Source organism: Tamandua tetradactyla, chromosome X (assembly GCF_023851605.1).
Source record: "Tamandua tetradactyla isolate mTamTet1 chromosome X, mTamTet1.pri, whole genome shotgun sequence".
In the NCBI taxonomy this organism is placed as follows: domain Eukaryota; kingdom Metazoa; phylum Chordata; class Mammalia; order Pilosa; family Myrmecophagidae; genus Tamandua; species Tamandua tetradactyla.
In genome coordinates, this window is record NC_135353.1 from 106,572,034 (window position 1) to 106,716,212 (window position 144,179).

The window sequence follows — 144,179 nt, forward strand, 5'->3', positions numbered from 1 at the left end:
GTGTGATTGAAATTAACATACAAAGCAACTGGCAGAGCCGGCAGAATCCCCACATTGGTTCTCTCGAGTGAGGGTTATTATGGTAGGAAAAGCCAAGTAGAAGCCACTAGAATTGCTCCTACCTAGCAAGATAGTGAATCAGAAACAATCCAAATTCCTTGAGGGATTGGAGAGATTAGTGTCACTCTTAAAGACTTGAACTACTCAGGGATGGTGGCTTCCACCATGTCCCCATTCAATTCTCCTATTTGGCCTGTGCAGAAACAGATGGGTCTTGGAGGATGACATGAATTTATCATAAATTGAACGAGGTGGTGACTCCAATTGCAGTTATTGTTCCAGATGTGGTATCATTGTTTTAGAAAATCAACACATCACCTTGTACCTGGAAGCAGCTATTGATCTGGCAAATCCTTTTTTTTCTCAATAGCTGTCAGAAACAGAACCTGAAACAGTTTGTATTCAGCTAGCAAGGGCAGCAGTATACCTTCACTGTCCTGCCTCATGGTTATATCAACTCTCCAGCCCTATGTCACAATCTTGTCCACAGGGACCTTGATTGTTTCTCTCTCTTCCACAAGTCATCACACTGGTCCATTATATTGATGATATCATATTGATCTGACCTAGTTAGCAAGAAGTAGAACTTACTGTAAACTTTTTCATAAGATATTTGCGTGTCAGGGGATGGGCAATAAATCCAACAAAAATACAAGCCCTTCCTCCTCAGTGCAATTCTAGATGTCCAGTGGTGTGGGGCATGCCAAGATATCCCTTCTAAGGTAAAGAATGAATTGTGGTATCTGGTCCTTCTTATGACCAAAAAACAGGTCCAATACCTAGTTGGCCTCTTTTGATTTTGGAGAGAACATAGTCCTCATTTGGTTGTGCTACACCAGCACCAAGTGACCAGAAAAGATATTAGTTTTGAGTGGGGATCAGAACAAGAGGAGGCTCTGCAACAAGTTTGACAGGATGGTCAGAGACTTGGAAGGAGCATGATTGGATAATTGGTGACAAAGATGTTTGGGAAGAGATATGTGAGTAGATCTTTCTGAGTGGGTAAAGAACATGAAGATATTTATGTCTCATGTGAATGTTCACCAGTGGGTGACTTTAGCAGAAGAAGGTTTTAATAACTAAGTGGATAAGATGACCTGTCTTGTGGATACAAGTCATCCTCTTTCCTCAGCCACTCCTGCCATTATTCAATGAGCTCATGAGCAAAATGGGCATGATGGTAGGGATGGAGGTTATGCATGGGCTCAGAAACATGGACTTCCACTCACCTAGGCTGATCTGGCTATGGCCACTGCTGAATGCCCTTGCACATATACAGAATGGAATTACTGAATAATGATGTATATTGGCCCTGATATTTTCTATTGAATTTCCCTCTGCCCTTACTAAGTTAATGTCATTACCCAGTAATGGACCACTACCCACAGTTTGAAAACATTTTTCCAGCTGTGCATAGTGACACCTTGAACCCACGGATGGTATCATGGTATCATGCATCAATGGGGGACAAACTTCACAGGGTAAGATAGGTGTCAGTATTCCTATGATATTTCCATCAGGTAATGTTCATGTGTTAAAAAAGAAATATTGACTCCAAACTTCCAATATTGAATTGATGCTGCTGTCATTTAGCTATGTAGCCCACCTGTAATCCACAGAGCACCTTCCCAAGTCTTCTGCATTTCTATCAGACATTTTTCCTCAAAACGACATTCATCATTCATCTACTAGGAGAACAGGATTTGTGCTATTGGGCCCAATCGTAGAAGGAAATGCTAAGAATTGGCAATTGGCTAGTGACCACCAAATCTATGGTAGCTCATCACCATAAACACAAGTCATGACTTCTTACCATCTACAGTTCACCTTCATCATTGGAATTGAGCTTAACTACAAATTTTGTCCTGCACTTAGGGAATAATCAAGAACTATTCACAAACAAGGTTATCTCCCAAATGGGGTTCTGTTCTAAAGAGATACTTAGTATAATAAAATAAGTGGTATAATAGAAAGAGTACCAAATTTGGAATCTGAGAACTAGTCTAGGTTACTGCCTAGTAACCGTTTGGCCTCCAGAAAAGCACTTTTTATCTCTGTGAGCCTCAGTTTCTTCATCAGTGAAATTGGGTAATATCATCTGTCTTCAATTGTTAGGAGGATAAGATGAGATAATGGATTTAAAATCGGTTTACAAACTATGAAGTACTAAGCAATTGACAATACAGGCAACCTTGGAGATATTTCCAGGCTGGTCAGCAAGAATGTAGTTATAACCACTGAAGAAGAACAAACATAAAATTTTGATGACCTGAGTTGTGAATCTTTATGATGGACATACCTTCACTGGGAAAGTTTATATTATAAAACCTCCATGGCTTGTTTTTTCTAACTGATCAAACCAGTTAATTAATTTGGTCAAATCCCACATTGCCCTATGTCTTAAAGTTGAATGAGATGGGGATGTTCAATGGAGAAACCACCTGAAATGTTCAAATGATTTATATGTCATCTACTGATTCAAATTGATTATTCCATTATCTTTGCCCAAACCATATGAAGCATAGTGGGGAATTATTTGCATTAAAGTGTTGAGTAATGTCAAAAAGACACAGCCCTAAAGTTGCAAACCGGGGAATTTTTCACACTTCTGAATTGTTCTCAAGTCTGATCAGTTCTATCATTCCCATTGTGGGGACCTCATTATCTCTTGCTTGGGTTACTGCACCAGCCCTCTGTCTTGTTTCCCTACCTCTGTTCTCAATTCCCTCTAACCCAGTCTGTACACAGAGGACAAAGATAACTTTTTAAGAGCGTTAATCTATTAATGTCACTCAAAACTCTTCAGTAGCTCCCCATTACTTTAAGGATGCAATCCATACCCCTTGATGAAAGAAAGCTTTGATGCTCTTTTGGTTTTTCTTCTTCCTACCTCTTCAACTTCATATCTTACCACCATCCTTCTGGAATCTTAAACTCCCTAGCTCCATCTGGGCTCCCCAATTTGCCTTTGTATATGCTGTTCTCTTAGCCAGGAGTGTCCATCCTCCAAGTTCATCTCTTTATTTCACCCTTTAAGATTAGTTCTTAGAAGATGAAGGAAACTTAGTAGATGAAGGAAACCAGATGATCCCACAGTATATGTTAGTGTTCATGTTCTCTGTGGACACCAGCTAGTTTTGGGTTCTGTTTTGAATTTCTGTACTGTATGTGAAAGTTATTTAAGGTGGAGTTAGACCAGAGGATATTAAAGGACTGTTAAATTAGAATGAAATAAGCAGCAGGTAAAGGGCTGTAGATTTTCATCAAAATTGAGAACTTGTAGAGCACTTCAACTAGGTGTTCTGTTTGCAGACGTCTTTTTTCTGACAAAGATGAATTTTGGGGCTTGGAGAAAGCACTCCCCAAAATGCACTAGTAAAGTTTCCTGAAGTGTTAAAAAATATTCCTCCTTCACACACACCCATATCACATACTTCATACAAACACTTTGACTTAATGCAGGTGTGATTAGAATGTAGATTAAATATGACAATGAGAATGATGCGGTGCTTTGTGTTGTTGATGTTCCTTACCCATATGTGCCCTTATTTCCTCTGCCTTAGTTTACTCATGTGATAATAAGGGTTGGGAGATATCTTCATAGGGGTGAGAGTGGAAGTTAAAAAAATAAAATCGCTACCAATTATTAAGTATGTAAACTTACTGGTTTACTCGGCTTTTTAACTGCCAAAGTTAAATCATTACCTATAATCCACAGAAGGGGACAGTATATCATCGTAAATCAAAGTGTGAGCTCTTGTTTGGAGTCTTGGTACTGGGGGAGGATTTCCAGTCCCTGGAATGGACCTTGTAGAACAGGATCAAGTAATAACAAGGGCAGCCTGAAGGACTGCTGAAATCCACAAACCCCATTTTTTCCCTAGACTGCTTAATCCCTGCAATCCTATGAGGTATCAGAAACTTGCAGGGAAAAAAGAAAACAAACTGAGTTCGGATTTTCCACGAACGCTGACTGGGGATCTGAGCAGGATTAATTTTATTTAGAAAATAACAATAGGTAGCATTTACGTACATGTTTGCTGGGTGTCAGACACCGTTCTAAGTGCTTCACATAAAGGAGTTCATTTAATGTTTGTATCAGCCTTACTGTTATTCTCCAATTTTACAGATGAAGATGCAGATCTAGAGATAGGCTCAAGGTCCATGCCACTAGGAAGAGTTTGAGATTTAAACGCTGAAGCCTAGCTCTAGAGTCTGGCTCTTAATCACAAAACATAACAACACAAATGCACAAACAAAAAAGGGAATGGCTTCTGGAATTAGATTGTCTGGGTTCCAGATCAAGCTCTGCCATTTGTGTGTGGGGTGCCATTGATCATTACCTTACCTCTCTGAACACTGATTTCCTCATCTGTGAAACAGAGATAATAATAGCAAATACCTCAGAGGGCTGCTGAAAGGTACCAATGAGATAAAGTATGTAAGTGTTGTATCTGACAAATAGTAATTCTCAATAATTGCATACTTTATATACTATTAAAGCAAATAGAGACAAAAAGACAAGACAGAACTTTATGGTATTTCTATATTTGAAAACGGCAGGAACCAATAAAGAAAAAATAGGAAGAAAATAAGAAATAGGAAGCACCATGGCCCCCAAGAGAGTGATCTGGTGATGTAGTGTAGTAGTTCAGAAGACAGGTCCCAGGGTCAGTCTATGTGGGTTTGAGTACCAGCTCTGCTATTTTCACTGGCTATTTGAGTTTGAGCAAGTTATTTAATCAGAAATAGGCTCAATTTTTTCATACGTAAAGATAGTACATCAATAGTATCAACCCCAAGGGCAATTGTGAGTATTAAATGCATTAATGCATACAAAGCAGTTAGAAAAAGGTTTGGTATACAAGAAACACCCAATAAGTGTTGGATACTATTATTTCCAGAATGAGAGAAAGTGTTCTTAAAGGAAGTTTGCCATATGACCCAGCAACACCATTGCTAGGTATCTACTCAGAGGACTTAAGGGCAAAGACACAAACGGACATTTGCACACCAATGTTTATAGCAGCATTATTTACAATACAGCCAAAATGTTCATCAACAGACAAGTGGCTAAACAAACTGTGGTATATACATACGATGGAATATTATGCAGCTCTAAGACAGAATAAACTTATGAAGTATGTAACAACATGGATGGACCTAGAGAACATTATGCTGAGTAAGACTAGTCAAAAAGTAAAGGACAAATACTGTATGGTCTCACTGATATGAACCGACATTAGTGAATAAACTTGGAAAATGTCGTTAGTATCAGAGACCATCAGGAGATAGAAATAGGGTAAGATCCTGGGTAATTGGAACTGAAGGAATACAGACTGTGCAACAGGTCTGGATACAAAAAACTCAGAAATGGGCAGCACAATACTACCTAACTGTAATGTAATTATGTTAAAACATTGAATGAAGCTGCATGTGAGAATGATAGAGGGAGGAGGGCTGGGGACATAAATGAAATCAGAAAGAAAGATAGATGTTAAAGATCAAGATGATATAATCTAGGAATGTCTAGAGTGTATAATAATAGTGAAATGTACAACGTACAAATTTTAAAGATGTTTTGGCATGAAGAAGAACAAAGGAATGTCATTACTGCAGGGTGCAGAAAATAGATGATAATTAATACTTTAAAATGTCACCTTATGTGTGAGGCTAAAGCAAAAAATGTTTATTTGTTACAAAATTTAGATTTTGACTAGAGCATTTCCTAATATAACTCATGTAGATAGTTTGATTGAATGTCATAAGTACTTGGAATCTCAGGTAGCACATGAGATTTTGTTGGTTTGTCCAGAGTGATCCCCCGATGAATCCCAGAATGATTTGATCAGTGACTGGAAAAGTATTTGCAAGCCCCCTTTGGAGAATGGTGAGAGTGGGGAGAAATTCAACTTCCCCAAGTTGAATTCTTGATATTCTCACAAGCAGTGTGGACAACCAAAGCTATAGGCTGAGTCCCTAGTCTTGGGGTTTGTTCACATGAAACTTAACCCCACAAAGGATAGGTCAAACCTACTTAAAATTTAGGCCTAAGAGCCACCCCCAAGAGAGCCTCTTTTGTTGCTCAGATGTGGCCTCTCTCTCCAGCCAATATCATGTGCAGTCTCACCACCCTCCCCCTCTCTGTGTGGGACATGACTCCCAGGGGTGTGGACCTTCCTGGCAATGTGGGACAAAGATCCTGGAATGAGCTGAGACTCAGCATCAAAGGACTGAGAAAAACCCTAGAATGAGCTGAGAATTAACATCAAGGGATTGAGAGAACCTTCTCGACCAAAAGGGGGAAGAGTAAAATGAGACAAAGTGTCAATGGCTGAGAGATTCCAAACAGAGTCGAGAGGTTATCCTGGAGGTTATTCTTATGCATTAAGTAGATATCACCTTGTTGTTCAAGATGTAGTGGGGAGGCTGGAGGGAATTGCCTGAAAATGTAGTGCTGTGTTCCAGTAGCCATGTTTCTTGAGGATGATTGAACAATGATACAGCTTTCACAATGAGACTCTGAAAACCTTATGTCTGATGCTCCTTTTAGCTACTATATCAACAGGAGAGTAGAACATATGGAATAAAAATAAATAAAAGGGGGAACAAATGTTAAAATAAATTCAGTTTGCAATAGTGGTAAATGAAAGCGAGGGGTAAGGGGTATGGTACGTATAGTTTGTTTTTCTCTATTATCATTTTATTTCTTTTTCTGTTGTCTTTTTATTTCTTTTTCTAAATCGATGCAAATGTACTAAGAAATGATGACTATGCAACTATGTGATGATATTAAGAATTACTGATTGTATATGCAGAATGGAATGATATTTAAATGTTTTGTTTGTTAAATTTTCTTTTAATTAATAAAAAAAGTAAAAAAAAAAAAAAAAGAAGTTTGGCAGTGGTCTGTGAAATGAAGGAGAAAGACTAGGATAAGATAAACTGCCTTTTCAGTGTGCAGCCCTTCAAATCTATCCCCTCTTTTCTGTCCCCACTGTCCTGGGCCTGATGTGGATCATCATTATTTCTTAATTTGACTACTGCACATGGAGGGGTCAAGTACGACTTAAGTTGAGGAACAGGAAATTAAGCTTGTGCACCCAAAGCATCAGGTTAATGAAGGGTCATGTTGATTGTCTAGTGTTCCTTCAGAGTTCAGACTTGAGCTTGTAAGCTATAGGGAGTTCTGGAAAACAAGGGAACAGAGAATAGTATTGCAGAACTGTATATTAAACAGAATTACCTTAAGGCAAGAAACACTGGGGATGGGAAACTAGTTAAGTGGCTTCCCAATAATCCAGGCAGAGATGCTGAATGTTTAAACTAGGGCAGTAGTAATGGTACTGAAGAAGAAAGAAAAGGATGTAAGAGATGTTTGGGAAGTTGAGATTTTGCAAATTCATTTGCTAATTCATTCAATATTCATCCGGTATCTACTATGTGTCAGGCATGGTAAGAGGCACTGGGGATGTAACATATAATAATTAAATCATTCTTAAAACAAATATTTGCTGAATACCTACAAAATGCCAGGCATTGTTCTAGGACCTGGAGATTCAGCAGTGGCCAATGCCCTCAAGAAGCTGACAGCCTAGAGCAGAGAAAGCTAAACAAATTATTACAGCACATTTTGGTAATATTAGTGTAGAGAGTAAATCAACATCTAATCCAGCCTGGGTTGGTAGTGACAGCCATTTTACCTAAGCTGTGTAGTTTTTGGCAATAAAACGGCAAAGATGGAAGAGAATGGAAGGGGCCCATAGAGATCCTCTCATGTTAACTAACCCCTTGCAATTTTATAGACTGAGTCCCAGAGAGGTCAAGTGCCTGGTCACACAGCTAATAAATTTAAATGTCCAAAGCTTAAATCCAAAGCTGGTCTTCCCCCGATTTCCAGTCCAGTGCTCATTTTTACTCCCCTGTTTTGAACTGGAGGATAATCAGCAAGGGCTGCAGGTACAGCAAGTGTGAACAGCAAAATATGAGGGATAGAGAAAGGGCTCTTAAACTGAGGTTTGGGGGGCCCTTTGATTTTGTATACATCGGCAGCTTTAGAGTTTTGCAAACCTAACTGCTAAAAATAATAAAATCCGAAGACCTAGGAATGGTGAACGGTTTGGGGAAAGTTGGAGGGGGTGTTTGCCACGGAAATGTCTCCAGCCTGTGAAGGAGACTCAAGGTCCAGCCCGGAAAAAAAAGGTTAGAAATTGAGACTTGCCCTGAACACAGCCTCTGAAAGGGAAAGACGTACTCCAGCGCCCTCTGCTGTATGCCAAAGAGTTATCTCCCCTGTTCCTGGTGACGCAGTTTTTCCGAGAAGGAAATAAAATGGCGGTGACCTCCTTTCACGCTGTACGGCTGAATATGACTGGATGGGCTCAGCGGCGTGGAAAGGAAGCTGGACAGTTTTGCGGTCTCCGGGGTGAGATTTCCAGTGGCAGATCTGTGCGCTCACCCCCCTGTGAAAGCGGTTTTCGGAGGTATAGAGAAGAGTCTTTGTGTGGCAGGTATGGCGATATTGTTGTCTTTATTGCGGGCCGTCCGGCAGGCGGCGATCGAAGGCAGCAAACGAGCCGTAACCACTCTATTTTTTCCAAGATTGGACTCTGTTGTAGCAGGGTTTGAGGCAGAGTTAAAGAATTTAGGATTAGTGGTGTTTAAGCTTTAAAACAAGGCCTCTTAATATGCGATCCCTGGATGTACCACATGGCAGGGGTTTAGGACAGTGATGAAGATCAGTGACTCCTTGAAATAGGATATTCAAATAAGTTTTTCTGCATTTCGGGTGGAGGGAATGTTTGTAGCTTTCTTCAGGTCTTTCATCAGGGGTTGGGGAATCCTTGCTTTAGGATGGGGTTTCAGGCCAAGGGTAACAAAACAGGGTGATGACTCCTTTTACATATTTATCCAACTAATTCCTAACCATGAGACATTAGGCAAGCCTCTTAACCTATTTCTGCCTTAGCTTCCTTATCTGTAAAATGGGCAATGATATCAGCACTTACCTCACAGAGTTGTTATACAACACTAACAATTTTTTATTAACTAAAAATTGTTAAAATAAATGTTTATCCACTAAAAATAATTTAATGGCTTCCTTAATTCTGTAATCCTTGGTAGAATTATAAAATTTCATATTGTTACAGACTCAACATCCATTCTGTTCTTTGAGCCTCCATATAATTTTTGTGGGATTGGTTTGCACGTAAGAAAGACTGAGGCAGAGACGGGCTAAATAACTTGTGTGAGGTGGGCCGGTAGTCAGCGGCAGAGTTGGTATTGTAGGTCCAAGCCTGCCAGATTCTTTCCTTATGCCGTGATAGATTGGTGCAAAAGGCCGTATAGGAACTCGAGTTCAAACTTCTTACTCGAACTCATTTTATAGATGAGAAAAGACATGGTTAAGTGGTTCTACACCCAGTCTGGACTTGAATACCTGTGACAGGGAGCAAATTGCATGTTTAGGCAACTTGCTCTAATACATAGACGGGTAATTTCATTGTCTTGTACCCTATAAACATTCAGATATGTTCAGGTTTCTCTCATGTTAAATTTATTTTAAAAAGCTTCCTTTGACTTGGTCCTTCTCTACGTCCTTCCCTGGTCCTTCTCACTCTCATTCCCTTTTTAGCCAGCTTGGGGGAAGAATGCTGATTATTCAGGGTGTCAAAGCCTTCACTTTTGCTTCACCCATAGACCCACTTTTTTAACCACTCTATGTCATCTCATTGTCAAAAACTAGTCTTTGACCTGACTATGTGCTACATTTAAACCTTTTGATCCATGGTCTCTGAGGTACCATATATGTTCTGGTTTTTCTTTGGTTTCTCTGTTCATTTCTTAGGCTTTCATTATTTATTTTCCTCTGCCTATCCCCTAAATGTTGATGTTCTACAAAGTTCTTTGCTTGTCTCCCCTTTTTGTGTTACACTCGTTCCCTGGATGATTTCATCCCCTCATTCAATTTCAATCAACACTTGGAAGTTATTGGCTCTTAAATTTATGTCCATAGCTCAAGCTACTTTACCCAACTCCAAACCCATCTATCAAACTGCCTACCACATGTCTTACAGGCAACTCCAATTTTTTCCTTACTGAATTCATTTTCTTCTTGCCTCAGATCTGAAGTGCTACCATCCACTTAGTCAATCAAAACAGAAACTGGGCTGTACTTTTTAATTCTTCCAACTGCTTCACCTCCTACCTTCATTCGTTTATACAGTACTAAACACATACTTTTTCCATGAATTGAGGATACAGCACCTAGACCAGTCCCTGACTTCATGAATCTTTCATTCTAGTACCAAGCCCAATATTAAGCTGTGATTTACAATGTGAAATTATTAAGTACAACTTAAATTCTGAAAATGAGAAGTGCAGTATGCTATAAGAATACATAGAGACCCTGACCTAAACCAGTATCAAGAAAGACTTCCCCAAGGAGGTGATGCTTGAGTTGAACACTGAATAATTAACAGGTATTAAAATAAAGAGAAGAAAGAGAGCCCAGGCAGAGGAGAAAGCATGGCTACAAGTCCAGAAGCATGAGACACATTTGGACGACCAAAAAGAAGGCCAATGTATGCCTAGAACTTAGAGAACACAGAATAGAGTGCCTGAGACAAGGCTGCAGAGGTGAGCAGGGGCTTTGTAGGCCACAGGAAGAAACTGGCCATTTTCTAAGAGCAATAGGGAGCGATAGAAAGCTACTGAAGGGTTTTTTTTTTTAGTGCTTTTTTTTATTGTGAAATATAGCATATATACAAAAAAAGCAATAAACTATTTATAGAACAGATTTTAAAGTTTGGTATGGGTTACAGTTCCATGGTTTCCAGAAGAAATATCAACATAATGATTCAGCAGTCATACTCATTTGTTGAATCCTATATTCTCTGTTATACTCCTTCTTCTCCCTTTTTTTTTCTTTTTTTTGTGAAAAATAACATATATACAAAAAGCTATAAATACCAAAGGGTTTTCATCAGGAAAGTAACATGGCCATATTTGGTTTTGGAAAGATCACTCTAGCTGTTGATAAGCAAATTAGAGGGATAAGGAAGCAGGTTAGGATGCTTTTGAAGTAAATGAGGCTAAAGAGATGATGGCACCTTTTAAGTTAGTGAGAATTGGAGAGATGGATATATTCATGGATTATTTGGGAGTTAAAAGCAATAGGACATAAAGATTGATTAGATATGAGGCAGAGGAAGTAGTAAGTTAGAGAGGATAGAGGAAATCCCAGGTTTCTGGTTTCTAGTTGGACAACTAAGGAAAGGTGGTGTCATTTTACAAGTTTGGAACACTGCAAGGAGGAAAAGTATGGAGTGCATAGGGTGTAGTGAGATGATCAGTACGCTTTTAAACACCACATTTTAACATCTGAGAAAATGAGATACCTTTTACGATGATGATGTTTTGTTGAGAGCAGTTCTTGCTTTCTTAGTGGTACCTAAAATAACAGAAATTTAAAATTGATGGCATATTAACTTTTATTAAATATGGTTGTTGTAAACAGGAAATCACCTAGGAATAGAATTAGATATACTCAGATATACTCAGAAGAGAAGGAATCTACGACTTAAGCCTTGAGGATTCTAACGTTTAAACATTGAGTAAATTGGATATGAAATGGCGAAGGAGCTTGAGAAAAAGTAGGCAGAGAGATGAGAGAAATCTACAAGTGTCTAGTGTCCTGGCGCTTGGAGAAGAGCGTACTTACCATAAAAGTAAAAAGGACCAAGTAAAATGAGGACTAAAACACATACATTGATTTTATTGACATGGAAAATGTTGGGCACCTTGAAGGAACTGAAGTTGGGTTGTGCTATGGAGACAGAAGCCAAATTAGAGTAGGCTGAGAAGTACGTGAAAGGTGGGGAAGTGCTACCAACTTATGAAGACAGCTTGTTGAGAAGCTTAGGTGTGAAAGAAAAGAGAAAAATGGGGAATTATCTGGAGGGGATTGTGGGTCCTCTTTTTACTTCCTGAGCTGGCTCTTAAATTCATCTTTTCTTGTGAGTGTCCATTGCTGCTTGGTTCAAGCCTTTATTATCCATTGCCTGAACTATTGCACAGGCATTCTCAGTGGACTCCTTGTCCACACAGATCCATTTTCCACACTGTTGCCAGAGTGATTTATTCAAAACCCAGGTCTGACCATGTATCTTCCTTGCTTGAAACCCTTCAATGGCCCTGAATCAGGTAAAGATCATTTTAACATCCTGCCCATCTCTTGGTTTCTTCTCGTACCCTTGCCTCTTCAATTTTCTGAAGGCATCATGCTAGTCCATGTTTCTATGCCTTTGGCCTCACTGTTTCTTCCTATAATGCCTTGTTCTCACTGGGTTTGCCTAGTAAATTCCTGATTTTCCCTGCTCAGGCGGCACTTCCTCTTTGGAACCTTTCCTGATTCCCTTAGTTTCTCATACCTTCCTTTACGATTTCTGTATTTTATATGTGTTTTTATAATTTATATGAAACATCCTATGTGTAATTGTTGACTTGTCTGTCACCCCCAGCAGACTATGAGTACTCTGAAGGTGCTGGCCTTGCCTTTTCCCCTTTTATCTATCCCCAGTTTCACACACTGTGCCTAGCCCATAGTAAGTGTACCAACAAGAAAATAAAATTCCTGGTTTAAGACACACGTACACACACACACAAATAGAAGAAAATATTGATAAATTTGACTATACTAAGATTAAAAGGAGATGATGTGACCTGTTCAGGTAGCAGACACCATCAAAGAGGATTTCCAAACTGTCTTCTTTATCACTAAGGAGAAGGAACCTCCTTACTGTCATGTTTTCTCTGACTGCCACCTCAGAGATAAGTGCTACCCTCAATGTTTTGCGGTTCCCAATGCACTTCCCTAAGGACCTATAAAACCATCATCACCTTGGAGTTTATCCCAACCCTTCTTGAGCCAGTTGATAGTCACTGTGTCCAATTTGCTGGATAAAAGGACCTTAATTTACTTCCTGCTGGGTCAATTGCCACTTTCTCCTTTTGTTCATATCTACCCTCATGCAAGCATCCCCAGCCTCCAAATATTCCAAGTCTCAGTTGAAGAAGCAGAGGTCTCCAAGTACCACAGTCTCCTTTTCAGTGTTTATTTATATTTTACTGTCAGTTCTTTTGCACTCCTAATATATTTGTGTTTATGAGGAATGTTAATGTTCTAATTAAATACTCTGTGTTCTTTCCTCAATTTACATTCCATGAGATATTGCATACAAAATGACTATAAAAAATGGTTTTACAAAGTGTGAGAGAGACGGAGACAGGGGAGAAACACAGAGATAGAGAGAAAATTCCCAAAGTTTTTTGCTATTAAAGTGCTGGAATTTGGAAACCTGAGTTCTATTCCTGAATCTGTTATCATCAATTAATTCATTCATTCATGTAGTCAACAAATGTATTAAGGTCAAGCACATTGCCAGGTTTTACAGTGGACGTAAAAAACCAATTATTTCCTTCCTCAGCACACTGTGATTTGCCAATCTTGACATATATCTCACATACTTATAGAACCTCATTCATTCGCTTATTCAATCATTCATTCAGTAGTCATGAAGAACCTATTGTGTGACAAGCAAGGTACTGGATTTAGGTGATATTCAAGACAAACATATATTATCGTTTCCTTCAGGGAACTTATAGCCTGACTTCTACTTGAGAATAGAAGGAATAAACTCACTTAACAGATGGAGAAGTAGTCCATAGAGAGGACATAATATCTTTACTTTATATCTTTTGCCTCCTTTATGACCTGCAGTTCCCTGAATTTTTCCTTTTCTCTTAACTACATAATCTTCTACTATACTACCTACCATGATGGCAGATTTCTGGGCCTCAAACTCCACCAACTTAAATCCTGGCTGCAGTAGGGAAATAGATCTAACCAACCATGATTCTTTGCCAAATAATCTTTGTCCTTGATTCTCTTGGACCACTCTCTGCTTATTCATGAGCTGGAAAATGTCTGACTCCCCAAAAGCTGAGAATATGACTCAACCACTAAAATTCTGTGAGTGTTGTTAAAATGTTATAGCCGTTATTTGAATCCTAGTGCCTTTGGATAGGAATTCTGTTGGAACCAGAGTTTGGAGCAGGGGCCCTTCATGTAAGAAACAGGGAATGCTGAAAATGAAGGAAGTAGAAGAAAGTAGAAGGAAATAATTAAAACATTTGGCAGAAATCAATGAAGTATAATATATATAAAAAGTTATGGAGTTGATCAATAAACAGAAAAAGCTGTTTTTCAGCAGACCAGTGAAATAGGCAAACCTTTCACAAGTATGTTGAAGAACTAAAAAGAGAATACGCAGATAATCAAAATTAGAATCAAAGTGGTAGAAGTATGCACAAATAAAGAGGAAGTTTTAAAAAATATTATTGTAGAACAAAATAGAGATTCCATAAATAGATCCATGTGTATATGGAAATTTAGGATAAATTGGCAAGTCTAATCAATAAAGAAAGGTTGGCCTATTTAAAGAAGTGATGTTGAGCAATTGACTAACTATATTGGAGGAAGAAAGGGTTCAATCTTTATGTCATTGCCAAAAGTAAATCATGCATGGATTATAGGTCTAAACATAAGAATCAATTATAAAACCATTAAAAGAATATTCATTGGAATATGTTTATGAACGTGGGGTAGGGAAGACTCTTAAAGCAAAAATACAATAAATAAATAATTTAAAAACTTCTGTGTGTCTGGTGTCTAAAAGACATCATCAACAAAAATAAATAACAATTAACAGACAAGGAAAATATTTGCAATATACATAAATTAAAATAATTTGTGTATTAAAGGAAATTATCAAGAAAGTGAAAAGATATATAATGGGAGAAAAATTTGGAAATCATATATTTGGCAGTGTTTTAATGTAGAATGTATAATGAATGTCTCCAATGCAAGGAGAAATAAACAGGTATAAATAAGAAATAAACAGTTATAACTTTGCTATTTATAAAACAGGCAAAGTACTTGAATAAAAGTACCTCTCCGTAGAAGATAAAAAATCGGCCAATAAGTACATGAAAAGTTTCTCAACCTCATTTGCCATTAAGGAAATGAAAATCAATACTGGAGCAAGATACCACCTCACACCCACATGGATGACTATTAAAAAAAGAAGAAGAAAATAACGAGGATGTGGAATGTTGATGAGGATGTGGAAATATAAAATGATGCAACCTCTGTGGAAAACAGTTTGGTAGTTCCTTAAAATGTTAAACATAGAATTACCACATGACCTGGCAATTCTACTTCTAAGTATATATCCAGAATAATTGAAAACAGGGACTCAAATGTTTGTACGTGATTGTTCATAGAAGTATTATTTACATTGTCCAAAGGTGGAAACAACCCAAATGCCTATCACCACATGAATGGATAAACAAAATGTGGTATATTCAATCAATGGAATATCATTCAGCCACAAAAGGGGATGAAGTTCTGATATAATCTACAACATGGATGAACCTTGAAAACATTATGCTAGGGAAAATAATACAGGCACAAAAGGGCAAATATACTAATTCTAATTATATGAATTATCCTGCATAAGCAAATTCATAGAGACAGAAAATAGGTTAGAGGCTACTGGGGGCTAGAAGGAGGTGGGAATGAGGAATTACTGCTTAATGGCTACAGTGTCTGTTTGGGGTGATGAAATGTTTTGGTAATGGATGGTGGTGATGGTAGAATTACATTGTAAATATAATTAATGCTCCTAAATTGTGTACCTAAAATGGTTTAAATTGTAGAATTTATGTTATAAATGTTACCACAATATTTTTGTAAAAGGAAACTTTAATGTTTAGATAGATATTCATACTGAAATATTCTGTTGATTTCTAAGATTTTCTCAATTAATTTGGGAAAGGGGAAATGGCTTTGGAGCATGGATGAAACACAAGCTAGGTGATGAGTTCACAGGGGTTCACTATGCTATTCTTTTTACATTTTTTAACTTTTTATTTTGAATTAATTTCACACTTACAGGAACATTGCAAATTAATACAAACTTCATACAGTGAACTTCAACATATCCACACCCTACCCCCAGATACCTAGAGCCAGCAGTTTTAACATTGCTGTAATCTTCTATCTATCTGTCATTCATCTGTCTGTCTATCTATCTTCTAAACATTTGAGAGTAGCTTGCATATATCATACTCCTTAAACACATAATACTTCCATGTACATTGCCTACAAACAAGGATATTCACTTATGTAATCATTTCAATATAATTATTAAATTCAAGAAATCTAACGTTGATATAAAGATTAAATTATATATTCCAATTTTTCCTGTGTCCCACTAATGTCTTTTTGAGCCTTTTATCTTCCATTCTTATATCCCATCCAGTATCATGTAATGCATTTAATTTTCATGATCTCTTTAATTTCTCTTTTTTTTAATTCTGAAATAATATATACAACATAAATCTTCCCATCCTGACCCCTCCCAAGCATTCTGTTCAGTGTGATTAATCACATTCACAATAATGCAGTATCCTCACCACTCCCATTATTATAACTTTTCCTTCACCTCAAACAGAAACCCTTCAGTTATTTTGTATTAACTCCCCATTGGCTCTATCCCTCAACCCTACAACCTGTACTATAGCTTCTGTCTCTATGAGTTTGGATATTCTCTGATATTTTCTTTGTGGATACCATGAGAATTAAATTTAATGTCCTAAAACTGTAACAGTCTCATTTTCTTTGATAGTAAGTTTCATATATGAACGGATGTTAGTGAGCTGATATCTCTGACTCAGTTATATGTCCTAAGGAGTAGGATCATCTTTGCTATCTCTCACTTTAATAAAGGTGCGGAGGTCCAGAGAACTATAAAATTGGTTAGGGTGTACATGGGAACTCTAGTGAAGTTTCAGTCAGTGGAACTGCCAGCATAGAAAGCATGTAGACTTTCCCCCTTGTATTGTATGCACTGGAAGGTCATGGGTTCATGTTCCACTGCCTGGTTAACTCAGTACTTTGGAGTCTCAGTGATAGGGGACAGAATATGCAACTTTATTCATGTATTTATTTTGCTGATAACAGTGTCTTTATATATGCAATGACTGTTACTTTTCAGGTACTTTAGTAGATATTTATATATATGATGTCATCTATTCTTTTTTCCCTGCCACTTTTCAGAAAATTTGAATTAACAGTCCAATGAATACCTATATATCTTACCTAGATTCACTGTTTGTTAGCATTTTGCCTCATGTTTTCTCTGAATCTCTTTCTCTCTGTGTGTGCGTTTGTGTGTAAGTTATTCTTTTTTGTTGTTGAAACATTTGAGAGTTAATTGCAGACATTATAATCTATCGCCCTTAAATGCTTCAGCCTGTATCTCCTAAAAATATGGTCATTCTCCTAGTTATCCATAATACAATTATCATACTTGGGAAATGTAACATTTGTTATAATACTATTATCTGTATTTGTATTTCCTCAATTGTCCTTAAAATGTTTGTTATAGCTACTTTAGCCTCCCTTCAAGGATCAGGTCAAGGATCATATATTGCATTTGGTGTCATGTCTCTTTAGTTATCTTTAATTGAAACAGTTTTCCAGCCTTTTCTTTTATAACACTGACATTTTTGAAAAGATATAGACCAGTTGTTTGACAGAATGCACCTCAACTGGTATGTGTCTGTTTTCTGGTGAGTAATTTCTGGTTATACATTTTTGGAAGAAATACTGCATAGGTGATATGTTTTCCTCAGTGTATCACATCAGGAGGCATATTATTAGTGATACTAAGTTTGATCATTAGATTATCATCATATTTATCTTTTGCTGAATAATGCATTGCCATAAATTTAGCAGTTTACAGTAACACAAATGTATTATCTCACAATTTCCATGGGTCAGGTGTCCAGGCACAGCTTAACTGGATCCTCTGCTCAGGTCTTACAAGGGTACAATCAAGGTGCTCCCTGGGGTGCAGACCTCATCTGGGTCTCAAGGTCTTCCAAGCTCATTCAGGTTGTTTGCAGAATTCAGTTCCTTTCTGTTGTAGGACTGAGCTTCTTCTTTTCTTGCTAACTGTGAGCTGAGAATGAACTTCGGCTCTTAAAAGTTTCCTCTCTTCAAAGGCAGTTAGCAACATAGCTGCTTATTTTCTTTCTTCCAGACCGATGGAGAAGATACAATGTTTTTAAAGAGCTTACCTAATTAGATCAGGCCCACCCAACATAATTTCCTTTTTCGTTAACTCAAAATATACTCATTTGGGACCTAATTACATCTGCAAAATCCCTATTGCCATATAAAATAATAATCACAAGATTATGTTAGTAACATAATTGTATGTCATCATGTTCATAGATTCTGCCCAAAATTAAGGGGAGTGGATTATATGAGGACAAGGATCATTGGAGATCATCTTAGAATTTTGCCTACCACAATACTTGTATCTGCCAGATATCTCCACTGTAAAAGTACTTTTTCCTTCATTTGTAATTGATAAGTAATCTGTGAATGATACTTTAAGATTGTGTGAATTTCTTTTTCTCAAATGTCTCTTACACAATGGTTTTAGCATCCATTGATGACTCTTGTCTTAATCAGTTAGTACTATGGTGGTTGTAAAGTGGTGATTTTCTATCGTTCCTTCTATATTGTTATTGGTATACTGTTTTTGTTTTGTTAAAAAAAAGAGCTTTACTGTCTCTTCCCATTCTAAATGTATGATTTAAAATTAAATATATCCACGTGTTTGCCCACACAGATCTTCACATGTTAGGGTCTCTTATTAATAGACCCAGCTATCAAGGGATGGTCATCTGACCATTATCTATTTTTGTTGTTACTGGATCCAGTGTAGGACAGACAGCATGGTACTCCCAGATGATCACGGTCTGGTCAATGAAGTTCTGTTAGGGACAAAAATACAAAAGCTTACATGGGCAGTAGTGATCTTCCACCTTAATTTTGAGTGATGATCATGGGGCTCAGTACCAGAAGACCATGAACCACATAGGTTAGTCAGTGGATTGGGCTGGCTAAGATTCCCTACCCCCAAGTTGGTAAGATTGTTTCAGCCTTGGGCAGGTTGGCAGGAAGGGCCTAGGGAAAGGACCTAGGGAAAATTAGCCCTTTCACAAACAGTCATACTTGGCATAGATAAGGCAGTTTTCCAATTTCATTGGCTGGATCACTGAGAGTAAACCATAGAAATGGTTCTCATTAGCGTAAATATATTAGGCTCTGGTTTTGGATGTGTGAGAAAACGCAATCTCTCTTGTTGCCTCAAGTCCCTCAGGTCAGTTAATCCCAGGCCAGACTTCAGTCTAGTTTGGATGACAGAGGAGTCCCTAATACATATTCATGATTAGCTAGATGAGATGACCAATGAGTGCATGGTGTCTTCCTCAGACTTCCCAAGGAACCTGGAAGGAGCTGAAGTGGTAGGTATTTAAACTGTGCCAGTGTTTTCAGGTCACTGTACCTGCCTCTAGAGGGCTCAGTCCTCTATTCATAGAGATTGCAAGAGCTAAATAATGTTTATTGAACCCTTAATCAATTCCACTTGTTATTCCCTTTCCCAGGAATACCGCTTTTCCATCCCAAAACATTCCTATTTGAATAAACACACACAAAACTTTCAAGGCACAATTATTTCACTAAAACTCACACAGATATAATTTTTATCCTGATCATAACATCAGTACATGCTCATTGTAGAAAACTTGAAAAATTCAAAATATGAAGAAGAAAATATTCATAATTCTACTAAATAATGGTAATCACTATTGACGTTTCAGTGTACTTCCTTCTAATTTATTATATACTTTCATGCATTTACATAGTTGAGTTTATATTCAACGTGTAATTTATAATTTTATATAATGTTACATCAGAAATGTACTCTAATTTCATTTTTTAAACTCCGTGTAGGCATTTTTAATAGCTGCCTGATAGCCATGATAGAAATGAACCATGATTTATTTAAACCTTTTCCTTTTGCTGGACATTGAGATTGTTTCTAATGTGTTACCATTATAAACCTCACCGCTTTTATGAACATCTTTATGCACAAAGATATGTCCATAGTTCTCACTCTTTAGGTTGAATTCTAAGAATGGAGATTACTAGATCAAAGCCCATAAATGTTTTTATTATGTATTGCAAAACCGCTTTCCAGAAAATGAGTGCCAGCAGCATTGCCTTGAAACAACAGTGATATGCCTGAAACACAGTCTCATCTCAGACCTGAGAAAATAGCTATCTTCTCCTCAAATGACCATCAGTCCCTTCAAGAAGGAACAGTGCAAGGGCAAAGGAATAGTTTTTTACATTACCCAAAGTGTCAGCTGAGGGGATTATACCAGTAGAGAGCTTAGGTTATACCTAAGCTTTATAATCCTACCGGTTCTTTTCCGATATATCTTGAGCTTCAACTAATTCTAGCTTCTTAATTAGAATTTAAAATTTTATCATTTGCACTCCTATTTTACTTCTTTTCTAAGGATCCAGTTCATTCCATTATTTCCTGAATTTCTAGTCCTGCCTTTCTTCATATCATGACATATAGAAGACTTCATATATAATAGACCCTTTGCCATCATATTGATGTGAGTTCCTGTCAAAAGGGACATTGCTTATAAACACTAAACAATTTAGCAAGGCACAGTTACACAAAACAACCCTATATATAAACAAAGAGCCTAAGTCTGGTACAGGAAAGTAAAACAAAAATGTTTATAGAAAATCTTTTCCTTGTTCAGACCTAAAATGCCATACAGTTTCTTCAGTGTTGTTTGATGAACCAAAGATCTGTTTGTCAGTGACCAGAGACCACTGGCTACTGTCTTCATAGAGTTGTCAAACCACCCTAAATGATGTGGCTGAGGTATTCTTCCTAAATATTTTGGTTTGTGTCAGAATACAGGCACCAGTGACCTAGCTAGTTAATTTCTATTTCCAGGAGTTTCAATCCAAAGTTAGATTGACTCTGATCTGGAAGGCAGAGAGGAAGTTCATCCTCAAACTGATTTCTCTAATTCAAAATATTTTCTAATTATTATTCTGCCTCACTTAGCTCTATAAAGTATTTAAATGACATTTCCTTTTGGATAATTTCTCCTGACTCTTCTCTCTTGACTTTTTGGTGATACTTGGGCCTACTAAGCTTTCTACATTTTGGCTCAGCTTTGCCTGATAGGGCAGATGAAACCTGGCTTGAGGCAAGAAGTATCAGAGAAGTCTTTTATCTTACCCCTTTCTACACTAAGTAAAAATAAATAAATAAATAAAAATCTCTATATGGAAGTGTGGATGCTTAGTATTTTGGTCATCTTCCCTGTTAGGTTGATTCAAGGGAAATGAGCTGTTATTTAGTTATAATAAGGTGGTCCTGTTCTACTCCCTCCCTACCTTGCCCCAGTGTAGGAGGAACAGTGAGGATGGATTTTTCAGTACCACAAGTCCTCATCTTCTCCCTCAACAATAAGGAGACATAAAGAACAGAGAGGCATGCAAAACCAGAATGCAGGTAAGTAAGGGACGTATACACTGGAATGAGAAAGAAGAACTCTGAATTCTGGTGGGGTCAGAGCCAATGGGCTGGAGTTAGAGTAGAGCGCAATGAATTTAACAAAGGAGAATGAGAACCGAGTAGGTCTGATGGAAGTGCCCTGTTAGCTACCATTTGTGTCTTGCATCTGTGGGCCAGATATGAGATGACAGCAGAGTTCTCTAGCCCAGGATGCTCAACAATAGACAACTGGGCTTTGTTTGCCATCCTAAGAATGGGAGGAAGCAGAAAGAGAATACAAATGTGTTCTGCCCCTCTTACATGTCAGCTAGGTGCTTTCATTAATCTAATCAGCACTATAAGGTAGGTGTTATTGCTTTTTACATTTGAGGAGACAGGGTCTCCTGACTTCCAGACCAGTGCCTTTTCCACTTGTGAACTGTTGTGGTGTGGTGATCCCCAGCCCTGTTGCCAATGTGCTCTAGTCTTTCTACTTCTTACTAAAAGTAGGTCACTCTCCATGATCACATTCTTATCTGATTTTGCCACTGAAGCATAAATATCTTGCTTTCTATTTCTGGTTCTCTCATCTCTGTCAATGCTGTGGTCCCTGCATACTCCATGGGACTCTCCTCCTCTGAGTCATGCTTCTAATTCAAATCCTACCACTTGAATGGCAAAACTAGGCATGGGCTGCCTGATAACAACAGCAACAACATATATCAATTTTTCAGTGCTTACCATATGCCAGACTTGTGCCAAGCTCTTACCATGCATTATTTCATAATTTACTTACTATTCCCATACAAATACTATTATTTCCCCGCTTTTACTGAAGAGAAATTAAAGTTCTGGTTAAATTACAAACTTCATCCAATATGACTCTTCCCTTATTTCACCCTACCTCAGCTGCAATGGCTTCTTGCTCTTCTTCAGGCAGGTCAAATATACTCTCATCTCATCGTCTTTACACTTGCTGTTTCTTGTTTCCTGAGATTTATTCCCATTGATGACACCTTCACATCATTGACATCTGTGTTTAAATGTCACTGTGAAGCTTTCTCTGACCACCTTATCTAAAGTAGCATGCATATAGACACAGTTCATCACTCTTTCCTTGATCCTGATTTATTTTTCTTCATAGCAGATATCATTTCCTTGAAGTATCTTAATTTGTTTATTATTACCTTTTGCTCCTACCAGACTATAAGCTCCATAATGGCAAGGAATTAATATCTTTGTTCATATCTATGTATTGTCCTTAATACATACTAGGTACTTAACAGATATATGTTGGTTAGATTAATGGATAGATGGAGGGACATATGAATCCACTGTTGTCTAATCCATACTCGGTGTCTTTAAGCACAAGATTTGATTCTCAGAGTTTGGTAAGTGTGTGTGTCACACCTTTGGTGGCAGAGCCAGTTTATCCCTTAAGATTTTGCAAGAAATAATTAGGAAATAATTATTTTTCTAACTCGCTTATAAGCTGCTCAAGTGCAGGGACTTTATCTTCTTGCCTTGCTGTGTAGGAAAGGTGAACTTTGGAGCCAGAAAGAACTAGTTTTGAGTTCCTGTGCTGCCTTTGGTCTCTCTGTGACTTTGTGTAATTTGTTTAACCCCTGGGAGCCTTCTTTTCTTCATCTATAAAATATGCAATGTCGTATGTAGTTATTGTGACAATCCCATGTGTCATACTCAACCTGCCTAGTATAATGTCTAGCACACAATAGTCACATGATAGATTTTAATCTTTGCATCTCTTTGCATTTCCCCCCAGAGAGTAGCATACCATGAAGGTTTTTTTCTTTTTCTTTTTTGTGAAGTGCAGAGTCCAGGAATCAAACCCAGGTCTCCTGCATGGCAGGCAAGAATTCTACCAGTGAGCTCCCCTTGCACTGCCCACCATGAAGTTTTATATTTAGTGGATTGAACATTTATTTAATCAGTAGCATCTTTTAAAATTCAATTTTATTGAGATATATTTACATACCATATAATCATCAAAAGTGTTTAACTAGTGGCTCACAGTGTCATCATATAGTTGTGTATTCATCACCACAGTCAATTTTAGAATATTTTCATTACTCCAAAGAAAAATTAAAATGAACACCTAAAACATCCCATATCCCTTATCCCTCTCTATTATATATTTATATTTGTCTTTATTTTCTTACTCATCTGTCCATACACTGGATAAAGGGAGTGTCAATTACAAGGTTTTTACAATCACACAGTCACGCCATAAAAGATATATAGTTATATGATCATCTTCAAGAATCAAGGCTATTATACAATATCAACAGTTTCAGGTATTTCCTTCTAGCTCTTCTAATACACCAGAAACTAAAATGTAAAACTATATAATGCATAAGAATAGCCTCCAGAATGACCTCCCAACTCTATCTCTTAGCTACTTCAAACTTTATTTTGTTTTATCTATTTTTCCCCTTTTGGTCAAGAAGCCTTTCCTTAATTCCATGATGCCAGGGCCAGGTTCATCCATAGGAGTCATGTCCCATGTAGTGGGGGAGGGTACTGAGTATATTTTCAGAGTTGACTTAGAGAGAGAGGCCAAATCTGAGCAAAAAAAGGGGGTTCTCTAGGGAAGATGATTCTTAGGCATATTTATAAGTCAGCTCAGCTTCTCCTTTGCAAGAATAAGTTTCATAAGGGCAATTCCCAAGATTAAGGGCTTGTCTTATTAATTTTGTAGTCCTAATGTGAGTAACGTCTTGTAGAGGGTTTTGCTCATGGAGAGTACTGTGAACTCTTCTTTAAATTTACACACTCAATTAATATTTATTTAATTCCTACTTGGAGGCAGTTCTGGAAGGTATGTATGTCCAATATGGGCATGTTGTGAAATTGGAAGGTAGAGCAAATAAGCTTGATGGCAAATGGAGGATCTAAAAAGTCTTCACAGACTGATCCAATAAGACAGATGTAATAATGATTATAAATGTAAAGCCATCTACTGGAGTTTAAAAAATGCGTATCTGCATTTAGGCTGAAGGAGGCATGGCATGGTCCAGTATGTGTGTGAAAACATTAACTTAGAAATTGTGTTTGTCACAAAGCCTAGTATGAATAACCATGGTGAGAAGGGTACTAAAACAATAGGGTATCATCTTGATTCAAGAGCACCCCTTGGATATTCTCATCCCCCAGAACTGATCCACTTACAAAATTTTTAATAATATTATCACACTTGGATCACAATGTCACATCCTTCTATCTTTCACCTCTATTCCTCCTCCACCTATTTTCTTCCTCTTTGGCATCTCCAGTCTGTTGAACTTGGGCTTTCTTCCTAGTACATTAGCTCTGTATGGCTTTACTTCCTCCACTATGCAACCTAGACACTACATTGTTATACAAGATTAAAGGACCTCGTTCTTATTCTGGGCTCCCTGTGTTTCAATTGTTCAAATAAACTATACAAATAGGTTGAGGAGATAATGTGCTACAGAAAATTTCCATTTCCAGACCAAATAAACCTTTCTTCCTTTGATCTCAAAGAGTATGTGTGGTTCTAAAATATAGAAAGTGTCTTCCTTACCCCTGTGTTCTCAGTTACCTTAACCTCAACCTGATCAGCTTTGTTCTTATTTCTAAATGTCAGATTACATAGATATATATAAAACAGCCTTTCAAAATCCAGAAATAATAATTACCACTCTGGACTAAATGTGCCTGCTACAAAAGCTTACATTTAGACTCCTGTTTTCTTATAAGTATTTTCTAAAGAAGACCATAACATAATTGTTCTTTCATTCTGACTCATTTTGCCTCACCATATGTCCTGCACATTCATTCACATCGTTACACACCTCAATGACTTTGTTCGCTTTTGTAGCAGAACAACATTTATTCTCAAGTATCTATCATTATTCACCAATCTACATATCAGTCAGTGCATCCTACAGCCACCTGCATTCATCAAGCATCATACGTAGTGCCCAAAGTCCACAGTCCATCAACACTCTCAATTTTAGATAATTTCATTGTTCCCAAGAGAGTGAAAACCAATAAACACACCCTCGCCAAATAGGAAATCTAAACCTCCCCTTAACTGTCGTTGCTCCCTCCATTATTTGCCTCTGCTGTTGCTGTGGTAGTGCTGATGTTTTCCTTTTTAAACATAGCCCATAGCATGCAACAGCAGTTTTCCAGTTCTAAGCTTGTGTCAGAGGCCCTCCCCTTTCCCTGCCTGTGTCACCACACTTTTGATGCAAGCTTAGAACTGGTGCCAAACCCTTTATGTCCAGGGTCATTAAAAATGTAAATCATATTGGGACATTTTCTCAGCCTTAGAACTGTAAACTAGCAACTTATTAAATTCCCCTTTTAAAAAGTCAAAAAAAAATGTAAATCATGAAGTGTGGCCAAGATGATGGCTTAGTGAGGTATGGAATTTAGTTCATCCTCCATAGCAGCTAGTAAATAACCAGGAACAGTACAGAACAACGGCTGGGGCTACATCAGTGACCGGGCCAGCTGTGATCCCACCCAGAACTGTGAGTCCCCCAAGCTGCAGAGGCCAGCACCCTTCCTCCACAGGCTGGTTCCCAGAGGGGAAAGGAAAGAGACTTTATTAACAGCAAGGGACTAAGCTCAGCCAAGCTCCAACTGTGGAATTAATTAACAAATTCTGTCTACTAAAAATTGGCCCCCAGCTCAGCTAAACCTCGAACAAAAGTAAAGTTACTAGTTTTTGCCCTGGTGCAGAGGGGGCAGGGCTGATGGGGAACAAAAAGACAAAAGAAAACAAAACAGGGAATATAAGTAATATTACCATATTGAAGATAAACAAGATTGAAAGGGGTTGTATAGACCTATGTGTCCCACTGATTAACACTAGAAATATAAATCAGTTCTTGTGTCTGGATCAGACAGCACAAAATACTTGAGAAGATCTTTACCCTAAAAAAAAGGGGGGCATATAGGACCTGGAGATATGTAGAGCAATGTACCAACTTAAGCTCTTGATTAACAAACCGGAGGAACAGGGGTCCAGCTCTGAAAAAGATTTTTTTTTTCTTTGTTTCTACTGCTTAACTACTCTCAGGCTCCAGCTGCCCCAGGCAAGGGCAGAATTAAGCTTGTCTGAGAGAAAAAGAGGCTGGTCAGGTGAAAGGACGTAATTCTCTGGAAACTGTGCCTTCCCCAGGAGAGGATTGGGGCCCAGCTCAGGTGGAATCCCACCTTTCAGGAATTCAGACCCCAGGAACTGGAAAACTGAAGCAATTAAAGCCAGCCTACAACCTCTCCTCAGTCTCAGTCATGCCCCTAGCAGGGACAGTTAGCTGAAGTTAAAGGTGTCACATCACTTTATGCTCGTGGCACCCATAGGCAGACAAGTGCCACATACTGGGCAGTATAGGAAAAACAGAGTCTAGAGGCTTCATAGAAATGTCTGTCAACCTGCTGGGTCTCAACCTAAGGAAAACTGATGCAGGTGACTCTTTCCTCCTGAGAAGAGGCTAGTCTGGTCTGAGAAAATCTGACTGGGGTCTATAATACATAAATAGACCCTCCAAAGGGAAAAAAAAGGCATCATACAGGCAGGGCAAGAAACAAAATCAATAACTGAAAAATTCTGATCCATTAAATAAAACCTATGCTATAGGTCCAGAATAAGGCGAACTTAATGTCAAAGAACAGATAAAGAACAAAGCCATCCAGCAAGAAAATCCTAGGTAAAAGAGTGAAAACAATCTCCAGAACAAACTAATTAAGAAAATTAAATGCCTAGATGTCAGCAAAAAATAATGAATGATACTAGGAAAACTGAAGATATGGTCCAATCAAAGGAACAAATCAGCAGTTCAAATGAGATACAGGAGTTGAAACAATTAATTCAGGATGTTCAAAACAGACATGGAAAATCTCATCAAAAATCAAATGAACAAATTGAGGGAGGATATAATGAACGCAAGGGATGAACAAAAAGAACTCGAAAGTCTGAAAAAACCAATCACAGAATTTATGGGAATAAAAGTTAAAGAAGAGATGAAAAAAAAACAATGGAAACCTACAATGTTGGATTTCAAGAGGGAGAAGATAGGATTAATGAATGGGAGGATGGAACATCTGAATTCTGACAAGCAAAATAAAATATATGGAAAAGAATGGAAAAATATGAGCAGGGACTCAGGGAATTGAATTACAACTGGAAGCACATGAATATATGTGTTGTGGGTTTCCCAGAAGGAGAAGAGAAGGGAAAAGGAGGAGAAAGACTAAAAGAGGAAATTATCACTAAAAATGTCCAGACTCTTATGAAAGCCTTAAAATTACAGATCTAAGAAGTACAGTGTACCACAAACAGAATAGATCCATATAGACATACTCCAAGACACTTACTAATCAGAATATCAAATGTCAAAGAGAAGGAGAGAATTTTGACAGCAGTAAGAGAAAAGCAGTCCATCACATACAAGGGAAGCCCAATAAGACTATGTGTAGATTTCTCAGCAAAAACCATTGAGGTGAAAAGATGGTGGTATGATGTATTTAAGATTCATTAACAGAAGAACTGCCAACCAAGAATTCTATATCCAGCAAAATTGCCCTTCAAAAATGAGGGGGAAATTAAAATATTTTCAGGCAAAAAATCACTGAGAGAATTTGTGACCAAGAGACTGGCTCTGCAAGAACTACTAAGGGGGCACTAGAGACAGATAGGAAAAGACAGGAGAGAGAGGTGTGAAGAAGAGTGTAGAAATAAAAACTGTTAGTAAAAGTGAAAAGAGGAAAAATTAGATGCAGCATATAAAATCCAAAACTCAAAATGGTAGAAGAAAGTACTGCCCTTACAGTAATAACACTGAATGTTAATGGATTAAACTCCCCAATCAAAAGACATAGACTGACAGAATGGATTAATAAATAGGACCCATCTCTATGCTATCTATAGGAGACTCATTTTAGCCCCAAGGACAAACATAGGTTGAATGTGAAAAGTTGGGAAAAGATATTTCATGCAAGCAACAATCAGTAAAAAGCAGGAGTAGCTATGCTAATATCCAGGAAATTAGACTTCAAATGTACAACAATTAAAAGAGGCAAAGAATGACATTATGTATTAATAAAAGGGACAATTCAAAAAGAAGACATAACAATCATAAATGTTTATGCACTGAGCCAAAGTGCTCCAAAATACATGACACAGACACTGAAAAGAGAAATAGACACATCTACCATAATAGTTGAAGACTTCAATTCCCCACTAGACAGAGGATCATTAAAGAAACAGAGAATTTGAATAATACAATAAAAGAACTAGGCTTAACAATTATAGACCATTACACCCTACAACAGCAGGATACACCTTTTTCTCAAGTGCTCATGGATCATTCTCAAGGATAGACCATATGCTGGGTCACAAGGCAAATCTCAATAGATTTAAAAGATTGAAATCATACAAAACACTTTCTCGGATCATAAAGAAATGAAGTTGGAAATCAATAACAAGCAGAGGGCCAGAAATTTCACAAATATGTGAAGGCTCAAGAACATACTGTTCAACAACCAGCGGGTCAAGGAAGAAATTACAAGAAAAATCAGGAAATATCTCAAGGCAAATTAAAATGAAAATACAACATATCAAAATTTATGGGATGCAGCAAAGGCAGTGCTAAGAGGGAAATTTATTGTCCTAAATGCCCATATCAAAAAAGAAGAAAGCTAAAATCAAGGAATTAATTGTTCACTTGGAAGAACTTGAGAAAGAATAGCAAACTAACCCCAAAGCAAGCAAAAGGAAAGAAATAACAAAGATCAGAGCAGAAAAAAAATGAAATTGAGAATATGAAAACAATCGAGAAAATCAACATATCAACAAAACCAGAAGTTGGTTCTATGAAAAAATCAATAAAATTGATGGACCCTTAGCACACTTGACAAAAAGAAGAAGAGATAGAATGCAAATAAATAAAATCAGAAATGGAAGAAGAGATATAACTACTGACCCCACAGAAATAAAGGAAGTAATGAGGATACTTTGAACAACTTTATGCTAGTAAACTAGACAACATAGATGAAATGGACAACTTCTAGAAAGCATGAACAGCCAACATTGACTTAAGAAGAAATAGGCGACCTCAACAAACCAATCACAAGTAAACAAATTGAATCAGTCATTAAGAAGCTCCGAAAACAGAAAAATCCAGGACCAGATGGCTTCACATGTGAATGCTACTAAATATTCAAGAAAGAATTAGTACCAATTCTGCTCAAACGCTTAAAAAAAAATTGAAGAAGAAGGAAGGCTACGTAACTCATTCTGTGACGCCAACATCACCCTCATACCAAAGCCAGACATAGATACTACAAGAAAAGAAAATTACCAATGTCTCTGATGAATATAGATGCATAAATCCTCAACAAAATTCTTGCAGATTGAATCCAGCAGCACATTAAAAGAATTATACAACATGATACATCCCAGGTATGCAAGGATGGTTCAACATAAGAAAAGCAATTAATGTAATACACCACATCAACAGATCAATGCAGAAAAACCACATAATCATCTCTATTGATGCAGAAAAGGCATTGACAAAATTCAGTATCCATTTTTGTTGAAAACACTTCAGAGGATAAGAATAGAAGGGAACTTCTTCAACATGATAAAGGGAATATATGAAAAACTGACAGCTAATATCCTCAATGAGGAAAAACTGAAAGCTTTACCCCTAAGATCAGGAACAAGAAAAGGATGTTCACTGTCACTGTTGTTATTCCGCATTGTGTTGGAAGTTCTAGCCAGAGCAATTAGATGAGACAGAGATATACAAGGCATCACAATTGGAAAGGAATATGTAAAACTCTCACTGTTTGCAGATGGTAGGATACTATAGGTCAAAAACCCCCCAAAATCAGCAAAACTACTGGAGCTAATAAATGAGTACAGCAAAGTGGCAGGTTACAAGATCAATACTCAAAAATCTATGGTGTTTCTTACACATTAGTAATGAGAAATCTGAGGGGGAAATCAAGAAAAAAATTCCATGTACAATTGCTACCAAAAAAATAAAATATTTAGGGATAAAGTTAAGGATACAAAGAATACAAAAGACCTATACAAAGGAAACTACAAGAAATTTGATTCTAATTTGTCAGGCTCTTTGTCTAACAGTTTTTGGTATAACCCTTTAGTTTGAGAGGCATAAGAACCTATCCACAACCCACAATACCCCACTAATACTAAGAACTTCCTTAGTTCACTCTTTGTCCAGGGAAGAGGCAGTCCAACTATGGCCTGAATTCTCTCTGGATTTATTTTCCTTTTTCCTTCACTTACGAGATGGCCTATGTATTTAACTTCCCTTTCCACAAACTGTAGTTTATTTTTTGATACCCTTAGTCCTTGGTCCCCTAGGAAGTTCAACAGGTCCTTTGTAACCTGGGCAACCCCCTGTTTTTCTTTACCCAATATTAGCAGATCATCTACATACTGTAAAAGGGTAATTTCAGATGGAATCAAAAACCTTTCCAACACTTTTTCTAGTTCCTGCCCAAAGAGATTGGGGGACTCTGTGAAGCCCTAGGGAGGACCGTCCACCTATATCGCTGCCTCCTTGATGTGAAGCCATTTTCCCATTCAAAGGCGAATAAGTACCTACTCTCTGGGACAAGAGAGCAGGCCCAAAAAGCATCCTTCATATTACTATACTGAACCACTTATGATTGTAGGGAATCCTACTAAGGAGCATATAAGGGTTAGGGACCACAGGGTATCTAACTTGCACAATTTAATTGATGGCTGTCAGGTCCTGGACCATCCTCCAACTGCTATCTGCTTTCTGAATGGGAAGAATGGGAGTATTGAAAGGGGACATACAGGTTTCCAAGAGCCCATCTAGAAGGAGACCTTCAATGATGGGCTGAAGTCCTTGTCTCCCCTTCAATGGGATGGGATACTATTTTTGACAAACCACTTCCCTTCCTTTTTCATTTTAAGTTTTATAGGGGGAACTTGCAACCTGTCCCACCCCGTTTGTTCCCCAACTCATGCTTTTTCTTGCATGTCTTTCCTGTCTTCCTCGGTAAGTAAGGCAACTTCTATTTGGGCATCCCTTACCTCCAGGTAGAATCCCATGGGTACTATCAGGTCTCTTCCCAAGAAGTTACTCCCAGCTTCTGGAATGTATAACAGGGAACTTAAAATTTGGTTTCCTTCCTAATATATATTAGTAGGTTTGAAAATGGGGGACTTTAAATCTTTTCCCTTTTACTCCCAAAGCTGTGAGAGAGCTACCAGAAAATTCAGTACCCTTTGGGATGCAATTCACAGAAGATCGAGCTGTCCCAGTGTCTACCAAAAATATAATTTCTTCCTGATATGAGCCCACCTTCAGATTTACCAAAGGCTCCCGGTGGGCTCTTGAGACAAGGAGGCTCTGACCTCCTTAATCTTCAAAATTCATCAGGGGTATCATCTGACCTTCTTTCTTTAAATTCAGGCACTGCCTTTTAAAATGACCAGGTTTCCCACAATAATAACACCCTGCTGAGTCCTGTGCCCTCCTCTCTCCTTTATTCCCTCTGGCCAGGACTCTTTCTCTGTCTTGCCTCTGCCTGTCTCCTCCCTGCTTTATCTCTAATCTCTTTTTGACCACATAGTAGACTGTACTTATCATGACTTTAGCTTTCTGCTTCTGTCTTTCCTCTTCCCTTCTCACAAATACTTTCTGAGACACTCTCAATAACTCTTCCAGTGGTTTAGCCATCCACCCATCTATTTTCTGGATCTTTTTCTGAATGTCAGGCCAAGACCCATTCATGTAGCTGACCTTTAATATTCCTTGGGCCACAGGACTATCAGGGTCCATTCCTGAGTATTTCCTTGCCTGGTCCCTCAACCTTTGTAGGTAAGCAGTAGGAGTCTCATCTTTTTCTTGGGTCACCACAAAGGACATATTTAAGTTCTGAGATTTGGGTACCGCCAACTTTATCCCTAGTATAATGAGGTCTCTAAGATCTCTCATTTGTGCTCTGTCTTCCTGATCATTATTATCCCAACTGGGATCTACATTAGGGAATTTCTGCTCTGCTGCCATCACCCCTTGTCCAGGTGGGTACTGTCTCTCCCATTCTCCCATAGTTGCCTTCCTCACCATTCCCCTTTCTTCCCCCGTGAAGAAGATATTCAGGATAGATACAAGTTCAGATCAGGTATATAAGGTAGGCCCTAAAAATTGATCCAGTTGTTTGGCTAGCTCTGCTGGATCATCTGTTAATGATTTCATTTCTTTCTTAAAGTTCCTTTCTTCTGTACTCATCAAGGAGGCGTTTATATAACCAAATTCACCTGGTCCAGTAGGTACTTCTCTCAAAGGATATAGGGACTCAACAGGTCTATGTTCTCTTACCCTTGTTCCTTAGGAGCCCCTGGAAATGGAAATTCCTGTAAAATTTTCTTAAACTGTTCCAACTCCTTCCTCAGTAGTTGGTGTGTGGGTGGAGCAGTTGGTCCTGATTGCCCCCCTCCCACTCCCTGGAGGGAGTGTGGGTTAGTTTCGTTGAGCCTTCAGGGTCCAACAGTCCCCGGCCAGGGGGAGGAGCATAGGGTGGGGGAAGGCTCAATAAAGGATCCCAGGCTTTAGCTTCTAAAGATTTAGCCTCTGGCTCTAGGATTTTGACCTTTACAGAATAAAGAAGAGTTCCCCTTCCCTTTAGCCAACACATGGCATAATACAACTTATCTTTAGAGAAGGGCTTCTTAACAGTAACATAAGGCCCGAAGTTTGCACAAAGCTGATCCTCATCTGCCCCGTATTTTGGCCAGAATACATTGGACAGCACAATGCCTTCTTTGATCCAAATATAACAATATTTAACCATTTCCATTTTGTCCTTCCCCTTTGTTTGATTATTATTGGCCCAATACTTTAACATTCTTCCTAATGGACTGTCCAGGAGAATGTCCTTAGGGGACTCTACCAGCACCCACTTCCTTGTTTCCCTGGCCTGCCTGCTGCCTCTGTTTCCCATCCTGAGTCTTGCCTAGGTTCCTTTCCCTCAGCACTGTTTCACTTTGTCTATATTCAGCCCCCCTTATCCTCGTAGAGGTGGTTTGAGACTCGGCACTTGCTTTGCACATCTCAAACACACACACTCCACCTGACTCATCAGGATCCTTCCTGACCACCAAGGCAATACTTAACAGCCATTTTCTTACCTTGGTCCCTACACAGAGTTGCCAGGTCACTGTGAGGCAGTCCTTCCTTTTTCTCGTTCACAATCAGTGGATTCAAGCATCCGGTCTTGGGTCTTTCTGGCTGTCAGAAGCAGGTCCCCAGTGGTGGAGTTTGAGACCACTCAATTGGCAGGGTGTGCCTTCCCTTTTTCCTCCCTGGGGGTCCTCCTACAAAGCCTTGGATCCCAGATGAGCCCTGAAAATTGTTAGAAACAATTCTGTACCTGAAGGAGAGTAAATGCTCATCCGATTGTGGAAGAGAAAATAGTTTATTCACGATCTTGCAAGACTGGGCGCCTCGCCAAACACAAAATGGTGGCTGTTGCACCAAATAATAGAATGTGGAAACAATTATACCTGTGACTGTCTCACAGATCCTCCCCTGTTTCTCCACTGATTAGATACTCCAGAGGTTACAGCCTATCCTGATAATCTAACTAATTTGAACTTCACGCCAAAGGTTCCCCCTTGGTTATGTTTTACATTTTTAAAATTTTTATTGACACAAAAATAACATACAAACATGAACATTCTTAACGTAAAAACATTCCATACATGGTGTACAATCAATGGCTTACAATATCATCACATAGTAGTTTATTCATCACTATGATCATTTTTCAGAACATTTGCATCACTCCAGAAAAAGAAATAAAAGAAAAAAGAAAAAAAAACTCATACATACTATGCCCCTTACCCATCACTCTCATTGACCACTAGTATTTCTATCTACTGAATATATTTTAACTTTTGTTCCCCCAATTTTTTCTATACCCCTTACCACTTCCTTTCATTGATCACTAGTATTTCAATCTATTCAATTTATTTTGATATTTGTTTCCCCCATTATTTATTTATTTTTAATCCATATTTTTTACTCATATTTCCATATCACAGATAAAAGGAGCATCAGACACAAGGTTTTCACAATCACACAGTCACACTGCAAAAGCTAAATCATTATACATTCATCTTCAAGAAACATGACTGTTGAAACACAGCTCTACGGTTTCAAGCACTTCCCTCTAACCTCTCTAAAACACCTTAAAGTAAAAAGAAGATATCTATATAAGGTGTAAGAATAGCCTCCAGGATACCCTCTTGACTTGGTTTGAAATCTCTCAGCCACTGACACTTTATTTTGTCTCATTTCACTCTTCCCCCTTTCAGTGGAGAAGGTTTTCTCAATCCCCTGAGGCTGAGTCCCAGTTCAACTAGGATTTATGTCCCACATTCCCAGGGAGGTTTACACCCCTGGGAGTCATGTCCATGTGGAGAGGGGGAGGACAGTGAGTTTGGTTGCCTTATTGGTTGAGAGGCCACATCTGAGCAACAAAAGAGGTTCTCTGGGGGTGACTCTTAAGCCCAGTTTTAGGAGGGCTTAACCTACCCTTTTCAGGGATAAGTTTCATATGAACAAACCCCAACAGAAAGGGCGTGGCTTATTGACTCAGTTGTCCCCACTGCTTGCAAGAATATTAGGAATTCTTCAAATGGGGAAGTTAAATTTTTCCACTTTCTTGCCATTCCCCCAAGGGGACTTTGCAAATACTTCTTTATTCACTGTTCAAATCAGTCTGGGATTTATTGGGGCATCACACTGGAGAAACCTACAAAATATCATGCCCTATTCAAGGTTCCATGTACTTATGGTGCTCAGTTAACCTATCCATATAAGTTATATTAGGAAATGTACTAGTCAAAATATAAATTTTCTACCAAATAAACATTTTTTGCTTTAGTCTCACTCAGAAGTTGAAGTTTTAAAAAATGAATGACCGTCTATTTTCAACACCCTGTAATACTGACATTACTTTGTTCTTCCTCATGCAAAAATATTTTTTAATTTGTACATTTAGTTACTATCATTGTACACTCTAGGCACTGCTAGATTATACCATCTCAGTCTTTATCATCTATCTTTCCTTCTGGTTTTATATGTGTCCCCCAGCCCTCCTCCCTCTATCATTCTCACATCAGCTTCATCCAGTGTACTTACATTTTTGTGCTACAATTGGGTAGTATTGTGCTATACCTTTCTGAATTTTTACATTCAGCCCTGTTGCACAATCTGTATCCCTTCGGCTCCAATTACCCAATATCTACCTTATTTATATCTCCTGATGACCTCTGTTCTTAACTGAAATTCACCATGTTCATTCATTAATGTTAGTTCACATCAGTGAGACCATATAGTATTTGTCCTTTTGTTTTTCTGGCTAATCTCACTCAACATAATGTCCTCAAGGTCCATCCACATTGTTACATGCTTCATGAATTTATTCTGTCTTATAGCTGCATAATATTCCATCATATGTATATACCACAGCTTGTTCAGTCACTCATCTGTTGATGGACATCTGGACATTTCCATCTCTTGGCAATTGTAAATAATGCTGCTGTAACCATTGGTGTGCAACTGTCCATTTGTGTCCTTGCCCTGAAATAGATACCTAGCAATGGTATTGCCGGATCACATGGCAATTCTATACTTAGCTTCCTGAGGAACCGCCAAACTGCCTTCCACAGCAGTTGTAACATTTTGCACTCCCACCAACAATGGGTAAGTGTGCCTCTTTCTCCACATCCTCTCCAGCACCTGCCATTTTCTAATTTATTAATAATGGCCATTCTGGTAGGTGTGAGATGATATCTCACTGTAGTTTTGATTTGCATTTCCCTAATAGCCAGGGAAGTTGAGCGTCTTTTCATGTGCCTGTTAGCCATTTGTATGTCCTCTTCTGAGAAGTGTCCATTCAAGTCTTTTGCCCATTTTGTAATTGGGTTGTTTGTCTTTTTGCTGTTGAGTTGAACATTTCTTTATATATTCTGGATACTAGACCCTTATCTGATATGTCATTTCCAAATATGGTCTCCCATTGTGTAGGCTGTCTTTTTACTTTCTTGGTGAAGTTCTTTGGTGCACAAAAGTGTTTAATTTTGAGGAGTTCCCATTTATCTATTTCTTTCTTCAATGCTCGTGCTTTGGGTGTAAGATCTAGGAAACTGCCTCCTGTTACAAGGTTTAGAAGATATTTCCCCACATTTTATTCTAAAAGTTTTATGGTCTTAGCTCTAATGTTTAGGTCTTTGATCCATTTTGAATTAATTTTTGCATAGGGTGTGAAATATGGATCCTCTTTCATTCTTTTGCATGTGGATATCCAGTTCTCCAAGCACCATTTATTGAAGAGATTGTTCTATTCCAGGTGAGTTGGTTTGACTGCCTTATCAAAGACCAATTGTCCACAATGAGAGGGTCTATATCTGAACACTCTATTTGATTTCATTTGTCAGTATATCTATCTATATGCCAGTACCATGGTGTTTTGACCACTGTAGCTTCATAATACGCCTTAAAGTCAGGAAGTGTGAGACCTCCAACTTCATTTTTCTTACTCAGGATATTTTTAGCTCTTTGGGGCACCCTGCCCTTCCAGACAAAATTGGTTACTGTTTTTTCTATTTCTGCAAAGTAAGTTTCTGGAATTTTAACTGGTATTGCATTGAATCTATTAATCAGTTTAGGTAGAACTGGCAACATAACTATATTTAGCCTTCCAATTCATGAACACGGGTGCACTTCCATTTATTTATGCCTTCTGTGATTTTTTTTAGCTTAGAATGGATGGAGGGGGAAGTAGGAGCCTTAGAAGGGGTCAGATGGTACTGGTACAGGCTCATGTTCTAGCTCTTCCCTCCCTCCCTCGAGAAACCTTTCCATTTATTTGTTACAGTAGATAAAGGAACAGCCTTATGGGTACTAACCCAAATCTGGGGAGGCCAAAGGAGACCCGTAGCCTTCCTTTCTAAAATTTTGGACCCTGTCTCCAGACAATGGCCTGGGTGTGTTAAGGCAGTTGCCGCAACTAGTAGAAGAAAGTAGGAAACTAACCTTTGGAGGGACATTAATGGTCAGCAGAACTCATCAGGTCAGAACTGTTTTAGTCTGACTATTTAGACTGACTGATTCCCTAATCCTGAAGTATGAGACATTCTTAATGGAGAAGGATGACTTGGTTTTGACCATAGACAATAGCTTGAACATGGCCTCCTTTCTTTGGAAAGGGACTGACCAGATGGCAGCCCTTGAACATGACTGTTTGGACTTAATTGAGTATCAAATCCCAGTTTGGCCTGGACTAGGGGATCTCCCCTTACATTCAGGGAAGAAATTGTTCATAGATAGTCTTCTAGGGTCCTAGAGGGAAAGAGGCACAATGGTTATGCAATTGTGGATGGATTAACTTATGAAGTAAGAGCAGCTAGTTAACTGCCCAATAACTGATCGGCTCAAACTTGCGAATTGTGTACATTAAACCAAGCCCTCAAATGATTAGAAGGAAAAGATGGTACAGTCTACACTGACTCTAAGTACACCTTCAGGGTAGTCCACACCTTTGGAAAAATCTGGGAAGAAAGGTGACTAATTAATAACAAGGGGAAGGAATTGGTCCATGGAAAACTAATAATCAAGTATTAATTAATCTACTCTTACCAAGGAGAATATCAGTGGTGCACATAAATGGACATCAGAAATGCCATACCTTTGAGGCAAAGCGCAACAACAGGTTGGCAGGTGAAAAGACTAAGGAAGCTTCCCTTTGCCCCCCCCCCCCCATCTAAGTTAGTGGTCTTAATATCCTCCATTCCCAGAGAATTTGAGGTCCCTGTATTCTCCTAGAATGAAGTAAAGGAACTCGAACAACTGGAAGCAAGCCCAGAAAATCAGGGGAGTTGGGTCCTCCTAGATGACAGGCAGATGTTGAATAAACAGGTAATGAGGGAAATATTCGCAGTCTTATGTCAGGGAAGTCACTGGGGGAGTACAGACCATGTGTGATCCAGTTCTTAAAACATTTTGGGTGTGTGGGTCTCTGCACACAAATATCTGCTAAACAAATATATGAATGGTGCATAGTTTGCCAAAAGATCAATAAAAAGGTTCTAAGTAAACAGGTACAAGGGGAAAGTGAATCAAGCCTCAGGCCATTTCAGAGCATTCAAGTTGATTACACTGAGATGCCTCCAATAGGACGGCTAAAATATGTTCTGGTTCTTGTAGACCATCTAACAAGATGGGTGGAGCCATATCCTCTAGTCTGAGCTATAGCATCAGGAACTTACAAAATTATCCTTGAACAAATCGTTCCTCACTATGGGTTGTAAAGAATATCGATTCGGACAATGGTAGCCACTTTACCTCCCATGTACTGCAAGGTGTTAAGAGAAGCTCAAGAATTGCATGGGATTTTCACACACCCCGGCATCTGTCATCCTTGGTAAGTGTGGAAAGAATTAATCAAACCTTAACAAAGCATCTTTCTAAACTATTCTTAGAAACCAAGTTACCTTGGACTAAGTGTCTACCCACAGTTCTGATAAGAATTAGAACTTCCTCTAGGAAAGAATTAGGGATCTCCCCTTATGAAATGCTCTTTGGCTTGCTTTTTCCAGGAAGAACTAGAGATCTCCCTTTCTTAGAATCAAAGGAGCTCTTCCTTAAGAATTATGTACTGGCTTTGTCCTCTACTCTATCATCCCTCAGGCACCAAGGCTTGCTGGCCCAGACTGTGCCCCTTGAATTTGCTGTCCATCAACACCAGCTTGACAGTTGGGTCCTCATCAAATTGTGGGAAGAGTCCAAGCTCCAACCATTCTGGGAAGGACCCTATCAAGTTCTGTTGACAACTGAGACAGCTGTCTGGATGGCAGGGAAAGGCTCGACACACTATACCCTAGTGAAAGGACCAGTACCTGAGCCAGATGATAAGTTTGATTCCTGGGAAATAAACTCCAACTTTGGACCCTTTAAAAGTTACATTGAAGAGACAATAGTTGAGGGAGAAAGGGGGGTTTTGGTTTTGGAATCTGTTTTTTAACCTAATATAATTAATAGTGACCCTGGTCAGAGGACAAGTGAGGATTTCTCCCACCAGACTGCCAAGATTTCTAGTACAACCCTGTACTGAAGATGATAAAAAAGGCCAACAAAAATCACTATCACTACTGAGGGTAAGAAATTCAGTTTGGGCTCAAACAGGTGCACCTCCCCTGATTGAGTATATGGAATGTGGATAGAAATTACTGGAGGGGAGGCTCTGGAAAATTTCTGCATGCAAGTCCTCTGCCTGACACCAATAACACTCTTTTCAGTTGGCCCTTTGATAGCACCTAAGGACACTCAGCTATGGGTTCGTTCCCTAATACAAAATGATCCCACAGTTGTCAGGGTGGACAGGACAGAAGAATTGGAGCAAACAATAAAGGTAGGGACAGGGTGCAGAGATACAAATGCCTGGGTGGAATGGATCAAATATACAGTCCAGAGTCTAGACAAAAGCAACTGTTATGCTACGCAACAGGCTGACCCACTCTTCTTGTCATGCCCTTTCCAGTGGGTATGGAGGAACATGAAAAGGAGTTCAAGTGCATTGTACTCCTTTTTCAGAATACTAAGCATTCTGAAAAATGCCTGAGGATAGTATTGGCAATTTCTCCAGTTTAACCACTCCACCCGCAGGCCTTTGGTGATATTGTGGAAGGGGCATCCTCTGACCAGTTTTGCCCAAGAAGTGGAAAGGGACCTGTGCTCTGGTGCAGTTGGCCATCCCATTTACCCTGGCATTTGACAAGGAGGATCAAGTTGATTTAGATAGTATAGGGGTGCCAAGGGAAATCCCAGATAAGTTAAAGTCTAAAAATTAAGTACCTGCCAAATTTGAGTCATTATTATTCTGGTAGATCACTATCAACAAAAATGTAGATTGGATTAATCAGCTAAGATTTATCAGTTACACCAAGGATGCAATTGAGGGAATATCAGAACAGTTGGATGCTACTAGCCGTATGACCTGGGAGAATAGGATGGCCCTAGACATGATGTTAGCAGAAAAGGGAGACATTTGCGTTATGGTTTGGGGGTGGTAGTTGTCTTTACAAGGTCTGAGGGTCTTATCTGAAGAACTGGTGAAAAATTCAGGCATTCACGACTCCCTCATGAGATGGTTAGAAAACTAGTTTGGGAAATGGAAAGGGGTGGCAATGTTTATTCTAACTTCTCTAGCCATCATAGCTGGGGTACTCATGATTCTTAGGTGCTGCATTATCCCACGTGCCCAGGGGTTAGTTCAGGTGCCCATAGGGGAAGATCCCTATGATAAAGAGTGTAAAAAGTCTCTTATCAGTTTTGAAGAGAGACTAAAATGTGAAAGCTAAAGGTTTGAAAAGAAAGAGAGGGGATTTGTAAGAATCAAACTAAGTTTAGCTTTCACAAAGTTGACAAAGACAGGGAAAGGGGAGGGCCTCTGTTGCAAGCTTAGAACTGGAACCAAATCCTTGATGGCCAGGTTCATTAAAAGTGTAAAACATAAGCAAAGGGGGAACCTTCAGCAGGAAGTTCATATTAGTTAGATTATTGGGATAAACTGTGAACTCTGGAGTATCCAATAAGCTGAGAAACAGGGGAGGGTCTTTGAGGAGGCACAGGTATAACCATCTCAGTGTTCTGTTGTTTGACATGCCAACCACCATTTTGTGTTTTACTAGGCACCCATTTTTACAAGACTGTGAATAAATTCTTTTCTCCTTCACAATCGGATGAGCACTTGTTCTCCTTCAGGTATGGCATTCTTTCTAACATGGGTCATAGGGCAACTCCATATTTAGTTTCCTAAGGAACCACCAAAAAGTCTTCCATAGTGGCTATACCATTATGTATTTCCACCAGCAGTGCATAAGTGTCCCAATTACTCCACATCCTCTCCAACATTTATAGTTTGCTGTTTGTTTAACAGCAGCTGTTCTTCTAGGTGTAAGGTGGTATCTCATTGTAGTCTTGATTTGCATTTCCCTTATAGCCAATGAAAATGAACATCTGTTCATGTGCTTTGAGCCATCTGTATTTGCTCTTCAAAAAATGCCTATTCATATCTTTAGCCCATTTTATAATTGATTTGTTTGTTCTTTTTTTGTTGGGTTGTATGCTATCTTTGTGTATACAGGATATCAAACCTTTGTCTGATATGTGATTTCCAAGTATTTTCTTCCATTAAGTTGGCTCCCTCTTCACCTTTTGGACAAAGTATTTTGTGGTATAGAAGCATTTGATTTTGAGGAGTTCCCATTTATCAATTTTTTCTTTTGCTGCTTGTGCTTTCAGTGTAACATTTAGGAAGCTACCTCCTATTACTAGGTCTTGAATATGTTTCCCTACATTTTCTTCTAGAAGCTTTACGGTGCTAGTTCTTATATTTAGGTGTTTGATCCACTTTGAGTTAATTTTTGCATAGGGTGTAAGGTAAGGATCCTCTTTCATTATTTTGGCTATTGATATACAGTTCTTCCATGCCCATTTATTGAAAAGACTATTTTGTCCCAGTTCAGAGTATTTGGGGGCTTTGTCAAAATCAGTTGACCATAGATTTTGTAGTCTATTTCTGTACTCTCAATTCGATTCCATAGGTCAATGCTTCTATCTTTGTGCCAGTACCATGCTATTTTGACCACTGTGGCTTTATAATAGGTTTTTAAGTCAGGAGTGTTAATCCTCCCACTTTGTTCATCTTTTTTAGGATTCTTTTAGCTCTTCAGGGTCTCGTTTCCTTCCAGATGAATTTGGTAACTAGCTTTTCCAAGTCTTCAAACTAGGTTGTTGGAATTTTGCTTGGTACTACATTGAATCTGTAGATCAATTTTGGTAGAATTGATGTCTTAGCTATATTTACCCTTCCTATCCAGGAGCAGGAAATGTCTTTCCACCTATTTAGATCTTCTTTGATTTCTTTTAGCCATGTTATGTAATTTTTTGTGTACAAGTCCTTTATGTCCCTAGTTAAGTTCATTCCTAAGTACTTGAGTCTTTTAGTTGCTATTTTGAATGGAATTTTTTCCTTAACTGATTCCTCAGTTAGGCCATTGCTTATGTGTAGAAACGTTACTGATTTTTGTACATTAATTTTATATCCCACCACCTTGTTGAATTTGTTCATTAGTTCAAGTAACTTTGCTGTAGATTTCTCAGGATTTTCCAAGTATAGTATCATGTCATCTGAAAATGTTGAAAGTTTTAGTTCTTCCTTTCCAATCTGGATACCTTTTAATTCTTTGTCCTGCCTAACTGCTCTAGCTATAACTTCTAATACAATGCTGAATAATAGTGGTGACAGTGGGCATCCTTGTTGCATTCCTGATCTTAGGAGAAAAGTTTTCAGTCTTTCTCCATTGAATACAATGCTGGCTATCAATTTTTCATATATGCCCTTTATCATACTGAGGTAGTTATCTTTGATTCTTATCTTTTGAAGTGTTTTTAATGGAAAAGGATATCGAATTTTGTCAAATGCTTTTGCAGCATCAATTGAGATGATTGTGTGTTTTTTCCCTTACAATTTGTTAATACGCTGTACTACATTAATTGATTTTCTTCTGTTGAACCATCCTTGCATTCCTGGTGTAAATCCCTATTGGCCCTAGGGTATAATTCTTTTAATGTGTTGTTGGATTTGATTTGGTAATATTTTGTTGAGAATTTTTGCATCCATGTTCATTAGGAAGATTGGCCTGTAGTTTTCCTTTCTTATAGCATGTTTACCCAGTTTTGTATTAAAATGATGTTAGGTAGAGTTACTTTTTCCTCAATTTTTTTGGAAATTTTGAGCAGGATTTGTGTTAGTTCTTTTTGGAATGTTTGATAAAACTCCCCAGTGAAGCCATCTGGTCCTGGGCTTTTCTTTGTAGAAAGATTTTTGGTGACTGATTGAATCTCTTTACTTGTGATTGATTTTTTGAGATCTTCTTTTTCTTCCTGAGTCAGTGTAGCTTGTTTATGTGTTTCCAGGAATTTGTCCATTTCATTTAAGTTGTGTAGTTTGTTGAAATATATTTGTTCATAGTACCCTCTTATGATTTCTTTTATTTCTTCTGGGTCTGTTTTTTTTTTTTTTAATTAAAAAAAGAATTAACAAAACAATTATAAATCATTCCAATCTACATGTACAATCAGTAATTCTTAATAACATCACATAGTTGCATATTCATCATTTCTTAGTACATTTGCATCGATTTAGAAAAAGAAATAAAAAGACAACAGAATAAGAATTAAAGCAATAATAGAAAGAAAAAAAAACAAAAAAAACAAAAACAAAAAACCTATACCTCACATGCAGCTTCATTCAGTGTTTTAACATAATTGCATTACAATTGGGTAGTATTGTGCTGTCCATTTCTGAGTTTTTATATCCAGTCCTGTTGTACAGTCTGTATCCCTTCAGCTCCAATTATCCCTTCTCTTTTTTTTTTTTTTTAATTAACGGAAAAAAAGAAATTAACCCAACATTTAGAGATCATACCATTCTACACATGCAATCATTAATTCTTAACATCATCACATAGATGCATGATCATCATTTCTTACTACCTTTGCATTTGTTTAGAAGAACTAGCAACATAACCGAAAAAGATATAGAATGTTAATATAGAGAAAAAAATAAAAGTAATAATAGTAAAATCAAAACAAAACAAAACAAAACAAAACAAAAACCTATAGCTCAGATGCAGCTTCATTCAGTGTTTTAACATGATTACTTTACAATTAGGTATTATTGTGCTGTCCATTTTTGAGTTTTTGTATCTAGTCCTGTTGCACAGTCTGTATCCCTTCAGCTTCAATTACCCATTGTTTTACCCTGTTTCTAACTCCTGCTGAACTCTGTTACCAATGACATATTTCAAGTTTATTCTCGAATGTCCGTTCACATCAGTGGGACCATACAGTATTTGTCCTTTAGTTTTTGGCTAGATTCACTCAGCATAATGTTCTCTAGGTCCATCCATGTTATTACATGCTTCATAAGTTTATCTTGTCTTAAAGCTGCATAATATTCCATCGTATGTATATACCACAGTTTGTTTAGCCACTCTTCTGTTGATGGAGATTTTGGCTGTTTCCATCTCTTTGCAATTGTAAATAATGCTGCTATAAACATTGGTGTGCAAATGTCCATTTGTGTCTTTGCCCTTAAGTCCTTTGAGTAGATACCTAGCAATGGTATTGCTGGGTCGTATGGCAATTCTATATTCAGCTTTTTGAGGAACCGCCAAACTGCCTTCCACAGTGGTTGCACCCTTTGACATTCCCACCAACAGTGGATAAGTGTGCCTCTTTCTCCGCATCCTCTCCAGCACTTGTCATTTTCTGTTTTGTTGATAATGGCCATTCTGGTGGGTGTGAGATGATATCTCATTGTGGTTTTGATTTGCATTTCTCTAATGGCCAGGGACATTGAGCATCTCTTCATGTGCCTCTTGGCCATGCGTATTTCCTCTTCTGAGAGGTGTCTGTTCAAGTCTTTTTCCCATTTTGTAATTGGGTTGGCTGTCTTTTTGTTGTTGAGATGAACAATCTCTTTATAAATTCTGGATACTAGACCTTTATCTGATATATCATTTCCAAATATTGTCTCCCATTGTGAAGGCTGTCTTTCTACTTTCTTGATGAAGTTCTTTGATGCACAAAAGTGTTTAATTTTGAGGAGTTCCCATTTATTTATTTCCTTCTTCAGTGCTCTTGCTTTAGGTTTAAGGTCCATAAAACCGCCTCCAGTTGTAAGATCCATAAGATATCTCCCAACATTTTCCTCTAACTGTTTTATGGTCTTAGACCTAATGTTTAGATCTTTGATCCATTTTGAGTTAACTTTTGTATAGGGTGTGAGAGATGGGTCTTCTTTCATTCTTTTGCATATGGATATCCAGTTCTCTAGGCACCATTTATTGAAGAGACTGCTCTGTCCCAGGTGAGTTGGCTTGACTGCCTTATCAAAGATCAAATGTCCATAGATGAGAGGGTCTATATCTGAGCACTCTATTCGATTCCATTGGTCGATATATCTATCTTTATGCCAATACCATGCTGTTTTGACCACTGTGGCTTCATAATATGCCTTAAAGTCAGGCAGCGCGAGACCTCCAGCTTCGTTTTTTTTCCTCAAGATGTTTTTAGCGATTCGGGGCACCCTGCCCTTCCAGATAAATTTGCTTATTGGTTTTTCTATTTCTGAAAAATAAGTTGTTGGGATTTTGATTGCTATTGCATTGAATCTGTAAATCAATTTAGGTAGGATTGACATCTTAACTATATTTAGTCTTCCAATCCATGAACACGGTATGCCCTTCCATCTATTTAGGTCTTCTGTGATTTCTTTTAGCAGTTTTTTGTAGTTTTCTTTATATAGGTTTTTTGTCTCTTTAGTTAAATTTATTCCTAGGTATTTTATTCTTTTAGTTGCAATTGTAAATGGGATTCGTTTCTTGATTTCCCCCTCAGCTTGTTCATTACTAGTGTATAGAAATGCTACAGATTTTTGAATGTTGATCTTGTAACCTGCTACTTTGCTGTACTCATTTATTAGCTCTAGTAGTTTTGTTGTGGATTTTTCCGGGTTTTCGATGTATAGTATCATATCGTCTGCAAACAGTGATAGTTTTACTTCTTCCTTTCCAATTTTGATGCCTTGTATTTCTTTTTCTTGTCTAATTGCTCTGGCTAGAACCTCCAACACAATGTTGAATAATAGTGGTGATAGTGGACATCCTTGTCTTGTTCCTGATCTTAGGGGGAAAGTTTTCAATTTTTCCCCATTGAGGATGATATTAGCTGTGGGTTTTTCATATATTCCCTCTATCATTTTAAGGAAGTTCCCTTGTATTCCTATCTTTTGAAGTGTTTTCAACAGGAAAGGATGTTGAATCTTGTCGAATGCCTTCTCTGCATCAATTGAGATGATCATGTGATTTTTCTGCTTTGATTTGTTGATATGGTGTATTACATTAATTGATTTTCTTATGTTGAACCATCCTTGCATACCTGGGATGAATCCTACTTGGTCATGATGTATAATTCTTTTAATGTGTTGTTGGATACGATTTGCTAGAATTTTATTGAGGATTTTTGCATCTGTATTCATTAGAGATATTGGTCTGTAGTTTTCTTTTTTTGTAATATCTTTGCCTGGTTTTGGTATGAGGGTGATGTTGGCTTCATAGAATGAATTAGGTAGTTTTCCCTCCACTTCGATTTTTTTGAAGAGTTTGAAGAGAATTGGTACTAATTCTTTCTGGAACGTTTGGTAGAATTCACATGTGAAGCCATCTGGTCCTGGACTTTTCTTTTTAGGAAGCTTTTGAATGACTAATTCAATTTCTTTACTTGTGATTGGTTTGTTGAGGTCATCTATGTCTTCTTGAGTCAAAGTTGGTTGTTCATGTCTTTCCAGGAACCCGTCCATTTCCTCTAAATTGTTGTATTTATTAGCGTAAAGTTGTTCATAGTATCCTGTTATTACCTCCTTTATTTCTGTGAGGTCAGTAGTTTTGTCTCCTCTTCCATTTCTGATCTTATTTATTTGCATCCTCTCTCTTCTTCTTTTTGTCAATCTTGCTAAGGGCCCATCAATCTTATTGATTTTCTCATAGAACCAACTTCTGGCCTTATTGATTTTCTCTATTGTTTTCTTGTTTTCAATTTCATTTATTTGTGCTCTAATCTTTGTTATTTCTTTCCTTTTGCTTGCTTTGGGGTTAGCTTGCTGTTCTTTCTCCAGTTCTTCCAAATGGATAGTTAATTCCTGAATTTTTGCCTTTTCTTCTTTTCTGATATAGGCATTTAGAGCAATAAATTTCCCTCTTAGCACTGCCTTTGCTGCATCCCATAAGTTTTGATATGTTGTGTTTTCATTTTCATTTGCCTCGAGGTATTTGCTAATTTCTCTTGCAATTTCTTCTTTGACCCAGTCTTTGTTTAGGAGTGTGTTGTTGAGCCTCCACGTATTTGTGAATTTTCTGGCACTCTGCCTATTATTGATTTCCAACATCATTCCTTTATGGTACGAGAAAGTGTTGTGTAAGATTTCAATCTTTTTAAATTTGTTAAGACTTGCTTTGTGACCCAGCATATGGTCTATCTTTGAGAATGATCCATGAGCACTTGAGAAAAAGGTGTATCCTGCTGTTGTGGGATGTAATGTCCTATAAATGTCTATTAAGTCTAGTTCATTTATAGTAATATTCAGATTCTCTATTTCTTTGTTGATCCTCTGTCTAGATGTTCTGTCCCTTGATGAGAGTGGTGAGTTGAAGTCTCCAACTATTATGGTATATGAGTCTATTTCCCTTTTCAGTGTTTGCAGTATATTCCTCACGTATTTTGGGGCATTCTGATTCGGTGCGTAAATATTTATGATTGTTATGTCTTCTTGTTTAATTGTTCCTTTTATTAGTATATAGTGTCCTTCTTTGTCTCTTTTAACTGTTTTACATTTGAAGTCTAATTTGTTGGATATTAGTATAGCCACTCCTGCTCTTTTCTGGTTGTTATTTGCATGAAATATCTTTTCCCAACCTTTCACTTTCAACCTATGTTTATCTTTGGGTCTAAGATGTGTTTCCTGTAGACAGCATATAGAAGGATCCTGTTTTTTAATCCATTCTGCCAATCTATATCTTTTGATTGGGGAATTCAGTCCATTGACATTTAGTGTTATTACTGTTTGGATAATATTTTTCTCTAACATTTTGCCTTTTGTATTATATATATCATATCTGATTTTCCTTCTTTCTACACTCTTTTCCATATCTCTCTCTTCTGTCTTTTTGTATCTGACTCTAGTGCTCCCTTTAGTATTTCTTGCAGAGCTGGTCTCTTGGTCACAAATTCTTTCAGTGACTTTTTGTCTGAGAATGTTTTAATTTCCCCCTCATTTTTGAAGGATAATTTTGCTGGATATAGGAGTCTTGGTTGGCAGTTTTTCTCTTTTAGTATTTTAAATATATCATCCCACTGTCTTCTAGCTTCCATGGTTTCTGCTGAGAAATCTACACATAGTCTTATTGGGTTTCCCTTGTATGTAATGGATTGTTTTTTTCTTGCTGCTTTCAAGATCTTCTCTTTCTCTTTGACCTCTGACATTCTAACTAGTAAGTGTCTTGGAGAACGCCTATTTGGGTCTAATCTCTTTGGGGTGCGCTGCACTTCTTGGATCTGTAATTTTAGGTCTTTCATAAGAGTTGGGAAATTTTCAGTGATAATTTCTTCCATTAGTTTTTCTCCTCCTTTTCCCTTCTCTTCTCCTTCTGGGACACCCACAACATGTATATTTGTGCGGTTCATATTGTCCTTGAGTTCCCTGATACCCTGTTCAAATTTTTCCATTCTTTTCCCTATAGTTTCTGTTTCTTTTTGGAATTCAGATGTTCCATCCTCCAAATCACTAATTCTATCTTCTGTCTCTTTAAATCTATCATTGTAGCTATCCATTATTTTTTCTATGTTTGCTACTTTATCCTTCACTTCCATAAGTTCTGCGATTTGTTTTTTCAGTTTTTCTATTTCTTCTTTATGTTCAGCCCATGTCCTCTTCATGTCCTCCCTCAATTTATCGATTTCATTTTTGAAGAGGTTTTCCATTTCTGTTCGTATATTCAGCATTAGTTGTCTCAGCTCTTGTGTCTCATTTGAGCTATTGGTTTGTTCCTTTGACTGAGCCATATTCTCAATCTTTTGAGCGTGGACAGTTATCTTCTGCTGCTGGCGTCTGGGCATTTATTCAGATTTCTCTTGGTGTTGGACCCAGCAATGTTGTAATATTTTTCTGTGAAATCTCTGGGTTCTGTTTTTCTTATCCTGCCCAGTAGGTGGCGCTTGTGGCACACGTTTGTCTGCGGGTCCCACCAGTAAAAGGTGCTGTGGGACCTTAAACTTTGGAAAACTCTCGCCGTCCTGGGGGTTCGCTAGCCGAAGCGGCTTGAGCCGGCCCGGGGTCCGAACGCAGGGAGGGTGTCCGAACGCAGGGAGGGTTGCTGGTCGCCGCAGCCAGGGAAAGAGCCCGTCCGAATTTCCTAGTCGGCCCTGGGCAACAAGCGTGGCGGGAGGGCGCCAGCGGCAGCGGCCCGCCCGAGAGAGTGCACGTTCCCCGGGAGTCACGGGGTCACCGTTCTCTGCGGCCTGGGGGTTTCCGATCCAATTCTCTCAGTTGGTCCGGGGGCTGCGCGTGGTGTGGGCGCCAGTCGCCTTGGTTTCAGGGGACCACCTCTCCAATTCTCCCAGCCGGCCCGGGAAGGGGGAAGGGAGTAACTCCGGCCGCTTGCCACCCCGCCCGGTAAGGCCCGCGCGCCTCGGCGATCTCACCCGAGCTGCTTCTCTCAGCCAGCCAGCCGTTCCAGGATGGGGTACGCTGTCTTTTTTTATCTCTGTTGTGGCTTTGGGCGCTTTCTGTATCGTTTCTACTCCCCTAGTAGGTGTCCTGGAGAAGAAACTAAGATCCGCGCGTCTTACTAAGCCGCCATCTTCCAGGAAGTCCTCTTCTGGGTCTGTTTTAACCTACCCCTTCTCATTTCTGATTTTGTTTATTTGCATCCTCTCTCTTTTTTTTCTTTGTCAGTCTTGCTAGTGGTCCATTGATTTTATTGATTTTCTCAAATAACAAATTTTGGTTTTATTGATTCTTTCAGTTGTTCTTTTGTTCTTCCATTCATTTAACTCTGCTTTAGTCTTGGCCATTTCTCTTCTTCTATTTGCTTTGGGGTTAGTTTGCTGTTCTATCTCAAGTTCTTCCAAGTGAGCAGTTAAGTCCTCAATGTTCGCTCTTTCTTGTTTTTTATATAGGCTTAAGGCAATAAATTTCCCTCTCAGCACTGCCTTTGCTCCATCCCATAAGTTCTGATGAGTTGTGTTCTCATTTTCAGCTATTTTGTAGAAATATTTCATAGAACTATTTCTCCCTTAAGTTTTTTCATGAATGCTTCACATATTTTCAGGTGATGAGGTACATGCAAATTTATAATTGCTAGATATTTTTGATGGATTGACCAATTTATTAATATATAGTGTCTGTTTATCTCTTGTAACAAATTATTTTTAAATAGACATGTGTGGGGTGCATGGGTGGTTCAGTGGTAGAATGCTTGCCTTTAATGTATGAGAGCTGAGTTTGATTCCCAGACCATGCACCTCCCCGCCACCAAAAAAAAAAAAAAGGAAAAGAAATAGACATGTTGTGAGTTTACAGAACAGTTGTGAGTAAAACACAGTATTCCCATATACCAACCCACCACCAATAGCTTGCTTTAGTATGGAATATTTGTTATAATTTATGATAGCACATTTATATAATTCTACTGTTAATTGAAATCCATGGTTTAACATAAGGTTCACTGTATGTGTAGTATATCTACATAGATTTTTTATCCTTAAAAGAATAAGAAACCATATGTACAATCTAACATTTCCTTTTAATTGTATTCAGATATATGATTCAGTGCTAATTGTGTTTACAGTGTTTTGCTGCCATCACTACCATGTATTACCAAAATATTTTCATCATTCCAAACAGGTATCCCTTACATTTTAGTCATTAACTTCCCATTCCCTCTCCCCACTCTGTTCCCTGGCAACCACTACTCTAGATTCTGACTTTTTGAGTTTGCTTGTTCTAATTGTTTCAAAACAGTGAGGTCATATAATATTTGTCCTTTTTAATCTACTTATTTTACTCACCATGATGACTTCAAGCTTCATCCATGTTGATGCATGTATTTGGACTTTATTTCTTTTTATGACTGCATGATTTTCCATTGTATGTATGTAACATATTTTGTTCATCCTTTCATTTGGCTGAATGGATAAAGGAACTTTGGTTGCTTCTTTCTTTTGGCAATTTTGAGTAATGCCACTATTAACATCAGTGTGAAAATATCTGAGTCCCTGCTTTCAGTTCTTTGAGGTATATACTTAGTAGTGGGATTGCTGGCTTATATGATAATTCTATACTCAGCTTTCTGAGGAACCACCAAATTATCTTCTGCAGTGGCAGTACCATTTTACAGTGCCAATAACAGTAAATGTGTGTTCCTGTTTCTTCGCATCCTCTCCAACATGTATTTATTTTCCATTTTTTAATAGCAGCCAATCCAATGGGTGTGGAATGGTATCTCATTGTGGTTTTGCTTGGCATTTCCCTGATGGCTAATGATATTAAGCATATATTCATGTGCTTTCCCATCTTTTACATATCTTCTTTGGAGTGTTTTTTGCCCATTTTAAAATTGGATTATCTTTTGTTATCAAGTTGAAAGATTGTGTTATATATTCTGGATATAAATCCTTTGTCAGATATGTGGTTATCAAACGTTTTCTCCACTTGTTTAGGTTGTCATTTTACTTTGTGATAATTGAGTCCAAAATTTTCTAATTTTCATGAGGGTCCACTTATCTGTTTTTTTGCTGTTGTTGTTTGTGATTTTATTGAAAAATCTAAGAAACCATTGCCTAATACATGTTTCTGAAGATGCTTCTGTATGATTTTTTCCAGGAGTTTGATAGTTCTAGCTCTTATATTAAGGTATTTGATCGATTTTGAGGTGATTTTTGTATTTGGTGTAAGGGAGGGTCCTGCTTTTTTTTTTTTTTTTTTGCAAATGGATATCCAGTTTTCACAGCACCATTTATTGAAGAGAATATTCTTTCTCAACTGAGTAGTTTCTACCACTTTGTCAAAAATCAAATTTTTGATTTTTAATGTGAGGGCTATTAATGTGAGGGTTGATTTCTGAGCACTCAGTTCTATTCCGTTGGTCTGTATGTACTGTTTTTGTGCCAGAACCAGGCTGTTTTGTTTACTGTGGCTTTGTATTAAGTTTGAAGATCAGGAAGTGGATTCCTCCAACTTCATTCTTTTTCAAGGTACCTTTCCTTTATTATTCCATATTAATTTGATGATTGACTTTTTCATTTATTCAAAGAAGGGTGGTGGAATTTTCATTGGAATTGCATTCAGCCTATGAATTGCTTTGAGTAGGGTTGACATCTTAATGATACTTAATCTTCCAGTGCATGAATGCAGAATATCCTTCCATTTTTTTAGGTCTTCTTTGATTACTTTTAGTAATGTTTTGTAGTTTTCTTATACAAGTGCCTTACCCCCTTGGTAACATTTATTTCTAGATATATGATTATTTTAGTTGACATTGTGAATGGAATTTTTTTCTTGATTTCTTTTTCTGATTGTTTACTATTTGTGTATGGAAACACTACTGATGTTTGAGTGTTCATCTTGTATTCACCCACATTGCTGAATTCATTTATTAGCTCTTGGAGCTTTATTGTGATTTTTTAAGGGCTTTCTATATATAGGATCATATCATCTTCAAATAGGGAAAGTTTTATTTTTGCTTTCCAATTTGGATGCCTTTTATTTCTTTTTCTTCCTTAATTGCTCTGACTTGGACTTCCAATGCAATGTTGAATAATAGTGGTGACAGTGGGCATCCTTGTCTTGTTCCTGATCTCAGAGGGAATGCTTTCGGTCATTCACCATTAAACAGGATGTTAGCTGTGGGCTTTTGATATATATCCTTAATTATATTGAGGATGTTTCCTTCTATTTCTAGCATTCTACATGTTTTTGTCAAGAAAAATACTGAATTTTGTCAAATGCCTTTCTGCATCAATTGATATGATTATGTTGTTTTTTCCTTTTGTTCTGTAAACATTAATTGATTTACTTATATTGAACCAACTTGCATACCAGTGATAAATCCCACTTGATCATGGTGTGTAATTCTTTTGATATGCTGTTGAATTTAGTTTGCTAGTATTTTTGTTTGGGATTTTTGTGTCTATATTCATAAGAGATACTGTTTTGTAGTTTTCTTGTAGTATCTTATCTGGCTCTGATATGAGGGTGATAGTGACCTCATAGAATGATTGGGGGGGCAGTCCTTGGGTTTCAATATTTTGGTAGCATTTGAGCATAATTGGAGTTACCTCCTCTTAGACTGTTTCTTAGATTTCCCCTATGAAACCATTTGTTTCTGGGTGTTTCTTTGTTGGGAGATTTTGATGACTGATTCAACTTCTTGCTAGTAATCAGTTTGCTGAGAACTTCTGTTTATTCTTTAGCCTATGTAGGTAGTTTGTGTTTCTAAGAATTTGTCCATTTTATTTAGGTTATCTGATTTATTGGCATAAACTTATTCAGCATATCCACTCATCGTCCTAATTATTTCAGCGGGGTCAGTAGTAATGCCTTCCTTTGGTTTCTGATTTTCTATATTTGTATCCTCCCTCTTTTTGTCTTTGTTGGTCTAGGTAAAGGTTTGTCAATTTTGTTGACCTTGTCAAAGAACTAACTTTGGGGTTTTTTTATTCATTTTTTTGTTTCCTATTTCATTTATCTCCTCTATAATCTTTATTTCCTTCCTTCTATTCACTTTATATTTAGTTTGTTCTTTTCCTGGGTTTTCCAGTTTTGAGGCTAGTCTCTGATTTGTAGTCTTTCTTCTTTTTCCTTGTGAGCATTTAGAGCTATAAATTTCCCTCAGCATTGACTTCCTTGCATCCCATAAGTTTTATGTTGTATTTTTATTTTCATTGGTCTCAAGATATTTCCAAATTTTGCTTTTGATTTCCTCTTGAACTCATTTGTTGTTTAAGAGTATGTTATTTAATTTCTACTTATCTTTGAATTTTCCCTTTGTCCCTCTGTTATTAATTTCTAGATTTATTCCATTGTGACTAGAGAATATACATTGTATGATTTTAATATTTTTAAACTTATTGAGAATTGTTTTGTGACCCAACTTATTGTCTATCCTGGATAATGATCCATATGCACTCTAGAAGAATGGTTATTCTGATTTCATTGAGTGCAGTGTTTTTTATATATGTGTTAATTCTCCTTGGTTTTGTGTATCATTCAAGTCCTGTACTTCCTGATATTCTTACTGGTTGTTCTACTTATTTTTGCGAGTGGTATGCTAATGTTTTCTACTATTAATGTAGAACTACCAGTTTCTCCTTTCAAATCTCTCAGTATTTGCTTCACCATATTTTTGGGGCTCACCTTTTAGGTGCTAGGTGCATATATATTTATAATTCTTACATCTTCCTGTTGAATTTTCACCTTTATCAGTATATAATGACCATCTTTTTCCCTCATTACTGTTTTTTTTTTCCTTAAAGTCTGTTTATCTGGTATTACTGTAGCCACCCCAGCTCTCTTTTGGTTGCTAATTGCATAGTATATTTTTTTCCATCCTTTCATTCTTAACCTACTTGCTGTATCTTTGACTTTAAGGTGAGGTTCTTGCTAATAGCAGATAGTTAAGTCATGCTTTTTACCCATTATACCAATCTCTGCCTTTTGACTGGAGAGCTTAACCCATTTATATTTAAAGTTACTACTGATAATACAGAACATTCTTCTGTCATTTTTCTTTGTAGTTTTATACATTTTTTGTCCTTCCTTTCCCTTAAAGCCTACTTTTATATTTATTTGGTTTTGATGTTGTACAGTATTGAATGTCTTAACACTTCTATATGGATATAGTTTTCATCTATTTCCCTTGTGGTTACCATGGGGTTAAAAGTTAACATCCTAGGGCAATGTGACAGTGGCTCAGTGGCAAAATTCTCACCTGCCATGATGGAGACCCAGTTCAATTCCTGGTGCCTGCCTATGCAAAAGAAAAAAAAGCATTTTAAATATATAACAATCATATCTGGTTTCATACCAACTTAATTTCAGTAGTATGCTTATGTATTTTCCTATATCCCTCTGTCCCCTGACCATTTTTTATAGCTGCTACCATCGATATTTTTGTACATTGTATGTCCAAAAAGGTAAATTTATAATTACTTTTATGAATTTGCATTTAACATCTGTAGGAAGTAAGTTGTTCTAGTTTGCTAGCTGCCAGAATGCGATATACCAGAAACAGAATGGCTTTTAAAAAGGGGGAGTTAATAAGTTGCTAGTTTACAGTTCTAAGGCCAAGAAAATGTCCGAATTAAAACAAATCTATAGAAATGTCCAATCAAAGGCATCCATCCAGGGAAAGATACCTTGGTTCAAGAAGGCTGATGAAGTTCAGAATTTCTCTCTCAAGTGAGAAGGCACATGGCGAACACAGTCAGGGCTTCTCTCTCAGCTGGAAGGGCACATGCCAAACATGGTGTCATCTGCTAGCTTTCTCTCCTGGCTTCCAGTTTTATGAGCTCCCTGGGAGGCATTTTCCTTCTTCACCTCCAAAGGTCGCTGGTTGTGGACTCTGTGCTTCGTGGTGCTGCAGCATTCTCTGCTCTCTCTGAATCTCCTTCATTCTCCAAAATGTTTCCTCTTTTATAGGACTCCAGAAACTTATCAAGACCCACCCAAATGGGTGGAGACATGTCATCACCTAATCCAGCTTAACAGCCACTATTGACTAAATCACATCTCCAGGGAAATTGAATACTATATTCATTCATTGAATACAATATACTATATATATTGAATACTGATTACAGTTTCAAACATACTGTATTGAATAGGGATTATTCTGCCTTTATGAAATGGGATTTAGATTAAAACATGGCTTTTCTAGGGCCCATACATCCTTTCAAACCAGCACAAAAGTGCAAATACAATAATACTGATATTTATCATTATACAAATGGTTACATTTCAGCAAGTCTTTATTTCTTTATACTCCTTTGAACTGCTGCCTAGTGTCCTTTCCTTTCAGTCTGAAGAACTCCCTTTATTGTTGCTTGTAGAGCCAGTCTAGTAGTGATGAACTCCCTCAGCTTTTGTTTATCTGTGAATGTCTTAATCTCCCCCACATTTTTTTTTTGCATGGACCAGCACCGGGAACTGAACCCAGGTCTCCAGCATGGCAGGTGAGAACTCTGCCTGCTGAGCCACCATGGCCTGCCCTCTCCCACATTTTTGGAAGAGAGTCTCACTGGACTTAAATTCTTGGCCTGCAGTCCTTTTCCTTCAGTACATTAAGTATTTCAACCAACTGGCTTCTTGCCTTTGTGGTTTCACATGAGAAATTGGCACCACCCTCTCCCCAGTTTTTAAATTGTTTCTTTTTTGTATGCTTTATGATGGGGGTCACATTTCATTCTTTTTTCAATGAGACTATCCCATTATTGCAGCACCATTTGTTGAATTGTTTTTTGTTGTTGTTTTTGTTGCTTTGTTGTTGTTGTTTTGGGGAAGTGCTTGGACCAGGAATTGAATCTCCCTAACTTTTAACAGTTAAAGACTTCTTGGTCAGCAGTTTTGTTTTGTTTTTTTCATTCAGTACCTTAAATATGTTGTCTCACCTACATAGTTTCTGATGAGAAATCAGCACTTACTTTTATTGATGAACCTTTATATGTAACAAGATATTTCCCTTTTCCGTATTTTAGGATCCTTTCCTTGTCTTTGCCCTTCAAGAGTTTAATTACAGTGTGTCTGAGTGTTGTTCTCTTTCAGTTTATCCTATTTGGAGTTTGTTGGGCTTCTCAGATGTGGTACATTTATGTTTGTCTTCAATTTGGTGAATCTTTTGTCTATCATTTCTCCAAATAGTCTTTCTGCTCCTTTTTCTTTCTGGGAGTAACATAACGTGTATGTTGGCATCCTTCTTGTGTTCCCACAGGTCCCTTAGGTACTGCTCACTTTTTTCATTCTGCTCCTCAGAATGAACAGTTTCCATTATCCTATCTTCTAGAGCACTGATTATTCTGTCTTTTCAAATCTGCTATTGGACCCCTCAAGTATATATATTTTTTCCATTCTTATGTTTTCCATCCCTAAGATTTCTGTTTGGTTCTTTTTAAAATTTCAAATTCCTCCCTTTGTCCTTGCACTATCTTCCTGATTCCCTTTACTTTTATGTCCATGTTTTCCTTTAGTTCATTGCACTTATTTAAGAGACATGACTTAATGTCTTTGATTAGTTTTTCAAATGTCTGTGCCTTCTATGTTTTTATATCTGTTCTTTTGAATGGCCATGTCTTTGTTTCTTTGTATGTCTCATAATATTTTGTTGAAGTCTGGGTATTTGAATATTTTGATGTCTTAACTCTAGAGGAACTATTCTCTCTCTTATCCAAGGTTTTATTTTAAATTCTCTCTGTTTTGAGTCTCTTCTTCAGTGCTTTTCCCACTTTATGCTGAACCTATGGATCCATCCACTGCAAAATGTTAGGATCTTATCAGGTCTTTCTGAGATTATATCTTGCCCTGGTTATGTGCAGTAAATTTCAAGAATTACTCAGTATGTGCAACTGTTTCCCCTCCAAAAATTGAGTTTCTCCTCCTGGGGCTTCAGGGTATGCTTTTTATCTCAGTCACAGTCTTTCACCTCAGGTGGCTATGGCCAGCTTGGCTCAACTGTACCCTTCCACTCCACCTTTTGTTTTTTGCACTGGCTTTGTTCCACCCTTCCAGTACACCTTCCACTATGTCTTTCCTCCTTGGCTCTGCTCCACAATTTTACTCCAACTGTCTGTAAAACTTCACTGCCCTGGGGAAATTCCAGGTCAGGCAACCTAGACACAATCTCTGATTAAGTCTTCTACATAGCCAGGTGGGGCCAGTATAAAAAGGCACCTGTGTTAATCAGGGGTCTCTAGAGAAACAGAACCAACAGCAAAGATCTTTAAATATGAGATTTATAAAGGTTTCTCACATAACCACAGGAATGGAAGAGTCCAAAATCCATAGAGCAGTCTGTGAAGCTGGTGGCTCCAATGAAGGGTCTGGACAAATTTCACAGGAGAGGCTTGCTGGCTGAAGAAGCACTGAGTCTGTCTTCTTCCTTAGAAAAGCCTTCTACTGATTGACTTATCTCATTGTGGGTGGCATGGCTTAGTTGACTGCAGATGTAATCAGCCACTGATGCAGTCAACTGTCTGATCAACCAGCCACAAAATGTCTTTGCAACAACCGTCAGGCCAGTGCTTGCATGACCAGAAAACTAGGTATAATCATTTGGCCAAGTTAACACCAGAACCTACCATCATAACACTCAATATTTTTTTTTTAGCTGTAACAATAATCAGGCCCCAATGATCTGCCCTTGAATGTGCACAGGCTGCCAAACTGTCACTGTGGGTTTCCCAAGCTGCTGCATAGAACAAAGGGAGGGTAAGGGGCCTAGTCAAGTAAATTTGTCCCTTTCCTGCTGTTTTTAAGTTTTATTTACTCTGATTCAGCATTTATTGAGTTGTTTCTTACTCTACCTCTTGCTAACATCACATTTGACTCTGTTTTGATTCATTGCTTATCATAGCACCTGATACCTTAACACTGCCAGTGAAGTGAATGAATGAATAAATGAATGTACAATTCATGACTTATACTAATAAAAAGTACGTGTCTCTTAGAGGCATGGAGACGATCACACTGTTCTTTTAACTTTTTAATTTTGCCATAGTCAGTAGAAAGAGAATTTTCATAGTTTGATGAATATTTTGTGTGTATACACTGATTCAACTACCACCCGGTTCATACTCTTTATACCTGCCCCCAAAGGTAGTCCCTATTCTTACTTCATTTACCAGAGATTAGTTTTGCTTGTTCTTAAACTTCATAAAAATGGAATCATACAGTACAGTCTTTATTTTTACATATATATGTTATATATAATATAAATATTATAAGATTTATCATAGGAATTTATTATAAAAATTGGCTCACACTGCTATGGGGATGGGCAAGTCCAAATTCTGTAGGGCAGACCACATATTGGGAACTCTGATGAAAGTTTCAGTGAATTCCCCAGGAGTAGCCAGCTGGCTGAAGTAGAGATGGAAATTCTCCCTTTTGACTACTGAAAGCATTACTTCTCCTTTTAAAACCTTCAGCTGATTGGATGAGATTTCTCTCCTTGTTGAAAGCAGTCTCCTCAGTTGAATGTAGATGTAATCAGCGATAGATGCAATTTACTTACTGATTATTTAAATTCATGAAGTCCCCTCACAATAACCCTCAGGCCAGTGCTTGCTTGACAAACAACTGTATACCATAACCTGGCCAAGATGCCTCATGAACTTAATTAACCATCACATTTCTAAAGAGAAATCCCTAACTGGTTCTTGCTTTCCTTTTCATGATGACCTATGCTTTCCTTGTAAGAGATAGAACTATATATAGTCTTTTTTGTCTGTCTTCTTTTGATCTACATTGTATCTATGAGAATTATCCATGGTATGTAGTGGTAATTCACTGGAGTTTTCATTTGCATTTTCCTAATGAGTAATGATGTTTAGTATCTGTTCAAACGCTTATTAACCATTTGGAAATCATCTTTTGTGAAATATCCAAGTTTTCTGTCTTTATTTTTCACTGAGTTTTCTTTTCACATTGATTTATTGGGGCTTTAATATATTCTGAATACAAGTCCTCTGTCAGATATAGGTATTGTGAATATATTCTTAAACTTTGTAGTATCTTTTGATAAGCAAGCAATCTTAATTTTAATTTTGATAAGCAAGCAATCTTAATTTTAATGAAATCCATTGTAACTTTTCTTTTTATGTTTTTTTTTCTGGACAATGCTTTTGGTTTTCTGCTTAAGAAAATATTTTCTACCCCCAAATCGTGAAAATAATCTCATATGTTATATTCTAGAAGCTTTTATGTTTTACCAATCATTTCAATTGACAGTTCCTATGGAGTTGATTTACATGTTTGGTGAAGGTAGAGAAGAGCTCAATTTTTAACTCTCAGAGCTATTCTGGATATAATGGGCTACCTCCAGAAGTAATGAACTTCTCATCCCTATAGGTGAATAAGCAGTGGCTGGACTACTACTTAGATTGGAGACAATCATCATGTGAGGCATTTGATTAAAAGATCTTTCAGATCCTTTCTACTTCTGAAGAGTTTCTACCTTGACCTGGGTACTATGGACAATACCGAAATATGAGATATGGTCTGCTCTCCAAAACACATATAACGTATATGAGGATATGAGTTTAACAAGAGGGATGATAGGCATCAAATTAATCATACAGCTTAGATAAGAATTTTGAGGAAGGAATAATTACTAATGGCTGGAGTGGTTAGATGAAGTGTCCTGGAAGGACTTGAGCTGCATCTTAACAGATGGGAAGGAATGAACACTGTATTAAAATTAACAAAGAAGCAGTATAGCAAGTTGGTTAGAAGTATGGACCCTGGACCCCAACTTTCTTGACTTTAAATCCCAGCTCTCTCACTTACTAGCTATATGACTTAACCTCTCTGATCCTCAACTACTTCTATACATTAGTAAGATAATCGTGTTTACCTCATGATATAAGGATTAAATAAATTATTATGTATAAAGAGCTTAGCAGAGTTCTTAGTTTATAGTAAGCACTTAAATGTTGGTTGTTGTTATTTTCTGTTATATATGTTGCAGGCTTTTATTTTGCAGAACTATGCTGTAGCTGTCTTCAGTGACTATGTGAGCAGGGAAGGGATTATTTTTCCCATTTGACAGATGGTAAAACTGAGGCTCAGAGAAAGGCACTGCTAGTTTCCTAGCTACTAAAACAAACACCATACAGTGGGTTGTTTTAACAACAGGAATTTATTGGGTTACAGTTTTGAGGCTAGGAAAAGTCCAAAAGCCAGGCATCAGAAGGGCAATATTTTCTCCCTGAAGACTATAGCATTCTGGAGCCAAGCTGATCCTTGGACTTTCTGTCACATGGCAATGCACATGGTGGCATCATCTCCCTTCTCTTACAGGTTCTGTTGACTTCCAACTTCTTTCCTTGTGGTTTTTTCCCTGTGGCCTTCTCTATAAAGCTTCCAGTAATAGGATTAAGACCCATACTGATTTATTTGGCCACACCTTAACTAAAAATAATATCTTCAGAAGGTCCTGTTTACAATATGCCAAGGACTACCTTTCACACAGTTCAGGCACTCCAATGTTAGTTCCCTTTTGTCTTGCTTTTGCATTACCCCACCTCAATGGATGAATTTAGTTACAGGTTTTGAACTATCCCAGTGTGCAATTGACTGAATCCTATTCAAAACGGCCTGGGTCTAGGATCCTTATTGCAGCCACTAAACCAAGGGCCAGCAAACTATGGCCAATTGGACCATATCCAACCTGGAGCCTGTTTTGGTATGGCCCATGAATTAGAAACTGTTTTCATATATCTAAAGGATTGTAAGAAGAAAAAGTAGATAAAGAAAAAGAAACAGATAGTTTGTGACCCAAAAAGGCTAAAATCAGTTACTACCTGGCCCTCGACAGAAAAGGTTTGCTGAACCCTGTACTTCATCCTAGTGTAGAGAGAAAAGCATGGGCAGTGATTAATCTGTGGGAGTTTGTACTTTTATATCTACCCTGTCTTTCTTATCCCCCTTCTAGTAACATATCTCCCCACCCTGGCATATGGGTCAATATGTGACTCAAGTCTAGCTAAACATTAATATCTCCCTCCCTTCTGGCAATAGTTATTGGTGTACCCTAAGCAGGACTAATCTGAGTCCTTCTCTGAGATAGATATGTTGACTCTTCGAAGAAAGACACTTTTTCCTGTTGAAGTTGCTAAACCAAGGCTACTGAAGCCATGATTCCTACAAAGTGGACAAAGCCTGTTTGAAGTAAGAAAGCATGAAAGCAACTTGCATAGAGAAGCAAAAGTAGAAATAGGTAGAGAAAAAGAGAATGATAGTATCTTTAAGTCCGTGGTTCTAGTCCCCAAATCTTGGTTCCTGCAGTTCTTCCTTTGATTTGATGAATTATTTTTCCTAGTATCTCCCACTAGATCATCCCAGGAATTTCTTCCTAGAAGAAAGCCAGTAAATACCTTTTCTGTTTAGCTGTTTTTTGCCCAAGCTAGACTGAATTGTACATCCATCCTGCTCTAATGCAGAACAGGTTTGAAATCTAATGCACAGGAATTAAATCAGTATCTCATTTTCTAATTATATGAGTGTTGGCAATTTATATCATGCCCTCAGGGCCTCATTTTCCTCTACTGTAAAACTGGATAATAATATCTACATAGTAAAGTTGTTTTGAGAAGTGTGTAAAATAGACATGTGAAAAAATATGAGGCACAGTGCAGGGTATAGTAGGTATTTAGTAAATATGAGTTCCCTTCCCCAATGGCAAAGTCCAACAGACTAGCTGAACTTCAGACAGGGAGAAACTTCCATGATTCCTGGCTTCTCATACCTATTTTGGGGGCTTCTGAGCTTAATAAGCCTGCCAGACCTCCACTATATAAATATGACTCTGACTCACGAGTCAGGTATAATTTAGCAGCTGGGATGCAACAAGCCACTGACATCCTTCAGTCTCTAATGAACAAAGTCATTCTCCTCTTCACATCTATCCAGGCTTCTAAACTATGATCTGTCAAGTTTTCCAGTCATAGAGCTCTGTGTAGCTCTTGTAATGTAAAACTAGGTTCAAAAAGAACAATGATTACTGGATCATTAGTTCACAAAAATTGCAGAGGCAAAGTCATATTAACAAAGAATGTGTCCTTTCCTCATGTGGGAATAGATTCTGTATTGGGAAAATTAATGCTTTCTTTGGTGAATTATGCTTACTTTTAGGTAAGTGGTGACACAATTATCCACAACTGTCACTGGTGGCATAAGAGCCCACCCCTTTTCCCAAAGAGTGGGCAGTAGGCAGAGAACAGCTTCAACCAGTCAAAGTCTGAGGTACTGGAATTTGCTAAACAAATCAAGGGAAGGAGAAATGGTGGGGATGAGACACCAGAACTAAGAGTCTTGAAAAAGAAGACGCTAAGAGCAGCAGGAAGAAGGAGATTGGAGAGAAAGTAAGCTCAGAAAGAGGGAACTTCTGCTTGGGGCATACTCCTGAAGGCCTAAATGGTAAAGCTTTCTCCCTTTAAATGGTTCAAGGAAACTAGAAAGTTCAATAAGAGTACACTCTAGGCTTTCTATACCCCCATGAAATTCAGTGCTATTATCTCTTTCATTATCAAGTGTGTGTTTGATCCAGGGAATATCGGCAAGGAAAAAAATTATTGGAGTTGAATGTTGCTCTGGAAAAGATGGCTTTTAGGTAATACTCAGGAATACTAGGTGAGATCACCACTGAGTAACTATAGTTTTGGAGGGGCCTGTGGGTAGGGAAAGAACTGCCCACCCACCACTCTTACCGACAAATTAAATCAAGGAGCATCCCTAAGAGATGTAAAAGATGGGATGCCCACTTCACCTAATAAAAAGATGAGGTCGAAACGTGATAGATATTTAGAATTGTTGTGCACTTAGAATCATATTTGTTTATCACAAAAACTTTAGAAGCTTAGTGTATTCCCATATACCAGATGGAGATACTTGCCCAAAGCATGCAGTAGGTAGGGAATTCATGGTTCAAGCTTAGGACTCTCCTCACTAAAGCTCATGTCCTTCCTACTATACTCCTGTCCCATTTCACTATTGATGAGAGCCTGAATACTGTTCTTGAAAGGGCATAGAGCATAGAGTCAGAAGCAGCTGGTTCCAAAACCAGTTTTATCCACTTTGTAGCTTCATGACATTAGACATGTCACTTCTCAAGTCTTAGTTGAATCATCCAAAAAGTGGGCATATTGTATCTATCCCATGGTATTGTGAGTATTAAATGAGATAATACGTGGAAAGGACATACATAGTACAGGGGACACATTAAGTCTTCAATAAATGTCGACAATTATTACTAGTATTTTCAGAATGCGTACTGTCATAATGCATAGCATATATTCGATAATGATTTGATGGTAATGTTATTAAGGGGGTTGTTGTCAGAACAGAGGCTGTGTTGAAATCTTGGTGTTGCCATTACCTGATTGCATGGCCTGGGGTAAGTCATTTAACCTCTCTGAGCCTCAGTTTGATTATATTTAAATAGACCTATGGCTACACGTTCCTTGAGATTCTCATGAGTCTCAGATAATTCAGATAGAGCTTCATAATCCTAGGCAATTGGTTGAAAATAGCTATTGTTGTTATTGCCAGGGATACTGTAATGAAAGACTTCAGGGTAGATGTCATATGCAATGCGAAGCTCTCATGCAGGTTCCTGGGGGCTGAGATAAAGGAAGAGGATGGATGCTTATTCTTGATTCTTAAGTGCAGGGGTTCCCCAGCTGGGATAACATGCCAACAAGTAATATTTTGGTGTTTAAGTGTAGTTTCTAAGTGGGTCTCTGGGGACCTCAAAGCTTGTTGAGGCTGGTTTTCCAAAGACAAAGGGCTCGAGTGAAGGGGATGAGGTTGCCAGGGGACAGTGCAAGGAAGTACTTGGCTGGAGGTATGGATGCAGTCATTCCTAAAGAATTCAGTCTCTTTTTTTTTTTTTTTTTTTTTTTTTGCATAGGCAGGCACTGGGAATCGAACCCGGGTCTTTGGCATGGCAGGCGAGAACTCTGCCTGCTAAGACACCGTGGCCCACCCTCAAAAGTCTCTTAAAAGGAAACCCAGATGATAGTAATTTGAGAAGAAGTCAGAGTAGAGGGAAAGGTCTCTCTCCACACACCCACAGAATAAGGGGGAATTCCAAATAGGTTTGTGGGTAGAGGGAGTGGATACAGAGTAGGAAGATGAATAATAAAGGTAATAGAATTGGGAAAATTGAGGTGTGTGCTCCATAGGGGGCAGGGGTGCGGGAAGAGGCTTGTGCTCGCCTCACGGTAGGAAGTCAAGGATGGGGGGAGAGAGTGAGACTCTTATAGGCTTAAGCATCTATTTTCTTGATGCAGAGTTCAAGGGTCATTTTCTGGACTGAGAAGTAGGTGCCAGATAAGGATTTCAGGAAAAAATAAAGATTTAGAATAACGGTCCAGGGAGGATGGGAAGGGGGCACTAATTGGGAAGGATTGAAAAGGATTTCACTTGGGGAATTTTGTAGAGTAGTGGTACTCAAATGTAAGCAGACATCAGAATCACCTGGAGGGCCTATTAAAACACAAATTTTTAGACCCCACCTCTGAAATTTCTGATCACTGCAGTAGGTCTGGAGTACAACCTGAATATTTGCATTCCAAACAAGATCCCAGATAATGCTGATATTGCTGGTCCAGGACCACACATTATGAGAACCACAGGCAGACCTGGGTGAGTGTTCTTAATCAATTGCAATTTTCTGTCCATATGATCATGAGCAAGCTCCTTGGCCTCTCTATATCTCAGTTTACTCATCTGAAAGATAAGAACAATAATCCTAATACCTACTTCATATTTTGTTATGAAAATAAAGACACATAAAACACTTACAGTAGGGCCTGATGTGTTAGTGACTTGGGCCCAATGTTGAGGACACAGAAAAGTGGAAAATTCAAGACTGGGCAGTCACTTTTTTTGGAAATCCCTCCTCTCTCCCCTGCCCCTCTCACCAAGTCCAGACCCTAAGATTGTCTTTCCTTTGTCCCTAGTTTTTGGCTGATGTGTTAGTCAGGGTTCTCTAGAGGAACAGAACCAACAGGAGAGCTCTGTATATATGAGAATTATAAAGCTATCTCATACATCCGTAAGAATGGAAGAGTCCAAAATCCATAGGGCAGGCTGTGAAGCTGGCAGCTCCTGATGAGTCTGGAGGAGCTCCACAGGAGAAACTCACTGGCTGAAGAAGCCATGAAAGAGTCTCTCTTCTTCCTTAAAAACCTTCAACTGAATTGTATTATCTCATTGTGGGAAACATGCCTTATTTGATCACAGGTATAATCAGCCACAGATGCAGCCAACTGACTGCTCAGCCAGCCATGAAATACCCATGCAGCAACAATCAGGCCAGTGCTTGCCTGACCAGACAACTGGGAATAATTGTTTGGCCAAGTTGACACCAGAACCTAACCATCACAGCTGGTTTCTAGGGATATCCCTATAGAGGCATGCTCACCAAGCTCAGTAGCCTGTAGCATCCACTTCTGAGCCCCCACCTACTTCCTCCGTAGATCCTCCATTTTAATCGCTCCAGAGTAGTCTGTGAGGGGCCGTGCCAGTCTGGTTAACCTGAGGTTTTCCATGAGGGACTAAGTCATGCAGGCAAACACAAAATGAGTTTTAAGTCATGCAGGCGAACACAAAACCAGGAAGTAGTGATAAAGAAGAGAAGCTAATAAATTAATTTTAGACTAAGGTTTGGAAAATTATTTGGTGGGGTGTGGGGTGGATGAAAAGTTATTAATAGTAGTCATCATTATCCTAAAAGATTGTGATACTAAAAGATCCCACTTGTTGATTTCTTGTGTCTGAAACTATGTTCGGGTCATCTGCAGAGGTTCCTTTTCTATCTTTTCAGAAACCTTACTTTTTCCCTATTTTATGGATGAGGGAACTGAGACTCAGAGACTTTTTGAGTTACCTGCCCAAGATCACACAGGGAGCAAATTTGTAAGTGATAGATCTAGGGCTCCAGTTCAGAATCCAAAGCCACTTTACTGCTATGCCATTTCCTTATTCATTGGAGCAAAATAGCATGATGTGGTATGCATGGAGTCAGATTATGGCTATAGTTCTGGATTTAGCTTATACTTGCTGGGTGCCCTTAGACAATTCTGTCAGCAATCTGCTCTGTAGTTGACACATGTAAAATAAAATAATACCTACTTCAAAGGATTGGCCTATGGGATAAATGAGATCATGTGTATAAAATGCAGTGAGGGCCTCAGCCTTACCAGTGTTTATGGGGTGAGATAAGGTAAAATATCCAGTATCAAAATCTGTGAAGGAGGGGAAGAGAAATAGAAGGAAACTGGGAGACAGTGGTGTTTTCCAAAACGAGAAAGAATGTTTACCAGAGAAATGGGTGATGAAAACAGGAAAAAGCTGCAGAGAAATAAAAAAGGGAAATGAGTGAAAACATTTCCTCAAATTTGGCAATATAGAGGCTACTTGTGGCCTTAGGGAGAGGAAATAGGGCTAGAATCCAGATTGCGATAGATTGGGGAGCTAATGGAAGGTGAAGACATGGGAACAATGAGTAGAGATTACTCTGGCCAGAAATTTGGCTGAGAAAAGAAGAGAGCTGAGGCTCTGATTTGAGGAGGAAACAGTGTGGAAGAAGGTTTGTTTTTATTTTATAGTGGGAAGGATTCAAAATATGTTTATGGGTTGAGGGTGTAGGTACCAGCGAGATGGTAAATAACAAATATGAGAGAGTGTGGATGATTGGAGCATGGTCCATAGGGGTCAGCAGAGGGGAAGAGGCCCATGCTGTCCTCACAGTGGGAATACAAGGATGGAGGAAGAGAGAGAGCCTTTACAGGATTAAGGAAGGGAGGTAGAGAGAGTTCATGCCTAATATCATCTGTTTTCTTGATGAAGAGTATAGAGGTCCATCTTCTAGACTGAGAATATGGTGTCAGATGAGGGATTTTATGAAAAAGTTTGAAGTTTAGAATAGTTGTCCAGGGAAGATGGGAAAGGAACACTGAGAAGGAGAAAAGGGTTTATACTTTAGAGCATGACAGTGAATAATTCAGGCAGCAACCATTCTTAAGAGCCTTAGGTCAGTTGCCACTTACTGGTTTTGGCACAATGGACAAGATGCCTAACATTTCTATGCCTTAATTTCTTCATCTGCAAAATGGGGATAGTATCACAGTATTTACCTCATGGGATTACTGTGGAGATTGAATGAGCTAGTGCATGTAGAATACTTAGCACATAGCCCAACATTTAGGGTAGGTACTGATCAAATGTTGGCTATTATTTTTGTTTTGAGAGTGGGCACCAGTGATTTCTGGTCATCTTCTATGTTGATGGCCAGGCAACTCATTACAGAAGGATGAATTCAAGCATAAGCATTCTCCTCCTCATGTCCATCCATTCAGCAGTTCATTCATTCATTTATTGAATGAATATAGAGAGTACTTAATATGCTCTAGGTACTGTTCTGCATGTGGGAATTCATCAGTGAAATGACAGATAAGGGCTCCGCCTTTATATTTTAATGAGAGAAAAGGTAGAACAGGCAAGGGGGCCAATGGGGAGACCCTGTAAAAACCATTTAAAAGTCAAATGGAAATGGATAATTAAGAAAAAGTTATATAGAGAGGACTGGAACCCATAGAGACATGGGTTCTATGAAATCAAGGTAAGAGAATAAGGAAGTAAAGGAGCTGAACAATGTCAAAATTTCATATAATTAAATTAGGAAGACAGGAAAGAGTGGGTGAGAATATGGAAGCAGTGACTATAGAAAACTCTTTCCAGAATTTTGGCTCAAATTGGAAAGAGAATTTAGATGAAAAGACAAGAGAAAGACTGTAAGGATACAAGATAAAACCAAGTAGAGTACAAAGGAATGGACACAGATGGATAGGTTAGTCTGGAACAGGAGGAAGTTGAGATGAGAGCCAAGAATAAGCTTGAAGGTGGAGTTGTCAGAAATTGTTTAGAAGGTTCAAGCCTGATACCCTTTTATGTTTCGGTGAAACTGGAGGTGAAATAATTTGCTAGGAATTTGTAATAGTATAAATTAGTGTTGGTGTTTTGACTAGGAAGAGAGAGAAACAGCAATCCTGGACATTGGACACAACTGAAGTTTGAAACCCAGGGCTTGAAGTAGCTCACTCTGTCACTCCACCATATCTTACATGTAACCAAAGAGTTCAAGGAGGTGTTCTTGGAATTCAGAGGCATCCCTAGAAATTCCAAGTGCCTAAGAGCTATACTAGAGGCCTCAGCATCCCAGGTGCCTTCAGCCTCTGCTTCTGCTCTCTGTTCCTGACTGCCTTGTCTCTAGAGACAGAGTTCTTTGCACCCTGGTTCTCTCATTAATTTGCTATGTACCAGATCTCTGGGGGAAAACACTGTAACACAGACCAAAGCAAGATGGTATGCATAGTGATGAAAGGCACTTCTAAGCCCTGCCTCTTGATAAGTGTATGATATTGGGCTAGTCATTCTGTGCCTCAGTTTTCTTATCTCTAAAATGAAAGTAATACTAGACTTGTTACTAGGACTGAATGATCTAATACATGCAAAATGTTAAGAAGAGTGCCTGGCAGATAGCAAGTGTTCTCTAAATGTTAGTTAAGTGTTAGCTCATAATGCTTATTGTTTAGTAGAAGGGAAAGGGCAGATGTTAAATAAGTAAGCAAATCAATTAATTAAATGACTACAGCCTGTCATTCAGTGCCAGTAAGGAAATAAACAGGAAGGAGGGACAAGGAGGGGGCAGGATAGATAATACCTATATGAGAAGGTGATACTAACACTAAGATTCAAATCTTGCCTTGCCACCTAAGATCTTGTTCACTCCACCTGTATAACCTGTCCTACTTGCTTTCTCTCCTTTCATCGTCCTGGATCAAATCCTTATTACCTCTGACCTTGCCTGTTGCAGTAATCTCTTAAGAAGTTTCTCTACTACATGTCTTTACTAATCCATTTCCTGCACAGCAGTCACACCCATTTTCCTGGACTCCAGGAACTATGAGCATCCTTTGAGCACCTACTTATTTTAGTTGCTCTATAAAAATTAGCTCTTTCACATTCACAACTTCATGAAGAGAGTATTATTAACCTCATTCTACTGAGAGGTGGGACAATTGAGAGAGGATATGTCCTCTGCTTAAGGACCAAAAGTTAGTAGATGTTATACCCGGAGTTGGAATGGTGGTCTGTGGATTCTAACGTTCTTTCCAGATGCCTTCCTGAGCACTTACTTTATTCACTGTGTGATGATCATAGACCCAAGGGAATAATAATAATAACATCCTTATATGGCATTTGCCAAGTGCCAGACATTGTTCTCAGTATCTTATATGTATTAACTCGTTCAGTCCTTAAAACAGCTCTATGAAAACAGGTGCTATTATTATCCCCATTTAAAAGATGAAGAAACTGAGGTACAAAGAGGTTATAGAACTTGCTAAAGGTTCCACAGGTAGAAAGTGGCACAGCCAGGATTCAAACCTAGGCTTTCTAACTCTGATGTGCAGTAGAATGTACATATAATAATAGATTTCATTCTAGAACCCTTGCTAATAAAAATGTAATCTGTTGCCTAGCAAAATCACCATTACCTGGGAACTGGTTAGAAGTCAGTCGTAGCCCCATACCAGACCTACTGAATTGGAATCTGTTTTATCAAGATCCCCAAGTGATTTGTATGCATATTGAAATATGAGAAGCACTGCTCTAGAGTTTCAAGATCATCTAGTCTAACAGCTTTTTCAGGTTACAAATGAAGAAACAAAAATAAAAGAAAGGAACAGACTTACCTAATTTTACACATGGGTTAGTTTTTCCAGGACTCTTAAATCCCAGGATTCTTTCTACTACACAAGAGCCCCAGGACTATATGGAGATTTAGCAGGGAGGTTCTCCTCTGGAAGAGGACTGGGCAAAATAAAAGGCACATAGCATAACTATTTTCATTTTAATCTCACAAATGGCATCAGCGTGCCCTAAAGTGCATTCATTGGTTTGTTCATTCATTTATGGTATTTAATGAACACTTGTATGCTATTGCAATATCCCAGTTATTCCTCTAAGCTCCTTATACATATTGACAGCTGTTATTTATATTAACTCATTTAATCTTCAAAGCAACCCTACATGGAAGGGATTATTATTGTCCCCATTTTACGGATGAGGAAACTGAGTCAAGGTCACACAGCTAGTAAGGGACAAACCCAGGATTCCAACCTGGGCAGTTTTCTTTCTCTCTGGGCCTGAGCCAGAGGGAATTAGCAGTCTAACTAGTAGCAGTATAAGCAGAAACATTCTGGTTTCAGCTCTAACCAGGAACCAGATTTTGGGTTTACCCAGAACCTATTCAATAGGTCTCAGGGCCTATTCAACCATTTTCACATGCAAAACTCAGTCATACCTGTACTGAAGCCCCACCCAAACTCCTGGTATCTAACTAAGTAGACCCCCTCAGAGTCTGATAAGGCATTTTGCTTAGTTACCTATCCCATGCCTTGGCTAAAGCTTTCTTTTCCCTCTACTCATAATGCTATTTCCTCCCCCAACTCTTTTAAGCCATCCCAGGCTGTTAAAGAGCAGTCGCCTTCCTTGGCCATATTGTCTTTCTTTTTCTGTTCCCCCTTCTGCCCTTTCCCTGCTACCCTACTGCCCTTCTAACCTGCACCTCATAGTTTGGTCCATCATTCTATACTGTCTGCTGTTCTCTGTCTGTGCCCAGTCTGTCTTATCTCCCTGATTTCTCTCCTCTACAAGCTCTTCAAGGTCAGGAGCTAGTAACAGTCTAGGACTTCCCCACTGTGGCTCTAGTGTCATAAACTCATAAACTTTCCAGAGTGTCATAGCTGGAAGGGGCCCTTAGAGACTATCTTGTCCCACCCCCTTCTTGCACGGAAAGAGAAGCTGGGGCCCAGACAAGGTGTAGGGCTGGTGCAAGGTCAGTGCTGAATCCAGAATCCACTTAGTGTTCTTTCCCCTGTTTCATGTCTCCTGTCCTCCTTCTGTCCAAATCCAACTTACTTTTCTGAATAGAGGAGTATAAAGAAAGAGGCAGGACCAAAGGTGGAAAGTACCATTGCCATGTGTCCCCAAATCCTTACCATTCCAACACTCATTTTCTTTTCTCAAATGCCTTCTTTTCTCAAATGCCAGGCCTGCTTACTGGCATACAGAATTTTGATGAGCTGAAATGCATCCTGCTGAAAAGTAGTCACAATATATCTTCATAGTGCCTCTGAGTAAACCCTCCCTCATTTCCCACAGGCTTGGCTGGACCCAACTCTCTACCTCTCTGCCTTCTTGCTCCTGCTTCAGTCTTGGGAGCTTTGAGACACCAGCCTTACCAGTGGCTGGTGACTCTTTACCCCTCAGACACAGTGTTTTCTCTCAGGGTCAGAATTTCTTTGCGTAGCCACACCCAGACACTGGAGTAGTCCAATAGCTACCCTGGTAGCCTCAGAAGGGCCGGGGCAGCAGTCATGGCATGAAAGGAATAGAGGATGGGTCTAGACTGTTAGACTTGAATGTGAAATGAGTCCAGTCGGGCTTTGATTGCAAGGGATTTGGATTTCATCTACTGTGAGAGCTGTATGTAGGCTGGGAGCTAAGGGGCAGGGGCTTGGTGGGATGTCTGGCCTTCTCTGAGGTACATTTGCCTGGGGCAGGATTCATCCATCCATCAATCAGAGACTTAGTGTGGGGACATTTCCTCGTGTGGCAAGGCAGCTCAAAACTCTGGCACCTAAGTAGAAGTGCAGGATCGGGTTAGGATGACCCTGTTAGGACACTGTAAAGACAGAACAACTAGGAAGACACTCTGTAGCCATCTATCTGTCCATCCATCTACATTTGAGAAGCACTGTCTTAGGGGCCAGACACACTGTAGGGCCTTAGTGAGCCAATTCTCTCCTGTGTAGGCTCTTAGGGACTCACATGGCTTCCAGGAACATTCCTAGACTCGTTTAACCACACAGAGACTCCAAGTTGTTAAGTAAGAAAAGGAGGCTGGGAATTTACAGGAGGGAGGGAAGGGGGGTGTGCTGGTTTGAAAGTATGTATGTACCCTAGAAAAACCATGTTTTAATCCTAATCCCATTTTGTAAAGGCAACCGTTTCTTCTAATCCCTATTCAGTACTGTATGTTTGAATCTGTAATTAGATCATCTCCCTGGAGATGTGATTCAATCAAGAGTGGTTGTTAAGTTGTATTAGGTGGAGACATGTCTCTGCCCCTTCGGGTGGCTCTTGTACTGGAATCCTATAAAAGAGTAAACATTTTGGAGAAAGCTAGAGATTCGGAGAGAGCAGAGAATGCTGCAGCACCACAAAGCAGAGTCCACCAGCCAGCGACCTTTGGAGATAAGAAAGAAAAACGCTTCCCGGAGAGCTTCATGAAACAGGAAGCCAGGACAGAAAGTTAGCAGATGATACCATGCTCACCATGTGCGCTTCCATCTGAGAGAGAAGCCCTGACGATGTTCTCCATGTGCTTTCTCACTTGAGAGAGAAACCCTGAACTGCACTGGCCTTCTTGAACCAAGGTATCTTTCTCTGGATGCCTTTGATTGGACATTTCTGTAGACTTGTTTTAATTGGGACATTTTCTCGGTCTTAGAACTGTAAACTAGCAATTTATTACATTCCCCTTTTTAAAAGCCATTCCGTTTCTGGTATATTGCATTCCAGCAGGTAGCAAACTAAAACAGGGGGTATAATACAGGAGGAGCATCCTGAGGAATGCTGAGCTCCTAGTCCATGCACATGGCCCCTGAGGAAGTGGAAACTTGTGCAGAGCTGCTGGCTCTGTTTGGGGGCTTACAGCCGCCCCCACCCCCCACCCTGTCTGGGTTTCACTTGATGCCTGACTCCTGGAAGCTGAGACCAGAGCAGTGATATTTTGTTCCTGCCTCACCCCACACACTGGCTGTGGTAGTTAGGTTCAGGTGTCAACTTGGCTAGGTGAAGGTGCCTAGTTCTAATGCTGTGGACATGAGCCAATGGCATGTGAACCTCATCTGTTGCTGATTACATCTGCAGTTGGCTAGGAGGCGTGCCTGCTGCAATGAATGAATTTAATTGATTTAATTGGCTGGTGCTTAAATGAGAGAGCTCAACGTAGCACAGCCTAAGAAGCTCAGCATACCTCATCTCAGCACTCGCAGCTCAACCAGGCCTTTGGAGATGCAGAAAGGAATTACCCCCTGGAAAAGTTGTTGGAACCCAGAAGACTGGAGAGAAGGCCAACAGAGATCACCCTATGCCTTCCCATGTACGAAAGATCCTCAGTTGAAAATTAGCTGCCTTTCCTCTGAAGAACTGTATGCTAACTAAATAAATCCCCTTTTGTTGAAAGCCAATCCGTCTCTCATGTGTTGCATTCTGGCAGCTAGCAAACTAGAACAGCTGTGAGAACTAAGAGACTGGAAGAGACCCATCAGAGACTCACTGAAAAAGCAGACTGCCGAGTCTGGTTTGGACAAGTGTTGGCAGAGTTGCCCAGTGTCATGCAGGATTGCTGGGGCAAGAGAATGAGAGACATCTTCTTCTAGATAACTCTCCTATCCCCTTGTTCACCCACAAGCACCTTCAATTCAACTTAAACTCACTGAGCACCTACTCTGTGCCACCACATACAGAACGATGCCTAAAAATAGGCTGTACCCAGTGGGGTCTTATGGACTCAGTATGGCTATAAGAACCCAGATGAATGTAACACGAGATAGGCTTTAAAACTGCAAACTGTTCTGTGCTTGTCAAATAAGGTTTACATGAAACTTGAGCCAGGGAAAATCAGAAAAGAATTTGTGTTTGTTTTTGTTTTGTTTTGCTTTGTTAACCATCTTTCAGGGCTCCAGAGCTAGACTGTTTGGGTTTATGCCTTATCCCCAGTATTTATTAACTTGTGTAATCTTGGACATTTAGAATTACTTCCTCCTTTCTAAGCTTCAGTTTACTGTGGACTAAAATGGAGATAATAATAGCACCTACCTCATTGGGTGGTTGTGAGGATTAAATGAGATAATCCATGTAGAACACTTGCACATACTTAGCACAATGGCTGGCTCCAAATAAGCACTCAATAAATTTTAACTGTTATTGTTATTAAAGATGGGCCATGAAGCACAGATAGGATGTCAACATGTGGCAACAGACAGTCCAAGCAACAGGAAGAACAGGAAATCTCAGGGAATGTGAAAAAAAGCACTGGCTGAGTGAGATTTTAGAGTATAATTAAGGGAAAAATGGAAGTTGAAGTTACCTTGTTAGATTAGTGCCAAATTATGGAAGACTTCAGATGCTAGAGTTTTTATTTGATTTGGCAGAAAGTGAAAGCCATTGAAAGTTTCTGAGCCAAAGAAAAAGTCAGATTTGTGCTTTAGGATAATTAATCTGGTACAGTTGAGTCCAACTGGATTGGAATAAAATAAACTAGATGCAGAGAAGGGGCGAGACCCTGAAACCGAGTTGGTAGATGTGAGAATAGAAAGGAGTCAATACATTTAACAAAGGCATCTGTGCTGGTCTAAATCTGTGGTGGACCCCAGAAAAGCCATGCCCTTTGATCCTCATTCAGTATTACTGGGTGGGAGCATTTTGATTGTTTCCATGAAGATGTGACCCACCCAATTGTGGGTGGTGACTTTTGATTAGATGATTTCCATGGAGGTGTGTCTCCACTCACTGAAGGTGTAGTTGCTTGCTGGAATCCTTTAAAAGAGGAAACATTTTGGAGAGAGCCCCTTTTGTTAGAGCCACATGAAAGCCAGCAGATGCCACCATGTTCTCCATGTGCCCTTCCAGCTGAGAGAGAAATGTTGAATGACGTTGGCCTTCTTGAACCAAGGTATCTTTCCCCGGATGCCTTAAATTGGACATTTCTGTAGACTTGTTTTAATTGGGACATTTTCTCGACCGTAGAACTGTAAACTAGCAGCTGATTAAATCCCCCTTGTTAAAAGCCATTCCGTTTCTGGTATATTGCATTCTGGCAACTAGCAAACTAGAACACCATCATAAAAGTTGAATTTATAGAACTTATAAGTTGATAAATTGTATGAAAAGAAGGAATGAGAGAATCAGAATCTCCTGGGTTTTTTCCCTGGAGCCACCCAGAGCAGTCTGGTCTTTCTCTTCCATGATGGCCCTCTGGAGATATAGAAACCAATTACAAGACTCCCCTGCATCTTCTGTTCCCAAATCAAACAACCCTAGTTACTCCCACCATTTCTAATGTGGCATGGTATCAAGTCAGATATGACTGAATAATTGGTGATGGCGAGGTCTTCATAGTTGTGGTGTGGAACACTGGAGAAAAGGAACAAATGAATGAATGTGACAAGTTCCTTTGTAGTTTAATATTTCTTAAGTGCCAATTATATATATCAAGTACTTTCAAATCCATTATCCTACTGACTCCTCACTCCAACTAAGGGAGTTGCAAGTCTTCATGTCTTAATTTTATAAGTACTAAAGCACACCCAGAGAAAATGAAATTTGCCAGAGATGGTTTACTTACTGTCCGATTTAGGAGAACTGGAAGTGAAGTTTTTCTTACTCTAAGTTCAGTGTGTTTTTTATTTTCCACAGATATTTGGGTTTCATGCAGTACATGGGTAAATAGGCAAAAACTTGCACTAGAGAAGAAGACAAGAGGAGAACAGATCCTCCAATTACCTTACATCAATTATTATTTCTTTGAAGGACCTCACTAGAGAAGCTCTTCAGGGGGGCAAAAGTCCCTAGTTCCACCATAAGTACATGGAATCTTGAATAGGGCATTTTTTCCAGGTTAGTATGATGCCCCTATATATCCCAGAGTAATTTGGGCAGTGAATAAAGAAGTGAATAAAGTCCCCTTGGGGGAGTGGGAAGAAAGGAGGAAATATTCAGCTTCCCCATTTAGAGAATTTCTGATATTCTCGCAAGCAGTGGGTACAGCCAAATCAATAAGCAAAGCCCTCAATCTTGGAGTCCTTAAAACTTATTTCTGCAAAGGATAAGCTAAGCCTACTTAAAATTATGACTAAGAGTCACCCCCAGAGAACCTCTTTTGTTGCTCATATGTGGCCTTTCTCTCTAGGCAAGCTAGACAGGTGAACTCACTGCCCTCCCTCCTAAGTGGGACATGACTCTCATGTGTGGCAACATGAGACAGAAATTCTAGGATGAACCAGTACCCAGCATCAAGGAACTGAGAAAACCTTCTTGACCAAAAGGGGGAAGAGAGAAATTGAGACAAAATTAAGTTTCGGTGGCTGAGAGATTTCAAACAGAGTCAAGAAGTTATCCTGGACATTGTTCTTATGCATTATATAGATATCCCTTTTTAGTTTGTGGTGTATTGGAGTGACTGGAGGGAAGTACCTGAAACTCTTCAGCTGTGTTCCGGTAGCCTTGATTCTTGAAGACTATTCTATAAAGATATAACTTTTACAATATGACTGTGTGATTGAGAGAACTTTCTCCTAGTGCTCCTTTTATCCAGCATGTGGAGAGATGAGTAAAAAAATATGGATTAAAAAATAAATAAATAGTTGGGGAGACAAAGTGTAAAATAAATTGGATAGGTGGAAATACTAGTGCCCAGTGAGAGGGAGGGAGGGTTAAGGGGTATGGGATGTATGAGTTTTTTTTTTCTTTTTTCTTTTTATTTCTTTTTCTGGAGTAATGCAAATGTTGTAAAAAAATGATCATGGTGATGAATACACGACTATGTGATGGTATTGTGAGCCACTGATTATACACCACGTGTGAAATGTATATGTGTGAAGATTTCTCATTAAAAAAAAAAAAAACTAAGCCATAGCAATAAGCAAGAAGAGAACTGAGGAAGGGAATGAAAATTAGACTACAATATATCAGCAAAAAATCTGATGCTACTGTATGAAGTTCACTAGGCAGTTACCAGGCAGCAAGAAGAACTGGACACCCTATGTGCTTGATTTGATCATTTTATTAATGAAACACAAGAAATTAGATTCCTGAAATTGACCAAATCAGACACAAGAGAGACAGTTGCTAAATATAATGGCTACTGCTGTAGAAGATTCTTTGAGAACCTAGACAGAACCTAGCATATTTACTTCTATGAGCATTTTCTTTTTAAACTTTTGCATATGTTGAACATATTAGGCCTTCAGTTCCTTCTGCCGTAGACGAAAACTGGTCTAGGAAAGGGGTAGACATTTCAGTAAGGTAGACCTGGATTCCATTCCCAACTCTGTTAACTTATTAACTAAATAACTTTAACTTATAAAAAGAAAATCCCTAGTTCCAGGGAACAAGTCCCTAGTTCCAGGGAAGGGGCAAGTCCAACCTCTGCCCAGATACATGTGGCAGGGCCCAAATCCCTCTTACAGATGCCTTCTTGACCTGCTCCACTTGAATGGCTCCTACAGAGATAGAGACATCTTTTGGAGCCATTCCTCAGAATTGAAGCTTGGTGTTGAAGCAGAAGCTGTCTTTTCTCTCCTTTCCTTTGGGAGTCTGGCTCTAGCCATCTACTCTCCCATTGGAGAAACTATGACTTGCTAAAAGTGGAGAAATATGTTTTGTTCATCTCTGGTTTTCCCTCTTGCTACCAAGTCCTAGAAGAATACCTACAAGTGAAGGTACTCGCCTAGTGCTTTTTGAGTAAGCAGAAATCCATCCTTCCCACCCCAGGGTACATACAATTATGATATTACAAGAGTAACCCAAAAGACACATGGCCTCTAAAATAAAGGAATTATAATATATGTAATGGAATCAAATAGTAAGATGTCATCACTTCAAGATTTTTAGTCAGCATTGTAGATAAGCCAAAAGGCATGGGCAGGGCCTCTTCCCCTCCATGAACCACCTGTCCCTGACCCAGGCCACTTTTGGAATGGTTGCTATTGAGGGTTTAATGAGCTGACATCATGCTGTTGGAGTGAAGAATAAAAGAGAGGCTAGGATCTTGGTAATATAGTCACTGGGCAGTCTGTCCTGAATTTTGGCTGACTCCTCTCTTTATATATGGGAAATAGAGAATCCACAGAGGTTCTGAATTTGGAGATCTGGATTCTAATCCCAGCTCTGCTAGTGACAGCTATGTGGCTTTGGGAAAATTCTATCCCTTCTCCGAACCTCAGTTTTCCCATCTAGATCATCAGGAATGGGGATTGATTGTCTTGAAGAACCCTTGTGGGATTCTATTTCTAATTATCTGATGGTTTGAAGCTTTAACCAAAAGATGACAAAGAAGGGGAAGAAGTAAACCACAATAGAATGTGCTGTCTTGTAAAGTACTGTGGTGTCACAAAAGGGTTCAAGTACAGTTGCGAGGTATTTCTTTACTGGGCAGCAGGCAGCTGTGACTAAGAACCTTCTAACTCTAAAGTTCTATGATTCTTAAAATTGACTTACAGGATGTTTGTTTATATATGAGACTATAGATTTCTTGTTATATCAATTTAACCACTATCTCCTCTCTCCAACCCCATCAAATCTTATTCCTTTCTTCTTTTTTTTGGCATCCTGAAAAGGATTACTTAGATAATTGGACAGGTGGTGAGAATGTGAGGCAAGGCCAAAATCCATTAATATAGATCAGAAATTAGAGCATTTGAGTGAGTTTTACCCAGTTCCTAGCCCTGCAAAGAAATCACATCATGAATTCAATTCCTAGCTAGGAATACTAAGCCAAACCCAAATCCTACTTGGGAAGTCAGCACATTCTCCATCGTCAGTACTGCTGAGGAGATAACTACTTTTTGATGACCATAATTTCATAGTGTCTTATGGGATGAGTACATGAGTAAGTGACTCTTTTGGCTGGGGTAACAGAGGGCAAAGTCGGGGCTTTGGGTATTACCTGAGTGTTGAACTGGCCTGTGGCTTGTCTCCGGTGCACTTTACTCCCCAGCTCTGAAACAACAATTATCAAAACACCTCACATAAAAAAATTAGGGGAGAATAAGAGGTATGGGAAGATTTGAGTTTTATTTTTTATTCTTATTTCTTTTCTGGAGTAATGAAAATGTTCTAAAATTGACCATGGGGGATGTATGCACAACTGTGTGATAATACTTTGAGCCATTGATTGTATACTTTGGATGATTTGTATGATATGTGAATAAATCTCAATAAAATTGCAAAAAAAAAGCAGTCTATAAAATGTTTGCAAGACCCATAAAGGACTTGCATTGGAAGTAAATATACAAAGAACTTTTTTTTTCTGATTTTTTAATTCTTGGTTTCTGAATCTTAACACAAATTTTACATTTATTTCTCTTTTCAAAATAAAATTTGCTTACTTAAAAAAAAATCCCCCACATATGTAGCACAATCCAGAGTTTCCAGAGCACTCTCTCATATACATTATCTCATTTTTACCTTGAACATCATCCAGAGTAGTATCTGTGCCCTTATTCCCACTTGGGAAGATGGTTACAGCTATCATTAAAAGGATATTTTCCCCCACATAATCAGTCCAAAGTTTCATGGTCTTAATTTGGCCCTATTTCTTTTAACTATATTCATATATTCTTGGCTATGCAATTCCTTTTTTCACTTTCCATTAATAATCTCTTCTTTGCAGTTGCCAGACACAAACCACATATTTATATTTTTCAGTTTTTTATCTTCCATAACTTACAGTTCTTCTAAATTGTTTGTTATTTGAGGTTTGTGTTTTATCGTGAGCGTGTGTGCATGCACACGTGTTTTGAAAGAGAGACTTTGATTCATATGGTTAGCATTTGCTTTTGGCTGAATGGAAATGGCCCAGTTTGGCTAATTCTAACTGTGCAGTGACAACTGCTTTTAATAAGAACTGTACTTTTTTCTGTCCCATCATCTGTATTCTTGATGGGGCATTATCTCTCTGTGTGCACTGAAATAAAGTACAAAATAATTAGGTGAGGCTTCTTTGATATGTTACAGCTCCCTGCATTCTCCTCTCCTGATGTACTAATCTTGGCATTGCTGGATCAGATGTTGCCATCACTAACCATTGACATTCTTCAACCACTTTGGAAAATGGAGAGAGCAGCCCATTAAAATAACTATAGTAACCACCTGCGGTCTCAAAATTATTTTTATTGCATATACATATTTTAATTTACATGAACATAAAATGACAATTTACGTTTATCATGCCCATGAAATAAAATCCAACTAATGAGGGGGTGGGTGGGGTGGGTACGAGGATAGTTCAGGTAGAATTCTCGCTTTCCATGCAGGAGACCCAGGTTTGATTCCCAGCCTATGCACTTCTCAAACAAACAAACAAGCAAAAACAAACAAATGTAAAACCAAACCAAAAAAGAAAAATTCAACAAATGGTGCTGCAAAAAGGGAATACTCACATGGAAAAAATAATGAAATGTGACCCCTGCCATACAGCATACAAAAAAAAAAAATCCAATTCATGCATTCCCAGTCCTGATCCTCCTCCACCTCCGTGTAGCAACAGCTGAGGCTGTGGCTCACCCCTTACTTAAAACTTTATCCTATACTACCTGTCCAGATTCTGTTCTTTCTTCCCTAGCTCCCCCTTCTTTGTTGCTTCTGTCTGTTCTTTCTCTTCCAGTTTCAGATATGGGTGTTCCTCAATGCTTTATTTTTGACATTCTTCTTTACCCATCCAAGCCTCTGCCAGGATTTATCTAGGCCAGAGTTGCTCACTGCACCCCACCTCTGCCCTACTGAGAGGTTCTGATTTACCCAGTCTAAATTTTAGTTGTTTTTTCAAAGTTTCCTAGATGATTCTGATGTGCAGCCATGGACAAGAGCTGTATTTCTGGTCTTTCTATGCCATTGACTCATCTCTAACCCCAACCTGTATTCTACATATTTAAATGCTTGTTGGGTACCACCACTGAAATGCCACTCAGTTCCCTTCAACTCCCCATGTTTAAAATGATTTGAAAAGACTGAGCACATTGTCTTTTTCTTACCAAACAATTGTTCTTTCACACTTTCATGGCCTTGGGATATTTCTGGTTACCTGGCCAGCAACCTTCAGAATCTTCTCTGATTCACGACTTTCTCTTGGCCTTTACGTCCATGGAGTCATAAGATCCTATTGATTCTTCCTTTGTCTCCCACTTGTCACTTCCTCTATTCCTACTTTTACCACCTTGTCCTGGCACCTATCTCCTAAGGCTTCAGTAGTATCCCTGACAAGGCATTTTTAAAGCACAATCCAGTCAACCTTCAGCAAATTCCTTTCTGCCTACCGGAAGTATCCCTGATGAAAAATAAAATTTCAGTAATTGTTTGAGAGACCCTCCATTCCCTTTTGTATATTTAAATACTGCCTTGGAAAGCAGGGCAAACTTGTGGATCTTAAATTGGCTTTGAGTTCTGGCTTTGTTTCTTACTAATTATATGAATTTATGGGAATTCTTCCTCTATCAACCTCAGGGTTATTTTTTAATCTATTAATTGATGATAATAATCCCTGGCTTTTCTCCTAGAGTTACTGTGAGGATACACTGAGCTAATTGATGTGAAGCCCTTTGCAAACTGAAGCATTTTACTCAGGCAGAAACGTACATTCATTCATTCATTCAGAAAATATTTATTGAGTGTCTACTATGTGCCAAGCACTGTTCTGAGCACTACAGATGAAGTAATGAGGACAGCTGTCATCATAGTCTCATGGTGTTTACATTCTAGATGGGGAAGGAGCAGCCAATACAGAAGTAAAGTAAATGTGTAGTATGTTAGATGGTCGTAAGTGCTATGGAAGAGAATAAAACAGAAAAAGGGTAGGGAGTGGTGGAGGGAAGTTGAATTTTTAGTAGTGACCAGAGAAGCCTCACTAAGAAGATGGTATAAGAACAAAAAAATGAAGGAAATTAAGGAGGTAGTCATATGGATACCTGGAGGAAAATATTGTTGGCTGAGGGTACAGCAGTTATTCCTTCTTAAGGTGGGAGTATTCCTGATGAGTTTGAGGAATAGCAGGGAGGCTGACATGGCTGGAGTGGAGAGAGCAAGTAGTAGAACATGAGGTCAAAGAGGATGGGGGAAAGAAAGGCACATAGATCATCTAGGGCCTCAATGGCCATACAAGGACTTGGTTTTATTATGAGTGAGCTGGGAAACCATTGGTGGATTTTGAGGTTGGAAATGACATGATATCACATGTGTGTTTTAAAAGGATACCTCACCTTCAGCCCTTTTATCTTTATCTCCCATTCTTCCTAGGAGAAAAAAATGGTTAGGCCGCAGGCTTCTCCCTAACCAGACTCCCTCTGTATATGGGCAATGGAAAAAGATCTTTGTACTGACTACGTCTTATATTCAGGCAAACCAGCAAGGTCAGAGCCAAAGGAGCCCAGGAGCAGTGATTTTCAACCTTGGCTGCACATGAAAATCACCTGGTGAATTTTTAAAATTTCAGAATCTCAGGTCATATCCCTGATGAATTACATCAGAATATCAAGAGTGGGACCCCAACATCAGTATTTTAACTCTCCCACAGCACAGCCAAGACTGAGAACCACTGGTCAAGAGATCATTTAAACCAACTCCCCGATGGTACAAAAGGAAACCCTGATTCCAGGACTGGAGAAAAATATGCTCCAGGTGGCAGAACTGAGCATGGGACCACTCACCATACTGAACTAAAACATGAAGTCAAAATTGAGAGTATTGGGGTAGGAAAAAGGTAAGATGTTTGATAATTTGGGAGAATGTTTTAGGCCAGAGAAAGCTGGGATTGTAGTGGCCCTGGGCCAGGTCAGGAAAGGGAAGTCTGAGAGTCAGCACTAAATGGTAAAACAAGATCTGTATCAGAGGCCAAACATCTGGGTATGATAAAGCTCTGTATAGATTAGAAGCCCAATTTTCAAAGACAAGTGTGTGCTCAAGGCCAGACAGGGCAACTACTTTGATTTGGGGTAGTGGTTTAGGGAGGGGATAAACTCAGTCTGTGCACGTGGATAGGTGGATGGCTATCTCCTAGAGAAGAGGAATGGGCAGGGCATGTACCAGCTGCTGTCTTCCTTATCTTTTTTAATTCCATGTGTCCTGCAAAGCAAATATTGTCCCTGATGTCCTGGGTTCTTAATTTAGACCTATCCTTTGTCTTGCTTGCCTTCCTGCCTGCCTTGCCTACAGAGAGCATATTTCACTCCACAAGCATGTGTGCAAGTCGAGAAAGGCAGCAGAAATGAACTGAGGCCAGAGGCAGCTGCACCCCAGCAGCCCGAGCACCTCTCATCCAACAGAAACTTGGCCAACATTGATTATTCAGGACCTGATGAGCTAATATGGGGATTATTTTTAATAGGAGTCTCATTGCTTCTTCTCTTTCCATTTGCCTGCCTTTACTCTTCTAGGTTATTTTCAGGGAAAACAGAGTGGGTAATGGGCAGGTAGCACCACATGACAGAGACAGGCAAAGTAAAGGCACACTCTAGTCATTTTGTCACTTGACAAAATCAAACCCAGTCAATACAGCACTTACTGAGTAAGTTTAGATAGAACAAATTACAGTCGTAGGGATATAAAAGATAGTCATAGTGGCTCTATTTTTATTTTTGAGCTAACAGGCAGTATTTATTTGTCTATAAAATAGTTCACAGTATTAAAGAAAAAGCTGGAGAACTCGCTTTTTTTGAGGTATAATTCACATACCATAAAGTTCATCTTTTTAGAGGATACAGTTCACTGTTTTTTTAGTATATTCACAAAGTCATGCAACTATCTTGAACATCTAATTCCAGAACATTTTCATTACCCCAAAAGAAACCCCATAACCACAAAACGCTTATTCCCCATTCCCTCCTCCCCATAGCCCCTGGTAACCACTAATCTACTTTATGTCTCCATGTCTCCACTGTCTATTTGAACATGTCATATAAATGGAATCATACAATATATGGCCTATCCTGTCTGATGTTACTCACTTAGCATAATTTTATAAAGGTTTTTCCATGTTGTAGCATATGTCAGTAGTTCATTCCTTTTGATTCCCAAATAATATCGATTGTATGACCATAGCTGATTTCATTTCATAAACATTGTTTTATCCATTCATCAGGTGATGGGCATTTGGGTTGTTTCTACTTTTTTGCTATTGTGAACAATGCTGCTATGAATAATCATGTACAATTTGTTTTTGGCAAAAATTGTATTTTCACTTTTCTTGTATTTTCAATTCTCCTAGGAGTGGAATTGCTGGTTCTGTTTTTTGAGGAACTGCAGAACTGTTCCAAAGGGGCTGAATCACATTCCTCTCCTACCAGCAATGTAGGAGGGTTCCAGTTTCTCCACATCTTTGATGGTATCAATTGATATTATCAAATATTTTAATTCTAGACATCTAATGCATGTGAATGTTGTCTCATTATGGTTTTTATTTGCATTCCCCTAATGACTAATGATGTTGAGAATCTTTTCATGTACTTATTGGCCATTTGTTTATTTTCTTGGAATAATGTCTATTCATGTATTTTGCCCATTTTTAAGTAGTTATTATATGTTTCAGTTGTTTATGTATTCTCAATACAAGTTCCTTATCAAATATAAGATTTGCAAATATTTTCTCTCATTCTGTGGGTTGTTTTTCGTTTCCTTGATAATGTTCTTTAAAACAGAAGTTTCTTATTTTTATGAAGTCCAATTTATTTTTTCTTTTTTTGCTTATACTTTCCATGACATATCTAAGAAACCATTGCCTAATCCAAGATCAGGAAGGTTTACATCTAAATTTTCTTCTAAAAAAGTTTCATAGTTTTAGCTCTTACATTTAGGTCTTGGTCTATTTTGAGTTAATTTTTATATATGGCATGAGATACTAGACCAAGTTGATTCTTTTGCTTGTGATTACCCAGTGGTCGTAGTAATATTTTTTGAACAATTCTACTCCCATGGAATTTTCTTGGAACCCTTGTTAAAAATCAAGTGAGCAAAGATGGTGGCATCGTATCACTCTCAGCATCATCACCACTAACATCAGCAACAGCTCCAGCTGGCCCCAAGGATTTTGGCATCATTTCTGCCACCTCCTCCCCCACTCATCCCTGGCCTGGCCGTGGGATCACCACAGCCTCCCCCATGGCTGTTGGCTTGGCCCCCCTCACCCCGTTGCAGCTTATCTTAGCACTGCCGAGGAGGGTGGCAGTTGGGATCCCCCCAGTAGGTCCCAATCCAAGACCTGAAGAGTGGTTATTAAACTGGATTAGGTGGAGACGTGTCACCATCCATTCCAGGTGGGTCTTCACTACTTTACTGGAATCATACAAAAGAAGACACATTGGAGAAAGCAGGAGATTCTGAGAGAGCAGAGAATGACATAGGCACAAGAAGCAGAGAGTCCACAAGCCAGCAACCTTTGGATATAAAGAAGAAAAATGCCTCCCAGGGAGCTTCATGAAACTGGAAGCCAGGAGAGAAAGCTAGCAGATGATGCTGTATTTGCCATATGCTCTTCCATTTGCGAGAGAAACTCTGACTGTGTTTGCCATGTGCCCTTCCACTTGAGAAAGAAACCGTGAACTTCATCGGCCTTCTTGAACCAAGGTGTCTTTTCCCTGGATACCTTAGCTTGGACATTTCTATAGACCTCTTTTAATTAGGACATTTTATCAGCCTTGGAACTGTAAACCTTACAACTTATTAAATTCCCCTTTTTAAAAGCCATTCTGTTTCTGCTATATTGCATTCTGGCAGCTAGCAAACTAAAACAATGAGGAAGTGGCCCAAATGCCCATGGCCCCCATTCTAACCACATTACCTTCTCTTTCCCAGCCCAGAGCTAGGGCCACTTGGGCAGTTCCTTACATTCAGTGACTGAGAAAGAGAAAACTTGGGCCTGGTTTACAGATGGTTCTGCATAGTATGCAGGGACCACCCAGAGGTGGACAGCTGCAGCACTAAAACCCCATTCTGGGATGTCCTTAAAGGACAGTAGTGAGCAGAAATCCTCTCAGAGGGTGGAACTTCGAGCAGTGTACCTGGTTTTTCATTTTGCTTAGACAGAGAAGTAGCCAGAGGTGCATTTGTATAGTGACCCATGGGCTGTTGCTAATGGTTTGGTTGGATGGTCAGGAACTTGGAAGAAGCACGATTAGAAAATTGGTGACAGTGAAGTCTGGGGAAGAATTATGTGGATAGACCTTTCAGAGTGGGTAAAAAATATGAAGATATTTGTGCCCCATGTGAATCCTCACCAGAGGGTGACTTCAGCAGAGGAAGATTTCATAATCAAGTGGATATGATGACATGTCCTGTGGATACAAGTCATCCTCTTTCCTCAGCTACTCCTGCCATTGTCCAATGGGCTCATAGACAAAGTGGTCATGGTGGTAGGGATGGAGATTATGCATGGGCTCAGCAACATGGACTTCTACTCACCAAGGCTGACCTGGCCACAACCACTGCTCAGTGCCCAATCTGCCAGCAGTAGAGACCTAAACTTAGTCCCCGATATGGCACTATTCCCTACATGGTGGCAGGTGGATTACATTGGACCACTTCCATCATGGATGGGGCAGCAATTTGTTCCAACTGGAATAGACACATACTCCAGATATAGGTTTGCCTTCCCTGCATAAATGCTTATGCAAAAACTACCATATGTGGACTTATGGAATACTTTATTCACCATCATGGTATTCCATACAGCATTGCCTCTGATCAAGGAACCCACTTCACAGCCAATGAAGTGCAGAAATGAGCACATGCTCATTGTATTCTCTGGTCTTCCCATGTTTCCCATCATTCAGAGGCAGCTTGCTTAATAGAATGTTTGAATGGCCTTTTGAAGACCCAATTACAGTGCCGGCTAAGTGACAGTCCCTCGCAGGACTGCGGCAATGTCCTCCAGGAGGCTGTGTATGATCTGAATCAGCATCCACTCTATGGTGCTGTTTCATCCATATCCTGGATACACAGGAGTCAAGGGGTAGATATGGGAGTCACACCACTCAATATCACCCCTGGTGATCCAGTAAGAAAATTTTTGCTTCCTGTCCCTGCAACCTTGAGCTCTGCTGGTCTACAGGTCTTAGTTCCAAAAGGAGTAGTGCTTCTGTCAGGAGGTGCAACAATGATTCCAGTGAACTGGAAGTTAAAACTGCCAACTGGACACCTGGGTCTTCTCATGCCACTGGATCAACAGGCATGAAAGGGGATTACAGCCATTTCTGGGGTGATTGATCCTAACTATGCAAGGGAAATAGGACTGCAAGTATACAACGGAGGTAAAGAAGAGTTTTCCTGGAATACAGGAGATCCTCTACCTTATCTCTTAATACTGCCATGCCCTGTGATTAAAGTAAAAGGAGGACTGCAACAACTCAATCCAGGCAGGACTACCAATGGCCCAGCAACTTCAGGAATGAAGTTCTGGATCACCCCACCTGACACACAAACATAGCCAGCTGAAGTTGCTTGCTGAGGGTATAGGGGACACGGAATGGGTAGTAGAAGATAGTGATAAATATGAACTACAACCATGTGACCAGTAACAGAAATGAAGACTGTGATTGTATGAATATTTCCTCCGTTTTGTTAAAATTATGTTTGCATTTTTACATAAGCAAGTATCTTGTTGTCCTCTTATCATGTGATATAAGTTGTATTGTTCATGTTATAGTATTTAAGTCATAAGATATGAAGTTTAAGAGTGAATGTTACCTAAGGACTTTGCACCCTATTCTGGAGAGATGTAGTGCGTTTTTGGTTGTATACGAGACGGTTAAGTACTGTTAGGTGAAACATGTCTGTTATTGTGTTCCATTTTGAAATTAAGCATGTTTCAAGGTGATGTGTATATCTGCCAAATTTACAAGGGGTGAACTGTGATGGTTCTGGTATCAATTTGGCCAAGTGATTATGCCCAGTTGTGTGATCAGGCAAGCACTGGCCTGATTGTTGCTGCTAGGATATGGCTGTTTGATAATCTGTAAAGCTGATGTGTTAAATCAGCAGTCAGTTGATTGCATGTGGTTAATTACACCTGTGATTAAATAAGGCATGCCTCCCACACTGAGATAATCCAATCAATTGAAGGCTGTTAAGTTGAAAGAGAGTGTCTCTCCTGTGAAGTTCATCCAGACTCTTTATCAGAGCTTTCAGTTTCACAGCCTTCCCTATGGATTTTGTGCTTTTCCATTCCCAAGGTTGCATGAGACAACTTCATAAATCTCATATTTTCAGATCTCTTCTATTGGTTCTATTTCTCTAGAGAACTCTGAATACACACACAAGCAGGAAAGATGGAGAGGATATTGCACTTTGATTTTGCCTTGGGGTGATCTTCTTGATAGGATAGGTAGGCTCTGAAGGAGAGCAACAGCCAAGGGAAAATCAGTTTGCAAAGACTGTGAAATGTGTTTTTGCATTGTTTTTTTTTTTTCATTACTAGTACTCAAAGAAATCTCTGTCTTATCATTAGTTATGCCAACTTAAGAAAAAGACACCCAGGGACTCCATCCCAGTGTTACCACATTAAAATATTAAAATCTGAAGTGTTTGACAAAAGATTGCAAGACAAACAAAATCAGGAAATTATGACCCATCCAAAGGAACAAGATGAACATTCAGAAATCATCAAGGAAGAAGACCAGACTTAGGACATAACAAAAACTTTAAAAAAAATGATCTTTGATGTGATCAAGGAAAGAAATGAAAACAAGGAATAGAGGTAAAGGCTATCAGGAAAACAATGCATGAGCAATCGCAGAATCTCAATAAAGAGCTAGAAATTTAAAAATTTTAAAAGGAACCTAACAGAGTTCGCTTAAAGAACTCTGGAGTTAAAGATGAAAATTAACTGAAATGAAAAATTCACTAGAGGGTTTCAACAGCAGACTGGAGCTTGCAGAAGAAAGAATCATTGAACTAAAAAATGATAGTGATTCAGGCTTAGGAAGCAGAAAGAAAAAAGAATTTAAAAAAATGAACAGAACCTAAAAGAGCTGTGGGACACCCATCAAGTGTACCAATATATACATAATGGAAGTCCCAAGAGAAGAAAGAGAGAAAGGATCAGAAGGAATATTCAAAGAAATAAAAGCAGAAAATTTCCCAAAATTAATTAATGACATGAATGTGAATACATTCAAGAATCCAAATGAACTTCAAACAGGGGAAATTCAAAGAGAACCACACTTAGACAATAATAATTAAGCTGTTGAATGCCAAGTACAAGGAAACAGTTCTGAAGGATACAAGAGAAAAGCAATGTGTTACGTACAAGGAACCCCAATAAGATTAAGTGCCGATTTCTCATCATAAATAATGAAAGCTAGAAGGCAGTGAGATGAAATATATGAAGTGCTGAAAGAAAACAATTGCCAGCCAAGAATTTCATATCCAGTGAGATTTTCTTTCAAAAATGAGAAGATTAAGAAATTCCCGAATAGACAACAGTAGAGAGTTCATCACCACTAGACCTGTCCTACAAGTACTGTTAAAGGGAGTTCTTTAGATTGAATGGAAAGGACAATTGTGAGTGGATGGAAGTTGCATAAAGAAACAAACATGCCTGACAAAGGAAACAATATAGACAATTATAAATAGCAGTAAGTATGGTATTCAATTTTTTGGTATGTAACTCAACTTTTTGCTTCTTAGAGATTCTAAAATGCAAATGCATAAAAAGTAATGATAAGGGTGTACAGGTGGTTCAGTGGTACAATGTTTATGTTCCATGTGGGAGACCTGGGTTCGATTCCTGGACCATGCACCCCAAAAATTTAAAAAGTAATGATAAGTCTATGGTTTGGGACATATAATGTATAAAGATATAATTTGTAATAAATAGCACCAAAAGTTGGGGGGACAAAGGGGTATAGCAATAGGCTTTGTATATACTTTTGAAGTTAAGTGTATCGAATCAAGGGTGATTTCTGTAAATTTAAGATGATAAATTTAAGGCCCATGGTAACCCAAAGAAAAATCTAAAAAATATATATGCCGAAGTAAATGAGAAGGGTCTCAAAATAGTAAACAACAAAAAATCAAATAAATTTAAGTAATAAATGAGGGACAAAAACATATAAGATTTACAAAGACCAAGTAGAAAAATAGTGGAAGAAAGCCCTGAATTATCAGTAGATATTTTAAATGTAAATAGATTAAGCTCACCAGTCAAAAGGTAGAGATTGGCAGAATAGGTAAAAATGCATGACTCAAATCTAGGCTCTTTAAAGGAAATTCACCTTAAATTCGAAGACACAAGAAGGTTGAAAGTGAAAGGATGGAAAAATGTTATCTGCAAACAGTAGACAAATGGGACCTGTGATAGCTGTACCAATATCAGATAAAATAGACTCTAGGCCAAAATATTATGAGGTGCAAAGAAGTCACTATTTAGTAATAAATGGGTCAATTCAATAGAAAACATAATTATAAATATATATGAACCTAATGACAGAGCCCCCAAATATATGAGGCAAATACTGAGATATTTGAAGAGGAAAATAAATGTTTCTATGTTAAGAGTAGAAGAGTTTAGTATAACACTTTAAATTATGAATAGAAGATGTAGACAGAAAAACAATAAGAAAATTGAACACTTGAATGACACTATGAACCAATTAAACATAACAAATATAGATATATATATATACAGTAATTCACCCGACAAAAGCAGAATGCCATTCTTCTGTAGTGCACATTAGCCATTCTCTAGTTTGGACCATATGTTAGGTCACAAAACAAGTTTCAATAAATTTGAAAAGATTGAAGTCATACAATCTGTCTTCTCCAACCATAATGGAATTAAGCTCCAATGGATAAGAGAGGAAGAATAGTATAATCAATGGATATGTGGAGATGAAGCATCACACTATTAAATAACTAATGTGCCAAAGAGGAAACCACAAGAGAAATTAGAGAATGTCTTGAGGCAAGTTAAAAACAGAACATACCAAAACTTATGGATGAAGCAAAGGCAATGTTGAGTGGGAAATTTATAGTTCTAAATGATTACATTAAAGGAAAGAAAGATCTCAAATCAAAGACCTAACTTCACACTTGGAGAATCTGGAGGAAAGAAGAAACTAAATACAGAGTAAGCAGCAGGAAGAAAATAAAGATTATAGGAGAGATAAATGAAACAGATAATAATAAAACAATAGAGTCAATGAGATCAAAAGTTGATTCCTTGAAAAGATCAATAAAATTGCAAACATTTAGCTAGACTGAAAAAGAAATAAAGAGAAAGGACACAAATAATCAAAATCAGAAATGAAAGGATTGGCATTGCTACCAAGGCTACAGAAATTAAAAGGACAACTGTAAACCAATAAATGAGATAACCTTGATGAAATGGACAAATTCATAGAAACATTCGAACTACCTACCCTGGCCATAGAAGAAACAGAGAATCCCAACAGGCAAATAAAAATTAAAGAAAAATGATCAGTAATCATTAAAAAAGCCCAAGAGCAGATGCCTTGATTGTCGAATCATAAAAAAAATTCCAAGAATTTAACACCAATTCTGCTAAAAAAAAATGAAGAATGAATACTTTGTCATTCATTTTATGAGGCCAATATCACCCACATACCAAAGTCAGATATTACAGGCCAAAATTCATCTTGAGTATAGATGCAACAATCCTTAAGAAGGTAGCAGTAGGCCAAATCCAAAAGCACATTAAATTATACTCCATAATTGAATTTATCCTAGGTATGCAAGGGTGGTTCAACATCAGAAAATCAATTAATGTAATACCCCACATTAACAGAAGGAACAGAGAAAAGCTACATGATCACATCAAATGACAAGGCATTTGACAAAATCTGGCACCCCTTCTTGATAAAAGCAGAAAACTAAGAATAGAAGGGAAGTTCCTTAACATGATAAAGGATGCAATGTGAAAAACCCACAGCTAACATCATACTCAGCGTTGAAAGACTGAAATCTTCCCTCAAAGATCAGGAACAAGACAAGAATGCTAGCTGTTACCACTGTTATTCAGCATTGTAGCGAATGTTCTAGCCAGAGTAATGAAGCAACAAAAAGAAATAAATGTCATCCTAATTGGAAATGAAGAAATAAAACTTTCTCTCTTTGCAGGTGGTATGATCCTGTATATAGAGAATACTGAAAAGTCCACAACAAAGCTCCTAGAGCTAATAAACTAATTCAACAAAGTGATGGGGTATAGGAGCAGCATGTGAAAGTCATTAGTGATATTATATATTGATAAAGAATAATCTAAAGAGGAAATAAAAACAATTCTATTTATAATAGCAACTGAAAATCAAATATCTAGAAATGTATTTAAATAGGGATGTCAAGTACTTGTATGCAATAAAAACATTGCTGAAAGTAATCAAACAAGTCTTAAATAAGTGGAAGAACATTTGGTATTTGTTCATGGATTGGAAGATTAAAAGCTAAGATATCAATTCTATCCAATTTACAGAATCAATGCAATCCCAATCAAATTTCTAAGACCCTCTTTGCAGAAATGGAAAAGATAATCATCAAATTCATATGGAAGAGTAAGATACCCTGAATAACCAAAGTCATCTTGACGATGAAGAACGAAGTTGGAGGATTTCACACTTCTCATTTTTAAATCTTATTACAAAGCAGCGGTCATGAAAACAGCATGGTACTGGCATGAGGACAGACACGGTGAACAATGAAATTGAACTGAAAGTTCATAAATAAATCCTCACCTCTATGGCCAATTGATTTTTATAAGGGGCCAGATGCACTCCATGGGGAAAGAATTATCTCTTCAACAAATGATGCTGGGAAAATTGTATATCCACATGCAAAAACATGAAGGTGGACATCTGCCTCACACCAGATAAAAAATTAATTCAAAATGGATCAAAATCTTAAATTTAAGGACCAAAACTTTAAAACTCCTAGAGAAAAACGTAGAAAAATTTAGGACCTTTTGTTCTGCAGTGATTTCTTAGATTTTACACAAAAAGAATAAGCAACGAAAGAAAAATGGATGAATGGGACATCAAAATAAAATACTTTTGTGCATCAAAGGACTTTATCATGAAAAGTAAGAGGGCAACCCACAAAATTGGAGAAATTGTTGGGAAACCACATATGTGACAACTGTTTGCTATCTGAAATATATAAAGAAATCCTACAACTCAGCAACAAATAGACAATCTAATTTTAAAATGGGCAAAAGACTTGAATAAACATTTTTTAAAGAAGATGTAATACAAATGGCCATAAAGCACGTGAAAAGATGCTTATCATTAGCCTTTAAGGAAAAGCAAATCAAAACCACAAGCTAGCATTTCACACCCAATAGAATGGGTACTATTAAGAAATGGAAAATAAAAAGTGTTAGAAAAGATGTGGATAAATAGGAACACTCTTTAAGTGCAAATGTAAAATGATGCAGTTTTTGCTGAAAACAGTTTAGTGGTTCCTTGGAAAATTAATTATAGGCTTAACTATATGACCCAGCAATCCTAATTCTAGGTATACATTCCAAATAATTGAAACCAGGGACTAGAACAGATATTTGTAAACCATTGTTCAGAGCTGCATTATTCACAATTGCTAGGAGATGGAAGCAACCTGTGTGTCCATCAATAGATTAATGGACAAATAAAATGTGGTATATACATGTAATAGAATATTATTTGACCACTATGAGGACTGACGTTCTGATACATGTTATCACATGGATGAACCCTGAAGGCATTATGTTGGCTGAAATAAGCCTGACACAAAATAAAAAATATGTTATGATCTCAATTGTATGAAATAATTAGAATAAGCAAATTCATAGAGTCTGAAACTAGAGTACCATTTATCAGGGACTGGGGAAGAGGTAGGGAATGGAAAGTTAATGATTAATTGGTACAGAGTTTCTGTTTATTGTGATCCAAAATGTTGGTAATGGATGGTTGTGATAGTAGTAAACAGTTGTGAATATAGTTAACACGACTGAATTATATATTTGAATATGGTTAGAAGGGGAATTAATAGACTGTATATATGTTATCAGAATAAAATTATTTTAAAAAAAACACAGAACTGTACAATACAAACTGTGAACCCTAATGTAAACTATGGACTATAGGTATGGTATAGTTATGATGATATTGTTTCTTCAATTGTAGCAAATTTACCACACTAATGCAAAGTGTTAGTAATAGAGAAAATTTTGCATATCGTTAGCATACTTTGTGTATTGGCAGGGGTACATAGGAACTCCATTTTCTGTATGACTTTTCTATAAACCTACGATTTCTCAAATAGACAGATATATAGATGGATAGATAGATAATTTTCCCACCTCTGTTGGAATTGCTTTAAAGTTATCAGTAGTTTATTTGATTTGCTGCCTAAATATTTTCTGCAGTTTCTTGAGTTTTAATTTACTGTTTGTGCTTTAAAATCCTTTTTTACTTCTTGTTTAATGTAACATTAGTATATATGCTTTATTTCTCATAAATGTATAGAATTTCTGTTTTTTAAAAGATGATATGTGACTTATTCAAAGATTCAATGATGCAGTAAAAAAGAATGAGTGTTTGGGTGAGATAAACATAGTTGAGTCCCAGCTTTAACATTGGCAAAATGCTTCACCTCTGAAATCAATTAGGATGAATTAAATGGAAAGAAATACAAAACTTAAGACTGACTTGAACCATCAATACATTTATTTAAGTAATGAAAAAGTCTGGAGGCAGGCGGCCTTTTGGTTGGGCAGCACAACGATGTAATCAATAACTCAGACTCTTATCCTTGAACTGTTTGAGCCTCGTGTTTTGGCCTCATTATTGCCAGAACTCAAAATATCATGTCTTCTCATCCCACTCAGAGTCAGGAAACCATGGTAGAAATACAATAGCTTGCTTTTATTAGAGAATTAATATTTTCCAAGGAACTCCCCAGATGACATCCCCTTATGTCTTATTATTGGCCAGAACTGGGTGATACAACTGTCTTTAGCAGCAAAGGGAACTGGGAAATGAGCATTTGACACAGAGGAATGGGATTTCAATTATTAACTTAGCCCAAGAATCAGTTCTTGAGGCTGGAAACCTTTCCACCCAAAATGAAATCAGTGTTCTGTTAAGGAAGAAGAGAGACAATGGCTTTTTTTGTGGGGAGTTGGTTATAACTTTTGAATATACTGTCAACCCCATCTTAAACAAACTTTTTGTTAGTTACTTTTATTCTTAAATTTCCATCATTTAAATTATAAACATCACTGTAAGTAACTTATTGCAAAAAATCAACACTACTTTTTCAGGACTAATTCTAGAAATACAATTTTTGAGCTAAATAATGTATAGAATTTAAATATTCTCGTAATATATTATCAGATATTTCTGAAATTTGTTTACTATTTTACAATTACATTTATTTTCAATAATACATAGAATTCCTATATCACAGAACCTAACCATAAATGAAGTATGCATTTATTATCTCACAGTCCAGGATGCTAGAAGTCTAAAATGAAGTTGGAGTAGGGTCACGCTCCCTCTGGAGTCTCTAGAGAAGAACCTGTTCCATTCCTCTCTCCTGGTGTCTGGAGGTGACCAGCAATTCTTGGTTTGTGGCAACATAATTCCAGTCTCTGCCTCCATGTTCACATACCGTTCTCTCCTGTCATGTCTGTGTGTCCAAGTTTCCTTCTTATAAAGACATCAGTCAAAGTGCTTTAGGGCCCGCTCTAATCCATTGTAGCTTCATTTTAAGTAATCCCATCTGCAATTACTGTATTTCCAAATAAGATCATATTCTGAGGTACTGGAGGTTAGGATTTCAACATATCTTTTGGGGAGGGGGTCACAATTTAACCAATAACAAAAATGGAATTTCCCTGATCCAGGCTACTTGGTGCATTTAGATGGGGGATGGCAGTCTCTGGTTCACTGCAAAGACCATTTTTCAGACTCAGCTGCTTATTGTGGTAGTAGATCTTTAGTTAGTATACCCTGGCCACCTGCTGTTTCTATGTGGGAGTGGAGAGTCTCAGGCCTGCAGGACAAAGAAGCTTCTTGGACTGGGCACTCACTGCAGTGAGATCCCCCTTACTAGTATCCCAAACAGCCCAATGTCTTTGGGTGTGGATAGAGAGCCTCAGTCCCATGGGAAGAGGCATCCCAGGCTGAGACACTTGTGAAACAAACATTGTGCCTCAAGTTTTCTTGTTTTTAAAATTGGAATGTTAATGCATACCTTACAGGGCTTTATAGAAAATAAACAAGAATGTAAATCCTTGAGGGCTGGATTTTTGCATTTTTAAATCAGTTATTTAGTTGCAGTATCCAGAATATCATCCTTGCACATAGTAATTGCTCAATAAATATTTTCTAAATGAATGAATTAATTAATAAAGAAGAGTGCCTAATACATGGTCAATTCTCAGTAAATGCTAGCTAGCTCCCATCCACCCTTTCCCCAGCAAGTGAACAAGTGAAGAGGCAAACCAAGTTCTTCTGATTCCAGTGCTCTTGATATTATAAAAACTTGCTTCCCATAAGAACCTAATGTTTATTGAGGACATACTCAATGCCAGACATCGTGACAGGCACTTTATATATATATATTTTAACCCATTCATTTTAGCTTAACTTGTTTCATTTCAAATTTAAAGATTGCCTTATCCTAAATTTAAACTTGTTTTATAATTACCTAAAATATTTACATTCTTTCAAAGTCAGATCTTTAAGGTAATATTCAAAGTCTCACTTCTATCTATTTCTCTTCTTTTTCCTTGTAGGTAATATACTCTTCTGTTATCTTTCCATTGTTTGTTTTTGTAATATAATCAAAAGTGTGTGCATGTAATTCAGATCAAGCTTTTCTCCCTCCTCCTTAGATAAATGCTAGGATATTTTTCTCTACTTTGATTTTCTTTTTATTTTGTAACACGTCCTGGAGATCATTCCATTGTGTTATATGGAGATAAACCTGTTCCTTTTTACACCTGAAAAATACTCCATTATATGGGTTCCAAAAGTTTACTCAATGAGTCATCTCTTGGTGGACATTTGGGTTTTTCCAGTCTTTTGTTATTACAAATAATACTATGATGAATAGCTTAATTCATGTACCTTTTGTTTTTCTACCATTGTATCTGTATGATAGATTCCTAAAAGTAGGGTTGCTGGGTGAAAGAGTAAAGGTTTATGTCCATATGTTAGATACGGACAAATTCACCTCCACAGGGGTTGTGTCGTTTTGCTCACCACCAGCAGTATATGGGTGTGCCTGTTTCCTGACAGCCTTAGTAAAAGAGTATGTTGTTAAACTTTTGGATTTTGTCAGCTTAAAAGGTAAAAAAACAGCAAGCACTTCAGTTTAGTTTTATATTTCATTTCCCTTATTATAAGTGAGGTTGAGCATCTTTTCATTTAGTTAAGAGGCATTTATGTTTCTTTTTGTGTGATTTGTATGTTTAGTTTTTTACAGAGTGTGTTTCTTCTTTATTTTTAAAAGTTGTATATATTAGGGATATTAATCTTTAGTCTTGATATAAGTTAATATATTTTTTCAGTTTTCAATTTTTTTGTTTACATCTCATTTGCTTTGCAAATGTTTTTTTCTTTGTAACTTGGAATTTGAAAAACACCGTACTATGTCCACTTGTCCCATAGTTCATCCTCTATCCAAGCTCCTGAAGAACAATGTTAATGACTTCCATCTCTTTGCAGGACTATGGCTATGGAGAAGGTAGAGATGCATACTGCTCAGCTTGCCCTCGCCTCAGGTACAAAAGCAACTGGGGCCATCTCAGATGTCAGATTTGCATAAACTGTGCTGTCATCAGTCATGTTCAGAAGGTCAATTGCACAGCTATCTCTAATGCCATCTGTGGGAACTGTCCGCCCAAATGAGTCTGATTGGATAAGACCAAGCTCTTCTGGGCCTTCTCCAACCCTTAAAGGTCTCACTCATCCTCACGTCTCAGAGCCTATTTGAAGTATTCGAACTGTCCATATCATGTTCAGTTTATGTTCTTGGAAGGGGGAAATAGTGTCTGCCCAAGATCCATGCCCCAATAAAGTGCCTCAAATACTGTCAGCCACAAATGAGTACTTTAAGAGGCTTTTTCATCATGCTGGAACTCTTAGCCCAGTCCCAAAAATCAAGGTAAATTTCAAAGAAATCAAGGTAAGCTGAAAAGAAATTAAGAAACATTTAATGTCAAAGCAGTATTCTCTTTCTTATGGCAATAGTTCCTTTTATGGTTATAGGGTGCACTGGATTCAGGGTGGGGGAGGGGTGTCTGGAACTCTGAGTCAAAAGTTCATAGGGGGCAGACAGTTCACAGGTGGTAGGTGCTAGGTTCCAGTAGAACAAGACACTTAGAAGCTGTTTATGGAGTCCCAGGAAGGACCGGTCCAGTTTCATTGCTTGTTTGATCACCTTGCCATTCCTTATCGCTCCAACCACAGGTTCTACTGTAAGATATGCACTGAAGTACTGCAGTACCAAGAGTGCATCCTATGCACGAAGCAGGCCCCTACCTCTGAAGTACAATGTGCGTATGCAGTTCCCTTCTCCCCTTTTCTCCCCAAACAGCTTTCTGGCAACAAGCCAGGGTAAGAAAGACTTCTCCCTATTCCTTTGCTACCCCTGCCTGTATAGTAGAGTGGCAAGGGAATGGGCTAGATTTGAATCCTGACTTCACAGTGTATTATCTTTGTAACTTTGGACAAATCATTTCCCTCATCTGAAAAATGAGAATTATGATAATCATTGTTCTCTATACCTTATGGTATTCTTGTGTGGGTCTAGTGGGATAATGGATGTGAGAAAACATTTTACAAATTATAGCATATTGTACACTTACTTATTATTATTATTGTTGTTGTTATTTGAGGTTTATGGGAAAGGATTTAGGACCAGTAGAAAGGCTAAATTTGAAAAACTGAGGCCTGCTCTGTTACCATATCACTATCCATTTATTTGTTGATCAGTTTTGTCTATCTTTCATCTATCTGCTTATTCTTTTAAAATTATTGGTACCTTTTTAAAAATAATGAAACATTTAAAACATATAGAAAAATATAAAAATAAAAAATGCAAAAATTAACATTTTGCGTACTTGCATCATATTTTTTAAAAATGAATGAAGATACCACAGGTATAATGTGATACCCTTTAGATCCCTTCCCAATAACATGCTTCTTCTTTCTTCCTGAAGGCCAACCACTATCCTGAAATTATTTGTATCCTGATGGTAGGCTATGCTACAGTAACAAATTAACCCCTAGATTTTAGTGACTTATACGATAAATTTTTATTTTTCATATGCCAGAGGCCTTCCTCTATTTTGTATCTATGTCCTATGGGCCATGTGATTTCCAGGTCAGTGAGACAGGGGAAAAGATGGAGAAGGCACCTGGCTCCTAACTGCCTCAGCCTTGAAGTGACACACATTATATCCACTTATTCTTTTGACCAAAAGTATTTTCCTGGACTTACTGCAAGCAGATGCAGGGGAACATGTGGATATTTTGTGAAATTAAGTACCTCTGCCATATTCTCCACCCATGTTTTAATACTTTTATTCTTTTGTGATATACGTGTATATTCATAGGCAATATATGCCATTGTTTTGTATTTTATAAATGTTTACATAAATGATATCAAGCTATATATTATCTTTCTCCAATTTGTTTTTCTACTCTATAAAATAAACCTAGAGATCATTTATTTTAATTGTTGTATAACATTAGAGCTTTGGATTACACCATGACTTATTTACCTGTTTCCTACTGGTGAACATTGTAGCTTGTTTCTGTTTTTCTAGGTTACATAACCAGAAGTGATTTGGAAAGCCCATAGAATATGGATCTCTTCAACCTCACTAGATATTGTCAAATTGCTCTCTAAAGAGGTTGTACTAATTTATAGCATACCAGCAATATATGCAAGTTCCCCTGCTTTATTCTTTATGTTTTTTGCCTGCTCTACAGAGAATTGAAGCAGCTTTTCTAAAGCTTAATTAATTTTCTAAAGCCTTAATTTGAGAAGGCCATGGGGGGAGGGCAGTAGCCTGAGGAAAGTCTGGTGCAGTGCTAGGGTGATTATCGACTGCCCACACTGACTACCCCTCCCCACAACTTCTTGTCTCACAGGTGCCTTCCACTTGAGCTTAATGAAGACAGATGCACCTGCAGTGCCCCATCAGGAAGCCACACTTGTTGGACTGATGAGCACTCTACTGGTGGTGTTACTCTAATCTTCCTGGGGCTCTTCTTCCTGTACTGCAAGCTATTCTTCAACAGACATTGCCAGCATGGTAAGGGTAGCTGCTTCACATTTCACATGAATCAGGAGCAAGACTCTGATGGGCAGAAGAGAGATTTCTGGGACTGAAGGATTTAATGGGCCTTCCTTACAGGGCTGAGATATTTTAGGGGTGGTCTTCTGTTGGCTCTGGAACTCTCCGGGGCATGATAGAAGACATGGGGCCTCAGAAATAACTGAATCCAACCCTGAGAATTTAGGGAATTAAGTGCATTAGGTTTAAAGTTTTATAAAGGAGCACAATACAGTGGTAAACCCTTTGGGAAAAGAATCTGGAGACCTATCTAAATCCACTTTTAAAACACCACGTGCTCTTAGACAAGTCATCTAACCTCTTTGGGCTTCTTTTCCCAAATCTTTAAAATGAGTGATAGGTTGGATTATTTGGTTTCTATGGTTCTGTTCTATGTTCTAGAATTCTTCGTTTCTACTAATAGGTATAGATTCTGGAGCTTGATGCAAATGGATAAAGGCTTGGCTAGATCTGAGACAATACTGTCATAAAAAGGGGTGAGGTCTAAGGCAACTGCTATTAATATAGTAATTGTACAACATAGCTGTAACTGGAAGTCCGGTGTCCAAAAGTTTGACAAAGACTTTTTTTCCTATCAATATGCATACTCAAAGAAGTCTGGTTCACAAATCACTAGTCCGAGCCCTTGATCCTGACGTTTTGCCCTTATGAAACTTATTTCTGCAAAGGATAGGCTAAGCCTACTTAAAATTGGGCCTAAGAGTCACCCCCAGAGAGAACCTCTTTTGTTGCTCAGATGTGGCTTCTATCTTTAAGCTGACACAGCAAGTGAACATACTGCCCTCCCCCATTACATGAGACTACTGGAGGTATAAATCTCCCTGGCAACAAGGGACAGAAATCCCAAGATGAGCTGGACCTGGCATCAAGGGATTGAGAAAGCCTTCTTCACCAAAAGGGAGGAGAGAAATAAGACAAAATAAAGTTTCGTTGGCTGAAAGATTTCAAACAAAGTCGTGAGGTTATCCAGGAGATTATTCTTATGCATTATATACGTGTCCTTTTTTGGTTTATGCTGGAGGGAAGTACCTGAAACTGTTGAGCTGAGTTCCAGTAGCCTTTATTCTTGAAGAAGGTTGTGTAACTATGTAGCTTTTACAATGTGACTGTGTGATTGTGAGAACCTTGTCTTTGATTCTCCTTTTACCCAGGATATGGACATATAAGTTAAACAAATATGGATAAAAATAAATAAATATTAGGGGGGAAAAAGGGTAAAATAAATTGGGGGGGATACATGGAAAAACTAGTGGTCAGCAGTGAAAGAGAGGGGTAAGGGATATGGTAAGTATGAGTTTTTTCTTTTTTCTTTTTCTTTTTTTTTCTGGAGTGGTGCGAATGTTCTAAAACTGATCATGGTGATGAACACACAACTATGTGATGATATTGTGAGCCATTGATTGTACACCATGTATGGACTGTGTTCTAGTTTCCTAGCTGCCAGAATGCAATATACCGGAAATGGAATGGCTTTTAAAAAGTGGAATTTAATAAGTTGCTACTTTATAGTTCTAAGGCCAAGAAAATGTCCCAATTAAAGTAAGTCTATAGAAACGTCCAATCTAAGGCATCCAAGGAAAGGTAGGTTTAAGAAGGCCAATGACTTCAGGGTTTTCTCTCTCAGCTGAAAGGGTGCATGGTGAAGTCTGCTAGCTTTCTCTTCTGGCTTCTTGTTCCATGAAGCTCCCCAGGAGGTGCTTTCCTTCTTCATCTCCAAAAGTTGCTGGCTGGTGGACTCTCCGCTTCGTGGTACTGAAACATTCTCTGCTCTCTCAGAATGTGGCTTTCCCTTTTGTTCTATAGCTTTTTTTCAAAGTACTTCTTCTTTTAAAGGATTCCAGTAAAACCAATCAAGACCCACCTGAAATGGGTGGAGACACGTGTCCACCTAATCAAGTTTAATACCCACAGCTGATTGAGTCACATCTCCATGGAGATAAGCTAATTAAAGTTTCCAACATATGGGCGGGCCGCGGTGGCTCAGCGGGCAAAGTGCTTGCCTGCTATGCCGGAGGACCTCGGTTCGATTCCCGGCCCCAGCCCATGTAACAAAAACGGAAAAACAAAATACAATAAAGCAAGAAAATGTTTGGAGATGTTTCCCTTTCTTCCTTCCTTCCTTCCTTCTCTCTGTCTTTCCTTTTAAAAAAAAAAAAAAAAAAAAAAAAGTTTCCAACATATGGTACTGAATAGGGATTAGAAGAAACCATTGCTCCCACAAGGTTGATTAGGATTAAAACACGGCTTTTCTAGGGTAAATAAACATTTTCAAACAGCACAGACTGTATGTGTGTGAAGATTTATCAATAACAATATTTTTAAAGAAAGATCTGGTTCAGCCCATCGGAGGTGCTGGTGTGAAATGCCAGATGAGAGATAATTTTTAAAGTCAGGAGAAGTATTGTGATTTGTTTTTATCATAACTGCAGCCATTAGTTATGAATGTGGGACAGAAAGGAACAGTGTGGGTGGAGGGGCAACAGTGATAATGCAGATCTTTTGAGGCAGTCAGAATCACACTTTTGGCCTATACTTATCAAGAAATTAGCCAAGTTGCATGATACCAGTATATCCATCCTGGCCTTCTGCAAATTCTATCAGGACCCTCTGTCTTTTAGATTCAGTTAACTTACCTTTGTCTACAGGCAGCATAGTGCAGTAGAAAAGACATAAGCATTGACATCCGGCAGCCCTCTATTTCAAATCTATCTTCATTCCTTAATATCTTTGTGAACCTTGTGTAAATCCCTTCACCTCTCTAAGTCTCAGATCCTTCATCTGTAAAAAGTGGAATGTACAACCCACCTCCTAAATTCTTGTGAATAAGTCATGCATGAGCAAGTGCCTTTTACAGTGTCTGATGTATTTATTTGCAGTATTAAAACCATATTAGGTTTTCTTTCCCTCCACTCCCACCTCCTGTCAAATATATGCATCCCCTCCACCCACACGTTCCTGGTTCAATGCTGTTCCTCCACCCTTAGCCTGACTATTCCAGAAGGGGATTCCTTGAGGGTAGTCTCAACTTCTGATCTTTCTGCCCCACCTTTCCAACTTACCTCAGTGGAGTTAAGGGCTGGGGGCCTCAAAGGGCACATTGAGCTCCAACCTGTCTCCAGAGCTTTCAGCAGTGTTCCCTCGCAAGATCTTGGCTCCAGTATAGAGAGTGAGCTGAAAAACTTTTGCAGGTCCATCTCTGCGCATTCAATGGGGGTGTGGACCTAATGGGAGTGGCTCTTTGAGGCACAGGAGGCCATGGTAAAGGACTACTGTGTGGCGAATCAGATGTAGAAGGGATGCATATATTTGACTGGAGGGGGGAGTGGAGGGAAAGAAAACCTAATATGGTTTTAATACTGCAAATAAATACATGAGACACTCATCTGATCTTTGTAACACTCCTTTGAAGTAAACATGTCAGAGTCTGTTAACCTCATTTTACAGAGGAAGTAACTGAGATGCAGAGAGAGAATGTGAATTGCTCAAAGTCACAGAGCAATTTAGTTGCAAAACTGCACTAGACCCTGGGTTTTGGTGCTCCAATGCAAAGAGCTCATCCAATTCCACTAACTATTCCATATCCAGTGTTACTTTCTCAAAGGTTTGACATAGCATGAGCAGAATGGAGGGGGTAGTTTCCAACTTTTCAACTAACTGCCTTTCACCAACCATATCCATACTTCTCCAATTAAGATAATACACAGGTCCCCCAATCATACTCCCCTCCCTACATCCTACCAAAGAAAACGTAAACAACGTACAGTTGAAAGCCAAAACTGGTATCAACGTGGTCAGCCTAGGTACCTTCAAGGTCATCTAGTCCAACCGTGCCCCCCTCAAGCTTTCAGTCTGTTGAGTTCCTTTTTTATAAACACCACCAAGTGTTTATTTAGTCCTTCCTCACATACTTGCAGTGTCAGAGAGTTCACTATTGTCCAAACTGTATTACGGCTGTGACTGGTGGATTTGAGCTCAATATAAAGAAAATTTTTCTGCCTCTTTGTAGCACCCACCATGGGTCTTAGCTTGTCCCTTGGTCCACACCAACCTCATATGTTTGCCATATGGCAGTCCTTCATAGGTTTAAAGACCGAAATCATGTGCCACTAAATCTTCTTATGAACACTCAACATAGTGGTGTCCCCTGCCCAACATCTCTCCTTTGCACAGTACCACTTTAGGTTCCTTTAAAGCATGTGGGGCTTTGAGCTGAATCCAATTACACGATAAATGTTCTATCCAGTGTAGAGTAGGGTAGAACTTTGATCTCCTTAGCTAGGTTATATATTTCTGCTATTGCATCTTAAACCATTGGTCTAAATCATGTTGGAGTGTTATTTATTTATTTTTTTTTCTGGGTGTGGTGAGGGAAGAGCTATTTATATTGTCCCACAGGTCTCTAACTTGTTCTATTCCCTCCCTAGGTCTCTTGGGTTCCTGGCAGCCTTGCCCAGCCACTTTGTCTGAATCTCCTGCCTTGTTCTCATACTACAGTGACATCAGGGACCTGGGATGTGGAGTCCTCAGCAGCCAGTAGTCTTCCATCCTATCCCATCCCACCAGATGCATCTCCATTTTCCCACGACTGACCTGCAGCATTTCTTGTTTCCTTGTTCTAGCCTTGGGAGCCAGGTTTACCAGCCATGAGACTACCAGATATTTTCTTAGACTTGATTTTATAAAGGAGTGGAGGGGACAACAATGAATAGGATGTCTGTGTCCTTGGTTTAGTGCCTGGGTGGACCTGAAAAAGGTCTTCTTGAACACTATTGGTTCCTAGCACTTTAGGGACAAAATCAACTGTTTCGCCTTTAACCCCTGTGCTCTGCTTCCTGCCCAACATGCACATGCATATACATACATCATGGCAAAGGTCTAATGATTCCCCACTCATCTAGAGTTCTGTGGCTATGACAGCTCCAGAACCAGTCTAATTTCCAGGGTCTTCTCTGTACAAATAGGTCTCTACTCTTCAATAATGAAGAGTCAACTCAACATCATTTTTTCTTCTCTTCTTTTTTTTTTTTTTTTGCATGGGCAGGCACCAGGAACCGAACCCAGGTCTCCGGCATGGCAGGCAAGAACTCTGCCACTGAGCCACTGTTGCCTCAGTGTCATTTTGATCTTTAAAATGGTCTTTCCTCAAGTTCCTTTCATTTTTGTTTTCTTTTACTCTCGCCTCTTTTGTTCCTTTCTCTTGCCTAGTCTCCTAAAGCCCAAAACTCAGCCTCTAGATCCCCATGGACAATCTCAGAGCTTTGGTGTTTAGGTGACAGGGAAGCCCCTGAAATTTGGGAGGAGGGCACTGAGGAACAGGTTCTCATTGAACCCAGGCCCAAAAGCAACCCAGGGACCATTAGGTGCTTTCTTGGTTTAGATAAGAAGCAATCAATTTGTCTTCAACCCTTACCATCTAAAGTGAAATGGTACTGCTCTCTCCCTGGCTCTCTGATGGCACAGTGCAAATAAAAACCTCAGGCCTCAGGTGAGGGCATCATAGGCTGGTTTTAAGCCTTCCCTATGCCCATAAAAGGGCTACTTGGGTTGATGCTCACTCCCTCAGAGTGGGTTGTATTTGGAAAGAAAAGGTGCTCAGGTGAGAGGAACAACTGGCTATTTGTTTGGGAGCAGCCTATGTAGTCAGGATAGTGTAGCTCTGTATGAAAAAGCAAGACTGGAGAGGGGCATAGTTATTGTGGTTTGAGGATGCTGGAATCTATACTTGGGTGCTATTTACATACACTTGCAAGTTTCTGTGATCTTTACACAGACTCTGAGTGGGCAAGGTAGAAATTTTCATCCCCAGTTTGCAGGTGAGAAAATTGAGATCCATAGATGGAAAGTTTAAGTTACTCAGTAAAATAGAGGTGAATAGCAAGGCTAGAATTCTATTGAAGCCTTTCCAATATCTTGAATTTTTTTTTTCTGAAAGTATTTGGAGGCAGCAGGATTTTGGTTTTATTGGCATGTCTGACCCAGAAAGCAACTCTCTTTGGAAGGAAAAGTTGTGGAGAAACAAATACGGCTTATTTGCTGGGATGGGAATGAGGTAATATCCTTGCCCACCAAACCAAGCCTGCTTCTGCCCTTCCCCCAACCTCTAACTAAGATGCAGATCATCTGCAAGGTCTGACCCCTGTGGGAAGCTAAGAGGCCTCCCATTCAGACAGTGAAAGAGGTGGCAAAGCCAGTCAGGACTCCTTTTTTCCTATCTATCTTATCTCCTTCTGCCCCTAGCAGAGGGGATAAAGGCTGGAGTATTCGGAGCATCCATCTTACTTGCCTCCCACCTCACCCAAGACTGTATAATCTAAGAGTCTTTGATCTTAGTTTGGGTGACTTGACACTCTAACTTTATTTAAGTATAGGCGATCCTTCAATCTTTAAAAGCCTCCCTTGGGTGGGCCATGGTGGCTCAGCAGGCAGAGTTCTCACCTGCCATGCCAGATACTTGAGTTCGATTCCTGGTGCCTGCCCATGAAAAAAAAAAGCTTCCCTCAGGTAGCTTGTAGATATTTAAGCAAATCTGACAATAATAATGCTTAAATAATACTTAAGTGCTTTACAATTTCAAACAGTTCATCGATATCTTATGCATATTTTATAAATGAGGAAACTGAAGTCCAGGCAGGAGCATTGACTTACCCAAAGTGATTAATGTTTGGGAAAGACAACCTGCTTCACAGACTGTCTTTTAATAGACTATCTCCCCATCCCCAAATGTGGATCCCATTATTTAGTGTAACGGACAGAGAAGGGCAACAGCTGCTCTTGAATGCTGCAGAGAGGGACAAGCAGGGGGTACTGGAGGGCCACTTGTGGTCTTTTCTCTGTACAAGATAACTGCTGAAATGACCTAAAAATTGCTAAGGGGCCCAGGGGAAAGCTCATCCCCCCACCCCACCAAGAAAAGCAGCTAAATTCCAAAGTCTTCGAAATGCTGCTGAGGCAGCAGTGTAGTCTTCCATTAAAAAATAGCACATGATTTCATCTGTTTAGTTCCACTGGGGTGGGGAGGAGGTTTACTTTCCCTCCCTCTGTCTCTCACTCTGTATCCTGTTAGATTTTCTCTGCTTTCTTTCCAGTCCCTCCTTCTAGACCCACTGTACTCTTGTGCAGTCAGCTGAATGGTCTTGTACATGTTTAAAGAATATTTGTCCTGAGTTGCAGCATAGGGCAGAATAAGCAGTTTCCTTCTTTGTCTCTTGGGCCTCTCCCTGTGTTTGAGGTGCTGTGATTTCCAAACCCCAGCAGGGACCATGGCAGGGGTTTTCCCACTTTGAACCTTACAGAACATTTTTGAGTCAATGCGACCTTCCCTCTGGGGCCTACATTTTCCAAACTATCTCCTGGAAGGGCAAGACTGTCCCCAGCCCATTTAGGGATAGCTGAGCAAAGAGTGAAAGAGCCCCACTGCCTCTTTCCATTGATACGTCAACTGAATTCTAGCTTTCTCTCCACCTTTTTTCCTTTTGATTGTTCCTTAAGTGTGTTTTGCTTTAGCTTCTACCTGTATATCCCATGGCCAGGAAGGAACAAGCTCCTCAGAGGCTATTAGTATTTCTCTTTATTATCTGGTGATTTTTCTGAAACCTGTACAGCTAGTTACTATACCACAAGTATTGGGTGGTTAATCAAGTACATTAGGCATTGTTTGTGCTTCATGACCAGGTCCTAGTCCTTTCTTGTTCTCTATAGTTAGACCTCTGCTTTCAGGATTTAAATAAATGCAGCTTCAGGGATAATCCAGCTATAAATACTGATTAAGGGCCCCCTCATGCAGCCCATTAATCAGGATACTAAAAGCATCTGGGTATAAAGCAACAAGATTCCATTGTACAGGACTGGAGATTAAAGCGATTGAATTGCAGGTCTGCACCCAGCAGCCTGAACTCACACATGTATTAGTATGAGACAGAGTTATAGGCCTTGACTTTTTCATTTTCTACTGTTTATTTTATTTCTTTGTCTGGGCTGGTTTATTTGTATTTCACTACTATTAATTGGTCATGTCTATACCTTCTGGTAGAAGAAGAACTAGGACTCAAATAGGATGATTCAGCTTGAGCAGTCCCCAGGTGTTAATAGGTTACTATGTGAAAATCACTGTAGTGGTTCAAGCCTAAGTTTGAGTCTGCTGCTCTATGAGAAAGATAACAATTTGAATGCAGTAACTTAATGATAAAATGCTGTTCAGCCCTCATCACTGTGCATGCTCTAAACATTATAATTTACAAGGCTTTTATATACCCATGGTTTCATGTAATGCTTACAGGCCTGTGAAGGGGGTGTTATTATTTCAGTTTTAAAGAAGAAACCAGCTCACATTAGGTAAGTGGCTTGTCAGACCAGAGTCTGATTCCAAAACCAGGGCTTTCTCCAATGTTATGAAGCTGTCCCTTAGCATCTGCTTCAGGGTGGTACAGTTTCATAATGATACTGAGGGCAACACTGCAGAAAAGCCAGCAACCATGAACTAGAAAATTTCCAAGTGGTATATCCATCTACATGAACACTACAAAGCTCAGTGTGAGCCTCATTCAAAACAGCAGACCTCAACTGGACCCAGTCCAGAATGGCTTCTTAGCACTGACAGTTTTTCTATAGCAATGCAGAAACCAGCCTTGGTTTGCTGGGGCTAGCAAAGTACACAGATGTGTCAACCAAGAGTGACGTACTCATGGCATGAACATTTTTGCATGACCATTTCAAACCATAACCTTAATCTCCTTGGTTACACTTTGAATTTAAACAACTGGAGTTGGCAACTGAAACAGAACAGTGGAGTTTTGCTTTGCTTTTTAAGGTATCTTGGGTAGAGGTGAAGTAAAGAATGCTTTTCTTTATAATTTCTATTTGGCTAAAGCAAATTTCATATTTGAATGTTTGTTCCTGGAGAGTGCTTGTAAACATTTTTTTTCCATTACTTTTAAGTTATGGGCATCTTTGTTTGAGTGCTTTGTTTTCATGTGTCTTTTCTACTTGGAAGTTATTGGTCAGTGGAAACATAAGTGCCCTTAATAGAAATGCTTTCAACATACTACTAAGCCTAGACAATAGTTGAATTGTCCACATTTAAACTAGCGAAGTAAAGTTGTTTTGTTTTTAAGAGAGGGATGTTTCCTATTTTGATTCTCAGTACAACTGGACTTGGATTTTGGCAGGGAGAAGTCTGGAAGAGCAACTTTTTCCTTGGACGTTCCCCAACTCAGGGTAATTAAGGATGTTGATAGTGCAGCGCTGACCCTTCTCAATACACACCCTGGCACACTTGAATACCTGCCCCCCCCTTGCTGCCAAGGTCTTTGGGGTCTTACTTTGAATGAAGGCGACACTTTAATTACTTTCTTCCTTCATAAATTGGTTATTTATAGAGATTGTGTTAAATCTTGAGCCATAAACATGTGTGGCCTCTGGCAGAATTACGTTTCTGTTTCTAACGCTCTGGAAACATTTCCTAATAGCCAATAAACATGAATACATTCACATACTTTGTTTATTTCTCTGCTTTCAGAGAACCAGCGAGCCTCATCTGGCTAGTATGTCTTTACACAGTGAATACTGCCAGGAAATGTGTTTCTGACAGTGGATACAGCACCAGGGTTGGTGGGATACACTGAATTGTCATTCAGAAATTCTAGTCCAAGTTCTCTTTCTTTATTTTTTAGCTGTTCACAATAGTCATCTTCTCATATAAACTACAGATCTACTACAATCTCTTGAGTTCTAAACTAATACTTCTTAAACAGTTTTTCATGGCCTTAAGATGACTGTGTACATGCCTTCTGATATCTGAAAACTTGTAAGGAGTTTTTGTACTTTGTAAGAGTACTGCCATGCCATTTCAGGATCTATATTTGTGTTGACAATGCCATTGGATTCAAGGGGCCATCTAAAAGAACACCATTTACATTTGAATGTTGTGCTTTACTATAATCTTCCTGATTAAAGAGCTAGGAAGATCAAGTGTCCTCCCATCATTAATATTTTATGATTTTGACAACACATGTTGAAAAGAATGTGACTATATGGGAACCTTCATTGCTGACAGAGTTGTAAAATGGTGCAGCCACTTTTGAAAACCGTCTGGCAGTTCCTCAGAAACTTAAGAATAGAATTATCATATGACCCAGCAGTTCTACTCCTAGGTATATGCAAAATAAAATTAAAAAAAAAAACATGTCCACACGAAATGTATATGAATGTTCATTGTATATGAATGTGCATAGCCACATTATTCATAATAGTCAAAAAGTGGGGAAAATGCAAATGTCCATCAACTGATGGAACAGATAAACAAACTTTGGTATATCCATACAATGCTGATGACAACACTACAGAAAAGCCAGCAACCATGTACTAGAAAGTTCCCAGTTGTGTATCCATTAGTATGAACATTGCAAAGCTCAATGTAAACCTGTACAGGCTATATAAAGGAATGAAGTCTGATACATGCTACAACATGGATGAGCCTTGAAAACATTATGTTAATGAAATAAGCTAGACGCAAAAGGATAAATATTGTATGATTGGATTAGATAGAATGTTCATAAAAGGCAAATTTATAGAAACAGGTAGATTAGTGGCTGCCTGGGACTGCAGGAGAAAACAGATTAAATTTAAATAGGAATGAGGGATCTTACTGGGGAGATGAACATGTTCTAAAACTGATTTATTCTGATGACTGCATCACATGGTAAGTTGCTGAGAATCATGAAATTGCACACTTCGTACAATTTATGATATGTAAAATATACCTCAATAAAACTGGTGAAAAAATATTCTATGATTCCTTATCTCTAGGTAGACTAGAATTTGTTTCACAACTTGATTATTTCCCAAATGCCTGCTTGGCCTGGACTACTTAGTCTATCTACAATTTCTCTCTCCATACTTCTACCCTCCCCTCCCCTTCTTTTTCTCTCTCTCTCACTTATGCATGCACATACACACACAAACACCTTGTTCAGTTAGCCAACTGAGAGCAAATGAAACAAAAGCTTAGTCATGTTCAGTTCTTTTCATTTTGAGCTCTTACATTGCCTAGAGGAAAGAGAGAAAGGAAACATCAAGAAGGAACTCAGAGGAGGAACACTTAAGGAGGTACCACCCAGACCAAAGGAGAAAAGACACAAGGGAAACCAGCACAGCCTCAGGAGTGGGGTAGTTGAAGTGATATTGAAAGGTACTATCATAGGCTTAAGAGGGACTTATTGAGGGAGTGACCAAATGGGGAAGGAGCGACTTGGGAATTACCACCACAGACTAGATTAAAGAGGCCATGGCTTTTGGTGAATCGATTAGGCCTCTGTGTCAGAAAAAAGCTTTTACTGCCCAACCAGGCCCCACATTCTCACTCAATAAAAATTTGAATCTTAGTACAGCTGAGGAGATTGAATCATGTCATTTCAGTGTGGTGGTGAAGGCACAAGATGGGTTAGCATGTAGCATGTGGGCAGCCACATCTGTCTGGGAGTTGATATCATTGTGTGGACTATGCGAGCCGCAGGTCAGTGAAGTCCCACTCCTTATCTCAGAAAGCCACGGGGAAACCAGAGCTCAGTGAATCGATGAATCAAGGCAATAGAAAAGTCATCAAACTATCAAGCAAGGTATTCTCAGGTGTTTGTTTGGAATGCTTTTATTAGGGAATAGGAACACGAATTTTTCTGGGGTGGGGGGGCGTGATACTCTGACTTATGTTCACTATGAATGGCAAATTTTTGTGCAACCAGCAGGTAACCTTTTAAGTCCTCAGCAACTCTGTGTGTGTGTGTGTATGTGTGTGTGTTTGTGTTTGTGTTTGTGTGTGTGTGTGTGTTAGGGGTTCAGATGCTACCTTTCTGGACAAAATGGGTCTATTGAGGGCAACTGCCTATTTACGTGTCTATGATCCCCAAAGCCTTTTATCCATATGGTTTCTAGTGGCAGTAAATTCCCTTACTTAACATCCGCCTCCTAAGAAATAGTGTGGTGAAAGAGAAAGGGAATACAAACTTACTATTATGTGATTATCTACCATGTGCTTTACCACTTTCATATGTTGTTTTATATGTCCCTAGATGGTACTCATGATGTCCCTAGATGGTAGGTGGGTACTCTTATAACCTCCACTTTACAAAAGAAGAAATTGGGGCTCTGAAAAGTTTAATGATTTTCCTCTGGATATACAGCAGTAAACGATGTAGTGGAATACTCGCCCAAGTCTGTATGACTTGGATGCCCAAGCACTTTCACCATGTCTTGTAGCTGCCTCCCTTAGATGGACCTCAGGAAAGAGAATTCTGTTTATCACACTGAGTCCCTCATAGTGCCCAGCTTGAAAAGCTACATCATAGAGTCTCCCTAGGACTTCCTAATATCTCATCCAAGCTGACACCCAGGTAATCATTCCAAAATAATCAGAGTGACCAGATGATTATGCTGTCTCCTTGGACCCATCGTGTCATTGAAAGCGCATGCTGGAGATCTGAATTTTTTTAACCTCTACAATTCCCTAGATGGAGTAAGACTCTTTCTCTTTCCCTGAACCTCAGTTTCCTTCTTGGTACACAAAGGAGGCTATACTCATTGACCTCTAGGAACCTTTCCAACACTGATGTGCAATGAGTCTACAAGATCTGGTTTTGCTGTAGACTCACTCTTGGTAGCAGGGGAGGATCATAAAGGAGAGGAAAGACAAAGACATAACAAGAAAAGTTGACTAGAACACAACTGAGTGAATAATAAGGGCCTGATATTTTTAAAAATTATGGGTTTTATGTTGTGTATTCCATTCCTTTTAGAATCAGCTAGTTTTAGTCTCCTGACATTTTGACAACACTTTCGATTAAATTTTCCCCCAGAGATTAGTTTCAGATTCTCAACCTGCCTCTGAGAAGGAGAGCTACTGGTAAACAGAGACAACAATGAGACATAGATCATGGTACAATATTCTATCAGTTGTGTGCTATCTATAAAACCAGATATCTTGGTTAAAATACTAAATTAGTAAATATATTATACTGAAAGCATATCTTTATGGAGAGAGATTAAAAGAAAGAGATGACCCTGGATTTGATTAGAGGTTTATTTCCATGAAGCCTCTGTGGTTTCCACCCAATGATTAATCTCTTCCTGATTCTACCTCCCTGTTATCTTGTGTAGAATGTGTTTCCATTTCACATTAATCAAAACATCCCCATTCTAGTCAGAAACTCTTATAGTAATAATTCTTAACCTTGGCTGTACACTGGAATCACTTGGGGAATTTAAGAACTACTGATGGCTGGAACTCACCTCTAGAAATTGTGATTTAATTGTTCTGGGGTGCAGTCAGTGCATAGGGCTTTTGAAACAGCTCCTCTGGTAATTCTGATTCTAGTGAGTAACTCAGATTGAGAACTTCTCCCAAATAGGAAGCATCTCTCTCCTTGTTTTAGTTTTCTAAAGCTTCTGGAATGCAACAAGCCAGAGATGGACTGGCTTTTAAAAAGGGGATTTATTTAGTTACAAATTTACTAAATAAATGGGGACATCTGCTGGGCTTCTCTCCCAGCTTCTGGGTTCAAATGGCTTTCCCTGGGGCATTCATTTCTACATCTCCAAACGTCTGGGTCTGAGCCAGCTCTGAGCTCCTCTCTTCTGGCTCCTCTGTTGAAGCCTCAATCACTGTGGAAGGCACTCCCCTTAGCCAACCACAGATGTAATAAGCCATAGATGAATTTCACATGCTTTGCAAATTTAAAAGGATTTATGTACCCTAGAAAAGCCATGTCTTAGTCCTAATCCAATCTTGTGGAGGCATCCATTTCTTTTAAATCTTATTCAGTACTGTATGTTGGAAACTTTATCAGGTTATCTCCACAGAAATGTGACTCATCCAGTTGTGGGTATTAACCTTTCATTAGTGGGACATGTGACTCCACCCATTCCAAGTGGGTCTTGATTAGTTTACTGGAATCCTTTAAAAGAGGAAGCATTTTGAAGAAAGCTTCAGAACAACAACAGAGCAGAGAGCAACAGAGCAGAGTCATGAGAACCAGGAGAACCCATTCAACTAGACACCTTTGGAGATGAAGAAGGAATACTCCCCTGGGGGAACTTCATGGAAGAAGATTCCTGGAGAGAAAGCTAGCAGATGTTGCCATGTTTGTCATGTGCCTTTCCAGTCGAGAGGGAAACCCTGAACTTCATCATCCTTTCTTGAGTGAGGTAACCTCTTGATGGTGCCTTAATCTGGACATTTGTATAGACGTGCCTTAATTTGGAGATGTTCATGGCCTTAGAATTGTAAACTAGCAATGTAATAAATTCCTCTTTTTAACAGCCATTTCATTTCTGGCATATTGCATTCTGGCAGCTAGCAAACTAGAACACATGCTGATGATTTAAGTCCACAGTGACAAAAGTGTGCACCACCACCTGGCCAAGTTGACACCTGAACCTAACTACTCCTATTAATAGCTTTCCTTATCATGGTCACATGTGATCTATTCACTTTGGTAGAAGGTACTTCTTAAGCTTCCTCTAACTGCCTGTCTCCTGCCTCCCTGTCTATAGGTAGAAAAGAGAGATGAGCTGCCATAGGATTATTAATTTTCCTTATCTTATATTTATCTCTTTGCCTTTTGAGACTGAAACCTGCATTCTTCCTAACCTCTATGAAGTGATCCCCTTCAAATCATGCCAATTACGTGATCAGGTATTAACTTATTCTCAGATGTAGATGACTTCTAATATGCCAGCTTCCTGGGCAGAGTCTGCACTCTGTGAATTCAAGCTATTTCCAAAGTTAACTTCTAAATACCAATTAATATCTTCAGGTTCTAGATCAAGCAAGAACAGATGCACTTCTCTATTCTTCCTGTTGAGTACAGCTAAAAGTTCTGGGAATAATATATAACACAAATATGAGAAGAAAGGTGGTGAGAAGAAAGCTGACCATCTAAGGACCATGGAACTTATGACACAGCAGTGAGTTCCCTGGGTTCTCTTTTGCCTCATATATGTTGACTCATATATGTTGACTCATATATGTTGACAGGAAAAGCCAGAAACAAAGAAATTCCAATGAACACAGGTGGAAAAAAGCACCCCAAGAGTCTGTTCTTTCTAACCAAAAGACAAATAAAGAGGAAATCTAGCAAGACAGAAAACTTTTAGACAACAACTTCCTTACTCATGGCAAACATCACACACACAAAAAAAATGAAGGCCTCATCCCCACCCTTAGTAAAGGCAGAATAAGGAGCTTACAATTCACACTTGTCCTGCTGTAATGAAGTGTCCCTTGCCCTCCTTTCAGGATGGTATCAGAGAAGACAAAGTTTGGGTTGAAGACTTTTGTCACTATCCAGCAGTGATAACCATCCCCTGACAATTTCAGTGAAGGTCTAGAGAGGGGCTGGGACCTTCACCCCTACCCAGCAACAATGAAGAACTCCTTCCACTCCCCACTAATGTCAATGAAGGTGAGTAGGAAACCAGAACTTTCACTATCTTCCAGCAGAAAGATGACATTTTCCTGCTCTGAGATTTCAGTAGAGGCCACATGAGTAGTAATAAAAATGTGCCCTTCATGCTCCCAGCGAGGGTGATGTCAGAAGAGGCCTAGTAGGGAACTGAAAGTCCCACCTTTGTCCAGTAGTCAGGAGGCATCCCACCCCCTGGGGTGACAGAGAAGATATATTGGAATACTTGGGCCTCTATCTTCTACCTGACAGTAAAAAGAGAGTGCCTCCCCTTTAACTTTTTGTGTGGTATCTAGGAGGCCTGCTAAAACAGAAGATATATAAAAGTTCCAGAGTCTCATAACATAATACCCAAAATGTCCAGGATATGATAAAAATCATTCACCACACCAAGAACCAGGAAAACCTCAATTTTAATTGAAAAAGAATAAACTGAAACCAATAAGATTTTACAGATGTTGCTATTATCTGTCAAGGATTTTAAAGCAGCTATCATAAAATGACTCAGTTAGCAATTTTGAACATACTTGTAACAAAAGAAATATTTGAAAATCTTAACAAAAAAATAGAAGAACCAAATAGAAATGTTAGAATTGAAAAATAAAATACCCATTGTACTTCCTTGGGGCTGGAGGGATGTACAGTTGAAAGGCTGCATTTGCTAGAAAGGCCAAGAAAATTCAAAATTGTATAACCATAAGGGAGGTTTTGGCACCCTTCCCCAGGGCACTTTGAAGCTGGTATGTTCCCACTTTGTGGACCCTGGCTGTTTTTTGGTTGGAAAGGACTGACTTTGGAAAGTCCTTTCCAGTATACCCCTCCTCACAGAATTTGCCCTTCAAGGCAAGAACAGCTTGAGACAGCCAAATGTCTCTGTTGAGGTGAATAATCTGGGGCAAAGTCTTTCCAGCTTCACACACCCAGGAAAGGGGGTTCTGTCTCCAGAGCAACAGAAGGGACACTCAATCCCCTGTAAACAGTAGAACTCTAAAACAGTTAACAAGCAAAAGCTAAGAACAAGAAAGAGACCCAGAAAAACAGGGAAACTTTGCACATTGCATTTATCTTGGTCATATCTTCCTGATAGAAGGCTTGAAGCTTGAGAAAATCTTTGTCTTAACACCAGCTGGTTAAAAAAAAATCAAGAAGCAGATATATCTGGGAATAAACCCCATAGTTAGCATTTTTAAATATCTAAATGTACAGTGTACAAAAAAGAATACAAGAAAACAAAGAAGCAGGAAATGATGGCCATCCAAAGTAAGAGGATTAAAATACAGAAAACATCAACAAAGAAGACCAGAGTGGATGTACTGAGAAAACCTTAAAAAAAACTCTTAAAAATGCTCAAGGAGATGAAAAAACAGAGAAAGAATGAAAAGATACCAATAAAATAATGAATGAGCAAAATGATATTCTAAATAAAGAGATAGAAATGTTAAAAAGAAGCCAAACAGAACTACTAGGGTTGAAGACCACAATAACTGAAAGGAAAATGCCCAGGAAGGTTTCAAGAGTGGATTGGAGCTGGGAGAAGAAAGAAACCATGAATTCAAGTACAGTACACTTGAAATGAGTTGTCCTAAGGAGTAGGAAGAAAAAAGAATTATAAAAGGTGAAAATAGCATAAGACACCTCTGGGACACCATCAAAACTACCAATATACACAGTATGGAAGTCCCAGAAGCAGAAGAAAGAATATTCAACAAAATAATGACAAACAACTTCCCAAACCTAGCAAAAGATGCACATCTAAGAAGCTCAGAGAATGTCAAATAGGATGAACATTAAGAAAAATATACCCTGTAGGCCAGAAAAGCCATGTTCCTTAATCTTCATTTAGTATTGCTGGGTAGGATATTTTTTATAGTTTCCATGGAGACGTGACCACCCCAATTGTGGGTGGTAACTTTTGATTAGGTAGTTTCCATGGAGATATGTCTCCAACCGTTCAAGGTGGGGTTGCTTACTGGAGTCCTATAAGAGGGAACCATGTTGAAAAGTCCTAGCACAGCCCACACAGCCTGAGACCTTTGGAGATGCAGAAGAAAATTGTCCCCAGGTAAGGCTTATGAAATGAGGAGAAAAAGGTAGCAGAGATGGCCATGTGCCTTCCTAGATGAGAAAGAAACCCTGAACTTCATCAGCCCATATTTGGAGTTAAGATATCTTTCTCGCAGCGGCAGCTGCGCAGCCAGAGCTACTCCCTCCCTCCTTCCCGGGCCAGCTGAGAGTCTCGGAGAGGCAAGTTTTCCAAGCCGAGGCGGCTGGTGCCCCTCTTTTGCGGACGGCTTCGAGTCTTGGCTTCGAGTCCGTGGCTACGAGTCTCGGATCAGAGGGCTATCCAAGCCACGGTGGCCCCCCCCGCGGGCGTCTTCCTGGTCCGGTAGGGAATTTACCAGGCCACGGCGGCCAGTGACCGACGCCCTTCCCCCGCAGGCGACTTCCTGGTCCAGTGGCGAATTCTCCGGGCCCACTGCGGCGGGCGACCAGCCACAGGGTCCCCTCAAGCCGCGGCAGCTGACGCCCCCACCACGTGCGGCCCCTGAACCAACGGAGAGAATTGGATTGGAAATCCCCAGGCCGCGGAGATCGGTGACCAGGGGGGATCCATTCCAAATACATGAGGCAAACGTGTGCCACGAGCACCACCTACTGGGCAGGATAAGAAAAACAGAACCCAGAGATTTCACAGAAAAATCTTACAACCTTGTTGGGTCCGACACCCAGGGAAATCTGACTAAATGCCCAGACGCCAGCAGCAGAAGATAACTGCCCATGCTCAGAAGCTTGAGAATATGGCCCAGTCAAAGGAACAAACCAATAGTTCAAATGAGATACAAGAGCTGAGACAACTAATGCTGAATATACGAACAGAAATGGAAAACCTCTTCAAAAATGAAATCAATAAATTGAGGGAGGACATGAAGAGGACATGGGCTGAACATAAAGAAGAAATAGAAAAACTGAAAAAACAAATCACAGAACTTATGGAAGTGAAGGATAAAGTAGAAAAGATGGAAAAAACAATGGATACCTACAATGATAGATTTAAAGAGACAGAAGATAGAATTAGTGATTTGGAGGATAGAACATCTGAATTCCAAAAAGAAACAGAAACTATCGGGAAAAGAATGGAAAAATTTGAACAGGGTATCAGGGAACTCAAGGACAATATGAACCGCACAAATATACGTGTTGTGTGTGTCCCAGAAGGAGAAGAGAAGGGAAAAGGAGAAGAAAAACTAATGGAAGAAATTATCACTGAAAATTTCCCAACTCTTATGAAAGACCTAAAATTACAGATCCAAGAAGTGCAGCGCACCCCAAAGAGATTAGACCCAAATAGGCGTTCTCCAAGACACTTACTAGTTAGAATGTCAGAGATCAAAGAGAAAGAGAGGATCTTGAAAGCAGCAAGAGAAAAACAATCCATCACATACAAGGGAAACCCAATAAGACTATGTGTAGATTTCTCAGCAGAAACCATGGAAGCTAGAAGACAGTGGGATGATATATTTAAATTACTAAAAGAGAAAAACTGCCAACCAAGACTCCTATATCCAGCAAAATTATCCTTCAAAAATGAGGGAGAAATTAAAACATTCTCAGACAAAAAGTCACTGAGAGAATTTGTGACCAAGAGACCAGCTCTGCAAGAAATACTAAAGGGAGCACTAGAGTCAGAACCAAAAAAACAGAAGAGAGAGGTATGGAGAAGAGTGTAGAAAGAAGGAAAATCAGACATGATATATATAATACAAAAGGCAAAATGTTAGAGGAAAATATTATCCAAACAGTAATAACACTAAATGTCAATGGACTGAATTCCCCAATCAAAAGACATAGATTGGCAGAATGGATTAAAAAACAGGATCCTTCTATATGCTGTCTACAGGAAATACATCTTAGACCCAAAGATAAACATAGGTTGAAAGTGAAAGGTTGGGAAAAGATATTTCATGCAAATAACAACCAGAAAAGAGCAGGAGTAGCTATACTAATATCCAACAAATTAGACCTCAAATGTAAAACAGTTAAAAGAGACAAAGAAGGACACTATATACTAATAAAAGGAACAATTAAACAAGAAGACATAACAATCATAAATATTTATGCACCAAACCAGAATGCCCCAAAATACATGAGGAATACACTGCAAACACTGAAAAGGGAAATAGACTCATATACCGTAATAGTTGGAGACTTCAATTCACAACTCTCATCAATGGACAGAACATCTAGACAGAGGATCAATAAAGAAATAGAGAATCTGAATATTACTATAAATGAGCTAGGCTTAACAGACATTTATAGGACATTACATCCCACAACAGCAGGATACAGTTTTTCTCAAGTGCTCATGGATCATTCTCAAAGATAGACCATATGCTGGGTCACAAAGCAAGTCTTAACAAATTTAAAAAGATTGAAATCATACACAACACTTTCTCGGATCATAAAGGAATGAAGTTGGAAATCAATAATAGGCGGAGTGCCAGAAAATTCACAAATACGTGGAGGCTCAAAAACACACTCCTAAACAACGAGTGGGTCAAAGAAGAAATTGCTAGAGAAATTAGCAAATACCTCGAGGTGAATGAAAATGAAAACACAACATATCAAAACTTATGGGATGCAGCAAAGGCAATGCTAAGAGGGAAATTTATTGCCCTAAATGCCTATATCAGAAAAGAAGAAAAGGTAAAAATGCAGGAATTAACTATCCATTTGGAAGAACTGGAGAAAGAACAGCAAATTAATCCCAAAGCAAGAAAAAGGAAAGAAATAACAAAGATTAGAGCAGAAATAAATGAAATTGAAAACATGAAAACAATAGAGAAAATCAATAAGGCCAGAAGTTGGTTCTATGAGAAAATCAATAAGATTGATGGGCCCTTAGCAAGATTGACAAGAAGAAGAAGAGAGAGGATGCAAATAAATAAGATCAGAAATGGAAGAGGAGACATAACTACTGACCTCACAGAAATAAAGGATACTATGAACAACTTTACGCTAATAAATACAACAATTTTGTGGAAATGGACGGGTTCCTGGAAAGACATGAACAACCAACTTTGACTCAAGAAGACATAGATGACCTCAACAAACCAATCACAAGTAAAGAAATTGAATCAGTCATTCAAAAGCTTCCTAAAAAGAAAAGTCCAGGACCAGACGGCTTCACATCTGAATTCTATCAAACATTCCAGAAAGAATTAGTACCAACTCTCCTCAAACTCTTCAAAAAAATTGAAGCAGAGGGAAAACTACATAATTCATTCTATGAAGCCAACATCACCCTCATACCAAAACCAGGCAAAGATATTACAAAAAAAGAAAACTACAGGCCAATCTCTCTAATGAATATAGATGCAAAAATCCTCAATAAAATTCTAGCAAATCGTATCCAACAACACATTAAAAGAATTATACATCATGACCAAGTAGGATTCATCCCAGGTATGCAAGGATGGTTCAACATAAGAAAATCAATTAATGTAATACACCATATCGACAAATCAAAGCAGAAAAATCACATGATCATCTCAATTGATGCAGAGAAGGCATTTGACAAGATTCAACATCCTTTCCTGTTGAAAACACTTCAAAGGATAGGAATACAAGGGAACTTCCTTAAAATGATAGAGGGAATATATGAAAAACCCACAGCTAATATCATCCTCAATGGGGAAAAATTGAAAACTTTCCCCCTAAGATCAGGAACAAGACAAGGATGTCCACTATCACCACTATTATTCAACACTGTGTTGGAGGTTCTAGCCAGAGCAATTAGACAAGAAAAAGAAATACAAGGCATCAAAATTGGAAAGGAAGAAGTAAAATTATCACTGTTTGCAGACGATATGATACTATACATCAAAAACCCGGAAAAATCCACAACAAAACTACTAGAGCTAATAAATGAGTACAGCAAAGTAGCAGGATACAAGATCAACATTCAAAAATCTGTAGCATTACAGATACACTAGCAATGAACAAGCGGAGAGGGAAATCAAGAAACGAATCCCATTTACAATTGCAACTAAAAGAATAAAATACCTAGGAATAAATTTAACTAAAGAGACAAAAAACCTATATAAAGAAAACTACAAAAAACTGCTAAAAGAAATCACAGAAGACCTAAATAGATGGAAGGGCATACCGTGTTCATGGATTGGAAGACTAAATATAGTTAAGATGTCAATCCTACCTAAATTGATTTACAGATTCAATGCAATACCAATCAAAATCCCAACAACTTATTTTTCAGAAATAGAAAAACCAATAAGCAAATTTATCTGGAAGGGCAGGGTGCCCCGAATTGCTAAGAACATCTTGAGGAAAAAAAACGAAACTGGAGGTCTTGCGCTGCCTGACTTTAAGGCATATTATGAAGCCACAGTGGTCAAAACAGCATGGTATTGGCATAAAGATAGATATATCGACCAATTGAATCGAATAGAGTTCTCAGATATAGACCCTCTCATCTATGGACATTTGATCTTTGATAAGGCAGTCAAGCCAACTCACCTGGGATAGAACAGTCTCTTCAATAAATGGTGCCTAGAGAACTGGATATCCATATGCAAAATAATGAAAGAAGACCCATATCTCACACCCTACACAAAAGTTAACTCAAAATGGATCAAAGATCTAAACATTAGGTCTAAGACCATAAAACAGTTAGGGGAAAATGTAGGGAGATATCTTATGAATCTTACAATTGGAGGCAGTTTTATGGACCTTAAACCTAAAGCAAGAGCACTGAAGAAGGAAATAAATAAATGGGAGCTCCTCAAAATTAAACACTTTTGTGCATCAAAGAACTTCATCAAGAAAGTAGAAAGAGGGGTGGGCCGCGGTGGCTCAGCGGGCAAAGTGCTTGCCTGCTATGCCGGAGGACCTCGGTTCGATTCCCGGCCCCAGCCCATGTAACAAAAACGGAAAAACAAAATACAATAAAGCAAGAAAATGTTTGGAAATGTTTCCCTTTCTTCCTTCCTTCCTTCCTTCTATCCTTCCTTCCTTCTCTCTGTCTTTCCTTTAAAAAAAAAAAAAAAAAAAAAGAAAGTAGAAAGACAGCCTACACAATGGGAATCAATATTTGGAAACAACATATCAGATAAAGGGCTAGTATCCAGAATTTATAATGAGATTGTTCAACTCAACAACAAAAAGACAGCCAACCCAATTACAAAATGGGAAAAAGACTTGAATAGACACCTCTCAGAGGAGGAAATACAAATGGCCAAAAGGCACATGAAGAGATGCTCAATGTCCCTGGCCATTAGAGAAATGCAAATCGAAACCACAATGAGATATCATCTCACACCCACCAGAATGGCCATTATCAACAAAACAGAAAATGACAAGTGCTGGAGAGGATGCGGTGAAAGAGGCACACTTATCCACTGTTGGTGGGAATGTCAAATGGTGCAACCAATGTGGAAGGCAGTTTGGTGGTTCCTCAAAAAGCTGAATATAGAATTGCCAGGAATTAAGGGCAAAAACTCAAATGGACATTTGCACACCAATGTTTATAGCAGCGTTATTTACAATTGCAAAGAGATGGAAACAGCCAAAATGTCCATCAACAGACGAGTGGCTAAACAAACTGTGGTATATACATACGATGGAATATTATGCAGCTTTAAGGCAGGATAAACTTATGAAGCATGTAATAACATGGATGGACCTAGAGAACATTGTGCTGAGTGAGTCTAGCCAAAAACTAAAAGACAAATACTGTATGGTCCCAATGATGTGAATCGACACTCGAGAATAAACTTGGAATATGTCATTGGTAACAGAGTTCAGCAGGAGTTAGAAACAGGGTAAGATAATGGGTAATTGGAGCTGATGGGATACAGACTGTGCAATAAGACTAGATACAAAAACTCAAAAATGAACAGCACAATAATACCTAATTGTAAAGTAATCATGTTAAAACACTGAATGAAGCTGCATCCGAGCTATAGGTTTTTGTTTTGTTTTGTTTTATTTTGTTCTTACTATTATTACTTTTATTTTTTTCTCTATATTAACATTCTATATCTTTTTCGGTTGTATTGCTAGTTCTTCTAAACCGATGTAAATGTACTAAGAAACGATGATCATGGATCTATGTGATGATGTTATGAATTACTGATTGCATATGTAGAATGGTATGATTTCTAAAAAAAAAAATGGACAGCACAGTACTACCTAATTGTAATGTAATTATGTTAAAACACTGAATGAAGCTGCATCTGAGCTATAGTTTTTTTTCTTATATATTTTTGTATTTTTTGTTTTTATTTTTTCTCTATATTATCATTTTATTTCTTTTTCTGTTGTCTTGCTATTTCTTTTTCTAAATCGATGCATATGTACTAAGAAATGATGATCATACATCTATGTGATGATATTAAGAATTACTGATTGCATATGTAGAATGGAATGATTTCTAAATATTGTGTTAGCTAATTTTTTTAATAAAAAAATAATTAAATAAATAAATAAATAAATAAATAAATAAGGATATCTTTCTCTGGATGCCCTGATTTGGACATTTTCATGTCATTAGAACTATAAACTTACTTAATAAATTCCCTCTTTAAAAGCCATTCCATTTCTGGTATATTGCATTCCAACAGCTTATAAACTAAAACACCTTGTCATATATTGATCACACTATTGAATGCAGAGGACAAAGAGAGTATTTTGAAAGCTACAAAAGAAAAGCAAGACGTTGTGTACAAGCATGTCCCACCTAGTTTGAGTGCCAATTTCTCATGAGAAACCAAAGAGGAAAGAAGGAAGTGGGTTGAAATACTTAAAGTGCTAAAAGAAAACAACTGTCAAACAAGAAATTTTATTTGACAAGACTTTCTTTCTAAAGTGAGGAAGAGATTAAAACATTCTCAGATAAACAAAAGCTGAAGGAGTTCATCACCACTAGACCTGTCCTACAAGCAATGCTAAAGGGAGTTTTTCAAACTGAAAAGAACTAAAAGAACACTACACAGTGGTTCAAAGCATCCTAAAGAATTAAAGACTATGATGAAGGTAAACATTGGGTAACTATAAATGCCAGTAGTTTTGTATCATATTGTTTTGTATGTAATGCCACTAATTACTTCTCAAAAGTGCTAAAAAGCTACTATATGAAAAGTAATGATAAATTGATGGATTTGGACATGCAATGTACAAATATATAAGTGGTAAAGTACCAAAAAAAGGTGGGGGAATAGATAGGCATAAGAAAAGTATATGTGCATGCTATTGAAGTGAAGATAGTATCAAAACAAATATTGTCATAGATTTAGGGTGTTAAATTTTATCCTCATGCTAACTGCAGGGAAAATAGATGAAAATATATATCCGGAGAGAAAAGAGAAGGCACACAAGGTGGTACAACATATGTGTATGTCAATATAGGCATGAACAGATAATTGAGGTTCAGTAAAGGTATAAAACCTACAAAAGTAAAGAGCAAAATGACAGTAAAATCCTGCAATATCAGTAGTAATTTAAATGTAAATGGATTAAACTCTTTAGTCAAAAGGCAGAGATTGGTAGAATGGATTAAAAAAGCATGAGTAAACTATATGCTGTCCTCAAGAGACTCACCTTACATTCAAGCGTACCAGTAGGGTGAAAGTGAAAGAGTGGAAAAAAGAACACACACACACACACACATATATATATATATACCATACAAGTAATAACCAAAAGAGAGCTGGGTTAGTTATATTAATATCAAGTACAATAGATTTGAAGTCAAAACAATTATGAGGGACACGGATGGTCCTTATATACTGATAAAGGGATAGTTCAAAAGAATATGTAACAATTATAAATATATATGCACCTAATAACAGAGCCTCAAAATATATGAAGCGAATAATGAGAGATTTAAGGGGTGAAATTGATGGTTCTACATTAATAGTAGGAGATGTAATACACCAGTTTCAATAATGGATAGTACATCTAGTCAGAAGTTCAATAAGGAAATAAAAGACTTAAATGATACTCTAGAACAATTAGACCTAACAGACATATATAGAATGCTTCACCCAACAAAAATCGAATAAACATTCTTCTTGAGGGCAATGGATTATTCTCCAAGATAGACCATATGATAAGTTATAAATCAAGTCTCAGAAAAATCAAAATATTGAAATCATACAATGCATATTCTCTGACCACAATGGAATGAAATGAGAAATAAATAACAAAGGGAGAAATGAAGAGTTCACAAATATGTGGAAATTAAGCAGCATAGTCTAAAAGAACCACTGGGTTAAATGGGTCATCACAATGAAATTGTAGTTAATTTTAGGCAAAATGAAAATGCACCATATCATAACTTATGGGTTGCAGCAAAGGCAGTGCTGATAGGGAAATTTGTAGCTCTAAATGTTTACATTAAAAAAGAAGAAAGGGGGAGTGCCATGCAGGAGATTTTGATTCAATTCCTGCCCGATGCACTTCCCCAAAAACAAACAAACAAGCAAGACAAACAAACAAAAAATAAACAAATTCAACAAATGGTGATGCAATAACATGAAAAACTAATGAAATGTGACCCCATGTACAGCATACAAAGAAAAAAGAAGAAGAAGAAAAAACTAAACACAAAGCAAGCAGAAGGAAGGAAATAACAAAGATTAGGGTAGAGATAAATGAAATAGAAAAAAATACAGAAAGAATGGACACAACCATAGGTTGGTTCATTAGAAAGAACAATAAAATTGACCAATCTTTGGCTACACTGATGAGAAAAGACAGAGGATACAAATAACAAAAATCAGAAATGATAATGGGATCGTTGCCACTGACCCCACTGAAATAAAAAGAACTCTATGTGGATGCTATAAACAACTTTGTTACAATAAATTAGATAACAAAGATGAAAGCAACAAATTCTTAGAAACACACAAACTATCTAAATTGAATCAAGAAGAAATAGAAAATCTGAACAAACCAATTATTAGTAAAGAGATCATATCAGTCATCAACAGCTTCCCAAAACAGAAAAACTCATGACCAGATGGCTTCACAGGAAAATTCTACCAAACATTCCAAGAAGACTTAGTTCTAGTTCTGCTAAAACACTTTTATAAAATTGTAAAACAGGGAATTCTCCCTAATTCGTTCTATGAGGCCAATATCACTCTCATACCAAAGCCAGATAAATGTAATACAAGAACACTACAGACCAATATCTCTTATCAATATACATGCAAAAATCCTCAACAAAATTCTAGCAAACTAAATTCAACAGCATATTAAAAGAATAATATACCATGATCAAGTGAGACTTGTCCCAGGCATACAAGATTGGTTCAAAATAAGAAAATAAGCTAATGTAATATACCACATTAACAGAATTAAGGAGAAAAAAACCCCATAATCAACTCAATGCAGAAAAGGCATTTGATAAAATCCATCATTGCTTCTTGATAAAATCACTTAGGAGACTAAGAATAGAATGAAACTTTCTCAACACGATAAGGGACATATATGAAAATCTCAGAACAAATACTCTACTTAATGATGAGAGACTGAAAGCTTTCCCTCTAAGACAAAAAGCAATACAAGGATGCCCACCGTCACCAGTGTTATTCAACATTGTATTGGAAGCTCATGCCACAGATATTATACAAGATAAAGAAATAAAAGGCATCCACATTGAAAAAGAAGAAGTAAAACTTTCTCCATTTTTGGATGACATGACGCTATATTCAGAAAATCCTGAAAAATCCTCAGCAAAGCTCATAGAGCCAATAAGTGAATTCAGCAAAGTGTCAGGGTACAAACTCAACACCCCAAAATCAATAGTGTTTGTATACACAAGGAATGAGCAATAATAAGAAATCAAGAAAAGTATTCCATTCACAGTAGCAAATAAAATAAACAAATGTCTAGGAATATACTGAACCAGGGATATAAAGGACTTGTACACAGAAAGCTGCAAAATATTGCTAAAAGAAATCAAAAGAAGTCCCAAATAAATGTAAGAACATTCTCTGTTCATGAATTTGAAGAGTAAATATCAATAAGATGTCAATCCTACCCAAAGCAATTTATAGACTCACAGCAACCCTAACCAAAATTACAACAATTTTCTTTGCAGAATTAGAAGACCTAATCTTCAACAATATTTGTATGGGTAAGTAGACTTGAATAGCTAAGGACATCTTGAAAAAGAATGAAATTGGGTAACTAACAATTCCAGATCTCAAAACCTATTGAAAACCAAGCAATCAAAAAACCATGGTACTGGCATAAGGACAGACATATAGACCAATGGAATCAAATTGAGAATTCAGAAATCAACCCTCACTTTTATGGCTAAATGATTTTTGACAAGGTAGGAAAGACCACTCAATTGAGAAACAATAAGCTCTTCAATAAATGGGGTGGGGAAAACTGGATCTCCATTTGCAGAAAAAAACAAAAAAGAAGAGTATCTCTACCTCACACCTTGTACAAATCTCAATTAAAAATAGAACAAAGACCCACATATAAGAGTCAGAATTATTGAATGGCTAGAAGAAACACATAGGGCATCTTTTTCAGGATCCTGTGTTAGGCAATGATTTCTTAAATTTACACCCAAAGCACAAGCAACAAAAGAGAAAATAGATAAAAGAAACATCAAGACAATAAAAATTTTGCACCTATAAGGACTTTATCATGAAAGTAAAATGACAACATACACAATGGGAGAAAATATCTGGAAACCACATATCTAATAAAGCTTTAATATACATAATGTATAAAGAAATCCTTCAACTTAACAACAAAAAGACAAACAGCCCAATTTAAAAATGGGCAAAAGGCTTGAATAGACATCTCCACAGAAGATATACAAATGGCCCAAAAGCACATGAAGAGATGCTCAACATCATTAGCCATCAGGAGATGCCTTTTCACATACTTTTTAGAATGGCTGCTATTAAAAACAGAAAATAACAAGTGTTGGAGAGGATGCAGTGAAATAGGAACACACATTCATTGCCAATAGCAATGTAAAATGCTGTACCCTATGTGGATGACTGAAGAGAAAAAAAAGAGAAGTCAAAGCAACAGCTTTGCAAAACGTTTGCAGACTCAGAACACTGAGACCTGTGGGTTATTACGGAATGTTAACTTTAAAACACTAAAGTTGGCCAAAGTTGAGGAACATCCACTTGGCTATCATTCCATAAAGATAGAGCAAATACATGTTCTTTTTTCCATAATCATTATCCCAATAATGAAGGAACAGGCACTCTCTCTGTCTGCATGTACTGTTAGAGAATAAAACATAAACAAAAAGTTATTTCTGTGCATTCCCTGCTTTACTGAGAAAAAAAATACGGTGCTCAGCAAGTGTTCAGGCTCCTGTCCTTTGAGACATGAGTCTCCTGCTTTAATCTTAAAAGACTCCTCTGTGTGACTGTCTTTATTTTTCAGATTGGTGGTGCCTTCCTTGACCCCTGAGCTGTTCTCACAAGGTGGTGCCCAATGTGGGGCTCAAAGAAGAGGATTCCCCAGAACAAAATTTGAATTTCTCACATCATGAATCCCTGAGTGGAATTAAATACCTTCTAAGTCCGGGAAACAGAAACTAAAGGTAGGGACACTGTCAGGTAAAATAAGCAGGGTAATAATGGGGAATAATGATAGCACTACAAAATATTGCCCCTTCGTCTGTCTTCTTAAACAATTAATTAAAGCAGGAGGAAAAGTGCCATCAAGGTTAGGCTTTTAGAACTTTTATAAGTAATAGAGAAATATTGTTCCTGCTTTCCCACTCTAGGCAACTTAGAGTTAGGTGACTGTGAGAGAATAGTAAAAGAGCTTAAAAAATTACATGTACAGGGTGTGCCACTTCCTGTAACCATTTGGCCTACTTGGACTATAATCAAGTCAGTCTTTGAGCCTTTACAAACTGAAGATGAGGAAGTAATTGACAGCTTAGACAAACTAAAGGAGAACCTGGGTGATTCTCTGAACTTCCCCTCTGCCCATCCTGTGAATATCAAGGATATTCAAGATAATGGACTCCCTTTCCCACCTCCTCCTTTTCCTTCTGTGGAAGCAGGTAAACATCAATTAACACCTGTTCAACAGGAAATTTTGCAAGCTCACAGGGAAGCAATTTAGATGCTGTTCAAATGGCTCTCCCTGTAACAATTCATGAAAAAATTGCTCCATGGGTAGATGCTTTCAATCCTGGTGGGGTTTATGAAGTCATGCATGAGCCTTTTACTTTTAAAAATTTAAAGGAACTAAAAAGTGCAGTAGAGCAATATAGACCTAATTCTCCCTTTACTTTTGGATTGATAGAAGAATTGGCTGAAGGCTCTCACTTGCTCTTGGCTGACTGGGATAATATAGCAAAAATCACTCTTGGTCCAGGAGAATATTTACAGTTTAGAACTTGGGGGAGAGAATATGCAGATGTTTCAGCTAACCAAAATTTAGCATAGAATATTCCAATTTCTTTAGAACAACTAGTAGGGAGAAGGTCCTAGGGAAAGTTGAAGATAAATTAACCATGACAGATCAGGCCATTGACCAAGTCCATAAATACTGTCTTAAGGCATGGGAAAGAATTAAAAGCTATGGGGAGCATAAAGCCTCTTTTCAAAAAACAGTTCAAGGAGCTAAAGTGCCTTATACTGAATTCATAGCTCACTTTCAAGAAGCTATAAAGAAACAAATTAGTAACTCAGAAGCTGCAGATGCTATTCAACAACTTTGTGCTTATGAAAATGCAAATGAATACTGTCAAAAGGCTATTGGTATAATGAAAGGGAAAGTGGATTTAATAGGCTATATTAAACTATGTCAAGATGTTGGGACAGAAAGCCATAAAATGGAAATGATGGCTGAGGCTCAGACTAGTATGATAACCCAGGCTATGGCAGGGTTAAAACTAAATGTTCCCTTCTTGGGAAAATGTTATAGTTGTGGAAAACCTGGCCATGCTAGGAAAGATTGTAGAAAGAAAACAAGACAGGAATTTGTTACAGAAGAGAGACAAAAATCAGGTAATCCTAAACAATCTGGACTATGTCGTATATGCCAGAAAGGATATCACTGGGCTACTCAATGTAAATCTGTATTTCATAAGGATGGTAGATTGCTGCAGGGAAACTACCAGCAGGGCACACTCCCAGCCCCGAACAAAACAGAGGGTGTATTCAGTTCAAGTCAATGACCAAAAGGTATCACCACCTAGCCAGTACTCAATGTGCCCTGGACTTAACCCAAGCCACTGCAGGAAGCACAGCAATAGACCTCCCCTGCTGCTGAGCCTGTTATGTTACTACCCAGGGAAGCACCCATTTGTGTTAAAACAGACATTGTTGGTCCTTTGTCATCAAGAACTGTAGGCCTTATACTGGAAAGGAGTTGTCTCACCTTCCAGGGAGTAAGAGTTCATATAGGAGTTATTGACACTGAATATGAAGGAGAAATCTTTATTATTATGTCATCATCCACACCATGGAAAGCTTCACCAGGAGAAGGTATTACCCAACTTCTTATTCTTCCTTATGCGCTTGTGGGTAAGAGTGATAGGGTACATGGTAATCAGGGCTTTGGAAGTACAGGAAAGGCTGGAGTGTTTTTAAATGAAAAAAATTCAGACTCTAGACCAATATGTCAAATAACCATTCAAAGTAATGAATTTAAAGGTCTTATTGACACTGGGGCTGACATTTCTATTATTAGTAATAAACATTGGCCATCTTCTTGACCACTACAAGAAGCCCTGGTTTCTGTAGTAGGACTAGGAACTCCAAGAGGGTTGAAACAAAGTGTTAACATTTTTCATTGCCAGGACCCTGATGGACAACCGGCCATATGTCACTGACTTACCTATTAACCTATGAGGCTGTGATTTGCTGAAACAGTGGCAAATTGAGATATATATTCCTAAACCTAATAATTATAGTGAGCAATGCCAACAAATAATTAAAAAAAAGGCATATTTCTGGATTAGGGTTAGGAAAACATCATCATGGTATAGTGGACCCTATTTCTCTTCCCTCTTATAAAAACCATAAGGGCCTAGGGTATTCACCTTTTCCATAGTGGCCACTGCTTGCACTATCCTCTTAAACTCTCCGTGTCCATTGCTACTTACCTGGACTACCTCCATGCCTATATGGGTTGAGCAGTGGCCTTTGTCAGCTGAAAAATTAGAGGCACTTCAGTTACCAGTTAAGGAACAATTAGATAAAGGACATATTGAGGAGTACTTTAGCCCATGGAATTCTCCTGTTTTTCCTATTAAAAAGAAATCAGGTAAATGGGGGTTATTAACTGACCTCAAGGCTGTAAATTCAAGCCCATGGGTGCCCTGCAACCACGGTTGCCCTCCCCTACAATGATTCCAAAAAATTGGCCAATGATTGTTATAGATTTAAAAGATTGCTTTTTTATTATACCTTTAGCTGTCCAAGCTAAGGAGTGATTTGCCTTTTCCATCCCTTCTCTTAATGACAAAGAACCTATGAAGAGATTTCAATAGAAAGTTCTACCCCAAGGGATGTTGAACAGTCCTACTATGTGTCAGAACTATGTCGCTAGAGTTTTGAGTCCAATAAAACAACAGTACTCTCAATGTTATATAATCCTTTATATGAATGATATTCTCTGTGCAGCAGAAACCACTGAGGAGTTAATATAATTAAATAAGGATCTAGAGAGGCATCTGACAAATTCTGGGCTTAAAATAGCTTCTGAAGAAATTCAGTCACTCCTATGTCCTATTTGGGATATGTGGTAGATAGAACAACTATAAAACCACAAAAGGTGCAAATTAGAAGAGACTCTATCAAAACTCTAAATGATCTACAGAAGCTTTTAGGAAACATTCATTGGCTTAGACCAAAAGTGGGTATTGCAACTTATGAATTGTTCAATCTCTCTTTTTACTCCGAGGAGATTCAAGCTTTAAATAGTCCTCAGTCCCTGAGAAAGGAAGCTGAAAAGGAGTTAGAATTAGTTGAGTAGAAAATTCAAAAAGCCCAGTTAGAATGCATTAACCTTAATCATTCCCTCCAATCATTCCCCAATGGGATTAATAATGCAATGTGAAGGAACAGTAGAATGGATTTTTCTTCCTAATAATGTGTAAAATTCCTATCTCCATATCTTGATCTTATGGCACAAATAGTTCTTAACGGCAGAGAACATACATGTTCTTTACTAGGAGCAGATCCTTCTCATGTGATACTTCTTCTAACAAAAAGAGAAGTTGATGCCTGCTTTTAGAAGCATTTGTTATGGCAAATTGCCTTTGCTGACTTTGTGGGAAAAATTGACAATCATTTCTCCAGTAACCCTGTCATACAGTTTCTTCAAAGAACTCAATGGATATTACCCAATATAACAAAAAAAAATCCACTTGTTGATCTTCCTATTATTTTCACTGATGGATCTGGACATGGCACTGCAGGATATTCAGATTTTAAAACAAAGAAAATTTTGACCCCAGGATTTTCAGCACAACAAGCTGAACTATTAGCAGTGATTACTGCCCTTCAAGACATTTCAGAGCCAATTAATATTTTATCTGATTCTGCATATGTGGTGTTTGTGGTGCAATTAATTGAAACTACTGTTATCAAGAAACTGCTTCTTTATTTCAGCTATTTCAAAAATTAAAATCTGTAGTGTGCCTTCGTATCCATCCTTTTTATATCACTCACATTCGGTCTCATATTTCTCAGCCCTTTAGCCCCAGGCAATATATTAGCTGATAAACTAGTTACCCTAGTTTTAAGTAATGCCATACATTTTCATAATTTGATCCATCTAAATGCTGCTAAACTTAAAGCCCATTATCCATTAACTTGGGCCCAGGCAAAAAATATAGTCCAAACTTGTTCTTCTTGTCAAATTTTGAACAACCCAGCACAAACTGAACCAGGAGTTAACCCTAGAGGATTAAAACCAATTCTCTATGGCAAATGGATGTTACTCATTTTGCTTCATTTGAAAAGCTAAATTATGCCCATGTAACTGTGGATACCTTTTCTGGTTACATATGGGCTACAGCACAGTGAAAATGTCATGACATGTTAAACATCTTCTAACTTGCTTTGCAGTTATAGGACTCTCTCAGACTATCAAAACTTACAATGTCCCTGCCTATTCAAGTGCAGCTCTTAAACAGTTCTTGCAAAACTGGAACATTTCACATTCTTTTGGCATTCCTTATAATCCCCAAAGACAAGCTATAATTGAAACACTGAAGTTTATGCTTAAAAAACAAAAAGGGGAAGATAAGGAAATGCTTCAGACTCAGTTACACAAAGCTTCATTTACCTTATTTTTTTTAATTTAAAGAATGATGGTACTGCTGCAGAAAAGCATTATAAGCAGAATGAAGCAAATACCCAGAATGTTAAGAACATTCCACCGATTTGGTGGAATGATCCTTTAACTAATATTTGGAATATGGGTAAACTGTTAACGTGGGGACAAGGGTTTGCTTGTGTCTCACCAGAAATAGGAGAGAAACCACTGTGGGTGCCTAGTCGAAAAATAAAACTGTACCATGAGTAACATGAAAAAGAGGAAGTTCTGGGATGATGAGCCACCCCCTCCCCGATTCTGGGACAAGATCCCTCCAGTCATACAGATGGAAGGACTGAATATGATCATGACATGACTGGGGCTGACTCCAGGCACTAAATATGCAAACCCACCAACATGGGAACAAATTAAGAATCTTTGCCAAGAAGCTGAACAGCAGTTAAAGAATCAAGGGAAGCCTGTAACATCACCTAACATACTTATCTCTATGATGGCTATAATCACTGTGACGATAAATTTCCTACCTGTTGTCTATGTGATTAATTATACCTATTGGGTTTATATTCCCAATCCTCTTCTGTTATGCCCTGTTTCTTGGAAAGAAAGCCCTCCTTTAACTTATATCAATGATTCCTCTTGGATCCTGGGGCCTGAGAATTCTCAGCTACTACAACACCCTAATGAAGAAGGAACACTATTTAATTTGTTTTTAGATTTTTCCATATGGCTTATGTGTGTAGGTTCAACAAAGGGCTGTGTTAATATGTCATCCCAAGCATGGCTATCTGTTACTCCTAAACATGGCAATGTTTCAGTAGCTCAATTATGCATTCTGTCAGGTTTGAGCTTAAAGTATTTTCAGAGTAATTTAACTAAGAATACTTCTGATAGACCACCTTGTACTTATAGCCATGTACGGATACCTGAAAGTGAATACATACATTGGAAAAAATGTAGAGGATCTCATGGGGTGTGGTTACCTAATGGTTGCTATGCAATTGCAATGGGCTGGTCCCCTAAAGGGTATGCAGCCCAGAATTGTTGCCACATATCTAAATGCTCTTCAGCGAAAGCTTTAAAATGGCATGTGTCACAATATCACCATACTGTGATCTCCGCACATGAAGATCACCCCATTATTTGGCATGATATGGGTATGGTTCCTCCATTACCTCAACAAGAAAATGGGCCTACACAATCTTCTTTATGGAAAATTCCTTTAAGTCTACAGCCCATAAAACTTTGGAATGGAAAATATTTTCATGATGAACAGTACAATTTGTCTTTTAAAAATAACAAAACCATTTATTTAAAAAGTTGTGTTAGGGATCTTTTTGTATTCTTGACAGGAGTTCCATCTCAATGAAAGCTCTTCAGATGTAACTTGCAATTCTTGTAAATTGTATACTTGCATTAATAATACCATATTCAATTAAACAATAGTTATATGATTTTGAGATGTGTTGGATTATGGATTCCTGTGACTCAGACATGGCCATGGGAATCCTTGTCAAATGTGCATGCATTATTATCTGTACTGCATCAAGTTATTAAAAGAACCAAATGATTTATAGGGATACTAATTGCAGCCATTTTGGGTATTATAGCTTTAACAACTATTGCAGCAGTATCAGATGTCGCTTTCTAACAAAGTATTCATACTACTGAATTTGTAGAAAAGTAGCATAAGAATGCTAGTCTTGCATGGGGAGAACAAACTAAAATTGACAAAGAAATTATTGCTTAGTTGATGTTGAAATGCTGTAATGTTATTAGGAGAGGAAATGGAATCCTTAAAACTGCAAATGCATTTGAAATGTGATTGGAATATATCTACTTTTTGTGTAACTCCTCATGTGTATAATGCTTCTGATATTTGCTGGGAGAAAATTCACCATCACATAACTGAACATCATGATAATTTAAGATTGGATATATTTTACTTCCAGGCATTAGTCTCTGATATACAACATGCCCATGTAGAACTTCTATCCTCCTCACAGACTATGAATGGCATAGCAGATGCTTCAGATTCTTAGTCCACTTACATGGATTAAAGGATGGGGAGGTGAGTTATTAAGTAGTATTGTAATGTTATTTCTTTTCTCTTTTTAACTGCACAGTCTTCAGATGCATGCAAAATGCCCTTGAAAGAATATTTCAGAGAAAGGTCACCATAACTGCCTTCCTGATCCTTCAAAAACAAAAAGGGGGAAATGAAGGGAAAAATAAGAGAAGGCAAAGCAACAGTTTTGCAAAACATCTGCAGACTCAGAACACAGGCCAGAGTTGAGAAACATCCACTTGGCTATCATTCCAGTAAAGATAGAGCAAAAACATGCTCTTTATCCCGTAATCATTTACCCCAATAATGAAGGAACAGGCACTCTCTCTGTCTGCACGTGTTGTTAGAGAATAAAACATAAACAAAAAGTTATTTTTCTGCACTCCCTGCTTTGCCGAGAAAATAAATATGGTGCTGAGCAAGTGTTCAGGGCTCTTATCCCTTGAGACATAAGTCCCCTGCTGTAATCTTAAAAGACTCTTCAGATTTGTGGTGCCTTCCCCAACCCCTTGTACTGAACTGGTTTCAGCAGACGACAATCTGGTAGTTCCTCTGAAAGCTAAGAATAGAACCATCATTTGACCTGGCAATCTCACTACTAGGAATATACACAAGAGAATTGAAAGAAGAGATTAGAACAGTTACTTGTACACCGAGTTTCATAGTGGCAATACTCACAATTGCCAAAAAAAATTGAAGCAACCCAAGTATCCATGAACTGATGAATGGATAAATAAAATGGAGTATATACATACCATGAAATATTTTTCAGCTGTGAAAAGAAATTAATTACTGCTATATGTGAAATAAGCCAGACACAAAAGGACAAATATTTTTTGATCTCATTGATTTGAAATAATTAGAATAAGCAAACTCGTAGAGTCAGCATCTAGAATATAGGGTACCAGGGGATGAAGTTTGTATAGGATATGGAGAGTTAAGGCTTAAAATGCAGTGTTTTTATTTGGAATGATGGAAGTGTTTTGGTAATGGATGGGCATGATGGTAGCACAACTTTGTGAACAAAATTAACAACACTGAAATATATATCTGAATGTGATTAAAAGGGGAAATATTAGATTGCATATATGGTAACAGAATAAAAATTTCAAAAAAAAATCCATGAAATGACACTGCACAGTCAACCCTAAGTTAAATCATGGACTATAGTTTATATAACAATTATTAAAAATAGATTTTACATTAACTGTTGCAAATGTTCCACATTAAAGGTGTTAATTATAGGGTGGTATGGGGAATCTTGTATTTTATGCGTGATTGTCCTGGGAAACCATAACTTCTCTAATAAACAAAAAGAAATGTTAAAAAATAAATGAACAGAGACACAGGGACCTCTGGTACTATACCAAAGATCTATTATTCATTCCATAACAGTCCCAGAAGGAAGAATGAAAGAAGGTGGGGTTGGAAAGTTACTCAAATACATAATAGCTTAAATTTCCAAAATTTGACAAAAGACATTGAACAACAGATTCAAGCAGCTGAATAAACCCCAACCAGGATAAACCCAAAGAAATCCATGTCAAAACACATATAATCAAGCTTCTGAAAAGCAGCAAGTGCCAGAATAGACATTACCTCTAGAAAGTCAGATCAGTAACAAAAGCCAGGGAGATCAGAAAGCAGTAGCCAAATATTTTTTGAGTGCTGAAAGAAAAAAACTTCAATCTCAAATACATATCCAGTGAAATTATCATTCAGGGATGAAGTTTAAATAAAGACACTCTCAGATGAAGGAAAATTAGGAGCATTTCTTGCTAGATCTTCTCCAAGGAAAGGATTGAAATAAGCTTTTAAAACAGAAAGAATATGATAAAATAAGGAAATTTGAAACAATAGGAAGAAAGAACATAGGAAAACTGGAAATATGTGTAAATACAACAGAGTTTCCATCTCCTGTCAACTTTTCTAGAATATGTTTTAGGGTTAAAGCAAACAATAGCATTATCTTATAAGGTCTCAATACATGTATAGTAAACATTTAAGATAATTATAAAAAGAAGAGGGTAAAGAATGAAAGATAGGTAGCGTAAAATTTAACACAAACAGGTAAAAGGTTGATGTCAGTAACCTATGATAAGTTATGTATGTATACTATAAAACCTAGAAAAATAACAAAGAATAAATATAAAGACATACAGTCAAAAACACTATAGAGACTTCTAGGAAGATGGCAGAATAGGACGAGTTCACCTGTGCTTCAAAGAACAGTTAGAAGAGGGACAGAAAAAAAGACCAGGAGAGTGATTCTAGGATGACCTGGGAGGATTTTCTATACCACATAAGGAGGTACTGGTTGAAAATGCAGAAGACTTGAGATGTAGAGAATGGGAGACTGGCCTGTTAGTTCAAACAGCCTAGTGCACCCATTTCCAGAAGGAGGACAGGAGTTGTCAGGAGTGCACAGACAGGGAGATGGGGACAAAGAAGCACTAGTGTAGAGTCCAGGACCCATGCATTTATCTGCACCACAGCAAGTCACTGCGCTGATGTGCCCCTCCCCATGACCCACATCCTGCTGCACATCAGTCCCACAAATACAAAGCTTTAGACTACTGAAGAAAATCAACATTCAAAGTAACCTGATCAAGTATTTATATGCCATAAAAGCAACAGAAGATCACTAACCATGTAAAAATGCAGAGAGATATAGCCCAGTTCAATAACCAAATTAAAACACCAAAAGAGACACAGACTTTGAAACAACTAATCAACTATGTTCATATAACTTTACCAAATAAAATCAATGGGATGGCTAATGTCTTAAAGGAGAGCAAGAAGACACTAGAAGAGCATAAAGAGATATTTTAAAGAATAAATAGAAAAATATCAGATATCACAGAGATTAAAGATGCTGTAGATCAATATACTAGGGACACACAACAGCAGACTTGAAGAGGCAGAAGAAATAATAAGGGAACTAGAGGACAGAACATTTGATTTTGAACACACAAAAGAGAAAATGACAAGAAAAAAGATGGAAAATTTGAATCAGATCTCCAGGAAATGATGAACAAAACAAAGCATGCAAATATAAGAATCATTGGTGTACCAGAAGGAGAAGAGAAGAGTAAAGGGCTAGGAAGATTAGTTTAGGATATAGTGGGGAAGAACTTCCCAACCTTTATAAAAGAAATAAATATGCAAATCAAAGAAGCCCAACAAGGGCGGGCCGCGGTGGCTCAGCGGGCAAAGTGCTTGCCTGCCATGCCGGAGGACCTCGGTTCGATTCCCGGCCCCAGCCCATGTAAAAAACAAACAAACAAACAAAATACAATAAAACAAGAAGATGTTTCCCTTTCTTCCTTCCTTCCTTCCTTCTCTCTGTCTTTCCTTCCCTTCCTCCCAAAAAAAAAAAAAAAAAAAAAAAAGAAGCCCAACAAACTTCAAATAGAATAAATCCAAGTAGGTCTTCCCCAAGACATATATTAATCAGTCTGTCAAATGTTGAAGAGAAGCAGAAAATTCTGAAAGCAACAAGAGGAAAAAAAGTCTACTACATGCAAATGAAACCATATAAGACTGAGTTCAGACTACTCAACTGGCACTGTGGAGGTGAGAAAACAGTGGTATGATATATTTAAGATCCTGAAAGAGAAAGACTTTCAGCCAAGAATTCTGTACCCAGCCAAATTGTCCTTCAAAACTAAGGGAGAGATTAAAATTTTCACCGACAAACAAAAGCTAAGAGAATATGTCAACAAGAAACAAGCTTTACAAGAAATACTAAAGGAAGTTCTGCCAGCTGAAAAAAAAGTCAGAAGATGGAAGTCTGGAGGAACACACAGAATTTAAGAGTACCAGCAAGGATAACCTAAAGGCTAAAAAGAGAAAGAAGGAAAAAGAACATATAGATCTGACAAATAAAATCCAAAGGTTAAGATGGTGGATTCAAGAAATGCCTTTACAATAATAGTTTTGAATGTTAATGGATTAAACTTAGCAATTAAAGATTCAGATTGGCAGAATAGATTAAGAAATGTAATCCAGCTATATGCTGCTTACAAGAGACTCATCTTAGATACAAGGATACAAATAGATTGAATGTGAGCCAAAAGAAAGCAGGCGTAGATACTAAAATATCAGACAAAACAGATTTCAAATGTAAAGACATCACAAGAGACAAATAAGGACACTATTTTTTTAGTAAAAGGGATGGTTCAACAAGAAGGAATAACAATCATCAATGTCTATGCTCCCAATCAAGGATCTTCAAAGTACCTGAGGCAGACATTGACAAAACTGAAGGAAGCAATAGATGTTTCAACAATAATCATAGTGGACTTCAATACACCACTCTCCTCTATTGACATAACAACAAGATAGAGGATCAGCAAAGAAACAAAGAACTTAAACAATTTGATAATGAATTAGACCTAAAAGACATATATAGGACATTACACCACAACACACCAAGAGAAACATTATTTTCTAGTACTCATGGAACATTCTCCTGGATAGACCATATGCTGGGGCACAAAACAGGTCTTTATAAATTTAAAGCCATTGAAATTCTTCAAACCAGTTTCTCTGATCACAATGGAGTTAAGCTGGAAATCAAAAACCACCAAAGAACAAGAACTTTCACAAATATATGGAGATTAAATAACACACTCTTAAACAATGAGTTTTGGTTTTATTGATCCTTTCTATTGTTCTTTTGTTCTCCCATTCATTTATCTCTGCTTTAATCTTTATTATTTCTCTTTTCCTATTTGCTTTGGGGTTAGTTTGCTGTTCTTTCTCAAGTTCCTCCAGGTTTGATGCTAACTCCTCGATTTTCTCTCTTTCTTGTTCTTTAATATAGCCATTTATGGCAATAAATTTCCCTCTCAGCACAGCCTTTGCCAAGTCCATAAATTCTGATATGTTGTATTCTCATTTTCATTCATCTCTAGATAGTTGCTGATTTCTCTAGCCATTTCTTCTTTGACCCACTTTTTGTTTTAGAGTGTGTTATTAGTCTCCATATATTTGTGAATGTTCTCATTCTTTGATGGCTATTGAGATCCAGCTTTATCCCGTTGTGATCAGAGAAAGTGTTTGAATAATTTCAATACTTTTGAGTCTTATAAAGACCTCTTTTGTGCCCCAGCATATGATTTATCCTGAACAATGTTCCATCAGCACTAGAGAAGAATGTATAAACTTGTGCTTCGGGGTGCAATGACCTCTATATGTCTGTTAAGTCTAATTCATTTATTAAGTTATTTAACTTCTCTATTTCCTCATTGATCTTCTCTCTGGTTGTTCTATCTATAGAGGAGGGTGGTGTATTGAAGTTTCCTAATATTATTGTTGAAGCATCTACCACTTCTTTCAGTTTTGCCAATGTACTTTGTAGTTCCTTGATTGGGAGCATAAACATTTATGATTGTAATATTTTATTGGTTAATTGACCCTTTATTTAGTATACAGTGTCCTTCTTTGTCTCTTATGATGTCTTTACATTTAAAGTCTATTTTTTTCTGATATTACTATAGCTACTCCTGCTCTCTTTTGTTTACAACTTGCATGGAAAATCTTTTTCCATCCTTAACGTTCAAGCTATTTGTATCCTTGTGTCTAAGATGAGTCTCTTGCAAGCAGCATATAGTTGTATTATGTTTCTTAATCTGTTCTGCCAATCGGTATCTTTTAATTGGTAAGTTTAGTCTGTTAACATTCAAAGTTATTACTGAAAAGGTGTTTCTTGAATCCACTATCTTATCTTTTTTATTTTATTTGTCAGATCTATATATTCTTTTCCTTCTTTCTCTTTGTATTCTTTAAATTACCCTTAGTGGTACTCCTCAATTCTGTGCCCTCCTCCAGACCTCCCTCTCCTGTCTTTTTTCCTTTTTTAAGCCAGCAGAACTCCTTCAGTATTTCTTGAAGGTCTGGTCTCTTGTTGACAAATTCTTTCAGGACTTCTTTGTCTGTGAAAACTTTAAACTCTCCCTCAATTTTGAAGGTCAATTTAGTTGGGTACAGAATTCTTGGCTGGAAGGCTTCCTCTTTAGGATCTTGAATATATCATACCACTGCCTTGTCATTTCCAGGGTACTAGTTGAGTAGTCTGAACTCAGTCTTATTTGATTTTTCTTATATTTAGTAGGTTGTTTTTCCCTTGTCACTTTCAGGATTTTCCACTTCTGTTCAATATTTGACCGACTGCTTAGTATGTGCTTTGGGGAAGACCTATTTGGATTTATTCTGTTTGGAGTTCTTTGGACTTCTTTGACTTGTATAATAATGTCCTTTTTAACGGTGGGGAAATTTTCCCCCATTATATCCTCAACTACTCTTCCTAGCCCTTTACTCCTCTCTTCTCCTTCTGAGATACCAATGATTCTTATATTTGAGTGTTCTGTTTTGTCTATCATTTCCCTGTGCTCCCATTCAATTTTTTCCATCTTTTTTGCCATTTGCTGTTTTGAGTCTTTGAATTCAATTATCCTGTCCTCTATATCATTTATTCTTTCTTCTGTCTTTTCAAATACGGTGTTGTGTGACTCTTGTATTTTTTTTTTTATTTGGTCAACAGAGTCTTTAATCCCCGTGATTTCTGCTATTTTTCTATTTATTCTTTCAAATTCCTCTTTATGCTCTTCTACTTTCTTCTTGATCTCCTTTATGTCATTTGCTACCCCACTTATTTTATTTAGTAGAGTTATATGAACATCTTTGATTAGCTGTTCCAATGTCTCTGTCTCCTCTGGTGTTTTAATTTGGTCATTAGGCAGGGCTATTTCTGTCTACATTGTGATATGCTTAGTGATCTTCTGATGTCTTCATCGCATGTAAATATCTTGATTGATTTACTTTGGGAGTTGATTTCTTTCAGTGGCCTAAGGTCTTGGTGTTTGCAGGATAGTTGTAGAGCAGGGAGCAGGGCACAGTGTTGAGAACTCAGTATGGTGATTTGTTCCAGGGCAGGTATGGGTGCAGGTTGGGAATCTTATACTGATGTTTGTGAACATGGGCACCCAGCAACCAGGGAGCATGTAGCTGTGTGGGTGCACTGGTCTGGGGGCAGTAACTCTGATGTGTACTGGTCTTAGGCATGGGGCTCTTTGTGTGCATGCATAGAGCTGTGGCAG

The 144,179-nt window shown here is 38.3% G+C and overlaps 1 protein-coding gene across 1 annotated transcript; it reads left to right on the forward strand.

Annotated features, from left to right (window-relative positions):
- Positions 1-8,387: 8,387 nt before the first annotated feature.
- EDA2R (ectodysplasin A2 receptor) lies at positions 8,388-101,654 on the forward strand. Its single transcript, XM_077145271.1, is given in 4 exon segments — positions 8,388-8,570; positions 98,609-98,784; positions 101,039-101,134; positions 101,137-101,654. Coding segments are annotated over 4 exon segments (597 nt in total). The 5' UTR covers positions 8,388-8,391; the 3' UTR covers positions 101,283-101,654.
- The last annotated feature ends 42,525 nt before the right edge of the window (positions 101,655-144,179 follow it).